The sequence below is a fragment of the Suncus etruscus genome, chromosome 13 (assembly GCF_024139225.1).
Source record: "Suncus etruscus isolate mSunEtr1 chromosome 13, mSunEtr1.pri.cur, whole genome shotgun sequence".
NCBI lineage: Eukaryota > Metazoa > Chordata > Mammalia > Eulipotyphla > Soricidae > Suncus > Suncus etruscus.
Genome location: NC_064860.1, coordinates 31,098,720 through 31,242,898, shown reverse-complemented (window position 1 = coordinate 31,242,898; position 144,179 = coordinate 31,098,720). Strand labels below are relative to the sequence as shown.

The 144,179-nt window shown below is 36.8% G+C and overlaps 3 protein-coding genes and 1 pseudogene across 3 annotated transcripts; 1 reads left to right on the top strand and 3 right to left on the bottom strand.

Moving 5' to 3' along the window:
* Positions 1-17,086: 17,086 nt before the first annotated feature.
* NDUFB4 (NADH:ubiquinone oxidoreductase subunit B4) lies at positions 17,087-22,330 on the top strand. The gene is made up of 3 exons (XM_049785939.1): positions 17,087-17,312; positions 20,357-20,503; positions 22,224-22,330. Exons 1-3 carry the CDS (start codon positions 17,133-17,135, stop codon positions 22,284-22,286), a joined length of 390 nt encoding a protein of 129 aa, XP_049641896.1. The 5' UTR covers positions 17,087-17,132; the 3' UTR covers positions 22,287-22,330.
* A 3,280-nt stretch (positions 22,331-25,610) lies between these two features.
* LOC126026458 (uncharacterized) lies at positions 25,611-25,707 on the bottom strand (annotated as a pseudogene).
* Positions 25,708-29,930: 4,223 nt separating this feature from the next.
* Positions 29,931-87,733, bottom strand: HGD (homogentisate 1,2-dioxygenase). Its single transcript, XM_049785913.1, has 14 exons — positions 87,694-87,733; positions 81,465-81,536; positions 80,491-80,579; positions 75,787-75,892; positions 61,699-61,758; positions 59,774-59,865; positions 57,547-57,581; positions 56,692-56,771; positions 54,995-55,094; positions 51,757-51,881; positions 48,568-48,672; positions 43,105-43,231; positions 35,047-35,228; positions 29,931-30,270 (listed from the first exon to the last, which is right to left on the bottom strand). The coding sequence occupies exons 1-14, from the start codon at positions 87,706-87,708 to the stop codon at positions 30,127-30,129; spliced, it is 1,332 nt and encodes a 443-aa protein (XP_049641870.1). The 5' UTR covers positions 87,709-87,733; the 3' UTR covers positions 29,931-30,126.
* A 9,598-nt stretch (positions 87,734-97,331) lies between these two features.
* RABL3 (RAB, member of RAS oncogene family like 3) lies at positions 97,332-143,871 on the bottom strand. Its single transcript, XM_049785954.1, has 8 exons — positions 143,821-143,871; positions 139,821-139,912; positions 122,273-122,402; positions 116,445-116,559; positions 109,804-109,954; positions 101,619-101,690; positions 98,365-98,403; positions 97,332-97,848 (listed from the first exon to the last, which is right to left on the bottom strand). The coding sequence occupies exons 1-8, from the start codon at positions 143,864-143,866 to the stop codon at positions 97,783-97,785; spliced, it is 711 nt and encodes a 236-aa protein (XP_049641911.1). The 5' UTR covers positions 143,867-143,871; the 3' UTR covers positions 97,332-97,782.
* Between the last annotated feature and the right edge of the window lie 308 nt (positions 143,872-144,179).

Here is a 144,179-nt window from a genome sequence, read left to right as displayed (position 1 = left end):
CATTCATTTCTTAGCTCTACCCAGTTCCCTAGACAGAAACTCTAATGCATCAACTTTTGTGTGTTATGGAGCCAACATTTGTTTTATTTCTCACTATGGACAAGAACTGGGTAATGAAAAAAGTAAAGTATCATCCATGATAGCCCTTCAGTAAACAGTATGGCAAACTATGTCCTAAGAGAGTGAGAGTGGAGGGATGGGGGAGAGAGAGAAAGAAGAAAAGTGTTTACCATAGAAGCAGGCTGGGAGTTGATTGGAGAGAAACTGGGGAAATTGGTAGAGGGAAATGAAAACAGGTGAAAAACATTCTATGACTGAAACTCAACTATCATCAACTTTTTAATTGTATCTCATTTAATAATTAATAATAAATATTATTTAATATGATTTAATAATTTTTAAGTTTGTTTAATTTCTAAGATGGCACTTAGAAGAAACTCTGAAAATTTATGTCTTTTAAAAATCATATTTAAGGTTTGGAGCAATGGATAGGGCACTTGTATTCTATCAGTAGTACCACATAGGGTCTGCTAAGCAGACCTATGTGATCCCTGAATGCAGAGCCAGGAGTAAGAACTCAGAACTGCTGGGTGTGGTTTCTAAACAAAAACAAACTAAAAAATTGTATTTATTGATTTGAAAACCATACCAAAACCTTCCTATTCTGTAATTGTTTATGGTGACCAGGGAGAGTAATGATACTAAAGTATGATAAAATATTTTCCAGGTCTATGTTTTTCTCTTAAGTCTGGTCCTCTGGGTGAATGTTACGCATTTTAGGGATCTAGGGAATATGTCTAGCTCTGTATTACAAAATTTGCTTAATTATAGATTCAGCCAAGAGATGAGAACTTTGTGACTAATTATGTAGCTAGATCTTTAAATACTGGCCCCTGGGACTATCACATTCTAGGTAGGCAGCAGATAAGAGTGTAAGAGCAAGTGCCAAATACCAACATCTTGTATCTTAAAAATTACATGATTTTGGTAGTAGAGAGGTGGGTGTATTAGAACTTAATACTATCAACTTTTGAGAGGTATGTGGATCAGAATTTTACACTTGACCATTTTCTTAATTTATTCTCTTAGTCATCCCAGACTTTGATGACAGAATTGTGACAGATTGCCACGGCGGTGGCAGGAGCAGGGCACAGGGGATACAGGAAGAAAACTGGGGACATTGGTCAAAAATATGCACTGATGAAGGATGTTGCACATTTTATGAGTGAAACTCAATCATGAATAACTTTGGAACTGTATATCTCATATGATTAAATTAAATTATTTATAAAATGAATAATTTAAAAGTTTTTAAATAAATTTAAAATTTAATAAAAATTTAAATAATTTTTAAAATCACACAATAAAATTACACTTTAATTCACTCAACAAATATTTATTGAGCCCTCTAATGACTGGTAATATATATATATACATGTATATATATATATATATATATTTTTTTTTTTTTGGCCACACCTGGTGACACTCAGCTTTTACTCCTGGCTATGCACTCAGAAATCACTCCTGGCTTCGGAGACCATCTGGGACCCTGGAGGTTCGAACCGTGGTCTGTCCTGGGCTAGTGTGCCACCACTCTGGCCCCTGACTGGTACTATTTCATGGGAAATATGGAAGACCACCAAACTAGATAAAATGTGTGCACTTATGGGATCCACCAACTTGTAGGAGAATGCAAGTAATATATAATGTATACAATTTAGGAAATTCATTTAAGGATAAGAAAACATAGAAGAAAATAGGGCAGGAGGGAGGAAGGAAGGGAAGAAGGAGGAAAGGAAGGAAGAAAGAGAGGAGAGAAAAGAAGGAAAGAAAGGAAGAAGGAAACAAAGAAGGAAGAAGGGAGGGAGGTAATAATTCATAATTATAAAGCTCAGAAGAAACATTTAGCATTCTAGTTTATATTTTTACAAGGTTATTGAGAGAACTTCAGGGCAACAGATACTACATATTGTTCAGTGTGTATTATGATTCAATTCAGTCCTCTAAAACATGGAAGCAGAGCCATTGTTTTACCGTCCATCTGCTTCCCCTACATGCTCCACCTCCATGTTGCTGCTTTTTTTTTTTTTTTCCTGTAAAAATTCTACTGCAGGTCCTTGGCCTGAATGGGAGCCTCTATTGTACATGAAAAAGATACAGTACACACAGTATCAGAGGATTCAGTGTTCTGGTTAATTATGTGTCAGTGTTCCAATAAAGAATGCCTTTTAATGGCCTTACTGGTTGCATCATTTTAGAAATTAATAAAATTGAACTCCAGAAAACTGATGGCTAATCCAAGATGTGTGCTGGAAGTGGAATCAAAAGTCAGAAATATCTTGTGCTTTACCATGTGGGCACTTTGCTTTGGCTATTTCCATCTGCCCTGAATTTCAGTTTCCTTTCATGTTGTGCCAATAAAGCCACTAAGCTGTTGTAGTTGTTCTAAGTCATTGTTTGCCTGGAGCTACAAGCTGGTTAGATTTACCCTGGCTTTAAAAGACCATTCATTTAGTAAATCTCCCAAAATTATGAAACTGACATGATAATTCTTAACAAAACTAAAGGTACAAGGAGATAGCTCAATGGGCTGATAACATATTTTGCATACAGGAGACCTAGATTTGATGCCCAGTTCCTGCAAGGTCTCCAAAGGCATAGTTCTTGAGCACTGCTGGATGTGGGCCCCAAATAAACAAAAACAAAATAATAAAAGAAACAACAACCTACACTTGGGTCCCCCAGACATGAAGGTGTAGGTGGAGCCTTTTAAAAGTCTGTGTTGATGCTGGTGCATTTTTGGATTTCTCCTTTACTTTTATAAAATATTTCATGACATTACATATAAGACAATATTCCCTGTTTTTAAAAGAAGGGATATTTTTTAGTACAGTGGAAATAAATGAAGAGATTTAGGTTCTAGGTTACATTCACTTCCCTCTTTGAGCCCAAGTTTCCTCACTGGAACAATATAGCAGTTGACTAGACCACGTATATCAGTTTATACAAATCAAACCCCACTCTTTTTTTGGAGGAAGTGTTTCCAAAAGTTGCCCAGGAGGCCCAAGGGCCCATCAGGAATTCTTGATCAATCTAGCAAGTGGGTCAATGCAAGGCTGGGTGCAGTGCTCCTATGTGTCTTCAGAGTCCATAATAACCTGAATCATCCAAGAGGTACACAAGAGACTCCAAGGCTGCATCCGCCAATTTTTAGGGAACAATATGGGCTGAAGATTGAACTTATCTCCTGGCCCTCAAAGAAAACTCTTAAAGATAATAAATCATAGAGGGATTCTTTTACATTAGCACTTTGAAAGTCCATTGACCTCATATGGTATGCTACACAGTTGACAAGAAACTAGAACCAGGACATATCTCTGGGGGCCCACTTGGGAAATTTAAAGGGGCTCAGAGAGGAGCTCCTGTACCCTCTCTCCTTGCTCCCACCCCTGTATGAGAGGAACTCCCTTCTGTTTGTCTGAATGCAGCAAAAATTTTATGGAGAAGATGTGATGTGTGGACAGAGATAGGTGAAAGATTATTCTATCATCTATCTATCTATCTATCTATCTATCTATCTATCTATCTATCTATCTATCATCTATCATCTATCTATCTATCTATCTATCTATCTATCTACCTACCTACTTACCTACCTACCTACCTATCTATCTATCTATCTATCTATCTATCTATCTATCTGTCTGTCTGTCTGTCTGTCTGTCTGTCTGTCTGTCTGTCTGTCTGTCTGTCTATCTATCTATCATCTATCTATCTAGCTATCTATAATCTATCTATCTATCATCTAGCTATCTAGCTATCTATAATCTATATCTATTATCTTTCTATCTATCTGTCTACCTATCTAACCCTCCCTCCCTTCATCTATCCATCCATCCATTTATTTATTTTTGAGCTTTAAAAAGCATTGGGTCATCTGAAATTTCTTGTACAAACATTCCATAGTTACCATTGTGAATTTGAATGTCTAACATTTTATTGTTTCTAAAGTGGTTCCTGGTTTTTATTTCTCTACCCCTCTACCTCATCCCCAGAGTGTCTCTGTGCTTTAATGACAAGCTCACTGATTACTTCCTTAGATTACTCCCTTAGTGACAGGGAGTGACCCTATTTGCTCACTAGGTGATTGGTGGGGAAGTAGATTACCTGAGGCACTTAGAGACTGAGCAAAGATGATTTATTTTATTTTATTTATTTTTTGCTTTTTGGGCCACACCCAGTGACACTCAGGGGTTACTCCTGGCTATGCATTCAGAAATCGCTCCTGGCTTGGGGGACCATATAGGACACTGGGGGATCTTACCCGGTCCGTCCTAGGGTAGCACATGTAAGGCATACTCCCTACTGTTTGCCCCACTGCTCCAGCCCCATGTTTTATTTTATTTTGATTTTTAACTCTTAGACATTTGTTCCAAGCACTTAAAAAAATAAAAGGCAAAAAAAAAAACCAGGACTGTGTTCCCCAGTCCTGTATGGCCTAGGAAGACCACATTTGTTTGCTTGCTGCCTCAGATATATTGGTAAACCCCCTACCCCCACCCACCCCACCCCTGAAGACCCATCTCACCACCTCTGGACCCCTCCTTTTTTCTCTTTTTTTTTGGGGGGGGGGAAGACCCAGTGATGCTCAGGGATTACTTCTGGCTATGCACTCAGAAATCACTCCTGGCTTGGGGGACCATATGGGACTTGGGAGGATCGAACCATGGTCTTTCTTAGGTCAGCCATGTGCAAGGCAAATGCCCATCACTGCACCACCATTGCGGCCCCTCCATTCCCCCTTTTTTCTTTGTTTTTGTTCTTGCAGGTGGACGATTAGTTTTTGCATGGTGCTATAAGTCTCACCTGACGTTGCCCAGGAGCCTATGAGAGCTAGTGATCTCTGACTGCTACAGTAGACGGGCCAGGGTAGACCAGGTTTTTCTATATAAATTTATTTCACCAACAAGGTGTCTTTGCCCAGTGTGGAGCAAGAATGGTGGTGGTGGTGGTTGTTTGTGCATGTGTGTGTGTGTGTGTGTGTGTGTGTGAGTGTGTGTGTGTGTGTGTGTGTGTGTGTGTGTGTGTGTTAACAGAACAGATTTGGACTTCCCAGTAAAACTCAGAATGCTAAAGAAAAAGTTTCAAAAAATTAGCATTTTATACTCATTGCTATAAAGGCTCAAGAACTTTGCTGCTAAATGTGTGATATCAGGCTGCAGAAGGGGGTAGCTCCAGGAGCACCTGCTATGTATCACAGTGAACCCACATTTGGAGGAAGAAACTGGTCTGACACCATCAGGAAGTGGCAGCTGCAGGAGTCGAACCTGTTCTCTCTGCCACCAAATGTTGTGTACTCTCCTCTCTACCAAGTTGTCTTTCTGATGAGCATGCTGACTCATTTGGGAAGTTATGTAAGCCTGAAAGTCACATTTTGATTTCCAGATAATGTGACTGTATGAAAAAACCAAGCTATAATAGCTTTGGTGCACTGGTATGGGTGGAGGGAGAACTTCATTGCCTAGAAGGGATAGCACAGAAATATTGAGAAGTAAAGGGCTACAGGGAAATCCAAATGAAGCAACCACAGAACTCTTCCACTCCCCAACTGTTCTCTAAATAAAGCAGGGCTTTCATTGTTAACATGAGAGCCTAAACAATAATGGATTCACATTCATAAGTAGTAATTACTCAGAGTCCGATACAAACTTTGGCCATTGTGTGGAATCTGCAATCCAGGTACCTAGAAGCCCATGATTCAGTACCGCTCAAGATCGATACCTCTACAAAGAGGAAAAGCAAGGTTGGTCTTTGAATAAAAAATGCACTTTGATGGATTAGAGAAGCTTCAGAATTAGCTTTACCCTATGGAAAGTGAACTCTGATTTCTCTGTGGGGAAAGGAGACAACAAAGTAGGTGCTGTTAGTGCCTAGTCCAGGTCTCCTTGGTATTTACCACTGCACTCCAAGTTAGTGGCCCTCTGTGTCCTGACAGGGAGCATGAAGGCCAGATTTGCTGGAGAAGATGGTTAGTTTCCTCTGAGAACAGCCATCACACTTCTATAGAGAAAGTGATGGATATCTCTCTTACCTGTCTGTTGAGATAGCTGAAGTCTATTCTATAGTGTCCTTTAGATTCCCTGTGTCATGAGCACCAGGGTCCACTGCACTTGGCAAGCTACTCTGTAGTGGTTTTTTCAATCCCCTGGCATACTCCCTGACTCCACTTCCAGTGTCCCCAGGATTGCTCTTCATTTGATGTTCAAATTCTTGTCTCAGGCTCTGTTTCTTCATGTAGAAATAGAAGTTGGGGGTTTGGGAAAGCATGAATAGAAAGGGGTGAATATGAATATTATTCACCCTGAAATTTAAGTCAACCTTGGTTAAAAGGTCTGCTGAGGAAAGAGAGAGTTAGAGAAAGAAAGCCCAAGTATTCTGAATCTCTGGCTTGAGATTCACTGTAGACTGATGCTTTGAACAGAACTCAGAAATACATGGGGTGGGGGGTGGGTAAGAAAGTAAATCCAATTTTGGATATGTAGGAGACAGTAGCATCTGGCTCAATGATGTCACTTGTGAGAGTGAAAGAAGCACCTTTGCCAGAAGCATCTTCAAAAACTACTTATCACTGTACTTGAAATTCTCTATTACTCATTCATTTGGCTAGATTTTTCTAGAATCCTGTTTTAAAATGTTCCTGAGATTATTGATAATTTTGTTATGTACTGTTAGTCCATCCCCCATTCTTCCTGTAACCTTATCTGCTAAGACCTGGCCATTTCTGGGAGGGGTCTTTGGTGGGTAACAAAATGTTTTGCCTGAGGGTCAGGAGAGGATGGGGAGGATTGAGAGAGATGCAGCAAGGGAGAAGCAGCAGGAGGAGAGATGGCTAAAAGGGGCTGGATGCAGGGCTCATGACATCCAGCATAAAAGGTTATGAGAGAAGCCACACCTGTTGCCTATGGCCTTGAATAAAACTGATATCTCCTGAAGCCTGCCTGTGAGTTTTCTCCCCGCCACTATTCTGAAGCTGCAGACCTGCTGGCTAGAGGGAGTTGCAGACACGTGGCCTTTTCTGGAGAAGAAAGGCCCCTCCATCCATCCCATCATCATCCAGCCCATCCAAGGGCTGTTATTCTACAAAAACGCTCCTGAGATTATTGATAATTTTGTTATATACAATAATACATAATGTAATTATAGAGGTAAAGACTTCCTTGACTATATAAAATACATGATGGAGCATTTATGAGTAAAGTGAAACATTGTCAAGGTTAGCTTTAAAATAATTCAGCAAAAAAGAGAAAAATGGATGGATATGTAGAGGGATAGGCAAAATATTTAAAACTGTAAAAGCCAAAGGACAAGCACATAAAATCTACATACCTTTCCTCTACCTTGATGAGCAGTTCACACAATTAAAAAAATAGGAGTTATCCTGATTTTTAAAAACTGTGCCTGGGAGTATATCATATTCAATTTTAGTATTTCTTTTAAATATATATAAAATTATATTATAAAACTTCAGTTGTATTTTATATTTTCAGGATATTTAGAAGAAAAGGGGTGATGGGAATTTTTAAAAAATGTACTTGTTTGTGTGTCAAAGTGTTGGATCAAGGGGCTGGGGACAGTGCAGGAGGTACAGGTTTGATTCCCACTCTCTCCCCTTTGCCCCCACACCATCTGTTCCCTGCCAGCACACCTGGGATCAACCCTCAAGCACAAAGTCAGCAGAAATAGTCTCCGAGAACTGCTGATGTGGCCCCAAGACCAAAAGAAAAGGATATTTGTTATAAGATGAATTTTAAAGAAGATAAAAATCTAAGATTCTGATAAAAATTTTTATCAACTCTTGACTTTTACCACTATTCTCCAAAGAGGAAGAAGGCATCTAACACATGTAAAAAATTTTTTCATACCAGTGATGCTGAAGGGACCATGCTTCAGTATTTGGAATCAAAACTAGGTCTTTGGTATGCAAAGCCTGTGAACACTCTTTTTATGCTATCTCTCCTGGCATCCACAGCTTTGAGTCAAGTCTTATCAGAATGATCTGACATCAGTAGTTCTGTATGTCTAATCTCATTTTATCTTCCTAATTCTGACTAGAGATCCATTTCACAGTTAAGGAAACAGGCTAGAGAACAGATCTTTTGCTCTGAAAACCTTAGGATGATTAATTGCAGGGGCACTGAGAGAGGAGCCTGGGACTAGGTCTCTTTTTATCTGGTTCCAAAGTTTGCTATATTTCATAGTCTTCAGTAAAGGTTGGTCATAGGCTATCTCACTCTTCATTTATAACCTGATTCCCATGCTTAAAACAAGAAAGATTGAGAAATTAAGCAAGGACCTCTTAGATAAGTATGATACACATAACAAAAGGTCATAAGCCATATGAAAAGCACCAAGAAAACACTGAATTTGTTGATCTTCATGTGATTGAAAAGTGGAAAACTAGAGTTGGACACAGCTCTTGGAAGAGCAAAGATAACTAAACCATAAAGAAGCAAATAAGTCCATGAGTAAATGTAGACTGTTTGCAAAAGTGATAGCTTATTTAAATACTTGATTTAACTCTTTTATAGCTTACTCTTTTATATTACTCTTTTATATTTTACTCTTTTATATTAACTCTTTTATATTTTAAACTAATTTAAGGTCAAGTAAAGAAGGATAGTTAAGAAAATTGTAATAGCTTTGAGTTGTTGAATTATCATATGTCCATAATATTATGATGCTATTATCTTCAATATAGCCTTGGAAAAAATGCCTATTTTAATATACTAATTAGAAGAGCAAGTGTAGTATATCTGCACATAGTTACGGTTTCTAAAAATATCTTCTAGATTAAAAATATTAGAAAAACTAAAATATTAAAAAATAAAAAACTGATTGCAATTAAGCTAAAACTGTGAATGTTTTAATATTTTAATTATTATTTAAGTTTTTCCTTATGCATTACTTTTGGGAGGTGAAGAAATGTTAAAAAATAAACTGAAGAGGGGCCGGAGTAGTGGCTTGCACGCACTAGTCTAGGATCCCCGGTATCCCATATGGTCCCCCCCCAGCCAGGAGTGATTTCTGAGCACATAGCCAGGACCCATGAGCATCACCGGGAGTGGCCCCAAACCAAAACCAATCAATCAAACAAACAAACAAACAACAACAACAAAAAAAACAAAACTGAAGAAGGATAAGAGAGGCATGGAAGGCACGTGCTTCAAATTCCCAGTACCACTCATGGTTCCCTGAGCACCAAAAATGATCATTCCTGAATGCAGAGCCAGAGCAGCACCTGAAGATACTCCAAACCAAAATAAATACTGTATTTTCCGGCGTATAAGACGACCCCCTAATTTTGCAGTTAGAACATAGGTTTAGGCCTATATTTGCTGTATCAGACAGAACGTCCCTGTGCTGCAACTGTATGTACCACAGTGAGCCAATCACAACAAGCAAAGGTTCAAAGGTTCTACTGTCATAGACTTCCTCTCTGACTCTGGCCAATCTGAGCAGGCTTTTGGCAGTGTAGATTGGGGTCCAGAACATTGTCTAATTTGCTTGCATAAAAAGCCTGCTTGGATTGGCTGAGTTAGAGAGGCGGTCCGAGCAGCGTTGCAGTGATTGGTGCAGGATCGAGTTGGAAAATTCGTTTTGTGGCAATATTCAGACAATTTTCGTTTTGCGGCATATTGAAACATTTTTCGGGATATACTTGGTGTATAAGATGACCACCGATTGTCGGTTGACTTTTTTTTTTTGTTTCAAAAGTCATCTTATACGCCGGAAAATATGGTAGACCAAGGAACTTTATTTACTTTGTGTACGTATGTGAGCAGTATCACAGATTGAATCGAAGACCTCATACATGTGCTCTATCACTGAGCTTAGAAGTTAAAAAATATTTATGCCTTTATGTTGAGGAGATGAATATAATGTGGTAGAAAATCTGAGCAAGTGATGGCAAGCTGCATTTTTGCTGTCCTCAGTTAGCTTTATTCATGTTGACCTGAAAGACAAAACAAACTAATGAAGTTAAAATAAAACAATGGCTTCTGTCTTGGGCGGTTTGCAAATTGGGGGGCGAGGGGGAACTCAGGTATCAGTCGAAATTGTGCCCTACCATGGTCTTCATTTAAGGTATTTTTAAAGAAGGAGGAAGAGGATATAGTATTGTAGAAATTATGTTTTTAGCATTCGTGGGCTTTTAAGGTTACAATGTAGAGAAGAAAAAAATCTTTTAAGGTTCTGAAATTTTGTACATTTAGCTGAAACCAATTCTTGCTCAGCAAAATACTGTTTCAAAATTAAAAGGTTAAAGGGCCAAAGAGATAGCACAATGGCTAAATTGCATGAAGATTGTTTTAAGGGAGAAACTATGTTTAAAGAGAAAGTAAAGTGAAAGTAGAAAGGTCCTGTGGAGGGAGGACCTACCGTCCTAGACAGTGTCATTGTGACTTCAGCTCAAACAGACATAGGGCCAAAGAACCAAATAGGGAGGGATGGAACAGACTTTCCTCACAGGAAAGTTTAATGAGAACACCAAAAACGGTAACTGATTGCTATATAGAAAAGAACTGGAGTATGTTAAGAGTAGTAGTTAGGAGGCAAGCAGTTACGAGGCCACTGCTCTCCCTAGGTAAAAGATGATCCTTTAAGACAGTGAGTGCCATATACCAAAGACAAAAGAACGACATTCTTTCTGCTAAGAGGATTAATTCCCATTTATGTTAAATTGACAATTTGCAAGAAAATGTCACCTTATGCTTTGTAGGAAAGTTATTGTTCAAACACAAATAAATGCATGCTTATGTAAGTGACTTTAGTAATAAGAACAGATATATGCAAAGACAAGACTAAAAAGACTGTCTCCAAAGAAGAGGAATGCAAAAATGTAATATTCATAAGTCTTTGGGTATATCTACATGACAGATGTGTTTCTAAGTACTGTATATTTTAAGCAGAAATCATTTTATTCTTGGTTGGTTTGTATATAGTACATTAAATGGAGAGAAGGAACAAGTCATTATGTATAAGTTGCTTTGTCTTTATGGTAAAAATCACAGATGCACGAACGTTAAAATATTTCCATATCACCTTTGGTTCACCCTCTATTCTAATGTTGTTCAAGGAGAATTAGCAAGCTGCAACTGCATTGGGAGATTATAATACATCTTTATATTAAAAATAGAACCAGCAGGCAAAGATGAATAAAGCACACAATTAACAATTTGATCTAACCTTGCTATCAATGAATACACGTTCTTTTCTAGTGCCCATGCAATATTATAAAATAATTATGTATGGTTCCAAGGACATATTCACTATGCAACTGTTGAACAGCATATGTTTGAGTGAGATACTTTTCTATGTATAAACATCTCAATAAGATGGTTTGTTAAAAATAAGAAAAAATATAATGCCCCATGAAGTTGACCGATGAAATCTCAAACAGAAAATTTCAAGTAACTAAATTTTATAATGTTCTCTAACACTGATACTATTATATTGGATTAATCCAAAGAGGGACAAAATAAAATACCTTTGGAAAAGAAAAATGCATGTCATGAGTTAAATAAAAATAATTATGAAATATTCACAACTACAAAGTACTTTCAGAGATGTAGTAAAAATACACAGAATTGGGGCTAAAGTGATAGCACAGCAGTAGGGCATTTGCCTTGCACACGGCCGACCTAGGATAGACCCGGGTTCCATCTCAGACGTCCCATATGGTCCCCAGAGTCTGTCAGGCTGCCAGGATTGATTTCTGAGCCCAGAGTCAGGAGTAAACCCTGAGTGCTGTCGGGTATGATCCAAAAACCAAAACCAAACAAACAAAACACAAAACAACAACAACGACCAAAAAAAAAAAAAAGAATTAAATGCATAAAGATAATAAAATCTGGGGCTGGAAGAATACAGAATTTAAGGCACATTCAGCCAAACCAGCTTTGGACCTACTGGGCACAAGCAGCACAAGACCACATTCTGGGGTCCTGTTATGGAACCACCAGCCCAGGGGACCAATAATCATAAGGAGAAGACAAAGGACCCTAAGCACTGCTTAAGAGGTACTCCCAAAATGAAAAAAAAAAAAAAAAAAAAGAAAAGAAAAGATCAAACAGGAATAAAAATGGCTTAGATGGCTACTTTTAAGCCAGAAAAAGGAACAGAATATAGTTTAAACAGTAGAGCTTATGGTTCCCTGCATTCTAGATACAGATTAGAGATCTCCATGGCATGTTGTATGTAGAGAAGAAAAAAGAATAAAAAGAAGGAGAAAGAAGAGGAGGAGCTTAGATAGAACATTTATCTCAAAGAAAAAGAAGATACATGTATGAGAAAAATAACTGATTTGAGATAATTGTAAAAATAAAAAAAGGTGTTCTTTGAAAAAAAAACAAAGTGGACAAACCTTTATCCGAATGGATAAATAAAAAAAACAAAAAGCAATAAATAATATTAGTAGTAAAGAGGATAGTAATTCTAAGGACAGTGAAGGTTTAAAAAAAACATAAGATTAGAACTATGGTAGGTTTAACATGACCAAAAATAAGCAAATAAACCCCAAATCTGAGATAATGTAAATTACCAAATTTAATTCTAGAAGAGACAGGAGACAATAGCCATTACAGAAATGGAACTGACAGTCAAAAATCTCCCTGAAGAAAGATGGGAAACCAAACCCATTTTATAAAATAAGTTATCAACCTTTTAAAAATATATAATAGTTTGTTTTTTACAAATTATTTTGGAGTCAGAAAAAAAGAAAATCTAACTAACTCTTTTCATGTGACTACACAATCTAAGACAAGAATAAAATAAGGAATAGAAATTTATACAGCTAATTCACTTATCAACATAAATGGGAAAATTGTAAATAAAATGCTAACAAAGAAAATATTCAAGTCATAAAACAGAGTTCATTCAAGAATTCAAAATGACTTTACATCAGGAAAACTTATCAAGATTCTTGTCTTTTTTTTAAAACAGATTACCATAAAACAAAAGCATATGATAGCAAACCAAAAGATGTAGAAACAACACTTGGTCTGTTGAACACTTAGACATGATTACAAAAACCTCTGGCAAGGAATGTAAGGGAAATTTCTTGACCTGATAAAGGTTTAAAAATATTGAAATACTCTTCATAATATTGAAATATTAATAAGGTCTAAAGTATGCACACACACACACAAACACACAAAGGACCTCCCAGGCAGTACTCAGGGGCCAAGTAGTCACTCTCTGTAACATTTGGCTTGTGCACAGATTCATTGCTAAGACCTAGCATGTAGTATTGTAGTGAGGAGTGTAAATATATTTAATGGTGAACCAAAGGAAGATTTAATCTGGAACTAAACAAGAAATCTTCTAAAAACATTGTGTTTTCAGTCCTAGCTAATGTAAAGAGTGAGAGGGGGTGAGTATAAGGGAGAGGGATGGTGGGAGAGAGAGAAAGAGAGAGTGAGAGAGGTAGAGAGACCTGGATGGGTGAATTAAACTACACAAGATATGTGACTGACTACAGAGAACAATACAAAAGAATGTATAGAGAAACCTAAAAGAACAAAGAAAAATCTCAACAGGATTTTGTCTCTAAGAACAGTATACAAAAATAAATCAGAATTGCTAGACATCAGCAATAACTACTTAGAAACTGTAAGAGGCAAAAGAAGAAAATAAAAAATGACAGTAAAAATGTAGTAGGAATTAATTTAATAAAGAGGCCAGAGTTCTTTATGAAGGAGGTTATAAAATCTGATTGAAAGACATAAAAGAATTCCTGAGTAATGATCATAGACGGGAAGATGTAATATTATGAGGAAGTCTGTTCTCCTCAAATCAAGTTATAAATTTAGTGCAATTCCAATTAAAATCTCAGTGGGCTTGTTTTATGGAACTTGACAACTTAATACTAAAATTCATCTGAAAAAGAAAAAGGAACCAGAGTAGCTAAGACAGTTTTGGACTATAATAAAAATGGAGAGACTTGCCTATGGTATAGCAAGACTAACAACAAAACTAATATGCTTGTAATGAATAAGGTGTGCAATCTCAAAGTCCTCTTGAGTAAAATATCATTCCTGAAAGAAGGAAAGCATTCTTGGGATAGAGGAGATAGCTCAAAGGGTTGGAGTTCATGTTTTGAATGTGGGAGCTCTGAGTTCTATTCCTGGTTCCACCTATCCCCTGAGGCCTTCAATAGAATTAGCCCACAAGTACCTCCAAGCATGGGTCCACAATTCCCCACAAGATAATTCAGCACTATGGTGGTTGGGAGAGATAAATTGGGGGAGAGTTCTTGGCAATTAGAAGAAATATGGCAGCTGGACCTTCACTCTCTGTTTGGGCTCTCTGGGCCTCACCCACAGGGTGAGCCTTGCAGATCTGGACCCTGGCAGCATTGGGCTTTTGCAGCCTGCAACCCTGCAGCCCTGGCAGCTTTGGGCCTCTTGGGCTTCTGCAAGCACCATGTGGTCACACCAGGGATCATCTTAAGTAGTACTAGGTATGGCTTCTGAATACCATTAACTTGGCCCTGAGAAGCATTACAGGTTCTCACCCTAATACAGAACCTCTGGACAGTTGATATTGCTGAGAGTCACCCCAAGAGCTCCATCTGAGAGGTTAAAAAACAAAACAGCAGAACAAAACATCACGCTTACCTGTGACTGATTTGGAAAGTGTTCAAGTCAACAGTCACAGAGGAGTTGAATACAACAAAACCCAATGTTCTATGTGGTACATTGGAAGAGTGACAAACTGACTCAGTAATATAACCTCTGCTTGGAGAAAGAGTAAATGCTAGCTAAACAAAATCAAAGTGGAAGTTACTTGAATGTAGGTGGAAAGCTACAAACTCTGGGCTATTATTCTTACTTTCCCTTGTGCATTTCAATATCAGAAGTCAGGTTCTCAGAGTTGTTTCTCAACCGAAGTGCTGATTCCTCTTGCAATCATGATTTTGGATCTCCTTGCAATTAAATTTATTATTTGTAATAAAGTGAATTCTAAATATAAAAAATTAAAATTGAGTGTTATTTGTATACTTCCTTTATCCTATAGTCTCAGGCTTCATTTGCATGAGTCACTCTCTTGATATTCATCTGGACATCACACTGTGTGGCAAACATTATCATATTCTGCTTTTCTTTCTGTGGACTGTCAGCTCTCTAGACAAACACCACAGCCTCCATTTCTTCTGCATTCCGCACGAAGCCTGGAGGATTGACTAAGACTGACTAGCGTGCAGTATGCTTCACAGTGGGTGCTTAATAAATATTTAAAAACAATATTAAAATGTTGAATAAATTTGACAGCAGTGCTGCTCCCCATCACTCCAAGTGCCAACACTTCCTAAGTCCTTTCTCTGCCTAGCAACCATTTCCCAACTTACCTACTTGTCCCTGATGTTTCATCAAAGCAGAACTATTTCTTTTGATCTGCTTTTCCTTTCCAGAGTTATGGAAATCTTTGTTTTATATATTTTCCTTTAAGGAAATATCTTATTGGTATCTTAAGATTCTACTCTGTAGTTGACTCATATTGGTGGCGGTAAGGGAGAGAAGAGAAAGATGATGGAAGCTTCTTTTTATGTCACTTTCCCTTTCTCCTCAAATTATCTTTCACAACAGCATATCTGTCACTATGGGTATTTTCGTATCCCTAAAGATGTTTTGATTCTTAGCACTTAAAAAGCACTAACAATTTTAGGTAAGAGGTTTTGCAAGCTTTTCCATTTTTCTTCCCCCACCCTGATCTACTACAGACAATTTTCTTAGAAGCTTCTAGTAAACAATATTTCAGGGGCTGGAGCGATAGCACAGCTTTAGGGTATTTGCCTTGCAAGCGATTGACCCAAGAAGAACCTGGGTTCAATCCCAGTGTCCCATATGATCCCTCAAACCAGGAGCGATTTCTGAGTGCATAGCCAGGACTAACCCCTGAGCATCACTGGGGATGGCCCCAAAACAAAACAAAAACCACCAATATTTCAGGATTATGAAAAAAATATTTCTACTTAAATTGTATCCGGGTGGGCTAGACCCATAGTGCAGTGGGTAGAACATTTGCCTTGTATGTGGCCTGCCTGAAGTTTGATACCCAGCTCCCATATGTCTCAGCCCCAATTCTTCCCAGCCTACCAGGAGTAATTCCCAAATGCAGATCCAGAAGTATTCCCTGAGCAAGGCCTTATGTGGCCCCCAAAACAAAAACAAAACAAGACTGTATCAGTCAAACATGGTTTTGCACTTTATAGCTTATTTTTGGTTAGAAAGTTAGAGTTTGCAAAGCAATTTAGCATATACTCATTTCATTTAATTCTCATAAAAATTTTCCTAGGTTTCTAAGTCAAGGTTCACCATCTCCCATAAAAGGTCAAGAAAATTCAGTGACATTACTATTGTATTATTATTTTAATTTAAATTCCAAAAGTCAATTTTCCCTCACAACCTCCCTGATGCCCTCTTTCCTTCCTCACCACCTTCCCCTGCCTATCTGGGGCAGGGCCAGGTTTTGTCTGTCTCTCTCCTTTTGTATTTTTTTTTCTTTTTTGACACAGTAGATTGCATTCTTGTTAATGGAAGTGGTGCCATGTATGTCCCTTTCATATCAGACCCATCTAAATGCACTCTGTTCTTTTTGTGGCAAACTTCCTACCATGGACTTGTCCTCCTAATCCTCGTCTCTATTGTCTCTGGATATCATCACCTCAGTGGCATTAATTGACAAGCCAAGGTCACACAGCTTGATGTGTGATCTACACTAAAACTGCACACCATATCCTTTTCTGGACCCAAATCAAACATACACATCTCGACATCATAAATTAATCTTTGGGACCAGTGATGCTAAAGCAACAAAGAAGTAGCCAATACAAAATGCAGCTAGGCAGTAAGGAGATTGGGGGGAAGGGGGAATCTAAATGCACATCGCGCATGCGCAAAACAGTCTGCCAAGGCGCAGTGTGGTGCGACTGGACCCTGCAGAGTTTCTCCGCTCGCAGCAAGCGCGGCCGCCGCCTAATGCGCAGGCGCGCTTCTTCCGGCTGAAGGTCAGAGGTTAGGGGGCGTGTCTTAGAGTCGCGCCGGCGCACAAGTGCGGGCCAGGCGGCCAAGATGGCGTTCCCCAAGTACAAGCCTTCGCGCTTGGCCTCCTTACCGAGCACCCTCGATCCTGCGGAATACGACATATCTCCGGAAACCCGGAAGGCTCAAGCTGAGCGGCTGGCCATTCGATCCCGGCTTAAACAAGAGTACCTGCTTCAGTACAACAATCCCAGCCGCCGTGGGCTCGTTGTGAGTGAGCGCTAGTTGGGCGGTGTCGAGGGCTGGAGCCCCCCAGAAGTCCACCCAGGCTGTGCAATTGACATGGTCCCAGGACCATTGTGGATTGGAGGCAGCCACTGTCCCTGGCCATTGACAGAGAGATGGGCCTTCCTCCAAGCTCAGGGCTGGCCACTTCTCCAGCTCTTTGACCTTGGACAGGAGGTTGATGGGTCAAGGGGGTGGTCTGGACTCACCTGACTTGATTGGAGTCTTGCCACATCACTTTTGATATTGGGATCTTGAGAAAGCATTACTGTCACTCCATAGATAGCAGAGAGGTTTTTCTCTAGGAAAAACTGTGATTATGTAGTACTTTCTCTTTTTAAGAAACTATGAGACTATTAGACTACAGGCGGGGGTGGGGTGGGGAGGAGGGAGATTTGGGACATTGGTGATGGGAATGTTGCATTGGTGATGGGGGTGTGTTCTTTACATGACTGAAACCCAACCACAATCATGTTTGTAATTAAGGTGTTGAAATAAAATAAAATAAACATCATTAAAATATTATTTAAAAAAAGAAACTATGAGGACTTCATGTGTGGAAAAACTTTGTGTCTGTGTAAAACTATTTCCCACTTTTTTTACATTTTATTCTCCTGATGGGAGTATGTTGATATATTTTAAAGCCCAAAGATCCTGAAGCATTGGGCCTTTGGCATTTAATGCCAAAACACTCTATGCCTACAAACTCTGACTGGCATTTCCTTCCATCCCTCTGATTTTTAGTTTTACTAATAATATGTGGAAATAGTCGTGCATTTTTTTAATAAGAGACAATCACCCTGAAGTTGAATAAAATCCACAAAACCTTGTCAGTACATAAGATATGCTCAGTAAAACAATAGTGTCTTAACAAGTATTATATATTTTGCTACATGTAACAAACTTTTATACAAAAGCTTAAATATAATGTTAATATCTCTATGTTTGTAAGGACTTTTCTAGGGCTAGGACAAGTCAAACAAGAGACAGATAAAATAACTGACCTTTCATCAGTGCAGGGAAGAATTGAAAGAAGTAACATAAAGTAGCTCTCTGGAAAGGTAGCATGTAAGGTAGCTGGGTCAACATTCACAAGTATCCTAAGTCAAGGTGGTCTACAGAGAGAGCTTCAGTAAGGCACTCATCACATATACCTCTGGCTTGGTTGATTTGCAGCACCTCAAATGGTTCCCTGAACATAGAACCAGGAGATAGCCCTGAGCAGAGCTGAGTGTGTCTCCCTCCTCCAAATAAGGTGAACCTGGTTAATTTAAAATATTTTGAAGAGAGCGTTTTGGAGAAAGATGGGGACAGAGTAGAAAGAGACTCTCAGAAAGCCCATAAGTAATCTGTACTTAGATTTTTAAAACGTTCTCTTCTGCTTAAACTCTTCTGGTTGATTAAATACTAGCTTTTGGAGGAGTAAGAAAGGAATAGTTGTGGTATTGAATCTTTTAGTTGATGATGGCCTCCAGGCAGATACAGTGGAAGTAATAAAATGTGGTAAATTCTGGGCATGTATTGAAAGGAGAACCAACCATGTTTACTGTCAGATTTGATATGGGGTATTAAGAGAAGTTAAGAATGATTTCAAGATTTTTGACTTAAATATTAGAAGAGTGAAATCATGTTTCAAGATACAGATGATTATGAGAGGAGTACACATGGAGGAGTAATGGAATATTAGGATGCCAATTTAGTATATATCATCGACCTTCCATTAAATAGTATGCTTCCACTGTTAAAAAGTAAGTTAACAGCCATTTTGATTAGAATATAGGTCTAGGGATAATAGCTTAAATCTGGTGTTTATCAACTTATAGGTGGATATCTAAAGCCATGTGATGAAAGTGGAGATCATTGATAGGATTCTGGTGTTTAAAAAAGCGAGGTCCAGTATTAAAAGAGAAAAAGAGCAAAGGATAAGAAAAACGAATGACTAGAGAATTAGAAGAGCCAAACAGGTTTGTTCTCTAAAAGCCAAAGGGAGAAGTGATTGTAAGGAGTGTTCATCATGTCAGAAGCTGTTGATAATCCTTTGGACTTAATGAACAAAACTTCCCTGGTGTTATTTTTAGAATCTCTCTGAATAGTAATATGAGGTCCAATGAACATGGGTTATAGGGCTGTTGGTATATTCATTATACAAATTATCTGTTTGTGGAGGACAGACTGCCTTGATATTAAAGTATATAGAGAAGTGACTGCTAGATTGAGAATGAATAATATGAGATAGCCATTCAAATGCAGTTACAAGGGCCAGCATGTACCTGTTCCATATTTGGCCAGCAGGTACCCCATATGTGTGATTGAACTGAGGACAGCTATTTGCAAGCCCAGTGCCTTATCTTCTATACTATCTCTCCGGCTCTTTATTTCTTTTTTCATTGGAAAACTGTGCTTCTTTTGATTTCCTGTAAAAGTGCCTGTAAAAACAATTTAAAAATAGATTAAACGGCCACAGGAAAACTAGCTTTTCTGACAAGCTTAAGAATTTAACCCCTAAGTCTGAAACAGGAGGATAACTGGGGTTACTGGTGGAAGGAAGTGAAGGGACAATAAATGAGTCTCTTAAAAGAAATGTATATATCTCTTAATTAGATGACCAAAGAATGCTGTAAATAATTTTTTTTTTTTTTTTTGGTTTTTGGGTCACATCCAGCATTGCTCAGGGGTTACCCCTGGCTCTATGTTCAGAAATCGCTTCTGGCAGGCACAAGGGACCATATGGAATGTTGGGATTCGAACCACCGTCCTTCTGCATGAAAGGCAAATGCCTTAACTTCATGCTATCTCTCTGGCCCCGTAAATAAAATTCTTAACATTTTTAGAATTTAAACAGTCTTGTCAAAATTTTATTAAATAAATACTAGAAATGAAAGATCTTTCCTGATGCTGTTTAGATTACTCAGAGAGTATTTGTACCTATAGTAGAGAACGAAAGAATTTACTGTGTACCTTTCTAAATAACTTGCTGAGATTGTTTCTTAACTTTACCGAGTACCTGGAATATTTTATTCTTTTTTTAGGAAGACCCAGCCTTGCATCGTTGGACCTATGCAAGATCAGCAAATATCTATCCCAATTTCAGACCCACTCCCAAGAACTCACTCTTAGGAGCTTTGGTCGGAATCGGGCCCCTCTTCTTCTGGTATTATGTCTTTAAAACGGACAGAGTAAGTATTAGGACATGATGTTTAGTATTTATTTGCTTTCCTTTCTGCTGGCTTTAGCTTTTTTTTCTGGTAATCACCATCTGATATTAGTCCTCTACTTTTTTTTTTTTTTTTTGCCAGTTTCACTTTTCCTTATTCTTTTCTAGCAAGCATTAAAGCAGTCTCAATTTACATTTTTTTCTTTATTCAACTCACATAGAAATATTTTGTTAAAAGTCAGGATACCCCAGATTATTTACTTTCTCTTTTTCAGGCAAAACCACGTAACTTGAACTAGCTAGCCCTGCCCCCACTTACAGGGGGAAATAAGGGAGGCAGCAAGACCAAACTGATGCAAGACTACTAAGTAGTAGGTTAGATACAGAGGGGACCATATATTCTAACCGCCCTGAGGGTGAGGGAAGAGGAAATGGGAGGTAGGACAAAAACGGAGGGTTAGGGAGGACAATTTGGGGATGGGAAGCCCCCCTGATTTTATGTAAATATGTACCTAAAATATTATTGTCAACAATATGTAAGCCACTATGATCAAAATAAAAATTATATTAAAAAAAAAAAAAGAAATGCAACTACTGATAGCAGCACCTAACACTCCCCTAATAAAATAATAAAATTTCCTTCAACGTGTGACCCATTAAAAAAAAAAAAAAAAAAAAGTCAGGATAGACTGTTGGTTTGTCTTTTCAATAAAATGGCAGTTCTGGAATTTAATAAATTGAGGGACTGGAGAGATAGTTTAGCAGGTAGGGAACTTGTCTAGCACAGTTTCTATCCCTAGCACCCAATATAGTCTCCCAGTAGCACCAGGGTAGTCTTGGAACACAGAGACAGGAGTAAGTTCTGAGCACTGTTGGGTATGACCCAAAAACCAAAAATAAATAATTTGTCAATTTAATTTTGTAAGACTATTAGCTCATGAAGGAGTTTTCCTGGTGTTTTAGGTGATGTAAGGAATTAATTAGACTGTGAATATTAAACAGAAGCATTTAGAAATAAAGAGTTCATTTCTTTTTTCTCAATATAAGATATTTAGAAGAAAAACATGTCTATTATGATTAACCATTAGATATTATATCGTTTTAATACTTAGTTTTATTGGGTTAAGTATATATAAGTCATCATTTATTGTAAGTTATGGTGATTATATTGATTAGTTGTGTTAATCATGTTTTGTACATAACTTATTAATGTCCTAGCAAAGCAAAAGCCACCTACGCTATAATTCAGTGCCATAATTGATCTGTTATATGATGCAGAGAAAGTCAAATTTATATTTTGACATTAATTAGACTACTCTGGTACTAGACCCCTAGTCCAAGCCTACATAACTCGTATTGCCCTTTATACTGGGGCCCATCAAGACTGGTGTACTCTTTGCCTTAAACCAGCTGTCAGCCTTTTTTTCCTTACATTGTTTTACATTTTTTGATTGATAAAAGATTTATTTAACAGAAAGGTAGACCCTACAAGACATTTGCATTTTCTTTCAATATTTGATTTATAGAAGGATTCTATGGTTTATTTACTAAAGTACGGTTAAGATGTTTTTCAGTAGGGGTGATTTTTGTCATTTCTTTATTTTTTCATATTACTATTCTCTGTAGGCTTTAAATGATAGAAATTTGGAATTAGGCTTGGAGTTCTTTATTACTGTATTCTAAATGAATTATACAGAATGCACTACTTTTAATGTACTTTTTTTTTTTTTTTGTCTTAACAGGAGAGGAAAGAAAAACTAATCCGTGAAGGAAAATGGGATCGCAAATTTACCATCTCCTATTAGGTCTGAAAATTAGGAAAAATATGCTATTGTTTAAATAAATCTTCTATTGATCATTACTTCTATTGTTCATTACTTTCTCTTACCTTGATTGAACAAATATTCCCCCAAATTATAGCATTAGGCACTATACTGTGTGCTGGAAATAGGATGTCATTAAGAAAAACGTAGGATGTCAGTAAGAAAAATGTGGGCCTTACAACTTGGGAATATACTCTAACAATTGTTCAACAGTTACTATTTGAATTCACATTAAGTCTGGTATTGTTTAATACCTAATCTCTTGTCGGTTCCATCTATAATGGCAAATGCAAGAGCATCATAATAACATTTGGTTAAAAATATCTGTGATAGATACTTAGGAAGGAAAGTGATGTAGGCAAACTGATGGGGAACCAATTCTATCAAGTAAGGTGGCATTGACAATCTGAAGTTTTCAAGATTTGATTTCAAGCATAATGGGAATATGGAAGGGCAACAATGTGTTGGACTTTGGCTTTGGAGGAAAGGCAACTCCATTTTCACTAGATTGAGGATAACCTACATGCTAATAATAAGATCTTATATGAAAATGAAATAAGAATAAAATAAAGCCAGCCAGTGCTTTGTTGGTTTAGTCTTGGAACTTGATGACAATTTCATGTATGAAGACAATCATATTCACAACTGAAGTTCTTTTATAAGCCTATGGTCAAAGCAGAACCTGAGAAAACTCTGTATGAAGATAATATTGGGAAGTAGTTAGGAAGGAATGGGAGACCGCTGAGAAAAATAAAATTGTATGCAGTGTGTACTATTGACCCCTTACCTCCACACTCTGGAGTGGCCTGATAAGACATTTGCCTCATCTGAATACTTAATGTTGCCCTGACTTATGCTGGTAGCTCGGGTTACTGAGACAGGAACCCGAGTTGGTACTGCTACCTCTGTTAGCCCCAGAACTTAAGTTTGCTACTACCATTAGAAAGTTCAAGATTTTTCTTTTTTTTTTTTATTTTTTAAAAATAATTTTTTTAATTGAATTATCATGAGATAGTTGAAAAGTTGTTCATGGGGGCCAGAGTGTTAGCGTGTGGGTAGGTGGGGCATTTGCCTTGCGTTTATCCAACCTGGGTTCAATCCTAGCATCTCATATGGTCCCCTGATTCTGTCAGGATTAATTTCTGAGTGCAGGTATGGTCCAAATTCCTCAAAAGAAAAGTTCATGGTTGAGTTTCAGTAATACAATGTTCAACATTCATCCCTTCACCAGTTTACATTTTTGCCACCAGTATCCTCAGTTTTCCTTCTGTACCCTACCTTAGCTCTATTGCAACATTTTTCTTTTTTCTTTTTTTCTTTTAGATACTGGTTTTCAGTATTGTTACTAAAGAGGTATCTCTCTCTCTCTCTCTCTCTCTCTCTCTCTCTCTCTCTCTCTCTCTCTCACACACACACACACACACACACACACACACACACACACACGTGTCATTTTGCCTTCTTTTAGCACCTAATTCTTGTCCAGAATGTTCTTTTCCAACTAATCGTTATTAAAGTTGTCCAGAACGTTCTTTTCCAACTATTGTTATTAAAGTGGTCTCTTTGCCAGAACTGCACTTCCCTATTCATTTTGGCAACCTTCCTACCATGGACTGGCCCTCCTGATGCCCTCATCTCTACTGACTTTGGGTATTACCATATTTTCTTTATATCTGACAAATGAGTATGATCATTCTATGTCTATCCTCCATCTGACTTACATAATACTTTCCATATCCACCTACGTATATGCAAATTCCATGACTTCATTTTTCTTAGCTGCATAGTATCCCATTGTGTGATGTCCCATCATTTTGTTATCCTCTCATCTGTTCGTGAACATTTGGGTTGTTTTCTCGATTTTGGCTATGTGCCCAATACCTTTTATGTCACAGTGCTCCTGAGGCTTTTCATTTTCTTTTAACTTGTAAGACCTCCTAGCTCCAGTTTCCATTTCTTGCCAATCTAGGTCTGGCAGTAAATTACTCCTTTTCTTAAAGCTTCAAATTCTCTGAATACATATTTTTCTCTTTGGAGTCTCTTCCTTCAAAAGGAAAACATCTTATTTTGTCTTTTGGACATGTTCATCTTTTGAAAGTTAAAACAATTTGTTTCACTAGATATTTACACTGTTGAAATTACACATTAATTTGTGTTTTTACTTTCTTTAGTTTTTGTTTTTGGGCCACACCTGTCAGTGCTCAGGGATTACTCCTGGCTCTGTGCTTAGTCAAATATGTAAAGATCTTTATTCTTAAACCCAGATTATTCTAACTCTAATCTCACCACCCACGTTACTTCATGCCATCAGTTGGTGACAATGCCTTTAGAGGGTTAAGAAAATGTTCCAAGTTTGTATCCATTTTGCTTCCAAACCTTTGTACTTCATCTCCCCAAGCTGTCAGCAAATTCTCAGTTAAAGACAGTATTTCACCAAGACCAAGCTGTTGCACTAATTTAAAAAGATTGAGTTTTCTTCTGCTGTGCTGACGTCAGATCAGCTAGATTGGTATTGTTGTCCATATATGTACTATTCTCAAAGATACTTTCCTTTACCATTTTTGTGGGGGCCTCCCATATATTTGTTTCTTTAGAAATATGTTGAACCTTTTTTTTTGGAGTGGGGAAGCTTTGGGCTACACCGGGTGACTCTCAGGAATTACTCCTGGCTATGAGCTTAGAAATTGCTCCTTGCTTTTGTATCACATTCTATCGTGGTTCCTACAATTATTTTGAAAAGCAATCAATGCCTACTGAAAGTCTGTCATTTGGATATATCATTATATAATTATAACTATACCATTATATAATATAATTATATATTGCTTGGGGAAAAAAAAGAAATTGCTCCTTGCTTGGAGAACCATTTGGGATGCCAGGAATCAAACCCAGGTCCATCCTGGATCAGCTGTGTGCTAAGCAAACACCCTACCGCTGTGCTATCGCTCTGGCCCCTAAAAATGTTAAACATTTTAATAAGAGAGGATCATTGAAAATGGGTCTGGGTTTTATTAACTCTAGAAATTGGTGCATTTCCATGGGTCTCAGGCTTTCAGGATTCTCATCCAGGGTAGTATTGTATCACACTTCTGCTTTTCAAAAATTAAATGTTTGGGGGTTGTCCCATCTGGGAAGGTTTGAGGTGGATTTGCTGACATATTGTAGGGAATAGTTCAGAATGCTGGTTAACACCCTATATTGCACAAAATATGGCACACACAAAGAATTATCCAATGGAAACTGATATAGAGCAGTGTTGAGGCTGAGAAACCCGGCTCTAGACAAAGTGCTTTTCTTTTTCTTTAATGTCAACTTACTAACACTCTTAACAAGGCTTGAGGGAGGCACATGTAATATGGATGTGTGAACACATAGTCATCATACTTATGAACCACATCAGGATCATAGGTGGAACCCAGGTTCCACATCCAACAGAACATTGGATCTCTTAGTAGCTTTTAAACTCCATGTCCAGGGTATACCTCAAACGAACAAAGTAAGAAACACTGAAAATAGAAACCAAATAATTTTTAATGTAACTTTTTATTTAAAGAACCATTATTGAACAAAGTTACTGATACTTAAGTTTCAGGCATATATTTCAACACCAGTCCCACCAACAGTGTCAACTCCATCACCAGTGTTCCCGTACTAATAATCCCCAAACCCCACACACATCTCATACTTCCTGCCTACCACCTTGACAGGCACAGCTCAAAGTTTGGTGATTGCAGCTTACATCTCATTTTCAGTGTGGTTTTCAGGTCTGGGTTTTGGATTTATAGTAATAACATTCTTCCTTATTACCAGCCCTTGTACCCCTATTATTTCCCTTTCCCATTTTCTTCCTGTCTTTATTTCTTTCCTTCTCTGTCTTCCATAAGCTGTGGGGTAAGGGTGATTTAGGCACCCCTCCTTTATATTTCCTTATCCAGTTATTCTGTATACCACAGCTCAGTGAGATCATTCTTTCTTCTTTTATTTTGTTCAACATGTTAGCTTTCAGTTACAACCAGGGTGCAGCATATTGCATGATTTTATCATTATTTCAGCTGCATAATATACCATTGTGTGTGTGTGTGTGTATATGTACATATATATATACATATATGTGTGTATATATATATATATATATACTGGAGGTGGGACTGGTGTTGGAGCATCAGTATCTGAAGTGATGTATTATGAACAATTTTGTAAATCATGGCTTTTGAACAAAGTTTCAAACATTTAAAAAAAAAACCTCATTAATTACTACTAATAATTTTAAGTTCAAAAAATCCAGCATATCCTAAGATTTTTAAATATATGACAAAGAAGCAAGATGCATAACAAGTTTACTATGTGTGAGAAATCATCCTAATTATGCTGTTTGAAGAGTTTTACATTAGAAAATTTCCTTGGGGCTGGCGAGATAGCATGGAGGTAGGGCGTTTGGCTTTCATGCAGAAGGTCATTGGTTCGAATCCCGGCGTCCCATATGGTCCCCTGAGCATGCCAGGAGCGATTTCTGTAACCCCTGAGCACTGCCAGGTGTGACTCAAAAACAAAAACAAACACAAAAATTAAAAAAAAAAAAAGAAAATTTCCTCACCCTACCCTCCTCCAACTTTTATTCCCAACATTTTTTTTTTTTTTTTTTTTGGTTTTTGGGCCACACCCGGTGATGCTCAGGGGTTACTCCTGGCTATGCGCTCAGAAGTCGCTCCTGGCTTGGGGGACCATATGGGACGCCGGGGGATCGAACCGCGGTCCGTCCGAGGCTAGAGCAGGCAAGGCAGGCACCTTACCATTAGCGCCACCGCCTGGCCCCTATTCCCAACATTTTTACATTATCATAGTTTCTAATGTTTATATATTTCCCAGAAATAATTTCAATACTTTATTTTTTGGTTAGTACTATAATTAGTTGGATTCAGAAATTCAGATTCTGTAAGATTTTACTATTCATCTTATATTTAACTGTATTTGGGCCTATATTTTTTTAAATGCTAACAGGAAGAATATTTTATTTGTCATGGGTTTTTAAACAGATGGACCTATAATAAACATACGTATTTAATATATAGTTAGATAATATGTTCTTCACATATCAATGTGAAGAAATGGAGAGATCAGACAGGGGATAAAGCTTAATTCTCAGTATCACATGTGGTCACCAGAACCCTGTCAGGCATGATTTCTGAACATAAAGTCCAAAGACCTGAGCACAGTTGGTATGGCACAAAAACAAAAACAGAGGGCTGCAGAGATAGCACAGCGGAAGGGTATTTGCCTTGCAAGCAGCCAAATCCAAAACCATCAGTGATTCGAATCCCAGTATCCCATATGGTCCCCAGTGCCTGCCAGGAGTCTTCTGCACCTATACCAGGTTTAGCTAGGACTCCAGGCTAGTTGGCTCTGCTTGTAAATGCTGATGAGGTACAGGTAGGTAAGTTCTGCTACAGGGTAAATTAAAAAAAAAAAAGCAAAGGTGGGGTTGTGATAGGTAGGGTGCTTGCTTTGCATGTGGTAGATCAGGGTTCAAACCCGGCATCTCATAAGGTCCCCTGAGTCCACCAGAAGTAGTTCCTTAGTGCAGAGCCTGGAGTAATTTGTGGCTCCCAAACAAATGTTTTTTCAAGGAATTTGTTATTTTACTAGTTATTGATGCTCAATTTTTAATAAATAATTTTGATATTAAGGGACATTAGAGAGACCACCAACTTCTATTATCCATAAAGATATCAGCATCTTTTTGAGACCCTAAGATAAACTATCAGGAATGCAGCAATCACTCAGTCCAGTTCTCAATTTTCATTCAATCTGCTACACTTTCATGTAAAGTAAAAAGTATTCTAGAATTCATTTACTTTCACTACTGCTACGATGTTTAGGTCAGCTACAATGTTTTTTGATTTCTGCAGAAACTTCCTCTCCTTGAAACTATAGGGCATTTTGTCATTATATACCTCACCCCCCTATTTGCATCCAATTACATTCTTCTAATTACTTGCTCCTTCTTAATTGTGTAGGTCTGACTACATATTACTTTTTTATTGAAGACCTTGATCTCTAATAAAAGATCTCTTCTATCTCATCTGTTGTTATGACGGTTTCTATTTGTTTCCTTCATAATTTATTTCAAAATTTATAATTATTTAGTCTGTTTCCCTTTCTAGAATGCTAAATAAGGACTAAGATATGCCTCTCCTTGACTATCATATGCCTCCTATAAGTACCAGATTAGCAAATAAAAATATAGGTGTTCTGGTTAAATTTGAATTAAGACAAACTGTACTTTTAAATATAAATATATTGCACTAGACAGGTTTATACTAAAATAATTCATAGCTTATCTGAAATCCCAATTTAACTGGGCCTCCTTTATTTTATCTGCTACTCCTAGTTCCAAGACCTTGATAATTTTCACTATATACTGTTAAGTAAAAACCTAGTAGCAGCATAGCACTACTATGGCAACAAAAGTAGGGGAAATATGCTAAAATTATAGATCTAAAGTAGTAACAAATGCTGTCCCATTCCTTTATGTTATGATTTGCCTATATTTTCACTCCTGGAAAACCTACTATTTTGGGAGGCCTGTCCACCAGTGGCATAGAGCTGCTAGCTTGCCTGCATTTTGCTGTGGCCATGTGCTTGATTCTTGACCTTTAGTCCAGTTCTCTGACTGAGGTTGTTTTTTTTTTTTTTTTTTTTTTCTGTTTTTTTTTTCTCGTTTTTTTGGGGGTCACACCTAGTGGTGCTCAGGCTTAATCCTAGCTCCACACTCAGGAATTATTTCTGGTAGTTCTTGAGGGACTATATGGAATGTTGGGAAACAAACCAAGGTCAGCCACATGCACAACAAGCACCCTATGTGCTATTACTCTGGCCAGGAGGCAACGTTTTATTCAATTATTCATCCTCAATGTCTTGCTTAATAACTGGCATATAGTAAGGACTAATGCCTAGTTACTAAGTGGACTGATGAGTTGTAGTCAAGTTAGATCTGGTTTGATTTCTAACTGGGAATTTCAGAGCAAGAATGTAGACTATTGGTCACCTTTTCTGCTCTTTTCTTGTCCAACCATATATATGGCCACATGATTACTAAGATTTGGTAGACTGTTGTACCCACTTGTTTCAGGATGAAAATAGATAGTTAGAGCTCCAAAGGACCCCTGTGCTTTTTGATAGACCAATTAGCTCCTAGGTACATGCTTTGGCCTCAATCTCAGCTCATGGTTCTTACCATGGCTTTATGGTGTAGTCAGAATGGTCTGTGGATGACACCTGAACTTTTGCCTCTAAGATAATGTTATCTTGGGGCAGGAGAGGTAGCACAGTGGTAAGGTGTTTGCCTTGCAAGCAATTAATCCAGGATGGACGTTGGTTCGAATCCCAGCAACCCATATGGTCCCCCATACCTGCCAGGAGCGATTTCTGAATGCAGAGCCAGGAGTAACCCTGATCGCCACCGGGTGTGACCCAATCCCCCCCATAAATAAAAATAAGTAAATAAAATAATGTTATCTCATAAAAAGGCAGTCATGTAAATCTCATAGGAAGGAGCCTTTATGGACCGCCAATCCCGTTTGCTATTCTGCATTCGTTAGACCTAATTATGACCAATTGCCATTTCCATTGAACACAAGCAAATATTTATTCAGAAGTTAAACTGACAGCCATACAAATTTCCAAGTACATTTCTATAAATGTCTGAGTTACTGTATAAAAGTAAACTCTCCTTTACCAACACTCTTTCTCAGTACTGCCAGAGGACATGAGAATCTAAAGTAATCACAGAAACATAATCATTTATTTTAGCAACACTCTAGGTTCATTTAGTTGGGTTCTTGCAGTTGGGGGTGAAGTGGCTCTTTAGAGGTTCCCAGCATTTGTAGTAGTTTTCGTCCAAACAATTGCAGGTCTTGAGGCCCCACTTGGTGACAGCCATACTTAGAGAAGATTCAAACATAAAAGCCTGTAAAAATGAGGACAGGGAAGAGAAAAAAAGAGATGAGGTAGATAATAAGATGCATTTGATTATATGTAGTGGCAAATGTCAAGGGTAAAGATGTGAGTTGGTAGACCTTTAAATAACAAATCACATGTTTTATCATGGTGAGAAGAGAAAGTTCAAGCTCTCAAAGTTCTATATCCTGTTCCTTCCCCCATTTTATATCAGCAATACTTTGTGAAAGACCTTTAACCTCCCAAATTAAAGACTCATGTTTCATGCTATAAAATAGAACTTGACATTTAAGCCTCACATTGTCTTTGGAGCATGATGGAGAAAATTTACTAGACTCAAAGGTAAAAGAAATAAGAGAGTCCCAGAAACACTCATTTTCCCAGGTATTACCTCTTATGGTGCCCATGTCTTTTTTTTTTTTTTTTTGGCGGGGGGGGGGGGGGGTCACACCCAGCAGCACTCAGAGGTTTCTCCTGGCTCTACGCTCAGAAATCGCTCCTGGCAGGCTCAGAGGAGCATATGGGATGCCGGAATTTGAACCACCGTCCTTCTGCAAACTCTCTACCTCCATGCTATCTCTTTGCCCCTGCCTATGTCTTTTATTTGGGGGAGGGATTTTGCCTCTATTGTACATAAGAAAAAATAAGGACTTGTGGCTAGCAAATAATTTGTCCAAGAAAGGTAGTGCTTAAATCTGAGCCTCTGACTAAGAGACATGGAGTGGAATGAAAAAAGGAAAGAAGTATAAAGAGGAGGAAGAAAGAAGGAATCAGCAAAGACTGTAGCACTTCTAGAAGCCTGATTACAGAAGAGTCTGAATTGTTGATTTCCACTGTATTTACGATACTTTTGTCTATAGAAGAATATGTACAAATGCTGTCTGAATCCTAAATATTCCAAGTCCTCCAAACTCACCATCACTGATTTTCCTAGCCACTGTGGCTTTAAGAAAATAAAAATAAAACCCTACATTTAATACATGCTCCCATTGCTATAAATCCTAAAAATAGAAATGAACAGAAAAGAAAATAACAATCTGTGCTACAATTTAGAGAACCTTCAATAATGCTTACTTTTAAATATGTTTATATATATATATATTTATATATATATAAATATATATATATATATTTGATTTTGGGCCACACCCGACAGTGATCAGGGTTTACTCCTGGCTATCTGCTCAGAAATAACTCCTTGCAGGCATGGGGGACCATATGGGGCGCCGGGATTCGAACCAACCACCTTAGGTCCTGGATCGGCTGTTTGCAAGGAAAAAACCGCTGTGCTATCTCTCCAGCCCCTTAACTACATAATATTAATGTTTTCATCTCTAAAACAATAGGCCTCAGCCTTATACCTCACTACACAGTTGGTACAGCAAAGCACCACTCAGATATAAGCTCACTATGATGACAATTACTATATTGTAGTTTTTCTGATGACTTTTTGGGAGTCTTATTATCTAACTGGAGTTACAAAACCCTGCCACAGTTCAGATATGAGTAGTATATCAAGGAAACTATTCCAAACTAAATTAAGAATAAGGTATATAACAGGCCCGAATTCAACTTATATTGTGGGAAATGGTGAGGGAGGTCCAAAGATAGATCTTGAGAAGTGTTCGATCCTTTACCACATCTGGGCTTCCTAGCCTCCCAGGGCTTCCTGACTTTCTAATTCTCTACAGAGATTTCTTTACCACTAGTGTCCCAGGCTCTAAATATTATCCAGAGTTTATTAACCCCCCAATCTAAAAACCCCATAAAAATAGGGAGAGTAAAAGACTAGATCCGATCTGATGAACAGATACCCAGGAGGTAGATAAAAAAAGTGTTCATCATCAGTTAGCGTTAAGTAAATTAATATGACAATGAGATATCATCTTACACCAGTGAGGATGGCACATATCAGAAATAATGGGAGCAATCTCTGTTGGTGGGGATGTGGTGAGAAAGGAACTTTCATTCACGGCTGGTAGGAATGTTGTCTGGTTCAATCCTTATAGAAAGCAGTATGGAGGGTTCTCAGTAAACTCAAAATTAAACTGCCATGTGACACAACAATTCACTTGTCCCCAGGATAGAAAAACATTCATTCAAAATGATGTATGCAAACCACTATTCATAGAAGCCTTCAGTACAATTTCTATGAGTTGGAATCAATCTAGATGTCCAACTACAGATGAGTGGAACATGAAGATCTGCTACAGATATAAAATGGATTCTTTATAGTTGTAAGGAATGATGCAATCATTGCAATTCAGTGCAACATGGATAAAATTGGAAGATAATCTTGTTATATGAAGAAGGATAAATACAGAATGACATCACTTATAAGTGGTATTTAGAATAATTGCATGAGGGATTGCAATTGTTTAGATGGAGGTGGTCTGGAACACTCTTGGAGTGAGAAGGAAAGAAATAGAGTAAGGAGGAGAGAGATGTGAAATAACAGGGGACAGGAGTCAAGAGGGCTCAGGCGCATTGGTGGTGTTGAGTATTGACAGAACTAAATATACAAACTGCAAAGTCAACAATAATAAAATCTAAAGACTAAAATTTTTTTTTTTTTTTTTTTTTTTTTTTTTTTTTTTTTTTTGCCACACCCGGTAACGCTCAGGGGTTACTCCTGGCTAATTGCTCCTGGCTTGGGGGACCATATGGGAACCGGGGGGATCGAACCGCGGTCCGTCCAAGGTTAGCGCAGGCAAGGCAGGCACTTTAAAATAAAATTTTAATAACCAAACTTTAAAAGGTGCCTGTTATAATGGCCAACAAAGCAAAGGTTGAGCGGGAAGTATTGACTCAGGGAACATTGGTAGAGGGAGGTTGACACTAGTGGTGGGATTGGTGCTGAAATATTGTATGTCTAAAATTTAACTATGAATAACTTTATAAATAACAAAGCTTAATTAAAAATATTTAAAACAAACAAAACCAGTTCTGTTCTATGTCTCACTGTTGCAAGACACTATTTCATGGTAACACTGATGTTCTAAAATCAAGTGAATACCTAAGTTATTAGATAGGAACTTGTAGGGTAGCTCTTTAAGCTTTAGGACTTTGTTGAGATGATAGTCTAACAGAAATTGTCGAATTCTATCTCCCAGAAGCATAGATATGCTGTAGAAACTACAGAGGCCATAGGAAAGAGAGCTGAGGCCAAGCAGTTGGGGTTCTGCAGCTTCCTTATTGCTTCTGCAGAGCAATTTCAAACTCTGATGCTGAAAGTAAATTGCACTAGACAGAGAGACACATAACCTCTTTGCTTAGTTAGTCTGAAAGCTGGCAAGGAGTCAAACTGATCTTGCTACTGATTTTAAAGTCAGGTAGCATCAAAGACATTTGTCTTAAAATTCAAAGCAAATTTGCATATGCTTTTGCATAAAATTATACTTTCTGGTTTATAAACTCTACCCCCCAAAAAGCAAAATAAAACCTAGTACCATAGCCAACTACAATTGTATTGAGCCTCAAGTTTTTGTAATCTGATGAAAGAGGAATACAATAGATGTTTTAAATTTCATTGGTTTTATCTTGTGCCTAAAAAGAACAAAGAAAATAAAAAAAAATAGCTGAGTTTTGTTGCTCACAAATTCTGACTATAGTGAGGCAAAAGCCTCTTTGACTTGAGAAACCAGCAGAAGGTGACATCTACATCTGCTACTGTGGCCCTAGAAAATTATTGCAAAACACAGATTCAGAGATAGATCACACAGACACAGACACACAGACACACAGATACACACACACACACACACACACACACACACACACACACACACAGGATTGCATACAGATAAGAAGGAGCCTTCATATAGTCTAACTGACAGAGCTACATAGCAACAAGGCGGGAAGCAATTGGGCAAGATTAGAAGAAAGATAATGTTTCCAAAGAAAAATTCCTGAGAATGGACATAAGATGGACCCAGAATTTGTACCTAGGTTTGACAGAAGAAAATTTTCTCGAACATTCTACTTTTCCTACAGCCCCTTGATCTTCCCATCTTGCATGTATTAAACCCAATGCAGAGTGTCCACTCATTCCCCTAGTAAAAAAGACTATAGAAGGGTATTTCTTTCCTTTTTTTTGGGGGGGGGGACACACCCGTTTGATGCTCAGGGGTTACTCCTGGCTAAGTGCTCAGAAATTGCCCCTGGCTTGGGGGACCATATGGGATGCCGGGGGATCGAATCGCAGTCCTTCCTTGGCTAGTAGTTGCAAGGCAGACACCTTACCTCTAGCACTACCTCTCTAGCCCCATAAAAGAGTATTTCTGACTTTCCTTGACATCCTACTTTAGGGGATTCCAGACCCCAGCCTTATTCCTTTTTTTTTTTTTTTTTTTTAAAGTTCCAATTGAATTTGTTGTTCTGTCTCTGGTCCTCTGCTTTCAATCATAATTTCCTGAGGACAAGGACCTGAGCACACTGTAACATAATTAATATCCCCTAACATTTAAACACTGTTGGATAGTCTGGAAGGTCAATCACAGACACTGGATGGGTTAAATGCCATACTCATTCTACAGACAGAGACAATAAAGCACAGAGAAGTTAATTAACATGTTCAAGATCCCATAGAAACCAAGAGCTAGGATTTGAATCCATGTTTGATTCTAAGCCCCAGGTACTTTCTATAAGCCCCTGCCTAACTACCTTAGCTAGTACACAGGTTGATTCATGACTCCTGAACCATGACTTTGAAGAAATGAAAAGTAGCCACTCTAAATAATGTTGGCAAGTCCAGTGGCTACCAGAGATAGGCAGCAAATTTGCTTACCATGGTGCCATCTGCAATCCTCTCAGGTTCCAGCTTGGCTTTGCTGGCTTTCTCAAAGCAGTCATTATCAGGCCCATGTGGAGTCATTGTGCTGTGAAGGCTGCCCCCGCCTGGCAGAAACCCACCTTCCTTTGCCTCATAGTGGCCTTTGATGAGTCCCATAAATTCACTCATGCAGTTCCCTAGGAAGATTAAAACAACATTATTATTTTGTTTTGTTTTGGGTTTTGTTTTTTGGGTCACACCCTGCGGCACTCAGGGTTACTCCTGGCTTTGCCCTCAGAAATCGCTCCTGGCAGGCATGGGGGACATTATGGGATGCTGGGATTTGAACCACCGTCCATCCTGGACCAGCTGCGTGCAAGGCAAACGCCCTACTTCTGTGCTATCTCTCCAGCCCCAAAACAATATCATTTTTAATTATTTAATGAAAGACCCATTAAATATCAAGACCATTGCAAACACTATTACTGCAGAAAGCCAACACAATAAGAGAATTTGATAAATTTTTAAAGATCAATAAAAAGTATAGATCAGCAGGAGGAAAAATATTAAACATTATTAGTATATAATTTTTGGTAGATAAGCCCTACTTCATTACTATGTAGATTACTAAAAGTCATGTGTACTACTATTTGTACTATTAGGCTAGATTGAAAGAAAATCAAGAACTAGGAAGAATATTGATAATCATGAAAATGTGATTATAAGAGTAGACATAGTTTATTATATGAATTTATAGGCTTCATGTTAAAGTTAGTTATTTTTCCAAAATCTGAACACCTTCCCAAAGAAGTGCATGCATCACTATATTATTGGTTCTCAATGTAGAAAATTGAAGTGTGTATACACATAATGTTTGTGCACCTGTGTGTTGATGGAAAAGTGATATAATAGAAAAAAATCCATTATTACCCATGAATATGCATAAAAGAAACTTATTACCTTTAAAAATCCATCTATAGATGCTATATATTCTAGCAAATATTACCTTATATACCTGAATCTTATAACATCTTAATTGTTATTTTACAATGTTTAGATCTATACCCCTTCTCCACTTCCATGGATAATCTCTTCCCAGAATATTAAAATAGTAAACTTGGAAGAAATCCTTCCTTTAGCTCAATAAAAAAAATTCTGCATCATTCCTGACATATTACCTTCTAGCCTCCCTACAGGCCTCATGTAAATGAAAACTCTACTTGGCAAGAAAATCTTATTTAGGGGGTTGAACTATGCTAGAGGTATTTGGGAGTCAGTCACTCCAGCTATGCAAACGGACTGTGCAGTGTAGGGATCAAATCTAGGTATTAGTAAGTACTTTTATACTAAACGGAAATTTTCTTTCATATAAGTTAGATACATTATTCTTAGTAATACTTTCAGCAGTCACACAAAAATTTGCCCAAATTATCATATTTCCATTCTTCTAATACATTGTTGAATAACTTTACATCTAGAGCAAGACTTAAGAAATAAAACACCTGAATAATTGTAGCTGCCTTTTTATCTGCTAATGCATTAATCCCTTTAAAAATTTACCCCCATATCTATCTATAACTATCTTTTTAATATATATATATAAGCAGTGCTAATTATTGTGATTAAAGATTGGTAAGAAATAATATATCTAAAGGTACTCATCGAGTCTGTCCTATGAGAAACCTGAGAACTGAAACCATGGGCTGAGGAGAGATATAAGCATGGTCCATTTTGCAAAGTTAACCATATGATATGATACAAATTTCCACCTCTCTACATGTGAAATATATTCCAATGCAAAAATGTACCTGTAACTGACTAAACAGTCATAACCACCTATGCAGAGAACAAATTGCTGCTGCAGGATCCTATGGAGAAGATAAAGCCTAAATCATACTCCACAAAACAGAAATACAGGGAGGGCAGATTCTAAAAATATAATATATAAGGATTAGAAAGACATCTCAAAAGGCTACACATATGTTCTGTATGTGAGAAGGCTGAGTTTGATCCCTACGCTACATGGTCACTACAGGAATGACTTTGAGTACTGCTAGATGTGGTCCAATACCACTTTCCCTAAATACAGTGTGTTGGGCTAGGATTTAGCTCATCTATAATGTGTGACAACCTGGATTCAATCCATTTTACCATAGAGAAAAGAAAAGAAAAAGAGAAAGAAAAGATGAAACCCAGGACAAGTCTAAATTAATAATGGGCTTGGGGTGTGGCTTAGTGTTATAGTGCATGTTGTAGAGATCTTGGGTTTGATCTCTGGTACTGTAAAAAACAAATAGATAAAAAAGAATACTATATTCTGTATTTGAAAATCAGCCTGTTCATGAATTAAATATACCCCGACACACTTCAGTCTAGCTGTATCATCAAGGTCACCTTCATGGATTAATTATAAGATGAGACCAAGACAGAATTCAACTTTGATCTTCATATGAATTTAGGTAGCAATGCATTTGGTAATGACATTTCTACATCATGTTCTGTATTTCAAAGGACAGTGGGAGGGTAGATCTCACCTTTCTAATTAATGTTGAGTCTAGTTGAAAAAGGTGTATTAAGATGACTGGCAAGTAGCAACAGAAATAGTTCTCCACTTCTATAAACTTACATCAAAGTAGTAAAGATTTTGATTATTGCTAAAGGAATATTTTAAAAGCCTCTGATAAAAACAATTTCTAACCTGGCAATTTAGATTTATCTTGGGCCAAACTTATTATAAGAAGTATTTTATATTTATATATATTATATTTATATATATTTTATGTTATATTTGTTAAAGTAATTTCATAAAACTAAGTGGTCCAGGTCAGACTTTCTTATTGGTGCAGAGGGTCAGTTTATACCCAGGGTGCTAAGGATTGAACTTGGACCTTCAGCATAAAAAACATCCACTCTAGCTTTGAGCTATCTCCCTGACTTCTAGACTATTGATTATTCCTTTACCTATGTGTGGTGACAAGCTCTAATCTTTACCCACAAGAAGTCTATAGACTTTCTACATAATCATCTCCTAACTTGTTAACTCAAATATAGATTCTGAGATTCAATTTCACACAACTAACAAAAATTGCCTAATCAAATTCCTTGGAGATGGGCTTAGGAATAAATAATAAAAATGATAATAAATAAAAGCATTTCAAGTAATTTTTATATTCCCTAGGGGTTTTGTTGTTCTTGTTATTTTTGTTTTTATTTTTTTGTGGGAAGGTAGGCTCCACAAGAAACATGGAACCATTCCTGGGATATTGGGCCTGGTGTGAACTTTATGGTTAAGCTTTTGGTCTAGCAATCTGGTGTTTCTCAGATCCACCACAGCCATCCTGCCAGTGTTCGGAGAGCTATAGGATTATACAGTGCTTAGGGGTTCATGCAGTGCTGAGGAGTTGCTGCATGTAAGGAATGTGTTGTAGTCTTTTGAGATATCTTTCTGCCCCTCCATAATGTTCTTTTTTTTTTTTTTTTTTTTTTGTTTTTTGGTGTTTTTTTTTGGGTCACACCCGGCAGTGCTCAGGGATTATTCCTAGCTCCAGGCTCAGAAATTGTTCCTGGCAGGCCCGGGGGACCATATGGGACGCCGGGATTCGAACCGATGACCTCCTGCATGAAAGGCAAACGCCTTACCTCCCATGCTATCTCTCCGGCCCCTCCATAATGTTCTTAAAATGTATTGCCTAGAATTGTTTCATGAGCAATTGTGTGGGAACTTGTTAAAGTATAAATTTTCAGGGCTAATCCTGGACTTAGACAAACAGAAATTCCAAGGGTCCAGGTATCTGTGCATTAACAAGCGCTCCAGGTGACACAGCTACTAAAATCTAAGAAGCACCAACCAAACCAACTTCAATTCAAAAACTGTGAAATAAATGATCAAGGACTACAATGTGGTTCCAAGTGAGAACAATTCTCTCTCCTACAAATTACCCTCTAGGGAAATTAACATCTAAAAGAATAGCTAAGCCTGGTAATGGACTTATATCCTTCATAGGAAAGTTCATTATGATTCTATTCACAATGCCTCTGCCTCTGGTATCTTTGTAGTGATAACTGATTCCTTTTCTGTACCATAATGGTGTCACCAAAAAAGATACTACTGTGATTTGGCCATGCATCCTTCCTGGGTACCCCAATGCCCACTGTCAACAAATATCTGACTTACCCATTCTGTGTACTGTTGTATTTGATTGAGCCCTAGTACCTGGGAGCTGGTACATGTACAAAGGAGTCACGTATAGACATAAGGCCTTGAGGTTAGCTAAGGAAAATTATTTGCTATTCAGAAAGTTTCAGCTGAAATATGCTCCAAAGTCTTTTCAGAATTTTATTTGCAAAACAGCAATCAAAATGTGGAATTGTATATTGACCTTTAGGCTAGATTTATAGCTTGCCACCGTGCAATAAAAATGCCAACCTCCTTGGGTATGGTCATAAAGTGGCATTGTAGTGATGCACTCACTTATTAAAAATTTATTTTTATATCATGTACCAGTGAGAGGCACATCTTACAGTCATCATAAATGTCTGTTATGATATTAAATTGCCTTCAATTAAATCTTGACTATAGAAACCATTTATCCAGTTGTAAGGCCTTGTGCAAATTATTTAACTATTTTAAACCTTTTTAAAAAACATTTATGTATGTATGTATGTATGTATGTATGTATGTATGTATGTATGTATGTATGTTTTGGGGCCACACCCAGCGGTGGTCAGGGGTTACTCCTGGCTCTGCACTCAGAAAATGCTCCTGGCAGGCTTGGGGACCATGTGGGATGCTGTAATCAAACCCAGGTCCCTTCTGGGTTGGCCACATGCAAGGCAAACTCCCTACTGCTGTGCTATTGCACTGGCCCTAACCTTTTTATTTTTTTTTTTAAATAAATGAAAGCCTTTCTTTTGATCAGACACAAGTCAAGAATCTCCACTTTCTCTACTTTTATTCAATATAGTTTTGGTAGTCCTTGACACAAAAATCAATCTAGAAAAAGAAATAAAAGTGACCCAAATTTGAAAAGTAGTAAAGCTATTGCTATTTGCAGATGTCATGATAATATACATAGAATACCCAAAAGTCTTCATTAAACATCTCTTAGAAAAAATAAACCAATATAGCAAAGTAGTATACTATAAGATCAACATGCTATTAAAGACTTATATACATTTAAAGGTACAAATGAATATTGAAATAAGTTATGGTAGTGTTATTGCTCTTTTTTTGTTTTTGTTTTTTTTTTTGGGGGGGGCCACCCATTTGATGCTCAGGGGTTACTCCTGGCTAAGCGCTCAGAAATCTCCCCTGGCTTGGGGGAACCATCTGGGACTCTGGGGGATCGAACTTCGGTCCTTCCTTGGCTAGCACTTGCAAGGCAGACACCTTACCTTTAGCGCCACCTCATCGTCCCCCCCAACCTTTGTTTTAATGTAGAAAAAAAAGTGGGGTGAGGTAGACATTCAAGTTGGGATTCTCTTGGCAGTAAATGTAGGAAGTCATAAAAAACACAATCATCAAGAAGTATTTGAAGTGGGGTCAAGGGGGGAGGGGACATTTGCTTTGCATGTGGCTGACCAGGGTTCAATTACCAGCAACCCATATGGTCCCTCAAGCCCTCCGGGAGTAATTACTGAGTGCAGAATCAGGAATAAGTCCTGAACACTTCTAGATGTGGCAGACAAAAAAAAAAAAAAAAAAAAGAAAAGAAAGAGTATTTGAAGAGACAAATATGTTTACTTATTTCTTTTTTTTGGTTTTTGGGTCGCACAGCCAGAGGTGCTCAGATGTTATTTCTGGTGGGTTAGGGGAACCATCTGAGATGTTGGAAATCAAACCCAATGAACCATATTCAAGGCAAGCACCATTCCTGCTGTGTTATCTCAGGAGGAAGCCACCTGGAGATCACTGATGACCACAAATTATGCCTTGATAAGAATAAAGAAAAGAGAGAAACCTCCAGCGTTGAAAGTTCTTTTCCTTAACAAAAAGGGAGGTGAGAAGGGAAGAGAGAAAAAGAGAGAAAGAAGAAAGAGAAGGAGGAGGAAAATGAGGAGGAGAAGTAGTAGTAGGAGGAGTGTTGGAGGGAAACTAGGAATATTGGTGGTGGAAATGTGTACTGATGAAGGGATGGGTGTTGAACATTGTATGACTGAAACTCAGTCATGAACAACTGTGTATCTCATGGTGATTCAATTAAAATTTATTAAAACTTAAAAATTAGAATAAAAAAGTTGTTTTTAAAAACTCCCATCTGTCAGCTCAAGCTGAGGCAACTGGGTAAAAAAAAAAAAATAACCCAAGTAACATTAATTGATACCCTATCAATAACAGTACCGTAAACCAAATTGCCTAAAAGAAGAGAGAAGAAATAGAAAATAGTGTCTGCATAGAAGCAGGTTGATTGTATCAGAGGAAACTAGGGGTATTGATGAAAGGAAGTGGACACTGGTGAGTGAATTGATGTTGGAGCATTGTGCACCTAAAAATCTATCATGAATGGCTTTATAATTCTGTAGATCACCAAAAAACACCAACACAAACTTCCTAAAGCAGCTTGGTGCACTTCATTCTGGATGGAGCCCATACTCATCTACTATGTGAAATACTGGCATCTTCTATCAACTCAACTCCATTCTGGATTTGACCACATATACCAACTCCAGGTATGTAATTCTTTTTTTTTTAACTTTATAACTTTCTCTCTTCACTCTCTCCTCTCTCATATTTTTAAAATAAAACTATTTAATTTCATTATCATATCCCCATATTTTGTTTTCAAAATCAAAACAAGAGCCTGAATAAAGGTGGAGATAGGAACTGACTCCTTTTACTTGTCTTGCGTTCCCTTCGGCACACACCCACCAATAACAAGGGGACATGATGATATTAACTTTTCAATGCTACTGTATAGGGTTTAATGTGTTAATACTTTCAAAAAATTAGAGCCATAGAAAATGGTGAATAATTGGCAGCTGTTAGTAACAATAGTAATAAAAGATAATAATGTTGACAAGTCCTATGGCAGATAAGACATAAAAAAACAAAATAGACTCATCATGAGTCTCGGTAATAAGAACAGATTGGAGAAGCTCTAGAAACACAAATACAAACATATTTATAATCATGGTGCTTAAATAAAGACATTATTAAAAATAAAAAAAATACTTAAAAAAAGGGTCAGGCCCCAGTTAAGTCAAGGCAAGTAAGGTCTAGGCACTGCCTGGCATGATCAGGCAAGCTGGAGCACATCCTCTTCTAGGAAACAAATGAGGCAAAGCTATTTGGCCAACAACTAGCCAATATTAGACTCAACTAATTATAGTGAAAACTAATTCTTCACCTAAATTTTAAATGATTGCACCAATTGGAGCTGAAATTTCCAATTAGACCTGAAAGTTAATGTGCATAGTGAACCTGAATGTGAACTCTTGCCTTTCTGTTGTAGATATAAGCCCTTTCCCTCCACAGACAAACAGAAACATGATTTAATGTTTTTTTTTTTGGGACTGTGTCTTCCAGGCTGCAATCCTAAAACTCCCAAATGTCTTTCTTTTGTTCCCTCTTGATCAGGCTTAGTTTCATGAATGATGGGCAAATACCTGGTGTGCAGGGACTGCTTCCAGAGCAGAGTCCATTCTCTACTATGAGCTGCAGCCTGCTTTAATCTACTGAAAATAACTGAGGAAGGCACATTTTGTTAGTTTTTGAACCAGAATTAGGTAGCTAGCTTTTAAAAAACAGCAAGATCTCCTTTTCACACACACACACACACAAATCAAAAATGCAAAGAAATAACCATGCTCATATCACCAGGGCCAGAGAAACTAGATTGGGCCTGCACTGTGTAATTTTCAGAGTCAACCCCACATTTTATCCCCACCAAAGTTGTGGCATTTAAGTAGTTAAAAGTCAGCAAGTGCATTCAGGCTCAGGAAGTAGAAGAATCCTGAGTGCCCAGCACAAGTGGAACAGAAACATTTCCCCATACCCTACTATATTTTTTCTGGGGAATGCTCACTGCTTTGCTATATCTTTTTACTTCTATATGTGTTTGGCAAAAGACTTACTGTGGTAATATGGAGGCCTGAAGGTCTTATCAGCAACCCCCCATCGAGGCGGGAAAATAACGAAATCAGCGATGGCCACTCCAGGGCGGAGAGACTTGGCAGTCAACACAGTGAAAATGGAAGGGTCCTGTGAAAGCATAGCACATGGAGAGACTGAACACATAAGGAAAGAGAGGTGACTGGGCAATGACACACATGTCACCTGCACTGGAAAGTATTCCCAATTGACAATCATTTCTAATCAGACGTGCTTAGAATTATGGACTTGTTGTCAAGAGGCAGCAATCACTCACCCAATATGCCCTTCTTGCTGTGCTTAAAGCAAAATGAATTAACACCAGCTAAGAGAATTCTGTGTTGCATTCACCCTGCTGAGTCCCCATTTCCTGTAAGTACTACACCAGGCATTTGAAAACCAGTGGTGCTTGCCTCCTACTCTCAGCTTGGGGTGACCCAAGAGCTGGGATGAGCTGCAGGGAGCTCATGTTAGAAAGGTTGAAATAGAAATAAAAAGAATATTCAAGTTCTGAGGTAGATGTAGGATGTGCGTATCTTTGATGAAATCAGAGGCCAGATGGCATTCTTGGGCAGAAAAGACTGATAACTGGGTGTTTGTTTTTCACTCTTGTTTGACCTTCAGACTAAAAAATACCACCACTCAAGTCATAGCGCAGAGAAAAATTAGTTGTTGGTGTGTGTGTGTGTGTGTGTGTGTTGGGAATTATGAATTAAAAGAAACTTAAATCACTTCAGTGGGAGAATAAAATTAAACTTAATTTAAAACACTAATGTTTATTTTTAGATGCCATTATCAGTGCTGAGAGTCAGATGATTTATTTTATTTCCTTATATGAATATAAAGAAACAAAATAGACAAATAGCCAAGACGCAGGCACTGAGAACAAAATTAAGCTCACCAGAGGGGAAGAGGTCATGGGAAAGGGGTAATAGAGCCATATAGATGGTAGTGGATGTTAACTATAAATTAAAACAAAACAAAATATAAAATCAACAATGCAACAATGAAAAAATTACCTTTCCCATGCTCTGTTTCTAAGGAATGTACCTTGGATTTGCCCCTTTGTGGAAGGGCTATCAGGGGTCTCAAACTCAATTTACCTGGGGGCCGCAGGAGGCAAAGTCGGGGTGATCCTTGAGTGCAAAGTTAGTAGTAAGCCTTGAACATTGGGGGGTCTGACCCAAACAACTAAAACAAAACAAAACAAAAAATGATTCCTCTTGGGCAGGGCCACAAAATGTTGTACGGAGGGCCGTTTGTGGCCCCTGGGCCATGAGTTTGAGACCCCTGGTAGGTCTTCATTCTCTGGTAAACATTCATTTAAATTATTTTTAAATGATCGAGATGTTCCTTACCCCTTTAGCATTCTTGGTGGTGGAAGTGGGCAGGGAATAATAGGTTAGTTGCTACCAAAGGAAATATGACGTCTTAGCTAGAAATGTAAGGGAATGCAGAGAAGAGCATTTCTTACTCTGAGAGGATCAGGGGAGCTTCTATAAGGAAATGACACTTGATGGGTCATTAAGAATGAAAGGAGAAGGAAAGAAAAGGGAAGGGGACAGAGGAAGGAAAGAAATAAAGGAAAAGAGTTTTAAATATAGAGGAAATAGCAAAAAATCTTGTTAAGAGGCAAGAAAAGTTGGGTGCATTGTCAGAAAGGAGGTTGTTCTGGAAAAACAATCCCAGTCAGATGATAAAGAACTTTGTTTCCTACCCTTCAGAGCTCTACTTAATCCTAAACCACAAAGAACCTACAAAGGCTCTGAATGAATACATTTGAATCTTGGGAAAAGAAACGGTAGCAGTAGTCCAGTGAAGACTGAGACTGTGTAAACGCAAGCTAAAAACAAAACAAAACAAAATAAAACAACTCTCACTGATGTCAGAAATATTAGATGTTCATCTGCCATGAGAAACAATCTGAGAAACAATCTAAAACCATTGAAGAAAAAGCAATGAGACTTTATTCAATAAAGTTCCATCAATCTCAGAATTTTTTTAAGCTATTTTGGGTTCGATCTCTAATTTTATTTTCCCATTTGGATTTTTTAAGTTGTTGTGTTGATCTACTCTGGACAAGAACTGGGTGCCTTTGAAAGGCAGTAAAAGAGATTTGCACACTATCTTTTCAGTAACAATATTGCAAACACAGTGCCTAAAAGGAGAGAGAGATTCTTCAGACAGAGAATAAAAATTCTGCTCTAAAAGGGTGGTAGATGGCAGGAGGACATTGTATGACTGAAACTCAATCACAAATTAGCTTCGTCAATGTGTATTTCATGGTAATTCAATTGAAAATGTATTGAAAAATACCTTGTTGATCTTCAGAAGAGCAGTTTTGTCTACTCTCCCTCTGCCCCCAGATAAGCAGACCTGACTTTCTTTCTTTCTGTCTCTGGTTTCAGTTCTAATTATCCCTTTAGCCTGTGGGTTAAATTACTCTATTATAAATTAGGCTGCCAAATAATCTCTCCCCCTGGATTTGAGAATTGCATTTTATCAAGAATGTGGGTCTTGAGGGCCTACACTGTAGTCAGGGGACCATTGGTGGCTGCCTAATTAAATGAAAAAATGTGACCAAGTTCATACTCAAGGCTTTTTTTTGGTCTTAAATCAAGTACTCAACATTATGAGAAACGTCAGAAGAGAGTTTTCTATTCCATGACTGCTAAAAACAGTTTGGATTTTCAAGGGAACCAGCTTCGCAGTTTCTGAACCTCTGCTCCTTGCATCCCTCCTCCTGGTAGATCAATCTCCTAGCTGTCAGCTCCAAAGCCTTTCAGAACTGGGGGAGGGTTCTCTTCCCTTCTGGCTAGACCCCAGAAGACAACCTTCACCATTTCAACAGCTCCACAGCTCCTGAAATGACAACTTCTCATCAAATTTCACTCTGCTCACAGTTACACTTCCCATTACTAGGGAAGAAGAGAAGGGAAGGAAAAGAGCACTTCCCAGCCTAATTTCTCAGAGGGGGCTAACTTCAAAGATAACCTCCATATAGCAAACCCAATGGGAAAGACAAATAGAAGCTCCCAAACTCAATGAGCAAGAGCAATAACACAAAAGGCTCAATTAGTATCAACCAGCTCAGGAAGTCCTCAGACAAAGCCTGAGTTACACTATGGTGAGGATGTTTAATGAGCTCAAGAAAAGCGTGACACAGGTAGTCAGAAAGGCACAAGAAAGTAAGAATGCTGAAAAATAAGAAAAACAAGTAGGAATGAAGAGTAAAGTAAGTGAAATTAAAAAAAATCTCAGTAAAATTACTGAGCAGTTAAGCAAAATATCAAGGAATTCCAAGAAGAGATGGGAGAAACTTCTAAAAACAACAGAAAGTGGAAAACAGTCCAAAAAGAAATTAATAGCATAGCAGAGACCTATGGGATGAATTCAAGAGGAACATTATAAGAATCAGAGAGGACTCCCTAAAGAATAGAAAAGAAAATTTAATGAAGGAATAATTATAGTTCAAAACATAATATATAAGAATTTTCCAGAGTTGTGGAATAGACACCAATTTCCAAGAGGTGCCAGTAAAATAGACTCAAATAGAAAAACTCTGAGACACATTCTATTCAAAATGACAAAATCCAAAGATAAAGACAGAAAATTGAAAGTAGTGATATTAAAAAGAAACTTACATAAAAAGCCCATAAGGTTCCCAGCAGATCTGTCAAATAACACTCTATGAGCCAGAAGAGAAATGAAATGCAGTACAAAAACTCAGTGAACTGAACACATCACCAATAGTCTAGCCGATAATCATTTTCTATTCAGGTTTAAAGAAACAATACAGAGCTTCAAGGACAGGCATTAGTTTATGGAATCCATAGTCTTGCAACTAATCTTGCGAGCAGCATTAAAGTTTCTCCTTTAAAAGGCAAAACAAACTCCAGCACTTGGCATTGAGTATGGCATTCACTCATGCTATGTATGGTTGCCCTCTGTGAACTTACTCCTTACTAAGGGATTTTATACATTCTAAATAACTAATCAACATTTAATTAATGAATTAATTTATTTATTTTGGTTTTTGAGCCACACCTAGTTATGCTCAGGGGTTACTTCTGGCTATGTGCTCAGAAATTGCTACTGGCTTGGGGGAGCATATGGGGCTCCGGGGATCAAACCGCAGTTCATCCTAGGCTAGCAGGCACAAGGCAAACACCTTATGGCTTGTGCCACTGCTCTGGCCCCTCAACATTTAATTTATATCAAATGTTATGTATATGATTAAAAATGTATCCATATAAATTTTATTGCAACTATTGTCTTATACTATATAGACTTTAATTATACACACAATTAAGCAATATCTGTAATATGATACTTTCTAATATAATACCAATAGTCTCTTTCTTAGACTAAAACACACTTTAATACTTCTATAAGTCTATTCAGATTTTCCCTTTAAATTTTCCTTAACTCTTTTCACTCTTACTAATTTTACATTTGCAGAATGTATTTCATGTAAATCCTAAAATGTATTAGCACAAAATTAACCATATTATATTAGTTTTTCAAATTTATATACCTAATAAAATAATTACCTTTGAAAAAATTTTACTTTATTAATTTATTATCAATTTATATTTTTCTAAAATTCTGGTTTATCTCTATTCACCTATGTGTATAGGTGACACCACTTCCACAATTTAAAAAATAAAAGAGATATCTATCCCAGATGTGAGATAATCTTTATTATTTATTACTAGTGTTAACTTTACAATTAATTTAGTAAGAGAAAAAAAATGGCCAAAGTCATCAGAATTAAAGATTTTGTCTATAGAACTGAGCTGATATGGTGGGGGCAGGGTGGTGAGAGGGGCCTTTGGGACACTACAGGAGGGAAGTGGACTCTGAGGTGGTGGGTGTGTGTTGGAATGATATATCTATAAAATGTATTAGTAACAATATTGTAAACTCCAGTATTTTAATAGAAATGGCTAAAATATAAAGTTATAAATGGATGAAAATAAAAATGAACATTTTTTTCTTTTTTACAATTAAAAATGAAAAGTTTTGAGTGGAATTCACTAAAGTTGGTAGCCAGAATAAGTAGATTCAACACTTCTGAGTAAGACATAGAACTGTCTAAATCCCAAAATTTTCCATTCTCATGAATCCACCATTAACCTATTAGCAACATAAAAATATATCACTCTCCCCAATACCAGGTTTTTATCCATTTATGTAATAGAACTGTATTCATTGGTGAATTATGAGTGTCTGGCCTGGCTTCCTTGCTTGCTATGTAAATTATTTCTTCACTGACTTTGTTGCAGATGATTGAAATTTCTGTTGGCATGGAGACAGATAACTAAAACTTGAACGTCCAAGTGTGACACTGAAAATGTTAAGTTAATAAAGCATGGAATGTGCTGTTGATTCCTTTTACCCTTAGGTTCCCCTCAGCCCCAAGCCACTCCCTCATCCAGACTTACTGCATGATCAAAGGCCACTGCGTTGATAACCATAAAATTCTCCAAGTTGTACTTGTACGGAGTATAGTTTCCATGCCAAGCCACAACATTAAATGGGGAAACATCCTAGTCACAAAAAATAGGAAAGTTTGATTTTAGTACACAGTGCTTTTGTAGATGTGATTTTATAGTTTATACAGGGCAGCAATCTATTTTTTTAATTTGATTTTGGTCTTATAATTTAATAACAGCATCATCTGGAAGAAGTGTAACCCTAGTTCATTCTTCATATGCCCTCAATTTCATCCCCTTTAACAATGAACTTCCTTTTTCTAGTACAAAAGCTGTGGTAACTCTGCTTATAGATCACATATATAGCAGCAACACAACACGTTTTGTAAATAGTATCTGTCATCAATTTTTTTTGTTTTGTTTTGTGACCACACTTGGCAGTGCTCACTCAGACATCATTCCTGCCAGAACTCAGGGAAACATATGTGGTTTTGGGGACAAAACCTGGGCCAGTCTAATGAAAGGTTTTACTTGCTGTATTATCTTTCTTGTTCATCAATAATTGAAAATTATTTAAAGACTTTGATTTATGAAGTTATTGACAGTTGAGGTTGAGGCATATAATAATTCAACACCAAGCCTACCACAATTCCAATCCTAGTCAACAATTTTTTAAGCAAAACTATTAGAACTTTTTGATGTTAGTAATTCTAGGAATCTTGGCCACCTGCTAGGTTTCCTGGAATAGAAAATAGGCACTGTTTTCCAGCTAACTGCTGCCTAGAAGAGCTGCTGACAGATGTAGTAACTGGGCTGGCCAGTGCAAGAGAACAATGTTTCTAATAGTTTTAGTATTAAGGTATTGACATTTTCAGTAAAGTCCTCTGATGATGTTTCTTAAATCTGTCCTGTGGTAGGAGAGCATCAGTGTTCTGCTATAGAAAAGCTATCCTCACCTGAAAAAAAAAAAACCCTCTTTCTGAAAAAATTTACCTCAGAATGTTTAGAAGCTATTCACAGTGGTGTGATTAGGGTTAAGTGAATGGGCTAGAGATAACAAGGTATTTAAATATACCAAAAGCAGAAAGACTTTGCCATTCCCAGACTGATAGAATACAGGAAGGGAATATTCTTTTAGGACCCCAGCAAGAGCTAGAACCATGAAGAAAGGGCCACCTCAGGTCACCCATTGTTAATAAATGTATAGATTCTAGAGGGAGTCAGCTATTTCAAAGATTTATTGGATCCCAAGTCTTATAGGAAGAACTAAGGTATTTGTTTGGAAAAAAAATATGTAAATATTTTCATTTTGACCAATATTACCTCCTAAAGCTGTGGATATAGTTTATAAACATTTTGCATAAACTATCATCACTACAGGTGAGGTGAGGGGAGGAGATAAAGAGAAAAAAAAAGAAAACAAACTATGATAGAATACTAGATCTTCCCTTCCCTCTAGATCTAGTTAGAAAAGATAGAAAGGGAGGAAAACCCTAATATTTCTTTTCTCCTACTCCCATGTTTCTTGTATTTCCAAATGGATGATATCATTTGAAAGTTAGCTCTAAGAGGGCCTGGGTGATAGAGTAACCTCTTAGAGCAAGATTAAGAAAGAAGAATGAACCTAAGATCTCACATAGACCCCAGCACAGGGTCTACTTGGAAAGTGAAGACCCATGGAGCTATTCTTTGTCTCTAGGGGCATGGATCTCCATCAAATATATGTAAAAAAAACCAATAAAATCAATATAGATTTTCCTGCCCTACCTACAAGGTTATAATTTTTTTCAGGTGAAATTGTAACTAAACATTTTTGGGGGAAGGAGGAAGAGGCCACACTGGATGATTCTCAGGTATTCCTTCTGACTCTGACTCAGAAATCTTTCCTGGGAAGCTCAGGCGACCATATGGGTTGCTGAGGATTAGACCCGGGTCAGCCATGTGAAAGGCAAATGCCCTACCTGCTGTGCTATAACTCTAGACCCAAGAGTTTTAATTAAAAAAATATTCCCTGAGAATTTCTGAAGCAAATTGTCTCTGAACTACATTTTGAAAAATTATGCCCCAGAAAAGGAGAATATAATTGATACAGGGGTGACAGTAAACCCTGAGGAGTTAATTTAAAGTGACAAACTAATTGACTCCTACTGATTCAAAATGCTTTTCAAGGAAAAAAACACACCTTGGTTAAATATGAGCAATATAGTAAATGTGAAAAAACAAATTTAAGATATCTTTGGGTTACTTTTATCAAATAATAACATTAATATTTTTTTTGTTTTTTGGGCCACACCCATTTGATGCTCAGGGGTTACTCCTGGTTAAGCACTCAGAAATTGCCCCTGGCTTGGGGGGACCATATGGGACGCCGGGGGATCGAACCGAGGTCCTTCCTTGGCTAGTGCTTGCAAGGCAGATACCTTACCTCTAGCGTCACCTCGCCGGCCCCGATAACATTAATATTTTATTAGTCACTGTACCAAGCACTAAGAGTTTCATCTATTATGGCCTATGTTTTATATTATGATTATTTTTATTCTTATATATACTTTTACTTAGGTTCTATAATATTAAGATGGTGGTTGAAACAGTCAAATTATTTAGCTGAATCCTACTACTTATTTTACATCAATCATTCCTTTTTATGAAATATTGTGGATCGTGGTTAAAAAGATATTGGATAATTTGTTTATTAACTCAATATCTTTTCCAGACAATATAAATCTGCCTTTATCTTATGTTCGCCACCCATTTATAGAGTCTTATGGAAGCTCAAATTTTTCATTGATTGTGGAATGGAAGGAACCTGAGTGTTAAATTCAGACAGATTTTTAAATCTTGGTTTCTGCCTTGTACTGTCACATTGGGTTAATTGCCTCTTTATCATTTTTGTTTTTGTTTTTGGGCCACAACCTGGTGACTCTCAGGGGTTACTCCTAACTATGTGCTCAAAATCACCCCTGGCTAGGAGAACCATATAGGATGCCAGGGATCAAACCAGGTCTGACCACGTGCAAGGCAACTACTGCTGTACTATCGTTCCTGCCCCTATCAATTATTTTTATCACTCAAATAAAATTTATTTGTATTATCTAAGCAGCATAAATAGTATGTAAAGTACTAATAGTAACATTGAAAATCTACACGTGCTAAGTAACTATTCATTCCTACTTTTACCTACCAATTCTTTCAAATTACCTGTTTGGAAGCAAACATCTTGCCCTGGTACTTATTAATCACTGTGTAGCCACCTGGCACATGACGATCTTCATACCAGGCGACAGGTATCAAAAAATCACGAGGATTGGCCAAGCCATTGGCTCCTAGGATATAATGACCCAAGAATCTTTAGACACTTATGAAGTCACATAGGGAAAATGCCTGTGATTGCAGGAAGAGAAGGTTATCTTTTTTAAAATGTCAAGGTGTATTCCACAACTAGTTTCATTGTTCAAAGATTCATTGGATTCCAAGTCCAATAAGGAAGACCCAAGGTATTTTTTTTGGAAAAAAAGTATGTAAACTTTTTCATCTTGACTTGCACTACCTCCTAAAGTTGTGGATATAGTTTATAAACATCTAGCATGAACTATCATTATCACTACAGATGAGGTGAGGGAGGAGATCAAGAGATACAAAGGAAAACAAGCTATGATAGAGTACTGTGTTGTCCCTTCCTTCTCCTCAAAATCCTGATAACTCTAAATCTTATTCATCTAGATTTCATCTAGATTTTATCCATCACTCTAGAGAAAGAAGGGTTACATACAGTTGCTTCCGCATGCTTCCACTTTCAGACAAAATTCAGAACCAATCTAATATTACTCTGCCGCTTGATGAATCCATTTGCCACTGAGGTTGGAAGTATTCAGGACTTGCCTGCTTACCTCTGATTTGCGAGTATTACCTCCAGACAAAGAAAATAAATCAAAAGACCAAGAATGAAAAGCATAAGCGCAAAAACATAATTTAGCTCTGAGAGGAGATACCCAGGGAGTGTTTTCGGTTTCCAGGGTTAAAAAAAAATGAGTCCCCAGCTGATTAGTAAATTATATATATTTTCCAGAGGGTTACATGTTCCATGGAACCTAGAGGCTCTGCTGCCTGGAGAGCAGCAGGAAACCAGACCAAAGAGGAAAGAGCGGGTGGTGAACAGGATGACAGATGCCCGCTGGGCTCCAGCTGCCTCTCTGTTGCTTCCCACCAGCCTCCACTCTCCCCAGGGGAGTGACCAGAAGGCACATGCTATCCTGGCTCTGTTTTGCTTTAAAAAGGCTGTTAACAAGGAAGGGAAGGGTTGGGAGGCGTGGTAACCACCTTCTGCAAACATGTCAAAGATGAAACTAAAGGCCAGTTTACCCAGTGAATTCAATTCACTTCAAGTGATGCTTTGAGAACAAGCCCTCCTACCACCCTCGTTCCTCTTCTGTTTCTTTTGGCTCTAGCTTGCTTAGTTTAATTTCGAAAAGTGAAATCTACCTCACAGCAGCTGTGATTTCCATATCCATAGCATTGAGTGATATGCTTTTGTTTCTATTTGTTATTGTTGTTGTTTTTAACTGTTAACTATTAGTGGTAGATTTATTTGGTAGAGTGTGCTCAGTAGGAATGCAATATTTGTAGATATGTATCTCTCAGAGGATTTTCCTTTTCCAGAAGAATATAGTATCTGTCATTTAAAAATGTATATATATTTTATTGTTGTTGTGTTGTTTTGGGCCACATCTGGCGCCACTCAGGGGTTACTCCTGACGCTGTGTTCAGAAATCTCTCCTGGCAGACACGGGGGACCTTATGTGATGCCAGGATTTGAACCACAATTGGTCTTGGGTCAGCCTCTTGCAAGACAAACTCCCTACCGCAGTGCTATCTCTCCGGCCCCTAATAATATACTTTTTCATAGAATATTGGCTATTGCAGTGAATTGAGATGATCTCTTTTCTGTTAGCCAAACTCATTTCCATCTGGATGTTTTTAAGTTACCCTTTCCCACTTTATTTTCCCTCAATTTTTCATCAAGAATTAGTACAATCTCACTTTTTTAAAGGTAAAAACGAGTCTACTAGAATTTAATGGGAAGTAAACAGAGAGGTAAGATATATACTCAAAAGAGAACATGGGCTTCTTCAGAGTGGAGAGAGGTCCAGTACATAGCCTACCATTAAAGTATGAAAGTATACATCTCGAGAAAAAAAATGTAGGTAGGCATCATGTGCTGGAACACAATGTGCTTGAGCAGCAACATATGTACTTGGGCAGCACATATACTCAATCTCATTTCTTTTGAGAAGCTATACCTGGTGACTTAGGCCACAGTTATCCAAATTTGTACACACTATAACCAGAAAACTATCACACACTGGCTTGCTTTAATTTATTTTTCTCATTTACCTTTGAACTAGCGATCTATAGTCCAGTAGATTATAGTTGTTCTCAATCACATGGAACTGGCTATGGGTTGGGAAAAGGGGGTATCTTCATAACAGAAGACCTGACTTGGTGATATACACTAATGTCTTCTTCCTTTTCCAGAGAGGAATAAATTGTGGTTTAACTTCTTGCTGAGTTGAGATGAAAGTATCCTTAAAATTTAAAGAAATTTAAATTTTCTAGATGTTCTACAGAGAATTTAATAATGGGTAGGTAGACTTGGGTCATTTTTGATATGAAAATTTTGGGAAAGGCTTCTATTTGATTTTTTTTTGTTTTTGTTTTGTTTTGTTTTGTTTTTGGGTCACACCCGGCGGTGCTCAGGGGTTACTCCTGGCTGTCTGCTCAGAAATCGCTCCTGGCAGGCACGGGGGACCATATGGGACACCGGGATTCGAACCAACCACCTTTGGTCCTGGATCGGCTGCTTGCAAGGCAAACACCGCTGTGCTATCTCTCCGGGCCCAAAGGCTTCTATTTGAAGATGTTCCTCTTATGATCCTTGTTGGTATATGAGAGCTGAAACTAATTGTGGGACAATATTCTGATAAGCTAATAAAGATTTCAATTCATTTATTGTGTCAGTCACACCCACTGCACAGAATCTCAGAACATGGAAATCTAAATATAAAGTAGAATTCTCAATGAATTTTACTGTTTATTTATTTATTTTGGTTTTGGGTCACACCCTGTGACTCTCAGGCGTTACTCCTGGCTATGCGCTTAGAAATCACTCCTGGCTTGGGGGGCCATATAAGATACTGGGGGATTGAACCGTGGCCCATCCTATGCTAGCGGGCACAAGTCAGATGCCTTACCTCTTGCACCACTGCTCCAGCACTGATTTTACTGTTTCTTAAATTCCCAACTGTACTTAGTCTAGAGATGTAGTTTGGAGAAGAAAGCTGAAGTTTGAGAGATGTTCAAAGGAGAAGGATAATTAACTCTAAGGCAATTATATGTACCAGTATATCAAAAGACTTAGAGGACTATACAAAAAATTTACCAATAGGTCCCAGGTCTGGCAACTCAAAGTGGACCCCATAGACTTCCAGGATATAGCCCCTGGTCTCCTCGAAGACATCTATGCTGAATCGCATTCCTCTCTGGAAAAGGAAGAAGATATTAGTGTATATCACCAAGTCAGGTCTTCTGTTATGAAGATACCCCCTATAGATAGCTAGCTCAAAGGTAAATTAGAAAAAATAAATTTCCAATTGCATCTATGACTCAAACTAATTGTGATTTAACTTCTTGCTGAGTTGAAATGAAAGTATCCTTAAAATTTAAAGAATTTAAAATTCAAAGGAAATAGTGCCCAAGATACAAGAGCCACCCACTGAGTGGGAGAAACTATTCACCCAATACCCATCAGATAAGGGGCTAATCTCCAAAATATACAAGGCACTGACAGAACTTTACAAGAAAAAAACATCTAATCCCATCAAAAAATGGGGAGAAGAAATGAACAGACACTTTGACAAAGAAGAAATACAGATGACCAAAAGACACATGAAAAAGTGCTCCACATCACTAATCATCAGGGAGATGCAAATCAAAACAACGATGAGATACCACCTCACACCACAGAGAATGGCACACATCACAAAGAATGAGAATAAACAGTGTTGGCGGGGATGTGGGGAGAAAGGAACTCTTATCCACTGCTGGTGGGAATGCCGTCTAGTTCAACCTTTATGGAAAGCGATATGGAGATTTCTCCAAAAACTGGAAATCGAGCTCCCATACGATCCAGCTATACCACTCCTAGGAATATACCCTAGGAACACAAAAATACAATACAAAAACCCCTTCCTTACACCTATATTCATTGCAGCTCTATTTACCATAGCAAGACTCTGGAAACAACCAAGATGCCCTTCAACAGACGAATGGCTAAAGAAACTGTGGTACATATACACAATGGAATATTATGCAGCTGTCAGGAGAGATGAAGTCATGAAATTTTCCTATACATGGATTTACATGGAATCTATTATGCTGAGTGAAATAAGTCAGAGAGAGAGAGAAAAACGCAGAATGGTCTCACACATTTATGGGTTTTAAGAAAAATGAAAGACATTCTTGCAATAATAACTTTCAGACACAAAAGAGAAAAGAGCTGGAAGTTCCAGCTCACCTCAGGAAGCTCATCACAAAGAGTGATGAGTTTAGTTGGATAAATAACTACATTTTGAACTGTCCTAATAATGAGAATGTATGAGGGAAATTGAGAACCTGTTTAGAGTACAGGCGGGGGTCGGGTGGGGAGGAGGGAGACTTGGGACATTGGTGATGGGAATGTTGCACTGGTGATGGGTGTAAAAAAGAAGAAAAAAAAAAAGAAAAAAAAAAGAAAAAAAATTTAAAGAAATTTAAATTTTCTAATTTAGCTAAATTAGCTAAAATTTAACGTAATCTATTCTCTCTCCTCTCTACCTTTTTCCATAGAACCAAAACCTTAACCTGAATTTGTATAAATATTTAAGAACTTGAATTGATAATGCTCATTGCCTTGTGATTGTGTTATTTTAAAACAAAAGCAGGCACTTGTGCCTGTTTACCCTTCTGTGTAACTGAAACTTCCTCCCTACTGCCCAGGCATGACAGAGAAATTTCAGAGTTGGAAACAGAAGCAGCTGCAGCATCTGATTGCTCCAAAATTAGTGAGAAGCAGGGAGGAAAAGGGGACACATTACCAACCTGAATGACGCAGATCTCATTGGGCTGCACAAGCATCTTGCCAAACTCAGTGTAAATGAGAAGTTTCCCTTTCTGGGGAACTAATACAAAACACAGGGCAGCAGTGAGCAACTCTTTCCAAAAGAGAATGAAGAATAAAAAGCTTAAGAGCTGAACTTGCTTTTTTATTCCAACGGAAAAAAGCATTATTGAGTTTCATAGTTGAAAATTATTCTAACCACTATGTTAGCTATTTTACTGTCTAGAAAAAAGGGAATGAAAAAAGCTTGCTCCTCTCTTTTTGGTTGTCAGGTACAGAAGAATGTATTTATGCATAATCCTGTGAAATGACCAAAAAAAGAGTAGTAGCAGCAATAGAATGAAAAAGTAACCCATCTCTGCTAGCAGGAGGCTGGTATTTATATAATTAATTTTACATCAAAATATTGACTTTATAATAATGGTAATAAAATAGAATAAATTAGTCTGAATAAATCTATAATAGACATTTAATTTAAGATGGTCTCATGAAAATTTGTATTTAGATTACAGATATCAAAGACAGTTGGACTTTGGGGAACAAATTTAATGTCAAACAGAATTATCTTAATAATTTTATACATGTTGGAATTTATTTTCAACGGCTAGATCTCCTATATTTGATATGCCCAGAATGACTTAAAATAGAGACCAGGTCATAGACTAGACTGTGAGATATATTAGGAAAATTTTTTTACAGATAAGCAACTGCCTCTTGATCTCAGTCTATAGATTGTACTAAATAAGGCTTAGGGAAAAATATATATGTACAATTAAAAGGCAGCATGGAACTAGTAGAATTCAATTCACAGTGAATGTGGAACCTTCACAACTTACCAATCAAGAAGTCTCCATCTGAATTGTAAAAGCATCTGAAACAAATAGATTAATTCTCTTGATTTTCAGTGTTAACACTCTCCAGACAAATAAATTCACCCACAAATTATTATTTAATATCACTGTCTGCCAAACTCAGTACTTCATATGAAATGGTGAGCATCATCTCTACTCTCATGCAGCTGGGAGTCTAATAGGGCATTAGACAGCAATTAGATCAACATAGAAGTATATCCCCACAAACAAATGGCAATACCAAAGTCAAATTAAGGGGAATAAAAAAGAAGTGGACCTGAAATACATTGAGAAATCAGCAAGGGCTTCCCTAACGAAGGGATTTGTGGTTTGGGATCTTAAAAAAATTATATAAGCATGGGCTTGGGGAAGGATGAGACTATTTATTTTATTTATTTACATTTGGTTTTTGGGTTACACTTGGCAGCGCTCAGGGGTTATTCCTGGCTTTACACTCAGAAATCGCTCCTGGCAGGCTCGGGGGACCATATGGGATGCCAGGATTCGAGCCACCATCCTTCTACATGCAAGGCAAACACCTTACCTCCATGCTATTGATGAGACATTTTAAGAATAAATAGTATGTGTAAATGTTCTGAGATAGAGGACATACGTAGGTGAAAGAATGAAATAAATGTTAGTGTGACTCAAGTGGATAAAAAGCACATAACTTGATATGTGACTAGACTCAAAGGAAAAGGCACTTTGCTTTTGTGATCTTATCTCTGATCCATGATTGAGAAGTTCAAATACTTGTTCAGAATATCTTAGCCAGAAACAGTAGAATCAGGTTTTGTACATAACAATCCATTTCCAGGAGTAGCATGATAAACAATAATAATATTCTCTTTCCCAATGAAAAGGAAGTAATTCATTTGTTATTGTTTTTCTAATTAAAACAATCCAATATGTAAATGTCTCTGTAGGATATTTAATATCACATAAATGTATTAGTAAAAGTCAAATTCATAGCGTTCCCTACTGCCAAAAAGATGGTGTTAGTGTTGCTCATGAAGTATAGCTTTGGACTCAAAGATAGTCTTGGAACATCTTTCCAAGTTAAAGATATTTTTACTCAAACTTGATTAGTCAAAATGCATCATGGATGACTCTTGCTTTCCAGTACCCAATCCATTGATACTTAGCATTATTGTGTATGCCATACTTAGTTAAGATAAAAATGTAGGGTCCAAAGTGATAGCACAGCAAATAGAGTGTTTGCCTTGCATGTGGCCTGCCTGGGTTCAATCCCTGGCATCCCATATGGTCCCTCAAACCTGCCGGGAGTAATTTTTGAGTGCAGAGCCAGGAGTAACTCCTGAGTGCTCAAAGACAAAAACAAAAACCCAACAAGATAGAAATGCAGTCATTCTTCCATGTCCACAAGGGATAGTTACAGAATCATGGATGCTAAAATCTACAAATGTTCAAGTATCATATCAAATAACTTGTAGCTTGGTGTTTGCATATAACTTATGCATATCCTCTTACACAATTCACTTGTTTTTTGTTTTTAGGGCCAAACCTGGTGATTCTCAGGTATGATCTGCACTCAGGACTTACTCATAGCAGTACTCAGGGGACTGTAGGGAATGCTGGGGATCAAACCTGGATTGGCCATATGTAAGTCAAACACCCTAACTGCTATACTACCTGTTCACATCACTATATATATGTATATATATGTATATTATGTTGTATATATATATATGTTTATATACTGGTTTCTTTGGCTACACCTAGTGGTGCTCAGGGGTTACTCCTGGCTCTGTGCTCAGAAATTGCTCCTGGCAGGCTCAGGGTACAAATGGGATGCTGGGGATTGAACCCAGGTCTGTCCTGGGTATCTCTGCAAGAAAAATGCCATACCATTGTGCTGTCACTCTGGCCTGGCCCAATATATTTTAAATCACCTGCAGATTAGTTCTAATGCTTACTAGAATGCAAAAGTGTTGCAAACAATTGTTATATGTGTTGTTTAGGGAATGACAAAGAAAAACATCTGTACAGGTTCAACATGAAACTAACACCTATAGTCCTAACTCGTACATACTTCAGTGTTCAGTTTGTGTTGTGCTCTTTAATTATCATTATTAACAAACATATACCAGTATTTATTAGGAAAAGAAAAATTACAAACAGAACCCAGTCTTTATCCTCTGACCAATGGATCTTGGGGAATGAAGGTAATCACCTAGCACTGAGCACTTACCTGTTGACCATGGAGGTGTTGCAGAGGAAAATGTGGATAGCAAGCCCATTGTTAGATCTAATGTCTCCAGCTCCACACAAGGTGTACAGACCCTGGGAGAGAAACAGCAGAGGCAAGGATGAAAGTGATTAGCGCTCAAGAAGCCAGTCTCCTCCTTGTCTCTGAGAGCTATGAGGGTCTATCAGGCTCTACCAGGTTCTATTACTATCTTCCTTTAGAAACAATGAAACTTCTGGAAATAAGTTTGCCATTGGGGAACCCAGAATTCATTGAATTATGTTTGGGTAGATGGCAGCTCATTCTGATTTCCAGCTAACACCTTAATGTCATTATTTTGTATTTTATTTATATTTATTATTATTTATTTATTCTTTAGTGCTTAAGATCAACTTGCAAGAGTTTCCTTTATAGTCAAAATTGGGTGCATAGGAGATTTAGGGAGAAAGGTTGTAACATTAGGAAGCATTAATGCCCTTCAAATGTACCCACCATGTGGGCAGAGCTCTACTTCTGAAACTGATTCAGTCCTAACCATGAACTGCAGTTCAGAGCAGAAGAGTACATTCTGACTAAAGTTATTCCACTTTGCTGATATATGTAGTCCAGGAAACCAGCCCTCAGTCTTAAACAGTCTCCGTGGAGCCCAAAAGGAAGAAACTTTGCTGTTGTAGATATCTATAACTCATACAGATTGGGGATTTCTTTTAGCATTTTTATTATATGTGCAAACTTAGGATCTATTTAAATAAGTCTACACAGGGTTTGGAGCATACAATATGAACCAAAAACTCTACAGAAGATGATTTGGTTTGTAAGAAGGGTGTAATCTGAGATTGGTCTGCAGGACTTTCCACTGTCTTTTTGTTTGTTTGTTTGTTTGTTTTTGGATCACAGCCAGCAGCGCTCAGGGGTTACTCCTGGCTCTACACTCAGAAATCGCTTCTGGCAGGCTCGAGGGACCATATGGGATGCCGGGACTCAAACCACCATCCTTCTGCATGCAAGGCAAATGCCTTACCTCCATGCTACCTCTCCAGCTCCTCCACTGTCTTTTTTGAACAAGAAATTCACCCCAGCTCCCCTGCATCTACTTTATATAAGGTGTTTTTCTGAGCAGAGATGGTCTAGTAGTCTCAGGAATCACTAACAAGCAGAAACTTCTAATCAGCATTTGCTAACTAGAATCTCCACCCTGAGTTTATGTTAGCCTTGGAATCCATTTGAGGAAAATTGTGAACTTGAATAGGGATTCAATAAAATATTCATTTTGACTTATCACTGATTATATGTATTATTTAATTCACTCAATTATAAATTAAAATAAACAAATTACATAAATATCAATTGCCTATAATCTAGTCACTGATAGAAATAATACATTTTCTAAAAAATCATGCTATAGTTTTCTCAGACATCCAAATATCATCCAGGTTCATACTGACTATATTTTCATAGATTTTGTGATTTAGGATATTAACAAAGAAGCATGTATTCTATACACCAAGCCTAATTTGTTTCTCCAAATAATTTTGTCATTGCCTTTTAATATAAACTGCTTCTATGGAGGGCTAATGTACTTTATGCTTTTATAAACAGGTGCTGCATCAGATGATTAAAGGAGTCTATGGAGCAAAAAGACTGAATCTCTTTATCCCAAACAAAGGAACCGGAGGCATGTAAATGCTTAATTTCCCTTAGCTGTTCAGAGATATGAAAATATCTTGTGAATGCCCTTCAGTGTCAGGGGCCATATGGTGCCTGTAAAAAGATGTCCCTGGGCCAGCCCTGAGAGCAGGGGCAGGTGGTGTTGTCTCTGTGGCTGGCCTCAAAGGCTGCTTGTATCTGGCATTCCACCGGCAAATGGCTGGATTCCTCACGGCAGGTGAGAGGAGATGAGTGGAAAAGGGGAGATAGTATTAACTTACGCTCACAAAGTCCACTTTCTTCTGTGATGCTTTTGGAATCTCAAATGGTTTCCATCTAAGCTAGAGGGGAAAAATACAGAAAAAAAATTTTTTTTACAAAGGAAAGCCGTAGATCTTATAAATAAATAATAACAATTTTTACCAAAAGAAATAACAGCTGCTTCTTTAGTAAGGCTTTAACTTCTTATGATTTTGTGTGTATGTGTGTGTTTTAAATTAATAATTAGGCATCATTTCCTGAAGGGACTCTGTTGGGTTCTGCGCGGCACTTGTGTGTTTGCATTATGTATATGCACGATCACGTTATATATTATATATAGTCTTTGTTCTGTAACACTTTGTGTTGCAAAAATTGAAAAAATATATCACCGTTTCTCATTTCAGTAACTGTTTATTTCCTTTAATATTTTGCTTGGGCACATCAGTGAGTTTGACTGATGCTGCTTTTCATACTATTTATAATCAGCTCTCTTTCCTAGCACAACAGCTTCTCTGTGTGGGTTCCTGACACTGCAGGGGAAGGTTCTACTTCTACTTCCAGCCCTTGGAGTTTGGAATTATTTCTTGAAGAGAAAGAAAAAGTACTCAGCTGAGATTGGATTTGGTAAATGCAGTACCATATTCAATTTCTTCACTAATCCCCATGTTGGTCCCCAAGTTTCTTGATAGCACAGTTTAAATCACAACAATCTTTAATTTAATAAAAAAAAAGTGATTTATGGAAGTGGAAAGAAAGAACAGCAGGTCTGGGCTGTACCCCAAACATTGGTCCAGCACTTATTAATCAACTTGGCGGCAGCCTGATACAGTCAGGCAGACAGATAAACCTAGAGGCCGCAGGACAACCTCATGGAGTGACCTCCACCAGAAGAGCCAGCTGACTTCATTGGGAAGTAGTGCTGGGTCTCAGCAGGCTCCATGAGGTTGTGGGATTAGCTTGTTTTGTGTCTCAGAGAAGCGGCCAGATGTGAAGGAAGCAGTAAATGGAAAAGGCAATGCTTGAATTATTCTCTCTGTTATACATAATTAGGCAATAGTCTCTATGTTTTAAAAGCAAAGCAGTCTGATGACATTCTGGGACCATGGAAAAAATAATCGTAAAACCACCATAAAACGTGGGTTTCAAAAACACTGTTGAAATTGTACTTTAAAAAGAGGGCTTAGGAATTCTATTCCTAAATCCTAATTTAATTCCTAATTCCATTTCTTCCTTGAGGAAGGAAGGAGAACCTGAAAATAAGGATCTAAAAATAAACTTCACTACCTTGGTACTACTATGCACCAATTATTTGGGTATGTGTATATGTGGTGGGAGGTTATACTGGGAAATATCAGATCTACTCACAAGAAGCCAGTAGCACTCACTTAAATTCTTTTTTTTTTTCAAGAGAGTTATTGTTTTACTGGTTCATTCAGTACCTGCCTATGAGGAAAACAGAGCTGTGCATAATAAGATATTCATTTCTATGTACATTTTATGGCATCTCACCGGTACTTTTAAAGATTACAAGTAATGTGTTTATCTATGTCATTTTTATCAAGAACGTAAGGGAAATATTTTCTTCGCTGACCTTATTTTGGAACATAATCTTTTTTTAAACAACTGCAATAGATTTTATTTTTATTTTTTAATTAATATCTTTATTTAAACACCTTGATTACAATCATGATTGTGGTTGGGTTTCAGTCATGTAAAGAACACCCCCCTTCACCAGTGCAACATTCCCATCACCAATGCCCCAAATCTCCCTCCTAAATTCTAACAACCAAAAATGTCTCCAGATATTGTCAAATGCTACCTCCAGGGTCCAATTTCTCCTGGCTGAGAACCACTATTCTGAGTTGATAGTCCCCTGACATCAGTAAAAGCTGCAAGGTGTTAACTGTGGCTTTCTGATAGCAGCTTACTATTACTATTACTATTACTATTACTATTGTATTACTAACAATTACCTGCAGCTTCCCTCAATCATGGTAGTGCATTCTTCTCTACAATCAAGAAGATATTCATTACATAAAATCACCCAGAATTTCAGTTTTAAGAAGAGCCATCATTTTAGATTTCTTAGTAGAGGGGATTTAAGTAATACCTTGGCAAACTTTTATATCTTTTAGACTGAATTCTGGCTCCCCATGAAAATCTTGAGAATCTTAGAGACACAACAATAAATCAGAATTTTTGAAAATGGAGTCTAGATATTAGTATGTTACAAAATTTTAATTTTATGAAAAGCTCTTTGATGTGCAATTACAAATAACCATGAATTATATAATGCATGAGTTAGAGATTCATGATTCTTGTCTTGCTCAACTAAGCATTGTGTTTAGAAATGACCGTCCAGTCATGCAACCAACTTAAGTGTGGAAGTTTTTGTCATATATGGTTGTGACATGCTAGTAGCTAAATAGTAAGGATGTTTAAATAATTGAAGCCTAGAGATTTACAAATATTAGGAGAAAAAAGCATGAGGAAAAGAAGGAAAAAATGAAAAAGAAAGATAGGGATAGAGAAAAGAGCAGGGGCATCACACTAGCAGGATTTGTTGCAGTAAAACACTGTCTCTGTACATCTTGCTGAAGTTAGTACACTTCTTTTTTTCTCTAGAAATATTTATTTAAATTATTATTTAGAAATAATAATACGCACAATTTGATCAACCAAATAGTAAACAGATTGTAACCCTGCACCTATTCTTTGTGTAACTATATCTACAAGAGAGACCCTCCCATTTCTGGGAGGGGTCTTGGAAAGGTTAGATAAGGCCTTTGTCAGAAAGGGCAGGGGGATTTACCTGGATGGAGTTCAGAGGAGAAAATATGGCTGAAAGGAGTTAAGAGGAGGGCAAGCTAAGAATGGCATGTGCTTAAATAGGTTTATGATATAGGCCACATGTGATGGCCAGGGCAAATAAAGATGCTATCTCTCTGGAAGCCTGCCTGTGAGTGAGTTCTATACCCGCCACTCTCCTGGACCCAGATACCCACTGGCTGAAGGGGTTGCAGAGTCACATGGCCTGGGATGGCAGAGAAAGGTCCCTCCATTCATCCACTGCCATTCAAGCCCATCTCAAGGGCTATGATGCTACAAAGATATCATGTCTATTTTTTCTATAAAATAAGTTAGTTAATGCTGTTTTTAAAAGGTTGAGAAATGCAGAATAAATAATACAAAGAATTCACATAATATAAAATTTTTCTGATTCTTTTTGAATTCGTTACATTTGTGTTTTGTGTCAAAGTTTGGTAACTTATCCCAATATATTTTTCTTTTTTATTAGTTTTATTTATTTGTTTATTTATATTTATTTATTTATTGTTTGTATTTGGGTTTCAATCATAAACAGAATACCCCCCTTCACCAGTGCAACATTCCCAACACTATTTCTTCTATTTTCTTTCTGATTTTTCATCCAGTTATTCTATCAATTACTAAGAGCTAGGTATTGAGGTTTTCAACTATACTTGTGAATTTATTTTTCTTTCAATTCTAAATTTGCTGCATTTGTTTTATATCTACATTATTAAATGTCTATTGGAAAATTTATTTACTAGAAATGAGTAAATAGTTAAAATACATATACAAGGGAGTTCAATGTTAGGATTAAAATTTCTTCAATGTTACCAAGGGACAAAGAATAAGTTTAAGTCTTTAATGATTAATATTGGAAATTTAGAGAAATAGCAGTACAGTGTATCAGGCCTCTGTTCGCCTTGTATGCAGCAAATCCAGATTTTATTCCATATAATTCCAGAATTCATCCTTATTTACAAAGCTACTAGTAAACCCTGAGCACAGTTGGTGTGGGCTCAAAACAAACAAAACCAAAATATTTCAAATTTGTGCTTAGAGAAGAAATGGAAACCAAAGAATTAGCTTCCCTATTACCAGAATCAGATGGTTTTGTTCCAAGTTACAACATTGACATTCTTAGATTTTCTGAGATTCCTTCCCAGAATGTCTTAGATACAATAGTTTTTGAGTTAGACATGCCAATAGCATTTTCTGACTAGAGGTAGACAGACATTATCATCTATCCTAAAATTCTGAACCAATGTGTAGATGATGCAACAGTCATCATAGTATGGAAGCAATTGCATGTAGGCACTATGGCTTGGTTCAGCTTCTGTGGAAAATATTTTGTATATTTCTCAAAAGTTTAAAGATAGAAGACTGAGGAGATGGTTCAAATTAATGGGGAATATATTTTAAATGTGGGAACACTGGATTTGATACCCAACACCACAAAGTCCACCAAGCTTTAATCAACCCTTATCTCTACACCCAAAATTAAAGTGCCTTATAATCCAGTGATTCCACTTTAAGTATTCTTTTCAAAAAACAAAAATAACACTAATTTGGAAATATATATAAAGTCTGTTTATTATATTGCCTAATTACAATGACAAAATTTAATATAGTACAAAATAGTATACTACTACAGAAGCGTAGGTCAAGAAAACATGCTATATTTATAAATGAATTCTACTTGGCTTTAAGAAAAGATGAAATTTTATCTTTTTATTACAACATGGACAGAAATGAAAGGGATCATGTTGATAGGCAGTAAATAATAAGGAAAAGGACAAATTCTATCAGATCTCACTCATATATGGTACATAAAGAAACCAAGCAAGGTAGTTTGATGTCCAATAAAAATGGGTAGACTTTGATCACAATACTGAGGTTATCAAAATGGGGTGGGCTATGGGCTTAAAGGATCTGATGGATTCTTCTGAAGGGATATTTGCACTTTGGTGGTAGGTATAGTGTGGTAATATATTATCCTTAATGTGTATAAACATTTGTAATCCAGTAAACCAATGTAACCTCAATTAAAATTAGTTAAAATAATATTAAAATATCAAATTATCCACAAAGATCTAATAGAAAATTTGTACTATGGGCAAATGCTTTTGAATACATTTAGGTAAATATGATCCAGTCTATTTAGGATGAGATTTGATTTATCAAGGTGTCAAAATAATTTGTAATTGTACTATTTGAAAGAAGTCATGATATACACCAAAGGTAAGATGACGGTAGAGATTGAGTCTACTCTCAAGTACACTGAGAAATACTAAAAGGCCCAGTGAAAAAAGTGGTACCATAAAATGAATTTTAACTTATGAATGGGATTTGGGTGGGTAGAATTGAGTAAGGGAGGAAGATAAACTTTTAAGTTGATAAAAGAGCATAATCACTGTCTCAGGTTATTTTCTTAGAATGGTGAAGATTCCAGTATAATTGGTAGGTAAGGGACACACAAAATCTGCAAGATATAGAATAGGGACTCCTGGCTAAAAAAATCATCTAGAAACTCCTGAGTATCACCCCAGACTTTATGAATTTCAGTTAAGATTCTGGATGAAACTATAATTTCATTTCTTTTCCTGGTAACTTATTACCTAAATTATACTTAATTCAGTGCAAAAGGAGATAAAAGAAGATCTTAAAATGGCTCAATGGATTAAAACCTGAATACATTAAAGAAAGATTATATCACTAATGGACTTAGAAAATTCAGAGAGAAGAGAGTTCTATAGGACTGTGATAACTTCAAGAGGGAAACCATTGGAGTGGATAGTACATATGAATGGCACTATTCAATGTGATTTAGAAGTTGGAGGAGAAACTTTTAAAATTGATTGCATAAAGCTGACCAAAGTAATACAATGGAAATGAGTGATATTTTTTACACTGAATAGTTAAAACATAAGAGATAAAGAAGATAGCGAGAGGGAAATAAAGTGGAACGTAGAATACAAATGAGAATGCATAATTAAGTGGCTCCAGAATGACATCCAAAAGCCAAACTGTTGGAACCAGCTTCTACATGTGACTATCAGGTTATAGCAAACTTAGGACTGAAATTTCCTTGAGCTCTATAATCATACTTGATTAGGTGGGTCTATGTGTGCTGGATTGGGTAGGTGGACAGCCCAGTGGGCTAGAAAAAATCCTTTGCTGCTCAAGGTATTTCTCCTCTTTATTTAATTGAATTGTACTGTATGCATATATTATATGTACTAGATGTATATATATATATATATATATATATATTTGTGCCATACCCAACTGTGCTGAGGTCTTCTCCTAACTCTGTGTTTAGGAATCTCTACTGGTAGAGCAGGGATTGAACACAGGTTGGCAACATGTAAAGCAAGTGCCCGATTCACTGTATTTTTTCACTGACCCTGGATATTTTAAATTACTAGTTGTTAGTTCTAACCTAGCTATCTCTAATACAAAGAGCAGGTGACAAAATCTGGAATTGTGAGCTAATAATAAAGATTGAAAGTGTAGGGGGCAGAGGAAGTTTTGTAAACTGATTTGCCTTCTTTGGCAAACTCAGATGTTGAAGTCCCAAATTCTAGAACTTCAGCTTGTTACTGTTTTTGGAGACAAGGTCTTTATAAAATAGTGAAGTTAAAATAGTATCATTACAGTGGTTCCTACTCTAATATGACCAACATCCTTAAGAAAAAAAAAAGGGGGGCCGGCGAGGTGGCGCTAGAGGTAAGGTGTCTGCCTTGCAAGCGCTAGCCAAGGAAGGACCGCGGTTTGATTCCCTGGCGTCCCATATGGTCCCCCCAAGCCAGGGGCAATTTCTGAGCGCTTAGCCAGGAGTAACCCCTGAGCATCAAACGGGTGTGGCCTGAAAAACCAAAAAAAAAAAAAAAAAAAAAGAGCCGGAGAGATAGCATGGAGGTAAGGCGTTTGCCTTACATGCAGAAGGATGGTGGTTCAAATCCCGGCGTTCTATATGGTCCCCCGAGCCTGCCAGGAGCGATTTCTGAGTGTAGAGCCAGGAGTAATCCCTGAGAGTTGCCGGGTATGACCCCAAAACCAAAACCAAAAAAAAAAAAAACAAAAACCAAAGCAATAAAAACAAAACAAACAACAACAACAACAATAAACAAAAGGACACAGAAACAAAAATATATGGAATACAGAATGAAGACACAGTAAGAAGGTAGTCATTAAGGAACCAGATAGAGAGGCCTTTTTAGGAACTGACCCTCATGGCTCCCTCATCTTAGACCTCAGCCTCCATTATTGTGAGAAAGTCGATCTCTGATATTGAAGCCACATGGTATAGAGCAGTTTGTCAGGGCATCCCTTGAAAAGCAATACAGAGAAGGGGCAGATGGAGAGGAAGGAAAGTAAAAAAAAAAAAAGATAAGCAAAAGGAAGAGAGGATTACGAGAGAATAAGGATTACCTTCTCTACTAGGAGATGATAGCGACAAAGGGAATGCAAAAGAATATAGTTCCGGATTCTCAAGGTCACAGTTTTATACACAGGTTTATACACACTGCTAGGTGTGGCCCAGAAATCATTCAATCCATCAATCAAGTTTAAAACAAAAGAAAGTGATAAGGAAACAAAATAGGCAAAATGACACAGTCAGGGAAATGTTGAAAATGTATTGGATAATAATACCATGTTAAAATTACATATTAAAAAGGATTTATACTTAAATTAAAGAAAGACATGGAAAAGACAAAGATTGTGGTATTTAAATTAAAAAGGTATACAACTATATTACACCATGAATTTCATTGTAGTAAATAGATCTGTAACTGATTTTACATGATGATTAGTAAAAATTATTTTAGTAATGATTTTACATCATTAATATGAATATTCACAATTTGCTTTCCTGCTCCCAATAGAAAATCCTGATTTGCCCATTCCCACACCTTTTAGTGCAAAGTTATGCACTAAGTTATGCACAAAGTTATTCAAAGTTTTCCTAGGAAAAAGGGAGAGGTTGAGTATTTTGTTACTTTCTAGAAACAGAAGATAGTTGAACAAGGTAAATGGGCCTGAGGGTCATGGGAAAGGTAGGAGATGAGCGAGAAATGATAAGACATGAAAAGGATGATTTTTGGGAAAAACTGGAGATAGGAGAATTTGTTTCAATGTGTCATATATTAGATAAGCATATTTTAAGAGAAGTCAGTCATGATTAGAATTGTTCTTAATTTTGGTTACTCTATGAAATTTACTGAGTTTATATATTTATCTAAATATACTCAAAACATTTTGTAAGACTAGCAAGTAAAAAAAATAGTAAGGGCTGGACCAGTGGCACAAGTGGTAAGGTGTCTGCCTTGCCCGCACTAGTCTAGGACCAACTGTGGTTCGATTTTTTGGTGTCCAATATGGTCCCCCAAGCCAGGAATGATCTTTGAGCGCATAGCCAGGAGTAACCCTTGAGCATCACCAGCTATGGCCCCAAAACAAACAAACAAAAATAGTAGAACTTGTCAATTCTGCATTAGTGGAGTTATAGTCATACTTTTAGGTAAGTTTTGAATAAAAGTATGTATTAATGGAGGGTATATTATTCTGTTTAAAAAAGGTATAAAGCTGCATGGAAGACTGAATTGCAAAGGGCTAAGAAGTTAACAGGGGTGATACAGTGAGTTTAGAATATCTTTTCAAGAGACTCTGACTAGGAGAAAGTTAGGTAATGGCTTTAAGTTATCAGGAGGTAGGGCTGAAATGATAGTACAGTGGGTAGGGCATTTGCCTAGCATGTAGCCAACAGGACTCAATCCCTAGCACCTGAGTTATGTATGGTCTCCTGAGCCTGCCAGATCTAATCCCTGAGAAGAGCTCCGAGTAATCCCAGAGCACCCCTGGGTGCCTACACACACACACACACACACACACACACACACACACACACACACACACACACACACACAAAAGATGTCAGGAAACTCACCATATTTTCAGGAGGAGAATATTAAGTAGGATGCAAGACCTGAGCAGCAGTTTGACAAATTAGATAGTAAATACGCTGGAAAGAAGATTTGGAAACATTTCTGATAATTAGCATATTCTGGAAGCGAAGAAATTTTATGATATAGTCTTTAATTACCTTTGATTTGTCATTAGGTACAAATTATGGCAACTGAGAAATAAAGGTAATATCCTAAACTGAATCTTAATTAAATTCATCTAAGAGAGTGATATTGTAAAAATCCAGAGGTTGGTGGAGTAACAAAAGAACCCTAATACTACTCTCACCTTAAAAGAGGAATGCTCTTCAAGGAAGGCAAATTTAGGAATTTAATTGAAATCTGTAAAATCAGAGTTAAATTAGATGTAGAATTCTTTGTTAAACTCTAAGATTCAAGAAATCTGAGTGCATCATCACAAACAAAATTAGGTATACTTCTTGTTTGTGAGCTATTAATGGCTTGAACTTGTTATTTCTACAAATAGAAGCTCAACACACTCAGAAAGTTTGCATTCATTTTTGGACTTAAATATAAATGAAAACAAACCGATGGTTTTCGTTTTAGTTTTCCTGGGAGGGCATCTAAACTGGGCAGTGATAATAGCATATCCCATGATGCTCTCTTGAAGGAAACATTAGGTAATTATCAGGTCTTTAAATTCTCAGCCATGACTAATGTGGGGGAGTTGGTGAAGCTGATGAAATACAGAATTTGTGTGACAGGTGAAGACATACCTACCATATAGGCTTCATCTGGGAAGGACTGTCAGATGGATACCTAAATATAATTTTCTCAGACTTGCTCAGTGAGAGTCTGGAGCATATATTTGGAAGAGGTTATGAGGGGGGAAAGTGACGTGTGTAGATTGCTGAGGTTATTTAATGAAGAATAAAATTGGAAAGAGATGTTAACTTGTCAAGAAGGTATACATGAAAAGACAAAAGGAGAGATGTTGCAGGAACAGTCAGAGCATGTGTATTAGACAAGGGAAGGGCTGACAGATGACTTGGCTGCAGAACAGGAGGATGAACTTCCTTGTGGGATCTGGTAGGTCATAACTTACGCAAACTGTGTAAGGACAAGGTTAAAAACAGGCACAGGTCATACTGGAGACTGTTATTTAGGAGCTACCCTACAGAAAGTGTTTGATGGAATTGAAAAGAGAACAAAGGTACCAACTTCATGGAAAAAATGCATAGCAAGGTTAGAATGGGAAAGAAGGGAAGTGGGGAACAATACGTATTGAGACTCTTCTAAAGAGCCTGGAGAAACTTTTGCTATAACTATTTGATGTTTCTTTGTTTTCCTCCCCTCTAATTCCTCTTTTAGTTCAATGATTCTTAAATTCAGTGTACACAAGAATCACTCTGCACAACAGTATAAAACCACGTATCCTTTTTTATATAGGTGATTTAAGAAAATTTTGAGATTTTGCTTGTACTTAATTTTTAACTTATTTTCTCATTCTATAACCACCTTGTCTCTTTGAGATTTGAAATAATATGACATTTGGCTCTACTTGAGAGAACTGGCAAAACATATTGAGGATTCCTTATACCACCTTATCCCATGAAGAAAAATAGGGGCTGAAGTGATAGCTCAGCAATAGGGTGTTTGCCTTGTATTTGGCTGACTTAGATTCACCCTGCCATCATCTCATATGGTCCCCCAAATCTACCAGGAGTAATTTCTGAGCCGAAGCCAGGAGTAAGCCCTGAGGGCACCCTGGATATGGCCCCAAAACAAAAGAACTCAATCTTCCCAGACTGCTATAAAATAAATGCTTGACCAGAAAACCTACAAAAGTTCAGGTGTCGATATTTTACATTTTTTAAATGGAAGACAGGTCCCTTTATTAAGCACACAAGCCCATTTATTAATAAAAACAAAAAAGTGTGACCACTATCTTTGAAAGAAAAGATAATTGGAAGCAGAATTCTCCTATTCACAGAGTATGAGTAGTAATTTGTTTAGAATGGTTTATGTCTATGAGATTAATGTGGAAAGTAATGAATGAAGAAAATAAGTAAATAATCATGTCTAACAAATGTATTTCTAACTCAGAGTTTGAGAGAGAAGATGCTGAGATGGGGTGGATTGGGAACCCAGGTGAGACTCAAGAGGTGACAATGTGTCTCAGGTAATTTATACAAATTGCACAAGGGTCCTGATTGGCTGAAGGAAATGGAGCAGGAGATAAAAGCTTCACTTTGTTTTTTGGCAGGTTACTGCCCTACAAGATCAGGGATTGAGGTTGGAGCAAGGGCTCCCTCTTTTTACCAATGTGCTTAGAGGCATACATGCTAATTAATGGTGGACTGAGAAAGATTTCTTAATGATGCATTAAAATTCACACAAGTTTAGAGTCAGTTACCTACAAAATATCTTGTTTTTTTTTTAAGTGACTATGAGGTAGATAATATCTTAACATATTAATCCACATTTCCCCCCGATATTTCCACACTTTCTATGCCTGTTAAAGAGAAATATCACTCAAGTAGGTGCTAAGTTAACCTTGAGATTTCTCCAGTCATGAAAAAGACAGGAAACCAAAAGTGACTAGAAATTATTTTAGCTTTTGTTATACCAAAAATATAAACATTAGGGGAAAAGGGAAGGAGAGGTAGAGAGAAGAGGGAGATTAATGAGTGCATTTGTATGGACTTATAATAATAAAAAAGTGATACTTGAAACTCTAAATGCTATGGTGGCACCCGGAAAGCAATGACTGCCATATTCAAGATGACAGAACCACAAATGGCCTTTCAGATGATTCCAGCAGATGAATCCAGCAGAACAATGGACATCTTAACACTACCAGGCAAAGAGAATAAATCAGCAAGGCCCAATTCCTGTGTCACTTTGGCATCAAGACAAAATATTTCCAGGCAATACCAAGACAGAGTTTTTTCTACCAACTTGGCAGATGTATAATTCAGAATAAAAATATAAAGTGAAAAACTTAAATTAAAAATTTGAGATTTATATATGCCATGACTTTGGTGAATATAGAAAAACAATGTATCAGAGTCATAGTTCTTATCTACTACATGTACATGTTCAAACATGTTATCCTACATGATCTTCATGAAAGTCCCACACATCAGATTTCATCTCAATTTATAGATAAAATTTTGTGGTTTAAAGATTTAATATATTTTTAAGAGTGTCATGTATCTAAGCTCAAAGATAAAGGGAATTATAAAATTTTTAGAGGGTAAAAAGATCTCAATCCTGGCTCTATCTCATTACTGAAAGCAAAGTACCTGAACCAAACTTGAGGATCCAGAGGATCCAGAAGAGACATTCACCTGTCACTGAACCTAAAGGGAAAAATTAAAGGTAATGAAGTTTTTAAGTCTGAAGAGTATGTGGCATCGATTTGTCACAATAAACTTAGAAAATCCAAATCAGACTGTAAATTTCTCATAGCAATATCAGATTCCTCTTTTCAGATAAATGTGCTAAACATGATTTTTATATTTTATGGTAAATAAGTTTAGATGTGAAACAAATTTATTTTACCAGCCTACTAAATTCCATTCATGTAACTCACGTGGATACCTTTACTTGGTCTGATTCACTTCTGTGTTTACTTAGAGGCAATTTAACTCTATAAACATAGGTTATTGATATGCATGCAAGCAAGTGTAGCCAATCAGTTCTAAAATTCCCAACTAAGTTTGAAAAAAAGTGCAGACATGCATTAGTATTTATCTTTTTTTTGTTGTTGTTGTGGTTTTTGGGTCACACCCGGCAGTGCTCAGGGGTTATTCCTGGCTCCAGGCTTAGAAATTGCTCCTGGCAGGCACGGGGACCATATGGGACACCGGGATTTGAACCGATGACCTCCTGCATGAAAGGCAACCGACTTACCTCCATGCTGTCTCTCCAGCCCCTATTTATCTTTTTTTTTTTTTTAAAGTCTACTTTTCCTGCCTTCTTGTACTTCCAGAAACCCTGGCAACTGAAATCACAACCACAAACACAGTCACCATGTCTGTACCCAACCTTTATTCTTGAGACTCACTTTATTCTTGAAAGAGATGTACACCAACCTATGAAAAATTATGGGTGCATCAGCCATACAGTTGAAAGCTGGCAATTTCTGCAGGAGAGGGCAGGCCAAGTCCCTGCCCTGCCAAAGCACACCTTTGTATCCATAACCCACAACTGTTGCTTCACCAATAACCCTGCTTCACCACTCCTCTTTAGCTCTCTGCAGATATACCAATCTAACCAAAACTCCAGGTATTTTGGTATTTGGGCCATATCACCAAGGCATTTTTGGAGTGAGCATGGGTACCCTTCCCCTGCTTTCTCATAATCCTGGAAGACCTGGTTAGTGGAAAACATGCCCCACAAAAGTCATAGTATCAGCAATAGTGGACTGCATGTATAGGAACTCCATTTTTCTTTAATAACTTCATTTTTAAACAATTCCATTTTTGTTTAATATATTGGAACACACCAATTTAGACATCAATGTCTGTAAGATGACACCCAGCTATTAAGCCCAAACAAAGGCTTTCCCCCATGATCCTTTTTTCCTGTAAATCTCTTCCTTTCATACCTGGTGAATTGGGAATAGGTTAATAAAGGGCAGTTCTGACTGGACTGAGGCAGAGGAACTGCGAGGTGAAAAGCTGTGGACTCCAGGATGCTCCTGACTGGCTTGGTTTATTTTGCTGTTACCTTGCTTCTTCAGACCCATCTGCCAAGGGGTTAGAAATATGGTGCCTGGGGGCCGGAGAGATAGTATAGAGGTAAGGCATTTGCCTTGTGTGTAGAAGGTCAGTGGTTTGAATCCCAGCATCCTATATGGTCCCTCGAGCCTGCCAGGAACGATTTCTGAGCATAGAGTCAGATGTAACCTCTGAGCCCTGCCGGGTGTGACCCCAAAACCAAAAGAAATATGGTGCCTGGGGTGAACTCACAAACCTTAGGGATTTTAGTTTACAAATGTTTATCTGAAGCTACCTAATGTTCAGGAATAAAGGAAGTAACAGAATTGTCAAATAGTAAGAAAAGCCCACTAAATTTTCTGACAATGACTTAATAACCTCACTGAAGATAAAATAATTTTCACAAATTTGCTTATCATTGTGCTCTTTTTTTTTTCCTTTTTTTTGTTATTTTCTTTTTAATAATTTCACTCTCTCCTGGAAACAAATATTTTATAATAAACTATGCCAATGATGTGAACATGTGAATTTAATATAGTAAATTAAATTTAAAAAATTTACTTTTTTAAACATTCAAGCAGAATTCAGACATTTGTATTTAAGGATTTAGATATGTGATGAGCTCCAATCCACAGAACCCATTTACCTGGTTAGGATCAGCATCGACTTCATCCCAGTTGTTAGTCAAATGGCCTTCATCAATGGATTCAAAGGGCTTATGAGAAACAGAAGGTAGAATCCTATACAGCCAGCTGGGGATGGGGGAAATAAGTCAATAGAGTGAACAGATTAGCATTAGCTCATGAAGTACCATCTGAAAGATGTTCAAATCATCAATGATCTGTGGGTTTAATGAGAATCAGTGACAGCATCTCTACTGAATAGTTATCATTGCCCAAGCCTGGCCTTTCTTCTCTTTTTCACCATCTTTCTTCAAATGACAGTTCTTGCTGATTTGCATTCTGACAAAAAAAGCGAAGACTTGTTTTTTCTCAATGATGGCTATAAAGAGTAGGGAAGTATGTCGAGGGATATCTATATAGAAAATTCATAGAAAAATGAGTATATCATCTACATAATTGGATTGTAATCCTTGTTCTAGAAGTGAGTACAGCTTATCTTAGATGAGGCTGTGAGATGATGGCTGACCTTATGTCTAGTTTTCGGTTATTTTTGAAATAAAAATAAATTTTGAAATGTTATAATAACAGGGGTTGTCTGGTGAGTAGGATACTTGTCTTGCACGTAGCCCATCTGGATTCTATATCTGGTACCTCAAATGTTTCTTAAGTCCTATCTGGAGTGATTTCTGAGTACAGACCCAGAAATAATTCCTGAACACATGTGTGTCCCCCAACCAATAGATAAATAAAATTATAAAAACAATACATGCTGTTGTAAAAGTAATATAAGTGATTTAAAAACCTCTAGAAGCCCAGAAGGAATGAACTCTCCTCCATTCTTACTCAGTCATTAGAGCATAACTATTTTACAGTCTTTCAGATCTCTCCGAATCATATGTAAGCAAACTTGCTAAATTGTTGGACTTTATTCTTATATTAATAATGTGTAAAAGTGCCAATTGCCTCTGTCTTTATAAGAATCATAATTATAATAATAACAATGTGGACTCAGGTGAAAAATAATTTGTTATTTTGTACATCATTATAATGAGATTTAGAGTCTATATGCTTATTGGAATTTATAATTTTTCTATGAATTAATTATATACGATCTTTATCATTTTTATTGGAATATATTTCCTTCTTTTTTTTCTATCCTCCCCCTTAACCTGCCATTTAGTTATATGTATATGTCAAGATCTGAGATAATAACCTGTTTAGTTCAGGAAGAAAAGAATATACTGGAGGAACCAGGGAGGATACCTGGAGAAAAACCCAAAGGGGGCATTGGTGGTAGGAATATTGCACTGATGAAAGGAGGATGTTCTTCTTTATAATGAAAACCCAACTAAAAACATGTTTGTAATCATGGTGCTTAAATAAAGATATTAAAAAGAAGAAAGTGAGAGGAACACTGAAACTCTAAGAGGGACCTAGGTTCTAAGGCTGTTACCCTTATAATAAGAAAGAAAAAAGATTCTACTTGTATAATAGAAGGTTGAACTTACTTTTAAAAGTGGTATCCCTTTAAATAACTGGATAGTCTTCTTTACAGGGTAGAAACTAATCCAATACTAAATCATTTGAATTATAAAACTAGTTTCATACAGTTTCTATTTAATTTATTCAGCACTAGTTGATATAGCCTTAGAACTTGGGTATGAGAGCATGAATAAACTGTGCATTTCCAACTTCTATATAGTTTGAAAACATGCATGTGTATCTTATAACAAATATATTATTCTTGAGAAGTCATAATACTTCCTGGATCCAATATTCTTTATCCTTATCTCCTAAGAATGCTGCAAGGTTTAAATGCCTAGAATTTTTGCCATACAGTAGGTACTCGATTATGAGATGTATGTTCAATTGACTGTCCAATATTTGTTTTTTTTATGATCCAAAACTTCTACATTCTCTGCCATGACTCTCACTTTCCTATGTAAGCTGTCAGCTGATTAATCTCATAAAATTAGTTTTAGCTTCTACTTTTATATATCTGACAATTTTGTGGGAGACCAGCTCTCTGAGGTTTATATGAGCCGTAACTCAATAGAATTAGTTCCAAATTCTTCCCACTTGAGATTGAGAATTTCTAAAAAGTTCCTGCAGATATCTTTGGAGAGTTCTAAAGAGATGTGTGAGCCAGGTCTAGAGTCCCTTGTTTTTAAGCTAAGTTTATGAAACTCCCTAGGCAGTGCTACAATGCCTTAGACAGAGATTTAATTCAGATTCAGGGATTAGTGCCAGCTTCTTAATGAAATGCCAACAGTTCCCTTTCAGCCTTCTGGAACAGAGCTGAGCTCCTGCTGGCTGAAGATATTGCTGAATAATGGGGATAGGCAGCAGAATCTTGGGGCCAGGTGTTCGTGAAAGCTATAAAATCAAGAACATAGCCCTAAAGACCAGGTTGCCAGAAATTGAAAGGGACAGGAATTGACTGTTTACTTACCTTACCTTGACAATGTGGATTAGAAGAAAGTGGGAAATGATTAAATAGCAATATAATTAAGTCATTTTGGACAGGTATGGGAAAAGATCTCTGCATACCTCCTATGCATTATTAATTGAGCAAGAAGCTATATCAACTTTGACATGTTAGGATAATACCTGCTATATTTGCTTCTCCTATAACCTCCTAGGAAAAATATTTGTTGACAACAATAATGTTAATGACAATTATGAATGTCAATGAGCACTCACTGACCCTTTACTAAGACTATATACTATATGTCTGACCATATACTAAGAACATACATTCTTTCCTTTTTATCCTCACCACAACTAGGAAATCAGCACTATTATCTCTTACAGGTCTCAAATCAGAGATTCTGAGAGGGCCAGTCTCATAGATGGAAATGCAAAAGCCAAGATTTGAACTCAGATGGCCTTATTTGAATGTTGGCAAGATTAACCACAAAGATTAACACAATTTATTGATTCTGTGGTTCCTTGTGATTTTGTACACACTATCATTTTCTTTTAAGGGGGACTTTGTGATTATAAAACTATCCTTCCTTCTAAGTAGCACAGGGCACCTATCTTTCTCCTCGTATCTTCAATACCAGGCACAATCCTTTGAATAGGAGCCTTAGCCTGGAATTTCTGCTATTCAACAAGGTTTGCCCTAGTATTCATTGCCTCCTTAAACCACAACTTGGACTGCATCCAGCCTACCCCAGAGGAGTAAACCAAGGGAAAGAGTTCACTGATCTGGCTTGTGGGATTCGGGCAAACATAAAACATGACACATTGTGCTAATGAGTTCGCTGATTTTCAGCAAAGGCAAATCCCAGAGTTAAAAACCATATTAATTCAAACCACAAGAGGCCACAAAATATAACTTTTCAACTACTCATGCTTGAACTATTTTCATATAAAGTATATAATGCTCTTAGTCAGCTGAGAAGGATCTTATTCTGAATCTTGTGTACATTTTGAGTTAATCATTCTAAAATCCAAGTAAATCAAAATCCAAAGTGCAACAGGACAACTCCTAGAGAACAGCTAGACCCTGGGGAATACTTCTGACTTAGAGTGAGAATATTTCTTTTTTTTTTTTTTTTTTTTTTGGTTTTTGGGCCACACCCGTTTGATGCTCAGGGGTTACTCCTGGCTATGTGCTCAGAAATCGCCCCTGGCTTGGGGGGACCATATGGGACGCCGGGGGATCGAACCGCGGTCCGTTCCTTGGTAGCGCTTACAAGGCAGACACCTTATCTCTAGCGCCACCTTCCCGGCCCCAGAGTGAGAATATTTCAATGGAACCAGATGTGTATTCTTTTCTTCTTTTTGGGGGGTGGGGCATTGTGACTATAGACATATTTTAACCAGCAAGTATAAGTACAACTTATCATACAGGAAATACTTATAAAAACAAATTAACAGTTAACACATGAAACAAAATAAAACATAAGAAAATCTTATGTAATTCTACCACTTAAAAGTACTTTAAGGCTTTCTGAACTTAATTTGAAGCTTGATTTTTATTTAGGCACCATTAAGAAATCTGAAAGAGAAGTGACAGGAACATTGTTTGAAATGTGTCTTTAAAACCATAACCCCTTGAACATATATTTCAGAGGAGTGTTACCAAGCAGGAAATAGAAGAGGTAATGAGGAATCATTTCTGAAGAACCTGTTTCTGCCTGGCATTTCTCTTTTTTTTGTCACTAAAGAGTAAAGTGAGATATACAGATACCTTATGGACATACCAGTCACTAAGATAAGGAATAGATGAGTAGGAAAACTTGAGCCCCCTGTGCTTTTTCTTCTCCCTCTTTTACCTCTTGGCCACTGACAAGTTATGTTCATGTCATGAACTTGGAACATGTCACTCCTAGACCTCAACTTTAATGTTACCTTCTTTATTAGAAATTTGCCATTTTCTCTTCTTTCATTTCCTGGAATCATTCACAGAGACAGTTATGTATTTGTTTGCATTTCTTTATTTATTTGTTGGTGTGTATTCTTATGCAAGCTTGGGAAGCTGGTCTCCCACTTTTCTCCCTCAATCACTTAATCCTACCTGGGCATAAATTCTAGGCACTAACATTGTGGCCTCTCAAAGCTGATGGGAATTAGGATCATAGCAGCAACCCTGAAACATCATGGCCCAGGTGTAGAAGGTAGCAATACATCTTGGTTTTAGCAATAAATTTTAGAGAGCCCAATTACAACGATGATTTATATCCTGCAAGTCAGAATGAATGAATTCAATCCTGTACCTTCGCTTATTGGTGCTCCGTGGACAGGTAAATGCTGATCCTGAGAGCTGCTCAGCATATAAATTGTAGGGGCAGACTTGAGGATTATTCTGGAAAATAAAAGGAGGTAAAGTATTTTATCGCTCTCATCAAAAAAGCACCTGAGTGAGGGAATTCTCTCCTGGAGGCAGGTGCAGATTAACATAGTTAATCTGAGACACATATACTCCTTGTAGGTAAGTTTCCCCTTTGGTTATAAAATACTGTATGCTTATTATTGAAGATCATTCCACTGAATGTTATTGCACTAATTCACTGTCCACAAATAACACAACATTTGGCATTTCTCTTTTCCAATATGAATATCCTGAGATGTGTAGTCCTATAATAATAACAACTTATAATTTTTGATTCTCATATATGTATTTATTTGTGGACATTATCCACTGATACCCAGTAGTCACTCTTTGTGGTGCTCAGGGATCTATGTGGTAACTGAAATTGATTCCGAAACTCCAACAGGCAATGTATGCAAAGATTAAAAATTATTTTTATAAAATTAAATTTTTTGAAGAGTATGCTCTATAAAGAACTATTATTTGTTATTTATTTGATGTTGCAACGACACTGTTGTGAATATCTTTATGTATGCTTTAAAGACTAAATATTTCCTCCTCATCTTATACTTCTCAGAAAACCACCAAAAAATGGACCTGAAACTTGTGGGTCCTTCTAGAAGTCCTAGAGTCAGTTTTATTAACTTGTGTTGGGTGTTGCACCATAGGTAACTATCATCCAACTTTGTATTTTATCATTATTCACTATCTCAATTGTCTTCATGATCTGTGGAACTCCATAAACTAAATTAGAAAATCTATGGTGGTAGGATTTGGTCTAGGGTTTGTGATTTAGATCTAGGATTCAGAGCTCTCTATGTGGAAACAATAATTGTGCATACCTGAAACTATATATGTGGAATCTATAGTTGTCCATACCTGTCCTTCTGGCAGGGAACCAGGGCAGCGAGGGTCCTCTGAGGCACATTCATTTCCAAATCCAGATATGTACTACATGTGACAAAGACACAAACAGCAACTTTAATGGGTATTAAAAGGTATGTCATAACGCTGGAAATGTACTAAGAAACATTTCTGTGTGGATTTGTATTTGTATCATGTTTCATATATAATTATGTGGCTATGTTCTGAGAATCTGAACCATTTAGAATATAAATATTTTCTGTGTAAATTTGCAAACTAGCACTTGATTGGAAGAAGAGTGCTCAATAATGGATAGACTCTTCATTATTAACTGTACTTGGTCCTTATAAAATAAATACTAAATGAGAATCTTTTACATTGGCACAATGGTGCCTACTCTAACTTGTCATCTGTCTACTTTACACCCACAACAAAGATGTTAAGAAATGTATTAGTGAACAAATTATTTGGAACACCATTTGTAACACTTTATACACCTATGAGTTCTTGTTCATTGTCTGATATCTCCTTCACTCTATAAGTTCTATGAAGTCTATAGCTAATAGTCTTATTTATTTCTGTGTTTTGTGCTAGGCATCTAGAACATAAGTATATAACAACCACATAACTCTGGGGTTTGACTTACTTTTTCTTGGGGAGCCGGCTCTATTGTGAATACATGTTTGCTGCTGAATGTGGGATTGAACCTCCTTTTGTCTAATTTAACCATCAAAAAGGGGTCATTTTCTTCCCATAGTTGTTTCTAATAAATGTACTTAATTTTAGCAGAGATAATGAAATGAAAATTTACTCAGTGAGTGAAATGCCAGCATCTGAGTACATGTTTTTTAAAGATATATAGGAAGGCTGTATGTGGGTGTAAGGCAAGGCCTGGAGTTCTCAAAGCATAGAGAAGGATGAATTTGCTGCAATCTGCCTGCATGTATGAGAGCTGATCAGGCTGGTGGTAAGTTGCCTCTATTTGGAAGGAATGTCAAATGTGGAATTTTATGACCTAGAAAGCAATGGGAGTTAAATTATTCTCTTGCCTCCAGACACATTTTTTTGGTGTATTTGAAAATCTATCTGCACTAAAAACACCAAGTTACATTACATACAGATTACTTAACAGCATCCTCATGCAGTTTGGAATGATTTCTTTGGGTAAATGGCAGGCTGCATTCAGCCTCCTGGCTCTCCACTGAATACAATTTCTTTCTCTAAATGAATCTCAGGCTCACCATCAACAGGATTGAATCTGAACTGCTGAAAAATGTTAATGATCTTAAATTATCTTCAGTTCTGTGGAATGGAATTTTTGACCAATTGCTGAGTAAAGCCACTGAGTATTTTCAGCGCCTTCACTTTCTTCAATCATCATATTGTTTCCCTCTGCAAGAGAGGACATTTTGAGCACCAGAGGATAGCTGAGCTTTCTGGCAGGCATGTGGACCTAGTATTAACCTTCCCCTTTCTGGGCAAAGCTGCCGGCAGTGGAACAGAGTCCAGCATTAAAGGTATATTTGGAACACAAGAAAATAAAAGGTTTAGTATCTGTAGTTATGAAATGTTTGACTCAGACTGCTCTGAAAAATAGAAAAGAAAGTAGAAATAACAGCTGGTCATTTGGAAGAGAGCCACCTAGCTTCAGAAAGGTGTGAGCTGACTCAGTATCTGAATCTTAGCTGAGATGTATTTGGGGAAGGGGGGCTGCAGAGTCTCCTCAAATAAATTGGTATTCCTAATCTCTGAGAGAAAAATTACAGATGAGTTTATCAGCGCTTTTGACTGCCAGGCCTGTCACGACTGAAGGTAATTGAATCCGGGAAGCAATATTCTAAACTGCCTCCCCAAGGCTTCGAGAGCAAGCAAAGAGCCTCTGCACTCTTCTTACAGCTGTGAAAATCCAAACATTCAGCTCCAGCTGGTTCAGCATTTATGGACAAATATATATTATACACACAAAAAAATTACTCTGTTAGGCAAGAGCTTTTGTCTGTTATTTTTAAGTCTAGATTTATGAATAATTTAGATCAACACAGAAATACGATTTCATTTCTTTCCAAGAGAATAATATAATACTTTCTAAATGAAAGAACAAACCACTGTGTTCTATGTAACTTCAATATCAGTGTTTTGATGGCTCCCTAGAATACAGCTTTATAATTTACACCTGATTCCCCAAGAAATTATCTATTTTTTCTTTTTTTATTTATGTTAATTAAACTATGTGATATATTGTATTTTATTAGTAATTTAAATGTATTTATATAATTTTAACTGCTTTTATATAATTTTTATTTTTATCATAGTGGCTTACATATTGTTGACAATAATATTTTAGGTACATATTGTGATGTGATTTCTTCTAATTCTGATTCTAGGCAAATACCCTGATGGAATACTCTACTTCCTTTTCCTAGGCGTGGAGGAAAACAGAGAAGTCAGGGGACAGATGGAAATATAGGCATCTTTTCCTCATTTTCTTCGTCAGTATTTCTCATTTATCTTGTTAGGAACATAAGCTATATGTTAGGAGAATTTATTGAACATAGAACATTGTTAGAGGTATTTATAAATTCTTGCCATAAGCAATTAATGGCCCTCAAAGATAGCTTTATCTTACTTAATCTTTGGAGTTTGTCTCACCTATTTGGCTGATGTTCTTAAATCAAGAAAGTCAAGAAATTAAATACCTTGGAATATTTGGAAATTAGTATTTGTCCTCAGCATAATCATAAGTATCCTTAAATAAGGAAAATAGAAAAAGTTTTGACTGCAAAAGAATAAAAGTCAATGGGATGACAGATGCAGACATCAGAATTGAACACTTTGAAGACAAAACAGATCAGTATTGAGAAGCTGGAAAGGACCAGAAAACAGATGTATCCCCTTAAGTCTCTTAAAGAAATCCTCCTTGCCAATTTGATTGAACCCAGTGAAACTGATATTAGATCTCTGCCCTCTGGAAGTTTAAAATAATAAATTTGTGTTCTTTTAAGCCACTAAAATTGTGGTTATTTGTTACAAAAAAAAATGGGGAATGAATACAATTATTATTGAGATCAGTCCCATATCTTGTCTTAGAATTGCCCCAGAAGTATTAAATACAGACTCAGATCTAGTTGGTCTCAAATATTTCATGAGGGAAAGTTTGCTTGTTAAACAGTCTATTGTTTCAGAAATAAGAAATCAAGACATGTAAAAATGAAGTAACAAGATTATAACATTGACCCATTTCAAATTGAATTTTATCACTTCACCTTGTTTTTATGTAAATGTATTTGTGGCTTTTGTTGACATGCCCATTAAAATGAAAAAAATAAAAGCTGGGATATAATTTTTAACTTATATAATTGCTGTTGATTATAATGATGCACTATGGCTTTCTGTGTTTGGATTCCTGTCTCTAGGGCTAACCTTTCCTTGCAGAGATTAGACAGCAGGCTGGGAAGAATGCCTTTGAAACTCAGAACAAAGACCAGCATGCAATTTGCATTGGTGTGCTGATGCTCTGCATATTAAGTTGCTTAAAAAGTTTAGCTGGGTAGGATTTTACATATAATTTATTTATAAAGGGTAAGGATGTTTCCAGCTACTGTTTCCCCCCACCCCCACAGGATATTAATTAGGAAATACATTTTTTAATTCATTCTTCTAAGACTTAAACTACCATAAGACTTTCATATTTAGTCTCCTTAGCCATATTCATTTCTCTGAGATCCAGTCACTAACCTTGATGTCTAATCTTGGTGTTCCTGCAGTTTTTCAAATTTAGCTGTAACTGTAAATTCCTTTTATTCTCTCTGCTTCCCCCTTTCTTTTCCTTCCTTCCTTCTTCCTTCCTTCCTTCCTTCCCTACTTCCTTCCTTCCTTCCTTCCTTCCTTCCTTCCTTCCTTCCTTCCTTCCTTCCTTCCTTCCTTCCTTTCTTTCTTTCTTTCTTTCTTTCTTTCTTTCTTTCTTTCTTTCTTTCTTTCTTTCTTTCTTTCTTTCTTTCTTTCTTCTTTCTTTCTTTCTTTCTTCTTTCTTCTTTCTTCTTTCTTTTTCTTTCTTTCTTTCTTTCTTTCTTTCTTTCTTTCTTTCTTTCTTTCTTTCTTTCTTTCTTTCTTTCTTTCTTTCTTTCTTTCTTTCTTTCTTTCTTTCTTTCTTTCTTTCTTTCTTTCTTTCTTTCTTTCTTTCTTTCTTCTTCCTTCCGTCCTTCCGTCCTCTTTCTTTCTTTCTTTCTTTCTTTCTTTCTTTCTTTCTTTCTTTCTTTCTTTCTTTCTTTCTTTCTTTCTTTCTTTCTTTCTTTCTTTCTTTCTTTCTTTCTTTCTTTCTTTCTTTCATTCTGTCTTTCTTTCTTTCTCTCTCTCTCTCTCTCTCTCTCCCTCCCTCCCTGCCCTCCCTCCCTCCCTCCCTCCCTCCCTCCCTCTCTCTCTCTCTCTCTCTCTCTCTCTCTCTTTCTTTCTTTCTTTCTTTCTTTCTTTCTTTCTTTCTTTCTTTCTTTCTTTCTTTCTTTCTTTCCTTCTTTCCTTTCTTTTCTTTCTTCTTTTTTAATTTTTGTTTTTGGGTCACACCCAGCAGTGCTCAGGGATTACTCCTGGCTCTGTGCTCAGAATCGCTCCTGGCAGGCTCGGGGAACCATCTGGGATTCTGGGATTCAAACCACCATTCGTCCTGGTTCAGTTTTGTGCAAGGCAAACACCCTACAGCTGTGCTATCTCTTTGGTTCCTGTTTCCCCATTTCTTATCTCTAATTATTAGCCAAAATTTTTTTTAGCTATTTCTTTCTTTTCTTTTCGTTTCTTTCTTTCTTTTTTCTTTCTTTCTTTTTTTTTTAGGTTTAAAGCCGCCCGGAGGTGCTCAGGGGTTACTCCTAGCTCTGATTTCAGAAATCGCTCCTCTCAGATGTGGGAAGTCATATGTGATGCCAGGGATTGAACCTGGATCTGTTCTGGGTCAGCAGCATGCAAGACAAATGCCCTACCACTATGCTATCACTCTGGCTTCTATTTCTTTTTTCTTAAGATTCAGGGTAGGAACAGCCTCCTTCATGAAGTTTACCATCAGCTTCTCTCCTATGTTAATTTGTAGCATTATATCCTAATGAACATTTGCTGAATTTTCAAAATGAGAATTCTTTCTTGATCTAACTTAGACATAAAAGATAAAAAAAATGGATTCTATTACTTCAGTCAGGAAACTGTTTCAGTCTTCAAATTTTTAGCATCAATAGAAAGGAATGAGTAAAGTATTCAAAGCCTCCGATATCAGCTCTGCTCAGGTCCACATTGCATGCAGATGTGCTTATTCATGCCTGTGCTGGACACTCAGCATTAGAGCTGAGCATATGGTTAGTGGGAACACACTCTCTTTACTGGCCCTAATAGGTGCCACTTGATCTTTTTGAAAACTCGACTTTGGATAAGACAAGGTCAGGTTCAAATACCAAACAGCAACTACTGGGGCAAATCACTTAACTTTTCAGAATCTCCTTTCCATTACTGATTATGAAGAAACAAGAGTGGGGCTGGAGAGCTAGAACGGAGTTAGGGTGTTTGCCTTGCATACAGAACGACGGTGGTTCGAATCCTGGCATCCCATATGGTACCCTGAGCCTGGCAGGAGTGATTTCTGAGTATAGAGCCAGGAGCAACCCCTGAGTGCTGCTGGCTGTGATCCAAAAGCCAAAGCAAAGCAAAGCAAAACAAAACAAAACAAAAAAAGAAACAAGAGTTTCTGTGTTCAAAATATTTTGAGCATTATAATATGAATTAACTAAAAAATTGCCTAGCACCTCAGAGTAGATAGCCCACAACACTTTTCAGTTGCACATTAAATAATAAAAAGGAATTTTTTTTTTTTTTACAGGAGATGCTAGTGTGAATTTCAAAACAAAGGAACAGATGAAAAATCTAACTGGTCAGTTAGAAGCAGTGCAGGAAGCTGCACCCACAGCAAGGTGTTAGGAATGATGGGAGACAGATTCCATGAGAAATGTGTTTGCTCTGAAATGTGTCTTCAGATTACCAAGATAATATTTGAAATTTAAAAAAGGCACAAGAGAAACAATACAAGTTTCATCATTTTTCTCTCTTATTTCTCTTCATCCCCCAGCTCTATCCAACCTCTGGACCCCGGAGGTAAACCTCATAACACAAAAAAGCTAGACGAGGTTCCTCTTAAGCCTCTCAAATTCCCACTCTCTGCAGCTCCCTTGAGGTCTGCCTGAAGAAGCCACAGCCAACTTGTCAATTTGTTTACCTTCAACTCCGTCATTTTCTTTCTTCTCTAGGTGAGCAGACTTCAGAAAGCCCAGGCCCAGAGTGCAAGAAACCAAAATGGTTTAGTTTTTCACTCTCTGGATTTGTTTATTCCCCACTCTTCCTGTGCTCACACACTGGCCAGCAGGTCACTAACAGTAACTACAAGAATTGCCTCACTGATATACCAGGGAGAAAGTTCATTCTTATTTCTCAATTATTTACACAATTACCTTCGGTTTTTATTAAACCCAGGTTGTTTCTACAAGAGTTTGCAAAGGACTGTCACTTCTTCATTCTAGGTAAAGATTGACAGATATGTTCTAGCTAAAAAAGTTGGGGGCTGGAGTAAAAGAACTGGACTTAAGGGCACTTGTCTTACATGCAGCCAACACTGGTTTAATCCCCAGCACCCTGTATGCTCCCATGAACACTTCTAGGAGTGATCCTGGAGCACAGAGTCAGAAATAAACCTGATCACTGTTGTGTGATCAAACTATCCCCACTCCAAAAAATTACTAAAGAGTTTAAAGCAATCTAATAAAGGAAGAATCACCAACGAGTCGTGTGTGTGTGTGTGTGTGTGTGTGTATGTGTGTGTGTGTGTGTGTGTGTGTGTGTGTGTGTGTGTGTATAGGCTAGAATTAGGGGTTGGCCTACTCCTAGAGGTACTGTGGGTTTAGTCATGGCTCTGTGTTGGGGATTCTAAGACCAGGTGGTTCTTAGAATGGAATTGGGGGTCGTCCACAAGTGCTTTAACATCTGTACTATTATCTCTCTAGCCTTCCACCCTGTCTTGATTCAAGACAGGAAGGAATTGGGAAGAGGCTTCATTTTTCTGGAGAATTATGAGGAAGTAAATTTTTCTGACACAGAAGAATGAACAGAGTTACTTGAAACCATCTAAGCTTTTTATAAATGTCTCCCAGGGCAGGATAGAGCTGGATGCCCTTCACCTCAAGGAAACGGAGATGTTTACTTACTGCTCCTCTTAGTTTCTTAAATTTACTTAGCGTTCCTATGAATTCTTTCAGAATCTTATTTCCTAGAAAGCAATATAAAATGAATTTGTTATGTGTCTACTAGTCGGGGGAGGGGGAAACTGGAGCGTGGAGGGAACCTGAGAACATTGGTAGTCAACAGTAGTGAGATTGGTTTTGCTATGCCTAAAATAACTCTGTTGTAAACAGCATCATAAATAATGGTATCTTAATAAAAATAATTACATAATTTTTAAAGGAAATATTCTTTCCTATCTTTTTCTCCCCAATAACAGACCAAAGGATTATTTTCCAACTAACCTTTCCATGATCTCCTTGCCCTTCATCTTTGCTATTCTCTTTAGCCATGATCAGATATCAGCCTTGTGGCCAACCATGTTCAGGAATAAAAATAACCATATATTGAGTGCCTATTTGTGCCAGAGTTCCTCACAAAAATTACCTCATTTAATTTCAGAAAAGGAAGTTTTGGCAACTTGACTTTATTATCACATACTTAAATACAACAGACTAGGCAAAAAATCTAAGCAGGTAAATTCGACTAGTTGAATTTTTAAGGTTTCAATTTATTATTTTCATTATTGTTGCTATTGGACCTTCCATCACTCTAACTTCACACCTACCACCAGAATCCCTCCACCATGTTCCAAAGATCCGTTCATCTGTCTTACCACTCTCCAGATCTCCAGTTCTGTTGCCTTTGGTGGTTTGTTGTTCCATTACTATGTTTATTTTTATCCCACTTATAAAAGATAATTCTATATGTCCCTCTCTTTCTGGCTGACTTCACTCAGTATGCTAGCCTCAGATCTGCCAATATAGTGACAAATCACATGGTTTCGTCTTTTCTTGTAGCTACAAATATTACATTGGGCATATATACAAGTTGTTAAAATACTTAAGCACTATTATTTACAACACTATTAATGATAAGGTTTCATGTGTAAAGTGTTTCAGCACCATACCCATTAGTGTCTGTTTTCCTATAGGTCCTTTCAAGCCTTCTTCACCTCTGCCCCTGTGTTAGCTCAATTTTTGCAAATTTCAGGTTCTATTGTCTTTGACCATTTGTTATTCCCATACCATATTTCTTTATGGCCCATGTATGAGGGAGATTATTCTGTTACTCTCCTTTCAACTAATATCACAAAACATGATACCATCCACTTTTATCTATGTAGAATTAAATTGCATGATCTTATTTCTTCTTATAACTGAATAGTATTCAATAGTGTATATATATTATATTATATATATAATCCAGTTGATACAACTTCCTTATATATTCACTTTTTGTACATTTGAATTATTTCCAATCCTGGCTATTGTACTAAGTACTGTAATAAACATAGTGTTTATAAATCAAATTTATGTATTTTGAATTAATGTTTTGGTGTTTGTGGAGTAGATGCCAAGAAGTAATATCACTAGGAGGTATAAGATTTCTATTTTTGGGCCGGAGAGATAGCATGAAGGTAAAACTTTTGCCTTGCATACAGAAGGATGGTGATTCAAATCTTGGCATCCCATATGGTCTCCTGAACCTGCCAGGATCGATTTCTGAGCATAGAGCCAGGAGTAGCCCCTGAGTGCTGCTGGGTGTGACTGCTGAAAAACAAAACAAACAAACAAAAAAAAGATTTCTATTTTTACTTTTTTGAGAAATCTCTATATTATGGTCCATAAAGGTTCCACAAATAAGTGAGGGTTCTTTGCTTATCACAACCTACCAACACTGCATATTTCCAGACATATGCCATTTTCATTGGTGAGATAAAAATCTCATTATCTTTATTTTTATTTCCTTAATAATAAGTGATGATGAACATTTTTCATGTTTATTATTTATTATACTAAGTTAACGCATTGAAGAAAGCCAAATAATAACAGCCAGTGATACAATGAACCACAAATGTCAACCCCACCCCATGTTTACTAATTTGAAAGAATGGCCAGTTTAAGAAACTTTACTTTGAACAATTTAGTCTAATGCACTCCTTGAGGTCTTCTGGCTCTACTATACCTTGTGGCAGCAGGGAGAATTTCTGGAGTATGAAATGTCAGCAAAGAGCAGTCCAGACTAAGGCAGCCATAGACAGAAACAAGTGACAGGTTAATAGCACAATAAACAGATTGACACTTATTTAGGGACAGGAGACATCACATACGTCAGCATAGATAGATGCTATGGTAATATAGAACATTTTCTGAAATTAATAGGCAAATCTGAGAGAAATAGAGCTATAAATGAGAATTTAATGGAGGCAAAGTTTGCTTTTTTAAAATGGAGGCTCAAAATCAAAATTAATTTAAGAAAAATATTCTTTATATAGCTGAGTTTATGAGGGCATTAGATCTTGAATCCCTATTGATCTTGGAAATGAGTCTTAATGGCATGTGGTTGGGATGAGGGTTGGGAAATGGGAATTAATAAAAAGAGAGAAGTGTCACTATTTTCCAGTCAATTCTGTATGTTTTTCCTATTGAATCCATTTTTTAGGAAGATTTCAGAGCGGTTTGTTCTTTCTAAAGTGAGAAAGAACTCTAGAAGAGTAAAAAAGTGGTATCTGGGGCCAGTGCAGTAACACAGAAGCATTTGCCCTGCATGCAGTCAATCCAGGTTTGATCCCTGTCATCCCAGATGGTTCCCAGAGCTTGTGAAGAGTAATTTCTGAGAGCAGAGCCAGGAGTAGCCCCTGAGTGCCACCAGACATGCCCTCCCCCCTTAATTAAAGTGGTATCAGATAATTGTCCAGATGAAAAGTACTTTGAGGAATCTGAATTTATTTAAAATGGAATAAATCTATCACTAAGGGATTGTCTTGTTTAGTTAATTATTTTTGCAGGGAGTCTTCCAAGTATGGTTTGGAGACTCATTTTGATGGTTCTAAGCTGACTAGTTCAAGTGCAATGACTTGAGGATGCAGGTCAAAACATTACCTGAGTCACTTGTGCTCCAGGGCCTCCAGGATCACAGCTACAATATGTGGGAACCATGTGGTGATGAGGAATGAACTGGGGTCAATCACATACAAGTCAAGAGCACTACCTGTAGCATCTCTCAGGGTCCTTAATGAATTAACTTTGTAGCTATTTTTCTCCAGATTTTTTCTATAATAGTGATTCAATAAAACACGCATTTACTTTGAAACCATCTTGTGCTATATATATATATATATATATATAATATTTTTATAAAAAATAAAACACATGACCAGATAGTTCTCTGTGTCTACTAACTTTCAATTTTAATACTATTAGCACACATTCCTTTATCTATTTTATAATCATTGGGTATATGCTATGTTCCAGATCATGTGAGATTGGGGACACAGACATGACTAAGATTGTGGAAAGCAGGGCAGCACTCTAAGGAAGACTGACCACTATATGGGGCATTACAAGTGTGTCAGACAAGAGTACAGAGTGCTGTGAAGGGATTGAAGTACTGGACATTACTATCAGGGCCAATGAAGACTTTCTGGAGATGTCAGGACATAATTTCTGAACCAAATTGCACTGAATGAAAGTCACAGAGGGCACTAAATAGAGAGAAGGGTAGGAAAAACCTTGATAAAGCTGCTATGAATCCTCTCTTTTTTGGAGCAGTTATTGGGAAACAAAGGTAAAAAGAACAATCCCAATCAGAAATTGAAAGTAAAGGCTTGCCTTCCAAAAGATGAGGGGCTATGTGCCTTTATATCTGATCACTTCCATTAGTAAGAGATCTAAATGCAACAGTGAACAAACTTCACTTACTTCCATTACTCCCAGTAAGAAATGAGGAGATTGGATGTGGCAGTTTACTTTGGAAAACATGAAAAAGCACTACTGAAGCTTAGAAGATACAAATCAATATTGCTCAAAATAATATAAAAAGGGCAAAAAACACGTATAGACAAATCAAGGCAAATGTAGTTAGCACCTTTTAGAGTTTACATTTGTTACCATAAACACTTTAAAAAATGAACAGCCCCTTCCCCACCCAAATGAACTGGCTCAGATAGTCCAGAAAAAATATTTCAAAACATTCTAAGTGATCACTTTGCCAAAAAAAAAAAATAAAATAAAATAAATAACCCAACCCAAACCAAACAAAACCAAACATTTTTGGCCACTAATAGTTGCAATTAATTTACTTAAATAATTTTTTTAGAAAAGTGTAATTTAGGGAGTCAAACCTAATAGCAAGAATAAATAGGATTGAGGAGTATTGCTAATATTTTAAGATTGGCTTTCTGAAGCCATCAATGGTTTTTATTTTAGTTTTTAATATAAAAGAAAATAAAGATTTGTTTAAAGTCAGGAAAGAATCAGCAAGAAAAGCATTGGTTAACTTTTACAATTTATTTATTTATTTTTTAATGATTTTTATTTTGACCAAAGTGGATTACATATCATTCACAGTAGTATTTTAGGTACATAGTGACACTGAATCAAGGACATTCCCACCACCAATGTTGTCCTCCCTCCATCCGTTCCCAGCATGCATCCCATATCACCCTCCTTTGTGCCCCTGGGCTGCTAGTACAAGTGGTCCCTTCTGTGTCTAGTTTATTGTAGATTGGGTATTGATTCTGTTGTATTTGGCTTTGGATTTGGTGTTTAAGTCTGATCATTTTTTATTTCTACTCAATGTTCATACGAATTTATTTCTGATCAAAGTAATAGGTTTACAAGAATATAAATGTGTGACTATTTTATGTATACATTTGGGTTTTGGGCCACACCTGATGATCCTCAGAGTTAACTCCTGGCTCTGCACTCATGTTATTCTGCTGGTACTCAAGGGATTGTTTGGGAAGCCAAGGATCAACCAGATTAGTAGCAAGTAAGTCAAATGCCTTAGCTACAGTACTACCTTTCCATCCACTAAATGTTTATATTTCAGGGGTACAACCGTAACACATTATATCCAACATAGAAAAGTGCTAATATCCCCCAACCATGGCACAATAAATGCTTTCAACATAATTTCCTCTTCAATTATGAGATGAATCTAAGTTGTGTTTTCATTGGCTGTTGCATAAAGTACATTATCCCCACCTATGTCTTTATTATATATTTTATTATAGGAAATTTGTTATATAGTGAAAGCAAAATTATTTTAAAAAGAAAGAAAAAAGAAGGAAGAGAATAAAAAAGTACAGCAGCAAGCAAATTTGTAAAAAATTATTGTATCTCCAATGAGGTCTTTATGTCATTGTTAGGTTTAGTGAGCTCTTGTTGCTAGCTCTTGTTAATTCATTTGTTTCTGAACATTTAAATAACTTCAGCTACAAATTGACATCTAATTTAGTGTTTCCTATGGGTATGACAGCATTAAAAAAATAAAGTTGTCATGCAACTGCAAGTGCTGCCACATGGTCCAGGAATTCAAAGCACTATTACTGATACTGTGGTCTTGTGGGACATGTTTTCAGCTGCCAGGGCTTCCAGAAATACCAGATGGCAGGGGAAAGATGCTTGCACTCACTCCAAAAAATTTCCTGGTAGTATCAACCCAAATACTAGCATACACATTATTTGGTCAGATTGGTGATTTTGCAGAGATTTGTAGAGGAGTGGTGAGACAGAGTCACTGGCAAAGCAGTGGTTATGGGTGAGTGATGGGTACAGCAGGCATGGCTTTGACAGAATTCCTTCTGACATTGCTAGTTGTGTAGCTGGTATACCCATAATTCTTCACGCCTTGGATTATATTTCTTTTGAAAACAGAGTTAGTTCATAGAGCTGGCTGAGTGCAGATATGGCCTTTTCTCATTTCAACTTATTTCAGTTAGCATGACCCTCACCAGTTCCACCGTGTTGTAGTAAAAAGCGGTATTCCATTGCATATGCATTCTACATCTTCTTTATCTACTTGCTTATTGTTGGAATATGGATTACTTATTTCCATATTTTAGCTATTATGACTAGCACTATTTCAATAGTACTATAACTAGTACTATTTCAATAGTAATGAAATTGCTATTGAATCATCCTGAATCTAAGTGGGACACCATGTCTCAGCTTTAAATCTGACTTGATAATGATGTATTATCCTTTAAATGTATTGTTCAATTTGGTTTGCAAAGATATTTTTGAGAATATTTACATCCTTACCAGAAATTTTAGTCTGTAGCTTTATCATTATATCTGTCTGCTTTTGGTACCAGGGTAGGTCACCTAATTGAAATTGGAGAACACCTCTTTCAATTCTTCTTAAACTAATCCTTCTGAAACTAATCTTTCAATACTTCTTAAACTTAAAATAGGTAATATTTTAAAGGCTTGGTAAACTCACTCATAAAATCATCTGGGTATGGACTTTTTTTTTTTTGTGGGAGACTATTTTATTATCACATGTTTCAATTTCCTTACATGCGATTGCTCCTTTCAGATTTTCTAGTTTATTCGAATTAAACACATTTGGGGTATGACTCAAGGTTCAAGTTTACAAGTGCCCCAGAGCACTTACACACCATGTTTGAGCAGGCCTGGAAGTGAAAGGAATGCAGTCACAGATGCCCATGAAACTCTATGCCAAATTTCAACAGACCCTGGGGTTATGGGGTGGATGCTTACCTGAGGCAGAAGATTCTGGGGCACCCAAGTGGTTTGCATAGTAGAAGCCAGAATTTTGAGCACAAGAGCTATTCACTTCTTCTTATTTTTTGATGAGGTTAGATTTTTTTTTCTTTTTTCCCTCTCCCCGCTAGATTTTTTTCTTATAAAGATCTTGTGAATATATTAGATATTAACCCTTTACCAGATGGGTATTGGTATAGTTTGTCCCATTTTGTGGACAGTCATTGTTTTGAGGTGCAGTGCAGCTTACTTTAATTTAGTTTGTCTTGCTTCCACTTGCTAGGTTGATGGTGTTTTATCGATGAAGATGCCATTAGCTTTAGAATGATCGAGTACTCTGCCTACATTTTCCTCTATGTACCTTATGGTTTCAAGTCTGTTAGTAGGGTCTTTATTACATTTTTATTTGACTTTTGTGCATGGCTCTAAAAGGTCTAACTTCACTTTTTTTGCATGTTAATGACCAGTTTTCCAAACTCCATTAGAAGAGGCTTTTCTTGCTTCACTTTCTTTTATTTGCCCTTTTATCAAAGATTAGTTGATCATATACCTGAGGGTCAGCCTCAGGGTATTCAAATCTATTACATTAATCTGTCTGTCTCTGCTGCCAAATCATGCTATTTTATGACCTCTGTTTCATAGTACGGTTTGAAGTTGGGGAAAATGATGCTTTCCATCTTCTTTTTCCCAAGGATTGCTTGGGAGGTTTGTGGATTGTAGAGGTTTTTGTGGCTATTGTGGATCCATATACATTTCAAAGGTGTTTGATCAGTGTGGGGCCGGCAAGGTAGCGCTAGAGGTAAGGTATCTGCCTTGCAAGCGCTAGCCAAGAAAGATCGCGACCGCGGTTCGATCCCCCAGCGTCCCATATGGTCCCCCCAAGCCAGGGGCAATTTCTGAGCGCTTAGCTAGGAGTAACCCCTGAGCATCAAACGGGTGTGGCCCGAAAAACCAAAAAAAAAAAAAAAAAAAAAAAAAAAGAATCCTTTCAGTGTATCTTGATTTTCAAAGTCTTCTGAAATTTAAAATGGAATAGAAAGTACATTTTTCCTTTTAATTTTCAAAAGAAAAATACAGAGCTATATGTTATTTTATTTTAGTATGAAATATAATTGGAATGCAGAATAATGCAGTAGAATTGGAGAAAAAGTAGATAAAAAGTATTGTTGGAGAAAAAGATGTTCATTATCTCCACTCAGTCAACATAGTATTAAAAGTCCTAGCAACACCAAGCAAGAAAAGGGACCCAAATAGGAAAACAGGAAATCCAACTATCTCTATTTGCAGATGACATGATGCTATACATTGAAGATCCTAACGAGTCCATAAGAAAGCTCCTAAAACAATAAACAAGTACAACAAAGTGGCAAGCAATAAAGTCAACACACAAAAATCAGTTGCATTCCTTCACACAAATTATGAGTCAGAAGAGAAAGAGATCAGAGTCTATTCCTTTCCATTTAAAAATAGCGTCAAAAGCCATCAAGTACCTATGAATCACTTAACAAAAAGAGGTGGGAGACCCAAACCATTAAGTTCTGGGTATAGCCTACGAGGACCACAGGCATCACTGGCAACAAGACTGGATCTGCTGAGCAATGTTAGGGTGACTTTGCTAGTCCATGGCAATGCAGGGATCAAGCAGTAAGGCATCCTCAGGCCCTAGTATTGAAATGCTGTATTGCATTGCTGGGAATGGCCCCTGGGAACTCCCAAGAACTTCTTGAATGGCTCCCCTTAGACTCCCCACCACCAACTCCTAAATTAGGGTGAAATCTTTCTATTGTCCTTGAGCAGGTCTTAATTTTAACCTATCTTTATCCAAACAGCAAACAATGAGAGTGCAGACAGCAACAGCATGGTGAGTGAAAGATTCAGTGGGCTGTCAATTTCTTATACAATTTCTCTTTTCTGGTACTGCTGTTCTCTATGTATTATTAATCTATTTATATTTAACTCTAGCTATTAGTCCGCCTCTTCCAGCCACTGAGCCATTTGCAAAGGAGAGGAGAGGGAGACAAGGGTTACTATTATTAGACATTCTTATGTGCGCTGAGAGTGCAGACAATTAAATAACACCATTTTATTTCTTTGAAAATGACAGAGATTATTTGGGGTGGACAATTCAGAACTGGTTAACATAACCTTTCCCTTTAAGAAGGTAAAAACAATAGAGATACATTTTTGAAGTACTTAATTAAGTCTTCAGCAATGAGTGTGGGGAAATTAAAAACCTATAAAAATCTCCCAATTCCAAGCAAGAGTAAATTTTCCCTGCTGCACTTTGTCACTGCTCATTTACTGCATCATTCTGACAACATCTCATGTATCCACAAGGCTTTTATGTAACCTCTAAACAGGGACAAAGAGGTGAGGAACAGAGAAAACGGGGACAAAATTTTGATTCCCAAGCTGTCACTTCCATTCGCTTTCTATAAAATGCTGAGGCTGAAGGGTAGAATTTTAATATAATTTTGTAGTAATCACTCTTGCTCACTCTTCCAAAGGGGGAGTGCAATTCAGTCATAATGAAGGCTCTTTAATGGTCCTCCCCCAAATCGTTTTCGATCAGGAAAGCCTGGGATCTGTAAGGGAAGAAAAATAATCACATTAAGTTTTATGCAGGCAGAGCTTAAATGCTGTGACATTTTCCTTTTATTTTGTGTTGTACGTTAGTTTGTTGGTACTTAAAGAACTATCATTCTGAGGCTTTCCTCAAGAAAAGTAAGCAGATTAAGCAATTGATGATAAATTTTATCAAAATGAAAATACTTGCAACAAATAGGTAAAACTGTCATCTAAATGAAAGAGAATGAATGTGATTCTCATAATCATCTATTGGGCTCTTACATAAATTATTTGCCTTGTGTCATTGTCAAGCAAGGAAAAAATTTTTTTCTTCTATTACTTTATAATGCAACCTGTTCCCTATTTTCTATTTTTTCACCCTTAGACCTTATTTATCTTTGGTCTAATCTTTTTGTAGTTAACAGAACAGATGTGCCAATAATGAAGTTCCCTAACTTTTCATATTTTTAGCTACCTATTCAAATAAATTTAGGAATCACTCTCATTTTATTATAAAAAGACAGATTACTGACCTGATTACCTTCTCTCAAAAAGTATCTCTTCTCTATGACCTGTGAGAAATAAGTTATTTTTAGCACACCGGAAAAAGTGAAAGGATTGTGGAAAAAAAAAAGCAAAATGAATGTGATTACAGGTATATGCAAATTAAAGATTTTTAAATATGCAAATTACATTTTTTTCAACAGCCATAGACATTAGTATAATAAAAATACTCAGGATTAGAAGAGTATTTCCATAAAAAGACTGTTAGAGTAATAAAAATATTATTTACAGATCCAAATATAAATAAACCAAAACAACTAAACAGAAACTGGTGACATGAGATTTCTACTGGCAGTAAATTTGGTTGTGTGTGCACTTGGTCCTAAAAGATACAAAACATAACCTATAACACAAAAAGCAAAGCATATTTACTACTATAATAGCAAGCCTTCTCATAAGCCTTATGATAGTAAGACTTAAGAGGAGTCCATGTAATGTAATGAACCTCATCACTCTAGTAAAAACAGTAAAAACTGTTGTAGAACCTGAGAAGTGACAAATGACGCAGCATTGAAATCAATCTAAGAACTTAATCTGCACCTCCCCCTGCCTATCTTTATTTGGTCACTTAGAGAAACAAATGGCTATATGTATATATATATGTATATATATGTATATATGTATATATACATGTATATATCCATAGTAAAATTTACTAGTACATAGAAGATCTTAAAAAAATGTATACCTTAATTCAGTAAGTTTAAGAGTACTCTGTTTTTAGAGGGTAAATAGACTAAAAAAAAAATTCTGCTCTAACCCTTGAGAAGCAGCAATGGTCACAATTTTCTTTATATAGAGCTGTTTTGATTAAGGAAAAACAATCAGATAAGAATGTAGATTAGCTGGAGGTTCTAGACCCTAGTGTCTTATGGTGTTCAATACAGATAAGCTGTATTCTTTTTGGTGAGGAGGGAGGGCTTTTGGGTCATACCTGGTGGCACTCAAAGCTTATTCCTGGCTCCTTGCTTAGGGATCATTCATGGCAGGGTTAAGGGAACCATATGGAATACCAGGAAAAGAAACTGGGTCTGTCAAGTACAAGGCAAGCAACTTACCTGCTATAATATCTCTTTGGTTCTTTTACTCTGTATTTTTATCTGGATTTTTCTATGTTCAAAATTCTACTGGGGTTACTTCTAGTCACAAGAAACTAGAGACTAAGGCTGCATTTACTGTTCCCAAATATAGAAAAGTTGGTTGTGATTAGTATACATCTTAAAACATTCAACTCCACAGTAGTAAGGGAATTTCTTGCCTCACTCACACTGGGACAGGACAGGAGAATATTCTAGTGTGGGACGGGAATTACCAATAGCTAAAAGAACGCACAGTAAGAATTTGATTCCTTCGGGGCGGAGAGATAGCATGGAGGTAAGGCGTCATTTGCCTTGCATGCAGAAGGTTGGTGGTTCAAATTCCAGCATCCCATATGGTCCCCCGAGCCTGCCAGGGGAGATTTCTGAGCGTAGAGCCAAAAGTATCCCTTAGCGCTGCCGGTTTTGACCCAAAAACCAAAACCAAACCTCCCCCGAAAAAAAACCCCAAAAAACAAGAAAAAATTTTGATTCCTTCTTGGAGAAGAAATTTTTTTTTTTTTTTTTTTTGTTTTTGGGTCACACCTGGCAGTGCTCAGGGGTTATTCCTGGCTCCAGGCTCAGAAATTGCTCCTGGCAGGCACAGGGGACCATATGGGGCGCCGGGATTCGAACCGATGACCTCCTGCATGAAAGGCAAACGCCTTACCTCCATGCTATCTCTCCGGCCCCGGAGAAGAAATTTTTACACCTTGGAATATACCACTAATACCTAGGAAAAAATTTACCTATCATTGAGATTTAGGTAACAAAAGAGAAGGCATATTTGTCCTTTTTCAAAATAATAAGCCCTCAGCTTATTCAACTTGCAATTCCTTCTTTAAAATTCCTTTTAGGAAAAAAAAAGCCAGCTAGACAATTTAGATCAACCTAATCTATAATTATTGTTTCTCTATAGGATGTAACTTCTCATGTCTTTTTAAAATTAAAAATTAATAAATTATTGAAAAATCCAAACAATATATGTGGGATTTTCTCATGTGAGAAACAGAACATATTGTTCTTAGGGGACAGAAATTCTTATCAGATGTGGGTTTAAGAAGAGGATTTAAATCAAATATTAGTTCATATACTTTAACCTTGAAAATAACATGGAAAAAAATCTGGTTTATAGTGGGGCTTCCCAAATTCCATGTCAAAATGATAGTATCAGTACAGCACACTGGGTGAATAAAATAGGCTACCAACTACTGAGTCCAAAAGTTCTGAGAACTGAGGGGATCAATATCCTGATGATGACCAATTGGTAAGTTCTGCAATGATGCAAACATTTCCTGAAGGTATAATATAACTCAGGAACAGATATGGGGCTCATTTTATTGATATATTGGACAAAAGGCTGAAATATTGGATCCTTAAGCATAAATTTAAAAGAAAATTGATTTATAAAAGTTATGAGGAGAAAAATGTTTTTCCTAGAAAAATAACACTGAAAAGAAAATATTATACAAGGTTTTCAAAAACACATTTTATTTTACTTTGCTACATATTTTCAAAAATACTTAAACTATAATACTGTGTGCACTGTAGCTATGAGATCTCATGAAAGATAAATAGTACCCTAATTTACTAATATGCTGAGTCATCCTGCATTTTTATTCCAATTTGGGACAATATAGATGCAAGCAAAAGGTGAAAAGTTGAAATGCAAAGTTTCTTATGATTTAAATATTATAGAATCAAGATGATGCTATCATCTGAAGAGTAAGAGCAATGTTTATGTAGAGAATACTAATAGCTAGGAGTGTAGAAAAGACTCAGGATTTTAAGTAAGCATTATCTGACAGTTCAGTATCCTTTGTGAGAGGTACAAAGGGGGTGAATGCCTAAAAAAAAAAAGAGCCAAAAAGGGAAAACAAATTGTTTGAAGGAAAGGAACTAAGTTTCTTTTTACAAAACCTACTTCAAAACCAAGTAGCTCTCATTCTTGGCATAGAGAACACTGGTGGTAGAATAAATTCGTCAGCTGGCCTTGAGCAATTACATCAACAGATAAAAAAGATCAAACAAGTATTATTCAGTCATAGAGTTCAGGAAAAAGGAATAACAGGACAAAACACTGGAAAAAGAATTTAAGCTCTTGTGATATAAATGAAATTTAAAAATAACTTAACTGGGGCCATTACCTTATCAAAAAACCTACTGAGCTTGACGGCATTAGAAGAACCTGCAGCTAAATACCGTGGATTTGTGCAGTCCTAGAAGATAAAATATGAGATTCACAATTAAAAACTAGAAAGCATAAGCCACTTGATAGTTATTACTGTGTTCCTATTGCAAATTTCTATAGCAAAATTCTAGATATAAAGTTCTCATAAAATATTCAACTAATTTTCAAATAATGATGCACAAAGTGCTAAAGAAAACAAGGACCCAACTCTTCGCTATTTAAGCAGTTTTAAGAACACTGAACCAATGTAAGTGTACAATTTTATCAGTAAGTATAGAGAAAATTCGATTATCAAACAATTCATAAAAGAACACAGAATTGTGTACATTTTACTAGTAAGAAATTCAAGGTAATTATCAGGTGAGTTACCTATATTTATTCTGGAGAGCAGAAACAGAGCTATTAAAAACAATTAACACTTCACTTTTTAGTACTACTTATCAGTATTGATCTAAGTATTATACAGTTGACACAAATAGCAGGGAGCATAAAAATAAGCAGTGGGAATAAGAAGAATAGCCAAAAATTTCTCACTCATTGGATGCAAGGTTCTACATCTTTTGGAATGACATAAGGTAATAAACAATTCACAAATATAGTATTAAATAGCTCCACTATTTAATAAATTAAAAATCTATAAAATACCATAACTTCTTATAAAACATGAATAGTCTTGCTATTTAATAAAATTAATAATAATATGTATGTTATCATTAAATGGAATTTTTCATAAAAAAAAGTACAGAGAGTTAAAACAATCTGGAGGGGCCAGAGAGATAGCATGAAGGTAAGGCGTTTGCCTTTCATGCAGAAGGATGGTGGTTCGAATCCCAGCATCCCATATGGTCTCTGTGCCTGCCAGGGGCGATTTCTGAGCATAGAGCACTGAGCACTGAGTCCCCTGGGCACTGCCATGTGTGACCCAAAAAACCAAAAAAAAAAACAACAACAAAACAATCTGGTACACTAATAAGTAAATTACAATGAATAAAAAAGACCTTAAAAAGATTTTGTCCTGGGGCCGGGCGGTGGCGCTAAAGGTAAGGTGCCTGCCTTGCCTGCGCTAGCCTTGGACGGACCGCGGTTTGATCCCCCGGTGTCCCATATGGTCCCCCAAGCCAGGAGCAACTTCTGAGCACATAGCCAGGAGTAACCCCTGAGCGTTACCGGGTGTGGCCCAAAAACCAAAAAAAAAAAAAAAAAAAAAAAAAAAAGATTTTGTCCTTAAAACTCCAGTGCTGAGTTCCCTGATGCCACCTTAGAGATGGAATACATTTTTTTTTTTTTTACCTCAAATGACATCTAAGACCAAACTATGAATATATCATTTATGTTCCTTTGCAAGGATGATATTTTTTATTTGGCTGTAGTTGCAGACTATATTTGTCCCCTGAGAAATAACTTATTGTATTTATTCTATTTTATAATCTTTAAACTGATTTGATTCCTTTCCAGTGAATCTTCAAAACAATCACCTATTTTGGCCAGAAGAGCACTGCCGCTCTGCTTTGCTTCACAGCTGCACACATCTCCTAGTTAATGAACTCCAGCAAAACATGTAGAAAACAACATGCTACAAGTGTGACAATGGGGAAACAATGCAGGCCAACACCATGCATACAGAATGAAGATGGCATCTCCGATGACCTGAAAAATGCCAAACACCTATTTAGCTTCTCAGATAAGGAGTTTAGAGAAGATATATGGAGGATCCTCATAGAAATCAAAGCAAGCATGGAGTGAGCTGAATGAACCACAAGGAAGAATCCCCGCAACATGCTTTTCAATTTGGTTTCCATTCCAAATCTGTGGCTTATGGTGTTAAGACCAACCCTGTCCAGAAGAGCCTGCAGAAGCCACGTCAACATAGGTGAGCTGGCCATATTATGAAGGATGGAGCCAGAGGAACCTGGCCGCTCTACTTTGCTCTGCAGCTGCACATATCTCCAATTTCAATGATCCCCAGCACAACATGCAGGAAACATAACACTACAAGCATGACAATAGGAAACAACACAGGCCAACACCATGCATACAGAATGAAGATAGCAGTTCTGATGACCTGAAAAATGTCAAAGACCTATTTAGCCTCTCAGATAAGGAGTTTAGAGAAGATATATGGAGGATCCTCATAGAAATCAACCATGGATTGAGCTGAATGAACCACAGATAAGAATCAAGAGTGTTGGGGTACATCTTATTTTACCCAAAACAAAGATCATACCTGGTTTCTAGGTATGTTGTTTACAACTTGGATTTATCCCCAGAGGTTATCTTATTTGTAAACCTGGGTGGGTTTACTATCCCACCCAGGGGTAGAGTCCATGTACTCAATAAAAGCGGTAGTTCTGGAAGGCAGGAGAAGCTCCATACTAGGTAGAAGACTGCCAGAGTACACGTCTTTTACCCGCAGCCTGGTTTGGATTATTTCATGCACACCCTGATTCAGACTTGTTAACCTGGGGCTGGAGATACAGAACGTGGTGCGACTTTAAAACTGGCACATGAACAGTGACCGAGGACCCAGACACCCCAGAAGAACACAAGGATGGTGAGTGACTTACTTTCTGGTGGATTATCACTATGATAGCCCATCCAGCTGGACTGAATGTGCTGTGCTTTTCACTGGAATATCAGTGAACATGGCTCCTTTTTTTTTGGTTCTTAGGCCACACCCATTGATGCTCAGGGATTACTCCTGGCTCTGTACTCAGAAATTGCTCCTGGCTTGGGAGACCATATGTGACGCCAGGGGATAGAACCATGTCCCATCCTAGGTCAGCCGTGAGCAAGGCAAACAGCCTACTATTGTGCCACTGCTCTGGCCTCAATGACTCCCGTTTCCAATGGCTTCATGTTGCTCTGGTCCATCTACCTACATTTCTCATTCTGGAATGTGTGAGCCAGGCTTTCTAGATATTCTCCTGCACACATGCTACAGGAGGGAAAGAGAGACCTTCCCAGTGGCGATGAGTTCTCAATCTAAAGGCCTTCCCAGGGCTGAAAATTTATCGTTTACTCCTGGCATTAAACCAGAGAAACCTCCATCTTTCAAAAATGATGAGCCAGCTACCATCTCTGCAGACTCAGAGTCTGAAAACGGTTCAAACAGAGGTACCCCTGCACCCCAAGCACTGGGTCAGGCAGACAAGCTGGTGCTGGCAATCCAGGTCCTGGGCACTGTCAAATGGTTCAATGTCTGGAATGATTATGGATTTATCAACAGAAATGACACCAAAGAAGATGTCTTTGTTCACTGGACAGCTATTAAGATAAACAATCCCAGGAAGTTTTTGTGTAGCATTGGAGATGGGGAGACTGTGGAGTTTGATGGTGTGAAAGAAGAGAGGGAACCAAAAGCTGTTAATGTATCTGGACCTGGTGGAATGCCAGTGAAAGGTAGCAGATATGCTTCAAATCGACGGAAGTTCTGTTGATTCATCCCCGGCCTCACTCAGCTGTTCCACCACCTATGGTGGCAGAGGCCTCTCCGACAGAATACAGCAGCTAGGGCAGAATCAGTGACCTGGAGGTTGAGATGCATAACAACTCCATACAACAGAAGAGATTGGAAAAGAGCCTTAAAATAAATAATCAGATGATGGAAAAAATCCTCAAAGAATGTGAACAGATGAAAATGGAAATCTTTGATAAAGTCAACAGAAACAACATAAGAATCATTGGAGTCCTAGAGACCCAGGAAGAAAATCTCCAGGAGAATCAACAGTAAAAGACATTCTTGCAGAGGAACTCCCAGAGTTAAAGACTGCATGCAACCAAATTCTACATGCCCAAAGAGTACAAGCTAAAAAAGACTCAAAGAAGTCTCAAGTTTCAAAAGACTCAAGACACACCCTAGTCACAATGATGAATCCCACAGATAGAAATACAATAATGAAAGCAGTAAGGTCAAAAGAGAAATTACATTCAAAGGATTATCTTTAAGATTTACTGCAGACCTATCACAAGAAACCCTCAAGGCCAGAAGGCAGTGGTAGGATATAGTAACAAAACTCAACAAAATGAATGCCTTGCCTAGAATTCTGCACCCAGCCAGACTCACTTTCAGGTATGAAGGAAGCATATATAGCTTCACAGATAAACAACAGCTTAGAAATTTTACAGATGCAAAACGAGCCTGAAAAGAAAAACTGAAAGGTCTACTTTAAGACAAGACAGACCATCAGACACACCAAACTCTTAAATAAATACGACACTAAATCCCATAACCATTATCTTTCACTATGTCAATAGACTAAATGCACTAGTTATAAGACACAGGATGGCAAAATGGATCAAAACACTGAATCCAACATTCTGCTGCCTACAGGACACACATCTTAATAGTCAGAACAAACTCAAAATCAAAGGTTGGAAGACAATCATCCAAGCGAACAACTCCCTCAAAAAAAGTTGGAATGGCCATATTAATATAAGATTACACAAACTTTAGACTTAGAAAAGTTATAAGGGACAAAGATGGACATATCATAATAATCAAAGAATATGTACAACAGGAAGAAGTCTTACTCCTAAGTATAAGCACTCAGTTAGGGACCAGCAAGTATTTAACACAATTGTTGACAATTCTGAAAGAAGACATCAATAGCAACAGAATAAGTGTGGGAGACCTCAACACTGCCCTGTCACCCTCTGATAGGTTAAACAGGCTGAAACCCAACAAGAATATACTAGCTCTGATGGGAGAAATGGAAGAAAATGGCCTAGTAGATATATATATATGGGAGAAATGGAAGAAAATGGCCTAGTATATATATATATATATATATATATATATATATATATATATATATATATATATATATATATATATATATATATATATGGCACTCCATCCCCAGAAAACTGGATACACATTCTCCAATGCACATGGGTCATTCATACCTTCATAAAATCAAGAGCATAGAAACTGTACAGACTACCTTCTCAGACAACAAGGCATTGAAATTAGAAGTGAACTACAAAAGGACACAGAAGAAAAACTTTAACACCTAAAAATTAAACAGCTCATTACTGAACAACCACTGAGTCAGATATGAAATCAAAGAGGAAATCAAAACATTCACAGAAACAAATGCAAATAAAGACACAAATTATCAGAATTTGTGGGACACAGCAAAAGCTGGACTAAGGAGAAAATCCATAGTTTTGCAAGCAACATCAGGAAGGAAGAAGGGGCCTACATAAAAGCTTAATGACACAGCTTATAAAATTATAAAATAATCAAGATAATGAATCAAAAATAGGTAGGCAGAAAGAAATAACAAGGCTTAGAGCAGAAATCAATGAAGTGGAAATCCAGAAAATAATCCAAAAGATCAAAGAAAGCAAAAGTTGGTTCTTTGAAAAAAATAAATAAAATTGATAATCCACTAGCTAAGCTCACAAAGGGAGAGAAAGAAGCTTAATAAACTGGATTAGAAATGGAAAGGGGGGAAATGACTATAGATAATACAGAAATTCAAAGGGTAATTAGAAACTACTTTGAGAAACTCTATGACACAAAACATGAGAACCTAAAAGAAATGGGGATACATACCCTGCTCATAAACTGGGAGGATTAACATTATTAAAATGGCAAGACTCCCCAAAGCATTATACAGATTTAATGCAATTCCTCTAAGGATACTCATGATATTCTTCAAAAAAGTAGATCAAAACTCCTGAAATTCATTTGGAACAATAAACACCCACGAATATCTAGAGCAACCCTTAGTAAAAGAAGACGAGAGGCATTCCTTTCCCCAACTTTTAATTGTATTACAAAGCAATAGTCATTAAAAGAGCATGGTAGGGTTGGAGAGATAGCATGGAGGTAGGGCATTTGCCTTGCATGCAGAAAGACGGTGGTTCAAATCCTGGCATCCTACATGGTTCCCCGAGCCTGCCAGGAGCGATTTCTGAATGTAGAGTCAGGAGTAACTCCTAAGCACAGGGTGTGACCAAAAAAAAAAAAAAAAAGCATGAGGACATTGGTGGTGGGGTTACACTGGTGAAGGTGGGTGTTCTTTTTATGACTGAAACCCAACTATGAACATGTTTGTAATCATGATGCTTAAATAAAGATATTATTTTATAAAAACCAACACTAGGGGCCAGAGTGGTAGCACAAGTGGTAGGGCGTTTGTCTTGCAATGCGCTAACCTAAATGGACCACAGTTCGATCTCCTGGTGTCCCATATGGTTCCCCAAGCCAGGAGTGATTTTTGAGCACAAAGCCATGAGTAACCCCTGAGTGTCACGGGTATGGCCCAAAAAGCAAAAAACCAACCAACCAACCAACCAATCAAAAATCACCTATTTTACCCACATACAATATTTCAGACTTACATTTCAAAGTTTATTTGGAAATTATAATGCGTTTTCCAAAAACATACAAAAATCCAACAAACTTCTTAAAGGTCACAGACTACTAGAAAAATTAGGATTTCAAAACCAACAAGCTTTGAATCCTATTACCTATATAAAACATTTCTGGATTGTTTATATTACACTAAACAGATTTATAAATCTTTAAGGTGAGCTTATATCATTTGTAAAATGAAAATAACAATATTTGTGACATAGGGTTTTGTAAAGTTAAGTGAAACATGTTTGGTATACAGGAAAATTAGTTCCCTTTTCTCTTCAGTCTAAGAAAATGTTTAGACTGAACTTTGAACACAAAAACATTGTCCTAATATCATTTCAGTTCTGATGACCTGAAAGTTTTCAATTATTCCATGGTAGCAATTTCATGCAATGGAGCCTTTAAAAATAAGGCTCCTCCACTGCTAAGTAGAATGTAAGAAACAATGGCTGTTAGAAGCTGACTCAGTTATAGGGGAAAAGGAGGGGCTGAAATAAGTAGTGCTCATAAATGTCAATTCACAGAATAAAAGTGTCAGAAGTATCTGAGTCATCTTTTAAAATTACAGAGTCCTAGCCCTTCTGTCAGAACTTATAAATAAAATGTTTCAGCTGTGGGGCAGTTATTCAAAAATTTTCACAGGAGGCTTGCTCATCAAGCCTGTGATCTCTCTCAAACATTTAACTTGAATACTTGTCTCTATGTTTCTTTGCTTTTCCACTCTGGAGAAGCCTGTGCTCTTTACTGAACATAAATTTCTTGCATTCCCTCCCCTCACATCTTTCTAAATTAGTTTCAATAAAATTTATTTTGCATTAAATTTTTTTTCCTCATAGTAACTATTCCACTGATGCATCTCAACAAGTTTGAGTAACTGTTGATCTTAGATGATTTCTAAGAGTTCTTTCAGCTTTAAGTTCTAGAACTAGCAGGAGAATTAAATGTTAATATAATATAATATAAATTAATATAAATGTAAAGGACAGGTTCTAGAGTCAGTGCTAGGTTTTACCTAAGGCTACTCACCATGGAGTTTTTAATTTCATCTTTCAAATGAGGCTAGTAATGGCCTCATATAGGTTTGAGACAAAAAATGATGCTTGTAAGATAATGTATCCAAGATAATATGTACATTAATAGAGTTTGTAGTTTTCTTGTTTATTTACTGCACTTTAAGTAAGTTCTGTAATTTATTACTCATAAAATTCTTGCTTTCCTAAAGCAAGAATAACAATCAAGGTGCAGTATGACAAAAGTAGTGACTCATATCACTTTTGATTATTTTGATCTTGGTATGATTTAAAAAATATTTTCAAGCTAAAATACAGGATTTTTATTATTCGTCAATTATTTTGAACATTCTGAAAGATCAGCATCTAAGGGGACTCAAATGACTCTGCTCATCTGTCAGTACATGTTAATTTTAATTCACTATAATTTGGACTAGACCCTAAGTAACTTGATTTCAAGCACAGATATTATAACTTGTGAGGAATAAGTTATTTACTTTTTTTTTTTTTTTTTTTTTGGTTTTTGGGCCACACCCGGTAACGCTCAGGGGTTACTCCTGGCTATGCGCTCAGAAGTCGCTCCTGGCTTGGGGGACCATATGGGACGCCGGGGGATTGAACCGCGGTCCGTCCAAGGGGGATCGAACCGCGGTCCGTCCAAGGCTAGCGCAGGCAAGGCAGGCACCTTACCTCTTGCGCCACCGCCCGGCCCCAAGTTATTTACTTTTAAGATACAAATATGCATAGTTGAAAATACATACCAAATTAATTTCCTCTGCAATGAAGTCCTCAGCCAGGAAAGCAGTTCTAGTTAAAACTTCATGGCGCTTAGTTTCATGAATCTGGTCCAGTTTAGTTCCTATTACTAATAGTGGAATTTGGTTATCAGCAAACTGTTCCCGGTCATAATCTCTGTGATAAATAATAATAAAGAAAATAAGATACATTTTTATATAGATGTATACTCTTGAAATATTTTACTGTCTCTTGCTTAAAAATTGACTTTTATCCAAATTTCTCTTTCTTTTAAGAGGTAGAAGACTTAATTGGAACTAGAGAAGAAAAAGGAATTTCCCATGTGTGGAGGAATTTAGAACAGAACTAAGTTCTCTCCAATTCTCTTTGATTTACTATTCATTCATCAATCCATTTTTTATTACGTATTAAGTTCAAATTTTTTCATCTAAAAACTCAAATGTTACCATAATTCCTTATAGATTAGTTGACTAATATAGTGCCTGCTAGTTATAACAAAATAAGTTGATGTGATGTAAGCTCTGTCTTCAACAGCTCAGGAATTTTTCTATATAGATGTAGAGAGTGATTCAACTCTTAGTAGAGAGAAAAATTCAGAAATTCATTTTACTCAAGCTTTTTGAGAAAAGAAAATGACTTCTGAGTGCCTTATAGAGTATGCATAAGCTCTATATCTATGAGTCACAGTTCTGTATATGCGCAGCACAGAGAAATTTATTATTTTAGGAAAATAAGATATAGGAATACTGAAGGCCAATATAAACAGACCATAGGTTGATTCTATAACCTGGAGAAGGATAAATTCAACATATGAAAATAGGAGGAAATAATTAAATTGCAAAATGAGCAGTGAAAGGAAAAAGCAAAAAAAAAAAAAAAAAAAAGATGGGTTCCTTCCATTAATGAAAAAAATAATGAAGGTAGTTGAAATAATTTAAATTCTAGTTACACATAAGAAATAAAATGAAGTTAGATTTCTAACAAGTTATAAACTGAATACAAGTCAGCAAAATCTGGTTGCCAACACCTTATGACATTTTATCAATATTGCATAATCCAATCAATACAGCCCAGCTGAGTGGCTATTTTCTTCTTTTGATATTACTTCTTTTTCTTTGAAAAGATTGAATAATCTTACATTGTGTTTACAAATGTATAATTTTTTTAACCTTTTACCACAATATTATAGAGCCTATGGTAGTGTTTGATCTAAGAACAAAACTCATTTGAATGATATAAATTTGCACTTGAAAAAATATTATTATATCAAGGTCAATATTAACTTGAATTCAAGATATTTGAATCTTCTTACTAATACCTACTCTGGGGGCCGGAGTGGTGGTGCAAGTGGTAAGGCGTCCACCTTGACCGTGCTAGCCTAAGACGGACTGTGGTTTGCTCCCCCGGCATCCCATATGGTCTCCCAAGCTAGGAGCGATTTCTGAGTGCATAGCCAGGAGTAACCCAAGTGTCACTGGGTGGCCCCCCCAAAAATAACAATAACTAATATCGACTCTAATTTAGGATATATATTCCAAAACTAAAAGAAAGTAACATTTTGAAAGTATTTGTCATTATTTCCTTTCTTATATTTCCTATATTAACTGTTGCTCACAAAATTTTATATAGTAATATATTTAAACAAACTTATCACTTTATACACACCTGTCACTTGCATAATCTTTGGCATATTAACATAAAAATGAATTATATATGTAACATATTTCCATGTATAATTTATTATTTTTTTAGTCTTTTTTAAATTAAATTAAATATTAAAAACAATTATTTTTTTGGTTTTTGGGCCAATTCTGGCTCTGTGCTCAGAAATTACTCCTGTCAGGCTCGGGGTACGATATGGGATACCAGGATTTGAACCCAGTTGGCTGGATGCAAATGCCTACCTGATGTGTTCCAGCCCCTGAAATTTAAAATATTTTTTCTTGCCTTAATTAGGATAAAAAAAAAGGATGGAGATTTTATCATGAATAAAATAATGATAATATTAAAATAATGATAATAAAATAATGATAATGATAATAACAAAAGAGACAGGCAACCAGATAAAATTTATATGTAAAATACTACTTTGGAAAAAACCAGAATCTTTTATAACACTATATTTTATTACTATATAATATAAAAATAGTTTAGAAATAGTTTAATTGACACTACAGTCAGCAATATTCAGAACAGAGAAAACTATAGGGCAAAGAAACTATATGGTTGAAACAAAGGAAGAACAAGACCTAAAAATGAAAAGAAGCTTAAAAAAACAACATAAGGATTGAATTATTTTTAAATTGTTTTTCTATTTTATAATGAAGTATTATTGTTAATCATAATTATTGCAAAGATTCTACTTGGTTATAGTTTAAATCTTATCCTTCAAAGTTATACTGTAAGTGTACATAAAGATTAAATGTTACGCTGCTTAGAATTTACTTAAAAAATGAAAATGTGGGCCCGGAGAGATAGCACAGCAGTGTTTGCCTTGCAAGCAGCCGATCCAGAACCAAAGGTGGTTAGTTCGAATCCCGGTGTTCCATATGGTCCCCCGTGCCTGCCAGGAGCTATTTCTGAGCAGACAGCCAGGAGTAACCCCTGAGCAACGCCGGGTGTGGCCCAAACCACCCTCCCCCCCCCCCCCCAAAAAAAAAGAAAAAAAGAAAATGTATCTGTGTTCAAAAATTGGAAGATAAAAAATGTATTCAATTTGAACAATAGACTTAACACATGCAATAAAATTCAAGATTAAATTTGACAATAAAGACAAGGTTGGAAGGCTCACTAACAAAAAAATAAAATAAACAGAAAAAACCCTAAAGAAATATGAATAGAAAGAAAAGGGGAAGAAGAGACATAGGAGGGACAAAGGAGGGAGATATGGGACAGATGCTGGGTAAAGGGGTGGAGGGAGGACAACCCTGGTGGTGGGAATAGCCCTGATTCATTGTCACTATGTACCTTAAATATTACTGTGAAAGATTTGTTATTCACTTTGGTCACAATAAAAATTATTTAAAAAATAAAAAAAGAAAATTTACTCTGAAAAGAAAAAAAAAGAAAAGGGGGAGAAGAGACAACTATGAACAAATTTAAGTCACTAAGCTTCCAATTTTCCGAAATGGAATCATGAAGTAACAGAGAATCTGAACAGATAACTTACAAGAAGAAAATGAAATCAATGTTTTTTTTCAGTAATGGTTTCAGTAATCAATGGTTTCTTCAAAAACAAAAGCCCAGGTCACAATAATTTGGTATCCTATCAAACCTTCAAGATGATTTTTTTTTTATTACCTATCCATTTCAAGTTCTTCTAAAAACAGAAAATAGGGGGATTCCTTTGAACAATTTTATGAGGCCAACATGTGCATACAAAAAGCAGTCAAGATATGATGATAAAGTGATAATGGAAAACTACAGATCAATATTCCTGATAAACATAAATGCAAAGAATGGATTACTATTTCATTCCATGTACAAAAATGAACTCAAAATGGATGCAAAGCTTGGAAACGAGACCCAAATCCATAAAGGAGATTAAATATATACGTAAAATACTCTAGGATACTGTTTTTCATTATGCACTCCAGGATTAAACTTTCATGATAAAAAATATAAAAGTAAAAATAAACAAGAGGCATTACGTAACCTTAAAAGGCATCTGCATTGCAAAAGATAGTACCTTACCCCTCTATTCCCCTGATAGGACATTTACTGAACAGGAGAAAATATTTGCATACTACATAAGGAAATCACAAAAACACTCTTGATCTAGCAACACCACTCCTGAGGATATACTCGAGGGGCCCCAAACACAATGCAGAAAGGCATCAGCACTCCTACGTTCATTGTATCACTATTCACAATAGCCAGATGGAAACAACCAAAGTGCCCAAGAACAGATGAGCTGATAAAGAAATTTTGGTATATCTACTTAATGGAATACCATGTAGCTGTGAGAAAAAAAACGAAGTCATGAAATTTGCTTATATATAGAGAATACCATGCTAAGTGAAAGGAGTCAGAAGGAGAAAGATAGACATAGAATGACTGCACTCATTAGCAGGATATTAAAAAAACAGTATGAGAATAATACTAAAACATAATGGAAATGAGGATCAAGAGGACTGATCATTAGTAGAAGCCTGCCACAAGGGGAGATGGAGGAAAGTGCAGTTAGAACAGGTAAGTGACCACTATGACAATGATAGTGGGAAATAATCACTCTCGGCAAAAAGTGGGTGCTGAAAGGAGGTAAAATGATAGGCATGATACTCTTTCTGTAACAGTATCACAAACCACAGTGGCTAAAGAAAAAAGGAAAAAAAGCAAAGAAAAAAAAATAAGTGTCTTCCATAAAGCCAGGCTGGAAGCAAGAGGGAAACTGGGGACTTTGGTAGCAAGAAGTAAATACTGGTGAAGGGATGGGTGTTTAAATATTGTAAACTGAAACTCAATCATGAACAATAATGTGTATCTCACAGTGATTCAATAAAACAAGGTACTATCAATAAAACTGAAAGTCTACTTCCCATATGAACATGAAGAAATATTACTTTATCACATTTATCATGGAAATGCAAATCAAAGTGACAGATATCACCTCAGCCTATGAGATTGACCTACATAAAATAGAACAAAAGTAGAGCTGGGGAGTGTGGAGAATAGGGAACTCTTATATATAGTTAGCAGAAATAGAAACTGATTCAGTCTCTAGTATGAATATTTCTCAAATAATTAAAAATACATATAATATTTCTAGGTATATATTCCTGAGTTTGATCTTTGAAACCACTTATGGTCCTCCTACCAAGCCCTGTCTGGAGTGATGCATTAGTACAGAATCAGGAGTAATACCTGAGCACCTGTTTGGGTTCCCAAAACAAACAAAAAACCTAATTAAGTAATTAATTTCCTTATTAACCCCTAACTAATTTCCTAATTAACCTAGTTGCTTAATTTCAAAAGATAAATGCATATTTATGTTCTCTAAAACACTATTTACAATACTGGTAGATATAGAAATAACCAAGAAAAAGTAAAAGAAAGGTAGCACAGAAACGGAATACTACTTATTTATAAAATAAAATAAAATAAAATCCTACTTTTGTAACAAGATGAATAAATTTGGAAGGGGTCATGCTACCTGATATACATCAGAAAAAATAAGGATGTATCTCACTGAACTGGGGTAAAAAAGAAGCAAGGTAAAGCAAGACAAGATAAACCCAATCCAACCCAATCATCAAACTCAGAGAATATAACTGTGGATACAAGAGTGAAGTGGGATGGAAAAATCAAAGTTCAAAAAGGGTTCAATGAATCATAGTAGAAGAAAGTTGGTACTCTAGTGGTATATAGTATAACACATAGTGAAACTGTACTTCTAGAAGATAAAATATATACAGCTTTGTACACCAAAGCTACTTAAATAAAGCACACAGAGACACATACTAATTTTGGAAAGGCAAATGAAATAAAAATCTAAATAATTTGCAATTTTAGTGAAGACACAGATATTAATCTGTATACTCTGTGTAACACACACATACAAACACACACAGATATATACGTATATATATATATATGAATTAGAATGTAGAAATAAACCCTTATAAATATGGCCAGTGGAGCTTTGCAAGAAATAAAAGGATTTTAATGGAAAAGGATAATCTTTTTAACAAATGGTGTTAGAGTAAATGAGCATTCACAAATGAAAGACAACCTCAACTAATTGTCACACATTGTAACTAACTCAAAACAAACTATAAATCTAAAACTAAAAGTAAAACCGTAAAACTTCTGTAAGAAAAATATAACAGAAAGCCTACGAGATCCAGTATTAGACAAAAGAGAGTAAAAATATCTATTAACTAGGAGAAAATGTTAGCTCTGGACTAAAGATCCAACCCACAAAGACCAGCAGAGATGGCAGTAATGCAATAAGCAAGGGAATTTATTCCAGCATGCTGGGGCTTCTCCTCTCCTGAGTGACGATCAAGAAGGGACTTGCAAGCCCTTTCTATAGGGTTGCTGGGGCTTCAAGCTAGGGGTAAAATATGTTAGTACATGTTTCGTCAGCCAGGTTTAAACTGGTTGGCTGAAGTAGTAGAGGAGGGGTGTGGCTGTCTGCTGGGCAACCTCAACCTTGACATGCAGCCACATAAGTCTTATCTCCCTCAGTTCCTTGGGTGTTGCTAGTTTATCTAACTGTCCTGATTCATGCCCTTGAAGTTCCTAGAATGGGATGTGGTTATGTCAATATATACCTATAAAGGTAAGTTACAGAAGGGAAACAAGCAGTTCATTCTAAACCAAACTTAGTTCTAAACTTATATTCTAACACAAATATTGCAAAACAAACATCTTACAAAACGTTATTTTGGGGCCTGAAATAATCATACAGTGGGTAGGGAACTTGTCTTGCATGTGGCTGACCCAGGTTCAATCCCCATATTGTCCCTGTGACTGGCCAATAGTGATCCCTAAGCACAGAGTCAGGAATAAGTTCTGAGCATTTCTGGGTGGAACTCCCAGTACACAAACAATAACAATAACCTCCCCAAATTTTATTTTAGTGGGTATATTCTCAATAACTGATATAATATTTCAAACCAATCGCAATGTAATCTGGGCGTACCCATTTGTTACCAAAATCCCAGTTGGCACCAAATCCCTGTTGAGAGCTTCCAATGACCAACGGTACAAGTTTTGGGACGATTTCTTATTTGTTAAGTCATGGACTAAAATTATACCTAAAATAAACAGAAGAAATAATATCACTATTATAAACAATCCTTTTTATTTTTACAATTAGCAAAATGAGGTTTAGTTAATAGAAGCACTAAGCTGCTTAACAAGCCTAACATTTTTAGTGTTTAGAATAATACTAAATCATTTAGATTATCAAACTCAGCTATAACTATTATATAATTTCTTTTCTTTTCTTTTTTTTTTTTTTGGTTTTGGGTCACACCCAGCAGCGCTCAGGGGCCACTCTGGGTTGTATGCTCAGAAATCACCCCTGGCAGGCACAAGGGACCGTATGGGATGCCGGGATTTGAACCACCGTCCTTCTGCATGAAAGGCAAATGCCTTACCTCCATGTTATCTCTCTGGCCCCATATAATTTCTTTAATAAGTTGTTACAAATAATATATACCTAAATGATTGTAAAGTCTAATTTGCCACTAATCTAAATTTAGAATATTTTATTAGGATGACAAAATGTTATTAAACGTTTAGATACAAAAATTATTTTTAGTATCATTCAACATATGAAGTTTGGCTAATTCTGGTTGCAAACTTCATCAATTAAAAAATCTCAAAACTGGGGCCGGTGAGACAGCACAGTGGTAGGGTGTTTGCTTTGCAAGCAGCTGACCCAGGATGATCCCACATTCAATTCCCGGCATCCCATATGGTCCCCTGAACCTGCCAATAGCAATTCCCATAGTCAGAAGTGACCCCTGAGTGCTCTTAGGTATGGTCCAAAAACAAAAAACCAAAAGAAAAAGAAAAATAAGAGTAAAAACTGCTTCAGGCATATAAGATATATCATTTAAAATATGTATTATGACCTAAATATAACATATAATTCTTACACCCACTAAAATATTAAAGATTTTATTATAAGTATTGATTTAATTTGATACATGTTAATGCCTCAGCTGACAAAATATTTTACTGGAAAGTACTCTAGGCCTTATCAACTCACAAGCCTTCTAAATTAAAAACTTAAGAAATGTAGTTACAAAATTAGGCTACCAAAAGGCAGTAGGTTAACACTTAACTGTCTGGCCTGGTTAAGCTGAGTAACACCAAGAATGGATCCGAGTACTGCTGGAAAGGCTGCACCCAATCTCTGAACCCTCACTACCCAAAAAAGAAAGAAAAATGGAAAGAATTGAGGAGAGACATTTAGAAATATAAAAAGCAGAAAAGAGTTAAATTTATTCTGAGAAAAATGACAAAATGTAATGAGTCGTATTAGCATCAGATAAAATCATAAAAGGCAACAGAGGTTATTATTATATGATTTCAGACAAAAGAGGAAAAACCAGTGTCTGGAGGAACCTACGGTGAATAAAAGACTAAACTTTTCAAACCCTCAACAATTTCCTATAACCAGATTTTACTGTGAACAGAGAATATGAAACTGATGATTCTTTTATCTTCAAGATAAGTTTATTTGAAAAAGAAAGAGTTAGCATTACTTGGTGTCTCTAACTTTCACATTTACATAACAAAAGGACATGTACAAGTTATAGCTGGCTTATTTCAGCTGATTTGATATATCTAAATCTCTCCTAGATTTTGGAATAAATGCCTGACAATTATCCAATCTATCTAATGGTATTCACTCTACTTTCTTCAGAGGAGTTTTATTAGATACCCAGGACCCATGCTAAAGATTGAATTTTTTTAAGGGGTACAGATCTGGCTGTTCTCATGGTTTACTCTTCTCTAGAGGCTCAGGGATCACTCCTTACAGTGTTAAGGGAACTATATAGAGTGTCAGGGATTGAACTCAAGGGATTGAACTTGCCCTTGTGTGAGGCAAGCACTTTATTTCTATACTATCTCTCCCAGTATATAAAAATTAGATATTAAAAACAGATAGCTCAAAGGGTTGGTATGCATGCTTTGCTTGTGAGAGCTGCAGATTAAATTATCAGTATACATGGTCCCCTGAGCATTCATGTCCAGGAACAACCCCTGAGTACTAGTCTAAGAATAACACCTAAGCACTGCAAAGCATGGACCAAAATAAAAAAAAAAGCTACCATGAAATAAGTAAACAATATATTCAGCACTTTAGTGCTATCTTTTGTTCTTTACATGAGCTACCTAACTTGATTTTCAGAATAGTCCTATGAGATAAGAATTATTATCTTTGTTTTACATATCTAGAAACTGAGGTTCAAAAATTGAGGAGGTTGTCCTAGATTATATAATAAAGTACCATTTTAGGGCAAAGCAGTAGGTATTTTCTTTTAATTTATAGGAATAAAGATCATGAGTGAGATCTTGACCTAGAAAAAGAATCATACAGGCCTAGATAAGGTGTTAAACCCTCCCTCCTTCACCTCTTTCCCATTTCTATATAAAGGTTTGCAGGTTTTATGGATAGGCCTTTATCACCCCTTATTCTTTCTCTTTCTACAGGGCAGAGTGCTTGCTTTTTTAACAAGACAGAATAGCTATGGTGGGTCTCAGAAGAGAACTCGGGGTGATGGCTAATCAAAATACTGTTTTAGTAATGAGGGCTAGAGAACTTAATAGGTTTCCTTTAAGGATTTCCAGACTAGTTCATCAAAGTGGGGGGAAGAGCATAACTATAAAGGAAGAAATTGATTTAACATTGCATTTGGAGTCCCAAGAGATGGCACAAAGGATTAGTGCTCATAATTTGTATGTGGGAGGCCTGGGATTCATCCCTGGGAATTGCAAGTTCTTCTGAGTATTACAGGTGTGCCATGATGCTTCCTCCCTCACAACAGTACATTTAAATGGAGTGAAGGGAATGAAAAATAGCATCTTTTTAATAGAAAAGATTTTAACTTAAACAGCAATGTATGCCATTTTAACTGCAAAACTAATAAGATATAAATATTATTGTCATATTTGGTACAAATAGATGGACTATATAAAACAAGTATAAAAAGATAATTGACTAAATGTATTTATATGGATTTCTTCTTCAGCACTTAAATTTATATCTCAATATTACATAAAGTTTCTACAAAGTGACTGATTGGTCCTCATCTCAGTTATTTATTTATAAATTTTTGTTATCAAGTTCATCACTTAATTCTTTAACCAGGCTTCATATTATTTTCTAAGAAGTCTCTAGCACTTTATCAATCTTATTTTTCTCATTTATGTCCATTCTATTAATTTCTTTTTTTTTTTTTTTTTTTTTGTGGTTTTTGGGTCACACCCGGCAGTGCTCAGGGGTTATTCCTGGCTCCAGGCTCAGAAATTGCTCCTGGCAGGCACGGGAGGACCATATATGGGACGCCGGGATTCGAACCGATGACCTCCTGCATGAGAGGCAAACGCCTTACCTCCATGCTATCTCTCCGGCCCCATTCTATTAATTTCTAACATCAGCATGTACTTCCTTGCATGAATATCACATCAGTGTTTTTATTTATTTATTTATTTTTGTTTTTCAGGCCACACCCATTTGATGCTCAGGGGTTACTCCTGGCTAAGCGCTCAGAAATTGTCCCTGGCTTGGGGACCATATGGGACGCCAGGAGATCGAACCGAGGTCCTTCCTTGGCTAGCGCTTGCAAGGCAGACACCTTACCTCTAGTGCCACCTCGCCGGCCCCATCAGTGTTTTTATTTTATAAATTCTGCCTCACTTAAGAATTTAGCTAATCACTGTATGCACACACTCAGTCTTAACACCAAGATCGAAAACCCTGCTTTCCCTAAACCCAGAAGCACACACCCCACATTCTACCTGATTGGCTGACAGAATCCACACCCTAATCTCTCCTAATAGAAATATTCCTTTCCCACCTAAAATAAACTGAGGTACTCTCCCAAAGTGGCTGGCAGATGCTTCTTCGTGAGTGTACTACTTGCCTGGGATCCAACCCCACTAGAGACTTCTACATCTTGGGATCTGACTTCATCAGAGTCATTTACATAAGAATATTTTATTTCTGGGGCTGAGAGATAACACAGCAGTAGGGCGTTTGCCTTACAGGAAGTCAATCCAGGACAAATGGTGATTCAAATCCCGGAATCCCATATGGTCCCCTGTCCCTGCCAGGAGCGACTCCTGAGCACAGAGCCAGAAGTAATCCCTGATTACTGCCGGGTATGACTCAAAAACGAATAAAAAAAAGAGAATATTTTATTTCATGTAGACAGTGATACTTTTGTAGAATTCTGAGACATAGGTCTGAATTAATCTAGTGCATACTCTATTTTACTCTATGTATTCAAAGGAAAGAGCTTTCTCTATTCCTTTTTGTAATATTCCTTATGATAGGGGAAATATTGAAATAAGTCTAAGGAATAAAGCTATTGAATATTAACAATCTTTACCTATCATTTAATGAGATCTACAAATAGTATAAATGAGGTCCAGTTAATAGCTAGGAGAGAAAAGGTCATGTATATTGCTACATAAATAAAAACAAGAATTATATTGATTTTGAAAAAGTGTTTAAAAAGAAATTAAAATAAATAAATTAAATAAATGAATTTAAGAAGGGAATATTAAGAAGCACTACTAACAAATTACACGTGATAGTAGTTATTTAATTCTTCGATGCAGAGTGGGTAAGCTATGTATTGCAATTAGGTTCTCTATTATGCATTCCCAACAGAATCTAAGGTATCTAAGTGTCTTCAACAGGGTAAAATGTTTGTATCCTTAAAATACCTTAAATAGCTCTTTATAAATAAGTAGCACATTCTTCGAGGTGCAAATTAAAGAGATGTCTGTATTTCTGGGATATTGGCTTAAACTACGGTTCTTCTGCACTATTTCAATTTAATAAAAACATAGAATTCTCAGATGAAAATTCCATTTTTAAGTGTCTGGTACTCAATATTATTTTGTTTCTCAAAATTTATTTTATGACAATAATATAAATAGAAACATGTAAGCAAAGCATGTATTTGATGTTCTAAATAGCTGTTTCTTAATTGGGTCTAAATGAACACTAGGATACACACACAGACACATACACACACACAGGAACACCAGGACACACACACACACACATACACACACACCCCCAAAAGGGTCCTATAGGAAAAAACCACACACACAAACACCAGGACACACACACACACACGAACACCAGGACTCACACACACACACACACACACACACACACACACACACACACACACACACCCAAAAGGGTCCCATAGGTAAAAACCACACACACGAACACCAGGACACACACACACACACACACACACACACACACACACACACACACACACACACACACACACCCAAAAGGGTCCCATAGGTAAAAACCACACACACGAACACCAGGACACACACACACACACACACACACACACAAGAACACAGGACACACACACACACACACACACACACGAAAGGGTCCCATAGGTAAAAACCGTATAAAGTAGTGGTCACAGTGTAAGAGTAGATAGAAATAACAAGTGAAGAAATAACAAAAAAATGAATGGGAAAAGAAAAAGTTGTAAAATTGAGAAACACTGCATGGTAGGAATGTAGTGACATAAATAGGAATGTGGAATGTACATTTAAAACGAAAGATGTGATTATGAGGTCCTGGTTTGATCACCAATAAGCTTAATGAATAAAAAGCATAAATAAATAAATAAATAAATAAGAGTTGTGCATCAAGATGATTCTGGGATCACGCAGCATTCTACATCATACTATCTGTATTCCTTAGGACATTAACATATATTAAATATTTGAAAAATGCTTTACCATTTACAGAGTTGTAGAATACTGCTCTTGTGCTTTTCACACTGCTGGCACTTCCAACAGAGCCTCCAATATCCCATAATTCAATATAGTATGTCTTCTCTTCTGGGGTTCCTTCTTTGTAGTCATGAACCTAACAAATCAATCCATCAAAATAATTACTACAGCCATAAAAACCTGGTAAACATATTGATTCTAGTTTAGAGCATTGAACATTATCTTTCATCCTGATTTTCTAACCACTACCACCTTTTCACTTTCCTTTTAAAAACCCGACTTTTCACTTTATAAGAACTATAGTTAACTGACCTTAACATCTACAGCTGCCCATTTCACTTCCAGATCCTTCCTAACCAAGTATAAATTCCATAATTCGTTATTTTAGTGAATTCTTTAACTTCACATTATACTCATCTCACCAAGAATATGAAACATAAAAAATATACATTAATGGAACTGGGTTTATTTTAATTCAAGTATACCTTTTGAAATTTATTTCAATAGTTGCACAGTCCATTTTCTTTTTTTCCTTTCAGAGATAACTATTTCATACATTTCTCTTTCCAATTATTATTCTGATTCTCTAACTTCAAACACGGTTAACAATTTTACTTTATAAAACAGAGGGAAACATAAGAAAACTATTAGAGGGCCAGAGAGAAAACAGAGGGAAACATAAGAAAACTATTAAAGGGCCAGAGAGATAGCACTGTGGTAGGGCGTTTGTCTTGCACGTGGCTGGCCCAGGATGAACCTGGGCTCGATTCCAGCATTCCATATGGTCCCCGAGCCTGCCAGGCACGATTTCTGAACAGAGTCAGGAATAACCCCTGAGCACCACCAGGTGTGATCCAAAAAACCAAACCAAACCAAACCAAATCAAATCTAAACAAACAAAAAACATGACAACTTGCTTTCCCAAAGCTTATCCTCTTGGCATCAGTGCTCTTGTTTCTGCTTTTTTTTTTTTTGCTTTTTGGACCACAGCCGGTGACGCTCAGGGATTACTCCTGACTATGTGCTCAGAAATTGCTCCTGACTTGGGGACCAGATGGGCTGCCGGGGGATTGAATCGAGATCCATTCTAGGTCAGCCGCATGCAAGGCAAAAGCCCTACCACTTGTGCCACCTCTCTAGCACCTTATTTTTGCCTTAGAATATTTCAAAAATCTTTTGATTTCTTACCAGCTCCATGATTATTATTCAGGTTAATTCTTCTGTTGGTCTCTTTGTCTGTAATGATGTCAGTACTTCCCAATTGATGTCCCTACAAAGACTCCTGCTCTGCTTTACACTCTTTTTTCCCACTGAATCATTAGAGGGAATATTCAAAAACTGCAGATTAGATCATATCACCCTTCTTAAAAATCACTAAAGGACAAAGTAAATGTACATGTTTAAATAAATGAATAAAAATAAATAAATAAAAAAATCACTAAAAGCTCTCTTACTCGAAGTCCTTTTGAATGCCTATGAGCATTTGATGCCACTATTAAAAAGCTGTTAGAATACAACTAAATATCATACCAATATTAGGCTACATCATATTGTTTGTTTGTTTGTTTGTTTGATTTTTGGGCTACACGCTCTGAACATTCTGGAGTTACTCCTGGTTCTGCACTCAGAAATCACTCCTGGCTTAGTGGACCATACCCATATGCCAAGGGATTGACCTGTGGTCCGCCCTGGGTCAGATGCGTGCAAAGCAAACACCCTACTACTGTGCCATCGCTCCAGCCCCTACATCATATTCTTAAAAAAGTTTTTTTTATAAACATGCATGACAGTAAAACAAAAATAAACTTGCGGGGCTCTATAAAATCAAAGAATTTTTGCACAAATTGGAAATTATCAACATAATGAATATGCAAACTTACCTCAAAGGAGGAAATATTTCCAAATCATATATATGCTATGAGACTAATGCCCAAAATATATAAAAATCTGCTCAACTCAAATGGCACAAAATGACTATAAATGGTGAGAGAATTTGAACTAACATTTCCCTAAATGACAGAGAATGGCAGTAAGTGCATGACAAAGTGCTCAATATTCTTAAAAATCTGGGAAATGCAAGTGAAAACCATGGCAAAATATTACCTCACACTTGTTTAGATTTATATTATTAAAAAGATAAGCAATAACAAGTGTTGGTAAGGCATCGGAGAAAAGGAAACCCTATATACTGTTGATGAGAATGTAAACTGATATAGACACTTTAAAAAATATGAAGGTATGAAACTACGCCTGCCCAGTGGGGCCCGACTGTGAAAAATTGTGAGTGCTGTTGGTGTGTGGTGTGTGTCTGTCTACTGTCCTGTCCCGTGAACCTCTTGGAAGTGGGCCGAAAAGAAGCTCCAGCAGAGCACGGCACTCCAATTCGCTACGCGGCCGTGCACTCTTTCTAAGGAAAGAACACCATCGCAACAAGAAGAAAAAATCACACTAAGAACTGTGCTGGATCACTGAAGCCCAGCATTTCTCTCCAGACTGTCTTCTCTGCTGCATGCTCAGGCCTAAGATTTGATCCTGTGTGAGGCTTCATCCACAGAGGACTCCCATCCCTTGGAGGCAGGTCGACCCATCCAGAAGGGTGGAGCCAGAGGAGTGTGCTGCCTGCATCATTTAGACAATGAATACCACCACAACATGTAGACAAACCCAAAATACAAGTGTGACAATGGAGAAACAACGCAGGCTAGCATCAGACATAGAGAATGAAGATGACAATTCTGATGACCAGATAATGCCCAACCAACTAATCAACCTTTCAGATAAGGACTTTACAAAAGCAATATAGAAGATGCTCAAAGAACTCAAAGAAACCATGGATCTTGTTGAACAGAACACTAATAAGAACCAAGAAAAGATGAAGACAGAAATCACAAAACTCCAAACTGAAATAACATGTCAACTAACAGGCCTGAAAAACTCAGTAAACAAAGTGAATGACAAAATGGAAAAGTTCTGGGACAGGGTATCAGAAGTTGAGAATAGACTTGGTGCTGTGGAAGATGAGATAAATAACAATTCCATACAGCGGGAGAGATGGAAAAAAAAACTTAAAGCACATGAACAGACAATGGAAAAATCAGTCAAAGAATGGGAACAGATAAAAATAGAAGTCTATGATAAGCTCAACAGAAACAACTTAAGAATCATTGGAGTCCCAAAGACCCAGGAAGAAAATTTCCAGGAAGAATCAATGGTCAAGAACATCATTAAAGAGAAACTTCCAGAGCTAAAGAATATATGTGATCAAATCCTGCATGCTCGAAGAGTACCAACCAAAAGAGACCCCAGAAAAAATACCCCAAGACAAATCCTAGTCACAATGACGAATACCACAGATAGAGACGGAATTCTGAAAACAGCGAGATCAAAAAGGAAAATTACATTTAAGGGAGCATCCTTGAGATTTACAGCAGATCTGCACCAGAAACACTCAAGGCCAGAAAGCAGTGGTGGGATATTGTGACAAGACTGAATGAAATGAATGCTTTACCTAGAATACTGTACCCACTTTCTGGTTTATTGGAAGAATACATGGTTTCACAGACAAAAAACAGCTCAGAAACTTTACAGACTCAAACCCAGTCTTAAGAGAAAAACTGAAAGACCTAATTTAAGACAAGACTAACCAAAAGAAACACCAAATTTCGATATAAAGATGGCATTAAATCCCAGGACAATTCTTTCTCTCAACGTCAATGGACTAAATGCACCAGTCAAGAGACACAGAGTGGCTAAATGGATCAAAAAACTCAATCCAACCTTCTGCTGCCTACAAGAAACGCACCTGAATATTCAGAACAAACATAAACTCAAAATAAAAGGATGGAGAAAAATTATCCAAGCAAACAACACCCATAAAAAATCTGGAGTGGCCATACTAATATCAGATAATGCAAACTTTATACTCAGGAAGGTTGTAAGGGACAAAGATGGACATTTTATATTAATCAAGGGGTATGTAGAGCAGGAAGAAATCACTCTCCTAAACATATATGCACCGAATGAGGGGCCAGCAAAATATTTAATATAATTGTTGACAAATCTGAAATATAATATCAATAACAACACAATAATTGTGGGGGACCTCAACACGGCTTTGTCAACACTGGATAGATCAAACAGACTGAAACCCAACAAGAATATACTAGACCTGAGGAGAGAAATGGAAGAAATGGAAGAAAGAGGCCTAATGGATATATATAGGATACTCCATCCCCAGAAACCTGGATACACATTCTTCTCCAATGTACATGGGACATTCTCCAGGATAGACTACATGCTGGCACATAAAACATACCTCCATAATATCAAGAGGATAGAAATTTTTCAGGCTACCTTCGCTGACCACAAGGCTCTGAAATTATTTGTGAATTCCAAAGGGACACAGAAGAAAAACGTTAACACCTGGAAGTCTCATACTGAATAACCAGTGGGTCCGAGATGAAATCAAGGAGGAAATAAAAAGGTTCCTGGAAACAAATGACAATAAAGACACAAACTATCAGACCTTATGGGACACAGCAAAAGCAGTACTGAGAAGAAAATTTATAGTTTTGCAAGCACACATCAGGAAGGAAGAAGAGGCTTACCTGAGTAGCTTAATGACACAGCTAATAGAACTAGAAAGTGCTCAACAAAAGGACCCAAAAATAGGGAGAGAGAAGGAAATAACGAAGCTGAGAGCAGAAATCAATGAAGTGGAAACCCAAAAAACAATCTGAAAGATCAACGAAAGCAGAAGTTGGTTCTTTGAAAAAATAAGCAAGATTGATAGACCACTGGCAAAACTAACAAAGAAAGAGAGAGAGAAACTTGATAATTTGTATTAGGAATGAAAAAGGAGAGATCACTACTGATATGGCAGAGATTCAAAGGGTAATCAGAAACTACTTTGAGAAACTCTACCCCACTAAAAATGAGAACCTGGAAGAAATGGATAAATTCTTGGACTCTTATAATCTTCCACGGCTGAAGGAAGAGGATGTAGCCTATCTAAACACCCCCATCACTATTGATGAAATTAAAAAGGTAATCAAATGTCTGCCCAAAAACAAAAGCCCAGGCCCAGAAGGATTCACTAATGAATCCTTTCAAATTTTTCAAGAGGAACTACTACCAATCCTGGCCAGACTCTTTCATGAAATTGAACAAACGGAAAAACTTCCAAATAGCTTTTATGAAGCCAACATCACCTTGATACCTAAACCAGACAGAGATGCTACGAAAAAAGAAAATTACAGACCAACATTGCTGATGAATGCAGATGCAAAGATCCTCAAAAATATCCTGGCAAATAGGATTCAATGCCTCATTAAGAAGATTATCCACTACTATCAAGTAGGTTTCATCCCAGAATGCAAGGATGGTTTAACATCCGTAAACCTATCAACATAATACACAACATCAACAAGAAAAATAAAAATCACATGATCATATCAATAGACGCAGAGAAAGCATTTGATAAGGTCCAACACCCATTCTTGATCAAAACTCTCAGCAAGATGGGAATGAAAGGAACCTTTCTCAATATAGTTAAGGCCATCTATCACAAGCCAGTGGCAAATATTATTCTCAATGGAGAAAAACTAAAAGCCTTCCCTCTAAATTCTGGCACAAGACAAGGCTGTCTTCTCTCACCACTCCTATTCAACATAGCACTGGAAGTAGTCACTATAGCGATTAGGCAAGAAAAGATATCAAGGGAATCCAGATAGGAAAGGAAGAAGTCAAGCTCTTACTGTTTGCAGATGACATAATACTCTACTTAGCAAACCCTAAAGACTCTACCAAAAAGCTTCTAGAAACAACAGACTCATATAGCAAGGTGGCAGGCTACAAAATTAACACACAAAAATCAATGGCCTTTCTATACACCAACAGTAATAAGGAAGAAATGGACATTAAGAAAACAACCCCATTCACAATAGTGCCACACAAACTCAAATATCTTGGAATCAACTTGACTAAAAATGTGAAGGACCTATACAAAGAAAACTATAAAACTCTGCTCCAAGAAATAAGAGAGGACACACGGAAATGGAAACACATACCCTACTCATGGATTGGCAGGATTAACATCATCAAAATGGCAATACTCCCCAAGGCATTATACAGATTTAATGCTATCTCTCTGAAGATACCCACGACATTCTTCAAAGAAGTGGATCAGGCACTTTTGAAATTCGCTTGGAACAATAAACACCCTAGAATAGCTAAAGCAATCATTGGGAAAAAAAATATGGGAGGAATTACTTTCCCCAACTTTAAACTTTACTACAAAGCAATAGTTATCAAAACAGCATGGTATTGGAATAAGGACAGGCTTTCAGATCAGTAGAATAGGCTTAAAGACTCAGAAAATGTTCCCCAGACATATGATCACCTAATTTTTGATAAAGGGGCAAGAAATCCTAAATGGAGCAAAGAAAGCCTCTTGAACAAGTGGTGTTGGCACAACTGGATAGCCACTTGCAAAAAATTGAACTTAGACCCCCAGCTAACATCATGTACGAAGGTAAAATCCAAATGGATTAAAGACCTTGATATCAGACCCGAAACGATAAGATACATAGAACAACACATAGGCAAAACACTCCAGGACATCGAGACTACAGGCATCTTCAAGGAGGAAACTGTACTCTCCAAGCAAGTGAAAGCAGAGATTAACAGATGGGAATTCTATTAAGCTGAGAAGCTTCTGCACCTCAAAGGAAATAGCGCCCAGGATACAAGAGCCACCCACTGAGTGGGAGAAACTATTCACCCAATACCCATCAGATAAGGGGCTAATCTCCAAAATATACAAGGCACTGACAGAACTTTACAAGAAAAAAACCCATCTAATCTTATCAAAAAATGGGGAGTAGAAATAGACACTTTGACAAAGAAGAAATACAAATGGCCAAAAGACACATAAAAAAATGCTCCACATCACTAATCATCAGGGAGTTGCAAATCAAAACAACTATGAGGTACTACCTCACACCACAGAGAATGGCACACATCACAAAGAATGAGAATAAACCGTGCTGGCAGGGATGTGGAGAGAAAGGAACTCTTATCCAATGCTGGTGGGAATGCCATGTAGTTCAACCTTTATGGAAAGCGATATGGAGATTCCTCCAAAAACTGGAACTCGAGCTCCCATAGGACCCAGCTATACCACTCCTAGGAAAATACCCTAGGAACACAAAAACACAATACAAAAACCCCTTCCTTATACCTATATTCATTGCAGCACTATTTACCATAGCAAGACTCTGGAAACAACCAAGATGCCCTTCAACAGACGAATGGCTAAAGAAACTGTGGTACATATACACAATAGAATATTATGCAGCTGTCAGGAGAGATAAAGTCATGAAATTTTCCTATACATGGATGTACACGGAATCTATTATGCTGAGTGAAATAAGTCAGAGAGAGAGAGAGACAGAGAGAGAGAGAGAGAGAAACGCAGAATGGTCTCACTCATCTATGGGTTTTAAGAAAAATGAAAGACATTCTTGCAACAATAATTTTCAGACACAAAAGAGAAAAAAGCTGGAAGTTCCAGCTCACCTCAGGAATCTCACCATAAAGAGTGAAGAGTTTAGTTAGAGAAATAACTACATTTTGAACTGTCCTAATAATGAGAATGTATGAGGGAAATGGAAAGTCTGCCTAGAGTACAGGCGGGGGTTGGGTGGGGAGGAGGGAGATTTGGGACATTGGTGATGGGACATTGCACTGGTGATGAGTGGTGTTCTTTATATGACTGAAACGCAAACACAATCATATATGTAATCAAGGTGTTTAAATAAAATATTGAAAAAATATTGAAAAAAATATGAAGGTTTTTGTTTTTGTTATTTGGTTTTAACTGAACTGAGGTGAGTATGCCCAGGCAAGAATGAGGCTGGGAGGGAAAAAAAAATCAGACTGTTGACCAGCAGTGGTAGGAATAATTGTGAGCTGTGGGCAGAGTTTGGACTAAAACAGTTCGTTTTGTACTGAACTGAGGTGAGTGAACTCAAAGAAGAGTGTGCCCACTCCACTTCTGTGGCCGTTTATTCCTTCTATTCAAGGATCCCTGCCACAAACACAATGGGAAAGCAATGGTTACAATGAGAAAGCAAAGCAAGAACCGCATCACATCTTGTGACTGAAGATGCTTGTTCTGAAGACTCAACTAACATCAGCTACCTACACAAAATCTCTGATACCGAGTTTTAGGAGGAAATGTTAAAGCTGTTCAAAGAACTCAAATAAAGCATGGGATAGATAACACATAAGACTCAGGAGGATATGAGAGTAGAATGGTCCCCCGAGCCAGGAGCGATTTCTGAGTGTATAGCCAGCAGTAACCCCTGTCCATCAATGGGTCAACCAAACCAAACCAAAAGAAAACAAACAAAAAAAAAGAGGATATGAGAGAAGAAATGAAAAAACGTCAAACAGAAATATTAGGACTGAAAAACATCCTGGGTGAAAAGAAAACATCACTGGAGAGTAACAGGTGATGTGGACAGAATCTGAATCAGTGAGTTAAGAAAATGAGCTGCATAACATCTCCATTAGCAGAAGAAATTGAGAAGAGTCTTAAAAATATGAACAAGACAGAAAATATTGAAAATATAAGTGAATAGATAACAAGAGACCTTCGGAATAAGATTTACAGGAACAACATAACTAATTTTGCAGTCTTTGTTATCTACCTCTTCTTTCATTAGATTCTGAGCTTCAACAGAGGTCTTCATGGTCTCCCTCTTCTATTGGACTCTGAACTTGAGTTTTAGGCCCATGTATTATCAATCTTTGTAGGCATCGAAAAGCTTCTGCTCTAGTACATGTTAGACACAAGAATATGTTTATTTAAATCAACATATACATTTAGGAGCTCACATTGCCCTGGTTTGTTGATATGCTGTATTTAAAGCTTTTTAAGTACAGTTCTGAGAATGAATTAAATCTAAGTCAGTAAAAAAAACTGGTGAAAAAGACAGATTCCTAGACAGAAGAAGCTTCTGATTTTGGGGGCTCAAAAATCTATATTTTAAAAAGATTCCCAGGAGAATCTGATTCATAATTAAGTTTGGCAACTGCTGCTTTATCTTTCCTCCTTAAAACTATTTTTTGGTCAGAGTGATAGTATAATGGGTAGAGTGACACAGATTTTTTGTTTGTTTGTTTCGTCACACCTGGTAGCGTGAGCAGGGGTTACTTCTAGCTCTGTATTCAGAAATTCCTCCTGGCAGGCACAGGGGGCCATATGGAATGCTGGGATTTGAACCATCATCTGTCCTGGATCAGCTGCGTGAAAGGAAAATGCCCTACCACTGTGCTATCACTCTGGCCCCAGGAAAAGATTTTATTCCTGATATTCTCTATATGGTCCCCTGAGCCTAACCAGTAAAAACCTAGAACTACTGCTTTGTGTGAACCACAATTACTCCCCTCCATAAATAAAAAACTCCAGGGATAGATAGTATAGTGAGTAGAGTGTTTACTTGCATGTATTTGACCTAGTTTGAATCCTCATCACCACATATGGCAGCGTTTTTCAACCACTGTGCTGTGAGATATTGTATGGTTTGTCATGGAAAAAATTGCAATTTCATCCATAACATGTGGCTTTGGCTCACAAATAGACCAATCATTAGATTATTTCACCATAAAGTGATTATAAAATAATTTCTTTGTGTTTATTTGATTCCTATTCAAGAGAATTACTTTAGATATAGTCAATATAGGCAGAGTTAAATTTTTTTTAACGTTTTCTAATGGTGATGTGCCTTGTGTTTTTTTCTTGAAAAAAGTGTGTCTTTGCACAAAAAGGTTGAAAAACACAGACATATGGTCTCTTGAGCCCATCAGGTGTAATCCAGACAGGAGTAAGACTGGAACACAGTTGGGTGTGCCCCCCAACCCAAATAAATATTCCTCATATCTAATATTGTCTTTTACTTTGTAAAAGATTGAGCTAAACCTCTTTCTCTTTCTTTCCTGCCTACTCACATGATTTGGGGTTTTTGGGGTTTTTTTTTTTGACCACTAACATTCTATTACACTTTCAAAGGTCAGCACTGACTTCATCATCACAGAACCAACTTATTTTCCACCCCCAGTCCTTACATCTCTACAGCATTTCATTAAAAAAAAAATCAATCCTTCTTCATGAAATTCTAATCTCTCTTTGCTTTTGCGGTATTTCATCATATTGGCTATCTTTCTACCTCTTTGATCAATTTCCCTTTGATCCCTCTTTTTTTTTTTTTACCTTCAACTCTAAATATACACAAGGTTCTCTCTTAGCTGTTCTCTCTAAATTTTCTTTTTGAAAATCTCATCAGCTCTCATGACTCAGGATTATCTTTACATGGATAGTTCAAATTCATATTCTCCCATGAGCCTTGGCATCTCATTTTCAAATGCTTTCTGGACAGCTTCAGTTAGAATTGAATAATATTCTCCCTTAACATTTCAAGAACTGAAATTATTCCTTTTCTTTAGTCAAAAGTACATATCCACCCCTTCTTGGAAATTAGTCCAAGTCTGCACACTGCCCAGATCATTTGTTCAACTACTTTCCTTTCATGATGACTATCTCATTTTTGACTTTGATCACACTCATTATAGTGCTTCTCCAAAGAACTTTCTGTGATGACGGAAATGTCTAATATGGTATCTATAGAAATATGCTATTAATGAGAAGTTGAAAAGTAATTAAACTAAATTTTAAATTTATAGTTCAAAGTTAATTGAAAGTGCCACATTGAGTACTGTAGTCATTCCACTATTTAGAGAGTAATTTAACTTTGGACAAATTTTCTAACATCTTTGTGTCTAAATGCTATATGTGTCACACAGCAACATCAATAGAATTGTAGTAGAAAATAAAATGAATTTGTACAAAAATACCAAAAGTAGCCACAAGAAAAAGTGAGTCATCATTATTTCTTTTTCTTTTTTTTTTTTTTTTGGTTTTTGGGCCACACCCGGCGGTGCTCAGGGGTTATTCCTGGCTGTCTGCTCAGAAATAGCTCCTGGCATGCACGGGGGACCATATGGGACACCGGGATTCGAACCAACCACCTTTGGTCCTGGATCGGCTGCTTGCAAGGCAAACACCGCTGTGCTATCTCTCCAGGCCCCGAGTCATCATTATTTCATTTTATTTACTTTTTGGGGTTTTCAGTCACACTTGATATTGTTCAGGGTTTCTTCCTGTTTCTTCAGGGATTAACAAGGATCCCTGAAGAGATTTCAGGGACTGGAAGGCATTGGGGACTATATATGGAAATTGGTCCTAGGTCCCAGAATGTGCAAGGCAAGGCTAAAAACCCAATCTGCTGTACTGTCACTCTGGCCTCCATTGCTATTTTATTTTATTTTTATTTTTCTAGTTTTTGGGCCACTTCTGGTAGTGCTCAGGGTATACTCCTGGCTCTGCGCTCAGAAACTGCTCCTGGCAGGCTCGGGGGACCTTATGGTATACTAGGGATTGAACATGGATTCAGCCATGTGTAAGGCAAAGGCCCTACTGCTGTGAGGAGAATATATTTTTATTTATTTTTTATTTCATTTTTGGGCCACACCCAGTGATGGTCAGGAGTTACTCCTGACTATGTGCTCAGAAATTGCTCCTGGATTGGGACCATATGGGATGCTAGGGGATCGAACCGTGGTCCGTCCTAGGCTAGTGCATGCAAGGCAGAAGCCTTACCGCTTGCACCACCGCTCTGGCCCCAGGAGGACATCTTTTTAAAAATTTCTCTCTATTAGTGGGTAGATCTGGGAAATTGGTGGTGGGAATCCTGCACTGGTGAAGGGGGGTGTTCTTTATATGACTGTAATCATACAAGTACAATTATATTTGTAATCACGGTGTTTAAATAAAGATAATTTAAAAAAAATAAAAAAAATTTCTCTCTATAGTGGCACGTGGTTTTGCTGATCAACAAGAAATTCAGTAAGTGCTGATTATATGCAACGAGTAAATCAGAGTTAAAGTTCCATTAAGGAACGAGAAATTACAAATCAATTTCCTTGTTTAAATTTGTGAAAAGATTACAATTTCTAACTCTTGTTTTTGTAATTAATGGTAATATATTTATATTATACCCATTAGATTTGGGGCTACAGATATAAAAAGAGGAATGAATACCAAAAAATAAAAATTTTTATTTTCCCTGCAGTTCACCTAATACTAAATCCAATATGTAGTATTAATCTGAATTAATAAATTCAAAATGTTAATAATTATGGAAAACATACATAAATATTATTAACTTTACCCAGTACTTGCTACCAAACAATATTATCACCTTTATTATTTCTATTTTCAGTTGACTCTTAACATGTGAAATAAGCTATATGGACTACATTTTATTAAAGTTTGAAGTGTGTATTCATGAATATATGCCAGTTATGAAGATACCATCTCGGGATTATAACACAGAAGTTGTAATTGCAACATAAAGCTGCTATAGCAGAAAGTATCTTCCATGCTACTTCCATAGAGTCTCTACCAGATTTAATAATTCTGATAGAGGAATTATTTACTTTCTTATAATAGTCAAAATGATTTACATTTTATGCAAGCCTTTCAAGTAAAAAATGCCTTTTACTTATCATACTACTTATGAAATGCATTCTTTTCCAAGATGGAAGACAGTGAAATAGCAGTTCAAGATATAATAAAAACTAATAAAAGAAATTTCACATTAAGACTCAATTCTTCCAAAATATGCCACTTAGATCAGATTGGTTTTAATGGAGTAAATTAGTACCATACTAATTCCATTAAAACTAGTCAAGTTATGGTGCCGGAGAGATAGTACAGCAGGTAAGGCATATGCCTTGTATGTGATCAACTTGTGTATGATCCCTGTGCCAAATATGGACCTACAAGCTGCAGAAGTGATCCTTAAGTGCAGAGCCAGGAATAAGCTCAGAATAATGTCAGGTGTGGCCCTAAAATTAAATAAACTAGTCAAATACTTATATGATATTTATCTAAAACTATTGTAATCTTTATTCTAGCCTCTATGGGGGGTAGTTTTATGTACTCCCCAGTGTTCTTTGGCATTACGGAAGGAGTCAGAATGAGAATGGTCTCCGATTTTATGTTCTCCAAAGTTAGAGTTTCCAGAAGTAATTACTATTGTTAACTTCTAAAATTTGGTCAGTCTTGAAAACTAACTAATCTCATTCTGATCTGAAGCCTCAAACTTGCACAGAAGCAAGTTGTGTTGCAGATACAAATTTATAGACACATTTAAGTTGCCACCTTCCCTACATGGTAAAAGTTTTTTCTGGAAATTTCATACCAGCTATACTCAAGACATTATACACTACTATTATTCTTATTTATCATATATTTGGATATTTAATTGCTTTGTCATTTATTTGCTTTTTGCTTCCTTTATACTTCATTCAACCCACACTATCTATCACTCCACTACCGCTTTTCTCATAGAAATCTATGCTTACAAAATTCCATTGTATCTTTAGCCTTGATGTTATTCTAACAACAGATGCCTACCTCTAATCAGAAATCACAACTTTGCTCCTTCCTTCTCAGATGCTATTTCCCCCTTTCACATTCTAATTACTTTTGAGATGAAATAAAGGAATTGCCTTGTTTATTCTCTAAAGTTATGTCTAGAACATTATTTTCTGTCCTAATATTAAAACAACAAAGCAAAACAAACTGTGTTCCTTAGAGCTTTCACGTTACCTATATATACTCTTTTATCTTATTGATAACACTATATAAAAATACTAAATTTATAAAAATGTCAAATCCTTCAAACAGTCTAAATATCATTAATATATATGCAGCAATTATCAAATATATAAATAAAAATGAAAAGAATTAAAATGATAAATAGAAGTCTCCACACTGGCAATCTAAAATTATAATACTCATTTCTTAGCAATCATGGAAACAAGCAGGCAAAAAAAAACCCAAAAACCAAAAGAAAAACAAAATTAACATCAACTTGGTCTAGCTGACATATTTGAAAACTGCAACTCAATTATAGTTTGATAAAGTAAGATTTATAGTATATATAGCATGATATATAGTATAGTATATTTAATGGCATATGAAATATTTACCAACATTGACCAAACAATGGGATTTAAAGCAAATTTCACTGAATTTCAAAAGTTAAATAAAACAATGTTTGTTCTAAGTACAAAGTAAATAATATCTAAACTGATGATTAAAAGATAACACTTCTAAATGAAATCAAATCACAATGGAAACTAGTATTTGTTTTGTTTTTGGGCCACACCCGATGACATTCAGTGGTTACTCCTGGCTATGCGCTCGGTATCTATAAAAAACAGTAAGAAGACATCTTAAAAAATTAAGAAACTGAGGTTCCATATGATCCAGTAATCCCACTCCTTGGTATCCATCATATGAACCCAGAAATATTTAATTCAAAAAGATATTTGCACTTCTAAGTTCCCTGCAACACTATTCACAATAGCCAAGATCTATCTGGAAACAACCCAAGTGTTCAAAAGAGATGAGTATATAAAGAAGTTGTGGCATATATAGACAATGACCTATTTACTCAGCTATGAGAAAAGACAAAATCTTGCCTTCATTTTAATTTGGATGGAACTGGAGGATAAATGAATGAAGTGAGCCAAAGTGAGAATAAATAATGTGGGGCATAAAGAAACATAGCAAGAGAATAAAAAAATGGCCAATGATAATAGACCCGAGAGTTGGTCTATAGAACTAAATTTGCTAAGCGAGGGTAGGGAATCAGAGGAATCTAATGATAATGATGGAAGGGTACTAATGTATTCGTGGCAGGTATGGTACACCAGCAATACTGCATTACCGAATCATTAATATTAGCATTATGTTAGTCATGGTGCCTAAATAATAAATAAGAAAGTACTGGGGCAGCAGAGATAGTACAATGGGTGAGGGATATGCCTTGTATACAGCAACCTGGCATCCAATATGGTCTCCTGAAGCCCTCCAATAATGATCCCTGAGTGCAGAACCAAGAGTAAGGCTTGAACAGAGTTGGGTGTGATCCCATAAGACAAAACAAATTAAAAAGAAAGTATCATGAACACATGAGAATGCACATGTACACACACACACACACACACACACACACACACACACACACACACACACACACACATCTAAAAGAAACTGTGGCCAAAGAGATATCCAAAGATTAATTAAAGTGCTTGCTTGATTTTGATTTGGTCCCTGGCACTGTCAGGAGTGATTCTTGAGCACTCAGGAGTATGTTCAGAGCACTGCCTGGTGTATTTCAAAATTAGCCACAAGAAAAAGAAACCACAAATAATACTGAAAATATCTAGAAAAACAAGGAAAACCATAACGAAAAATTGAGATATTTTGAAAAAATCTGAAAAATAATCTAAAGGAATATTAGTAATTAAAAATTAGCTATTGGGGCTGGAGTGAGAACACAGTGGTAGGGTGTTTGCCTTGCATGCAGCTCACTTAGGATGAACATGGGTTCGATCCCTGGCATACCAATTGTTCCCCTGAACCTGGCAGGAGCAATTTCTGAGTGCAAAGCTAGGAGTAATTCCTGAGCACCTCTGCATGTGCCCCCCCACCCAAATTAGCTATTTAAAATGAAAACCTAAAAAAATTAGACAAAGCTAAAGAGATTATTAAATGGAAAGTAGAAATGATTGTATCATTCATACAATGTCAAGGAGAAATACAACGGTAGGGCATTTGCCTTGCAAGCGGTTGACCCAGGACCAACGGTGGTTCAAATCCTGGCATCCCATATGGTCCCCGTGCCTGCCAGGAATAACCCCTGAGTGCAGCCGAGTGAGGTCCAAAAACAAAAAGAAAAACAAAAGTAATCCACTGCTAGATATAAGTCAGCACATAGTATAGAAGATTAAAGATGATCAAAACAATCTTTAAAAGCAGCGAGGTAAGTATCTTAAAAAGAATATGAATTAGGTGCCTGGAGTGGTGGCACGGAGCACTAAGATGTCTGCCTTGCCGGCGCTAACCTAGGATGGACTGGGGTTTGATCCCCGGCGTCCCATATCCTCCCCCAATCCGGAAGGGTTTTCTGAGCGTCACTGCGTGAGGCCCCCAAAAAACAAACAAAAAAAAGGAATAAGAATTAGACTGATAGAAAACTTCTAATTAGCCACAATGTACCATGTAACATACTATACATTAATATTCAAAGAACTGGGAGGGAACCAAGAGAATACAGTGATAGGACACTTGCTTTGCATGTTTCTGACCCTAGTTCAGTCCCTGGCACCACATATATTCCCTTAAGCACTATCAAACGTGACCACTGAGAACAGAGACAGGAGTCGTCACTGGATATAGCCCAAACACTGAACTATCTCTGCTTCCCCCAAAACAACCAACCAAAGGAAAAGAACTGGCAATATAGTTTATTATCATTCCTTTCCTAATTAACTAGATTAAGAAACAAATAATAGGGACTAGAGAGATAGTATAGGGGTTAAGGCATCTGGCTTGCATTGCTTGGCATTGCCTATGGTTCCCTAAGGAGTGGCCTGAGCATTGAGCCAGAAGGCCTGAACACTGTTGGATGTGGCCTCTAATATTCCAAGGAAATAAATAATAAAAGAAAAGATATTCAAAAAATGCAGAAATATAGGAGAACTGGGGACATAGTTTAATGATAGCACATTTGTCTTACATGTCTGAGGCCCATATCCCTGGCACTTTAAATAAATAACTAAAAAGAGAGAAATAGTTCTTTCTCTATTTTCTGAATCAATGAAGAGAAACATAAGACACAGTCTGGTCTACATAGTATTAACAAAAACTAATAATATCTGAGAAAAAACTTAATTCAATGAAAACTACACTTGTGTTTCTTAAATTTGTGACCTAAAATTACTAGAATTGTATTTCTCCTTGACGTAGTATGGGTGATACAATCATTTCTGCTTTCCAGATTATTATGATCTGCTTTTCCAGATTATTAATAATCTTAATAAAAATAAAAAATTTAATTTAACATTAATATAAAATTAATAAAGCCTAGCTGTTCTTCTTCTGGTTTATGGGCCACATCTGGCGACACTCAGGTGTCACTCCTAACTCTGTGCTTAGAAATTAATTGCTCTTGGCAGGCTTGTGGGGGACCACATGGGATGTGACATTCAAACCCAGGCCTACCCTTGGGTCAGCCATGTGCAGTTGAATGCCCTACCACTGTACTAGCACTCTGACCCCTTATTTATCTTAAATACAGTATATCAATTTGAAGGAATGTAGTTTGGAGTAGTTACTATTATTATTATTATTTTTGGTTTTGGGGCCACACCCACAGGCACTCAGGGATACTCCTGGCCCTGAGCTCAGAAATCACTCCTGGCAGGCTAGGGGGATCATATGGGAAGCAGGGATCAGACCTAGGTTGGCTGCGTGTAAGGCAAATGCCCTACCTTCTGTACTATTATTGCTCTAGTACCTGGAGGAATTATTTTTAATACAAGCGCTAGAAATTAAAATGTAAGAAACACATACTCTGACATCTACTGAGCAGCCCACAGTCCATGATGGGTTTCCAAGCACTTGGTTTTGGCACAAAAGGTGAACTAATGAAGACTTCCCAACACCTGTAAAAGATAAAAGAACTTTATTCCTAAAATAGACATACTGAAATAAATTATGTGAAGAGTAAAACTGAGACTATGCAGTGATGATAAAGGCTGTTCAAATTGTGCTGACTATTTAATCAACTTTATTGACAAAGAGATGCTGTGGATAGAAGTTTCTTAAAGTTAGCATCAAAATCTGAAGGGCTTGTGAAAATATACAAATGGTGGGCCCAAAAATTTCTATTTAGCACTTTATGGAACCCAAAGATTTTGATCTGCTAGTAAGTTTTCAGATAATGCTGATGCTACTACTTCAGTATTTCAGGATTATTGCTGTAGGGAATTTCATGTGAACTAATATATTTCCTTTTGAGTTATTTAACATGCCTGGCCTATTTTAGAACTACACAATCTCCATAGATCTCTGGACTCTAATAGATGGTTTTCCAGATTGTTCAAATATGGCCAGTGATAGGGGCTCACCCTTTTACAATTTCCTATTTAAATTGCTCCAGTTCCATATAGTGATTTTTAAGATGGCCAACCATTTGGCTTTTAGAAAAAGAAAACAATTTTTCTCCTCTACAATTTGACCTTTCATAAGAAGGCAGGTCAGACAGATACTTTATTTTCTTTGAATTCTCCTGTTTTCAGAATTTTCTATACAGTTATTAGCATTCTGAGATTTGATGAAGAAGAAAGGGAATAAATACTTCCTGTAGATCCAAATAAATTCAATGAACAGTATTATGGGGATGCCAAGTGTAGTTGGTAAATCTTTATAAATCACTATTTAAAAAATTTAATCTGTATCTTTATGTGTGTTATCTGTAATTCCTAATTTTATGGTTATAGAACAATCTAGAAAGTATTTAGAAAGAGGAAAATACCTTAAATGTATTATTGTTAACATGTAGATTTGATTCAAAAGCAGTTTTTCTATAAGCAGGCTGCTACTATATACATATATTATATACAATAAAATGTCTTTGCTTACACAGCTGGTTCTAACTAAATTAGCATTTTTCAACCTCTTTATACCTGTGGACTAGCTCTTATCCTGTCATGCATACCCATTCTTGGATCAGTTATAATCAAGGTGGCATAATCAAAGTCTCTACACCTGCGGACCAGTGAGGAAACATCTGCTGATCTAATTATCCTACTCATTCTTTCTTCCAAGTCTTGAAGACTTTGTTCTTGAACATTTGAGTTATAAAGAATATTCCATACATCTAGAACTAAGTAGACCATCTACTATCCCTCTGGTTCTCTATTGTATCCTGCATAATTTTAACAGGGCATTTAAAACACATCATCACACTTGTCTTTATTACTTTATCTGTGTATTGGCTTTATTTCCTCAGTTTAAGTTCTTCAATATTTTGATTTAATGCCTTTAAAATACTCCAGTAGTCAGAACAGAGCCTTGTTCTATTATATAATATTAATTAAGTATAACATTTCTTGACATTTCCCATATTACATGATCTTCAGAAACGTTTTTCATGTTTCCATAGCAGTCAGAGCGAAGATACAATAATTTATGTAACCAATCCCTCATTAATAGTATTTAAACTTTCACTTTGCTAAGAAAAATATGTTTAAACTTTTAATATTAAACATTATTCCCTTAATATACACACCAGAAGTGATATAAATATGTAAATGTGTAAAAATAATTCCAAGGTTTTGATATAGTGGCAATTTTCACCAACTTAGTGTACCACCAGCCAGATACATAAAGTTGGTAGGTCTGGTTTGTACCTTGAGAATGCAGTTGATTTTTTTCCCCTAATTTGATAAGAAAAAACTATGACATTTTCCTATAGTTTGCAATTTTTTATATTCTGATAAAGGCATAGCATAGTGATAATTTTATTGTTATCTTTTCTTTATTATGAAATATTTATATTTAGGTTGTTCATTCATCTTAAAACTTTAGTTTTAACAGCAATAAAACTGCTGTAGACATTGCCATCTCATGTAATTGAATCAAACGTTTCCCAAGATTTCCCTTTTATTTTTATTTATTTAATTTTTTGCATACAGGTAGAATTTTCTGGTACCCAAGGTTAGCTCTATTTTACTTACCATATTGCATCTGATATGGACACTTAGGGCATATTATTGACTTTTGCTTTTCCATCTAGGTTTGCTTATGTTACAGTCATATACCAAGGGTAGTTATTGACTTGCTGTATTTAAGCTTCTAGTTAAGTGCAGCTGTTTCAGAATACAGGGGTTACTCCTGGCTCTGCTCTTAGAAGTTGCTCCTGGCAGGCTCAAGACCATACTGAATGTCTAGAATAGAGTAACATCTGGGTGTGGCCCAAAACCCAACATAAATAAATAATAAAAATAAAATAAAGTAAAACTAACTATGGAATAATACATATTACTGCATAACCTATCCCACCATCTTAGAGAAACTATTCTTTTTTTTTCAACCATCAACAATTTTTATTTATTCAAAGTACATAGTGACAGTGAATTAGGGCAATTCCCACCACCAGTGTCCACGTCCTTCTGCACCTGTTCCCAGCATGCTTCCCTTACCTCTACCCTTAGCCCCTGGACTACCATCGTAACAGGTCCCTTTTGTGTATAACTTATTGTAGTTTGGGTCTCTTGATTCTATTGTCGTTAATTTTTAATGTTGTCCTTATGAGAAATAATTAGGCCAAGCTCTATTTGTTTACACAAGAAAACCCTGAAATCACTAACTCCCTAATATAGAACACCCTGGAGCAATGTAGGTGCTACAGCTCTAATAATCATCTCACAGGGTTTTACATCCTCAACAATATTTTGCCTTGTCAACAATCAAACTATGACGAGGACGATCAGCAATTCTTTCCCGAATAGTTAAATGAGAATTTATATCTAGTTTAACAAACTGACAACTATTTCATGACAATACTATCAACTATCCTCTTTTGGATAATCTAGCCTTACAGTAATTCTTATGAACTATAAGAAATATAGAAATGAAGAAAAGTGCCAAATTATGAAGCCGCTAAACCTGACTTTAATTCAATCCTAGAGTTTTCAGTTGAAAACTAAGATGAAAGCAGCTTAGAAACCTACCTACCTACCTTTCATCATTTAATAATATAAACTGGTGTTTAAGTACATACATGATGGATTCAAACAGATTCTGTCATTGATGTGTCTCTGAAATCTTCTCTTCTGGAAAAATGGATGGACCCCATCCTGAGATATTACACTTAAACACTTTGAAGATACATAGTTCCAGCATCCCAATACTATAACTTTCATGAGATCAATAGTGATATTAAGTTATTGATTTATATAAAATGTGTCAACATTTAGAGGGCTCATATCAATCGAAGCTTTCTTTTATTTATTATTTTTGGGTTTTGGGTCACACGCGGCAGCGCTCAGGGGTTACTCCTGGCTCTTCTATGCTCAGAAATCACTCCTGGCAGCTCAGGGGCCCATATGGGATACTGGGATTCGAACACCGACTTTCGGCATGCAAGGCAAACACCCTACCTCCATGCTATCTCTACTGTGTTCCATATAATTCCTTATTAAAATATAATAAAGACGCTAACTTTTGTAACCTTAATACACCACCTAATATTCCGTATCTACACATCTCTTTGTTTTTTTTTAAAACAAAGATATACAAACTACAGGATAGGACCATCCAGGAAACCAATGTAAAAGGAGAGAAGGTGGAGAAGGCCCATGGACTTGGCGCCCCCAACCCATGGGACGCCAACGAGTCATCAAACAGAGCAAAGTCCTCTGGGAAGTGTAGTCTTTTGGTCTTGAAAGGGATTTCTGTCACCGCTCGACGATCCAGTTGAAGGATAAAAGCAATGAGGGGAGAAAAACTTATATTATAGAACAACTCCTAAGTGTTAGGAACCCTAAAAGTGGGTTAAGTAGCTCACCTGAGTCTCCCAACACTAAGACCTTAACCCGATCCAGGGACGCCATCTTGCCTCTGCCTGCCCGAGGTTCACGCCTTTTCCTGCCTCGTAGGCCAATCACGCTCGACTAAAGGGCTGATTCTTCAATTTCATTGGCTAATAGGATTTTGACAGTTTTGATTGACGGCTGCTTTTTCTTCGGCGCGTTCCAAAGTGGTCGCGGGAATAAGACGTTTCCTCGGTCGCTTAGGTGACGTGGCTCAATTAAGTCTGGTTAGTTGAGGCTCCCAGGGACGCTGTAGTGGGAGTGAGTGTTCGCGGCTTCGCTTTGGTAAACCTCGTTTCCTGTTCCTTGTGTTCGTTTCTACCCCTCCTTTTCA

Bases quoted from the DNA above. Each gene is read 5' to 3' on its own strand.
- RABL3 (XM_049785954.1), bottom strand. From the start codon at position 143,866: ATGGCGTCCCTGGATCGGGTTAAGGTCTTAGTGTTGGGAGACTCAG. The intron at 116,560-122,272 runs GTAAAGCATTTT...TGTTTATTTTAG, and splicing joins ATTCTACAACTCTGTAAATG to GTATAATTTTAGTCCATGAC. The intron at 101,691-109,803 runs GTATGTATTTTC...TTTATCTTCTAG, and splicing joins TTGCAGAGGAAATTAATTTG to GACTGCACAAATCCACGGTA.
- NDUFB4 (XM_049785939.1), top strand. From the start codon at position 17,133: ATGGCGTTCCCCAAGTACAAGCCTTCGCGCTTGGCCTCCTTACCGAGC. The intron at 17,313-20,356 runs GTGAGTGAGCGC...TTCTTTTTTTAG, and splicing joins CCAGCCGCCGTGGGCTCGTT to GAAGACCCAGCCTTGCATCG. The intron at 20,504-22,223 runs GTAAGTATTAGG...TTGTCTTAACAG, and splicing joins ATGTCTTTAAAACGGACAGA to GAGAGGAAAGAAAAACTAAT.
- HGD (XM_049785913.1), bottom strand. The intron at 55,095-56,691 runs GTTGGTAATGTG...TTCCTTTTCCAG, and splicing joins ATGAGATCTGCGTCATTCAG to AGAGGAATGCGATTCAGCAT. The intron at 43,232-48,567 runs GTAAGTCTGGAT...ATGCTTTCACAG, and splicing joins CAGTGGCCTTTGATCATGCA to GACCCTTCCATTTTCACTGT.